General features: G+C 28.3%; 1 protein-coding gene across 2 annotated transcripts; it reads left to right on the plus strand.

Annotated features, from left to right (window-relative positions):
- Positions 1-272: 272 nt before the first annotated feature.
- LOC132921563 (neurotrimin-like) lies at positions 273-86,235 on the plus strand. Of its 2 annotated transcripts, XM_060984643.1 has the most exons (10): positions 273-578; positions 27,784-27,890; positions 33,460-33,667; positions 50,193-50,351; positions 51,417-51,545; positions 61,860-62,153; positions 68,776-68,850; positions 70,091-70,171; positions 71,103-71,180; positions 85,010-86,235. In XM_060984643.1, the coding sequence occupies exons 1-10, from the start codon at positions 473-475 to the stop codon at positions 85,099-85,101; spliced, it is 1,329 nt and encodes a 442-aa protein (XP_060840626.1). In that variant the 5' UTR covers positions 273-472; the 3' UTR covers positions 85,102-86,235. The 2 variants fall into 2 exon arrangements, with proteins under 2 accessions (XP_060840626.1, XP_060840627.1); XM_060984644.1 differs by lacking the exon at positions 68,776-68,850.
- Positions 86,236-138,682: the final 52,447 nt, after the last annotated feature.

Raw genomic sequence — 138,682 nt, forward strand, 5'->3', positions numbered from 1 at the left:
ACACTCACACACACACTCACACGTACACACACTTGCACACACACACACGCGCGCGCGGCTCGTTGTCTACCGGTATCCGTCGCGGCCTCAAGTCGTAGGCCACGCCCACGCGACGTTTGCGCACCGCGTTTGTCGCCTGTAATTGGTTTAGCCGCCGGTGGGGCGACACGCACGGCCCGCGGCGGTCTCGTCGGTGGCAATGTGGGTTAGGGGGAGGTGGGAGGGGGGCATCGCCTCCGGACCGCCACGGTCGCGGGCCTGTTAGTCGCGTGCCGCCGCGGGGACATTGTAGACGATACGCCGTCTCGTGGCCGACCGCCCGCCGCCGACGCCGTCGACGACGACGACGATCGTCACTTTATCGCGCGAGTTGACGAGGCGCACACGTTGTTGTAACCGCTTGCAACAAACGTTATCGTTATCAATTTTATTTATTTTTTTTTTTTTTGGTCCCGCGGACTGCGATGCGACGATGAATAGTAATAAGCCACGTGGACGCCGCGCACCGCCGATGTGGTGCAAAGCGTTCGTCACAGTCGGATTGCTCTGCGAGTTGGCACTGTCGGCCTCGCCACCAGGTCAGTGTCCGCGATGTTCTCGTAAAATCATAAATATTATAATTACACCCCCACACGTTTGCCTATGAATATACTCATGTCTATATTAACACAAACCTTAGAACTGTTGTTGTTGTGTACCCATCGTTTCCCATTCCCGTAGTGATACATGTGAATAGTAAAAGTGCTTATTCGAACGGCCACGGGAATGCATGAGCTCAAATTGCAGGGAATTAAAAAATAATTGTCTAAAGTTAATTTAATAAGTATAAACAGATGTTGGAAAAAACAATACGTCTATTATGACGTACCTATTATTGAATATAAAATAATTAAATATTCAAATTCTAGTCATTCTACCTACTTAATATCACACATAAGTCTATTATTTTAATATAAATATTTACATTGTTTTTATGATTATGCCTTATATTTTGTGTTCTTTAAAAAAATTCAAATAATTTCGTTATACATATTATTTTTTGCTAGGATTCGATAAAACTTTTCCCTTCAATCTATCAAAAGTGACGTAAATTTATATGGCAGAAATCCTATTGTATAATAACTGACGACTATTATCAGGATATTAAAGATGATACATGATACCGTGATGATAATTATTAATTAATTAATAATTAAACTAAATAATTTACAATAGATTAAAATGTGTATTCAACTGTTTAAAATCTTTAGTCAAAAAATTATTTTTTATTTCTTGTTATAGTATTGAGGATTTATATAAAAACAAATTAATTAAAACCCAAACATAAAAATTTGAATTGTTAAAAATAGTATGTAACAATATTTAGAACATTATTTTATGTGTATATACTATATATTATGATAAACTTATTATTGAGTTCTGAAAACCACTGTAACTTATTTTGAAGAGATTATAATATTATATGACTAAAAAAAGCATCTTTCAATATTTGTGTAGAACTTTTGAATAAGTTTAAAAAAATGTATATTTTTGGGATTTATAAGTAGGTACAATTTTATTCTTTTTCATTAAAGCCCCTCGGTCATGTGGCTATTTTATTTATAATAATAATAATAAGCTCGATAAGTAAATGCTAGTTAAGTTATGAAAAATATATATTATGTTTTATTAAAATGTAAACTATAATAGACTAGATAGTATGATTTAATCCTTGTATTACTACAAGTTATCAAAATAGTTTGAACACATTATATATCTATATATTTAGTTAATTTAATGTAAAATAATTTGACAATAAATATAGGTTTGTATTAATAGATCAATTATTATGTAAAAACAATAATAGTATGCGATGTATAAAATAGTATAAAATAGTTCGATAATGTTTTTAAACTAATTTAACTAATTAAAAATAAGTGTTCTATTCATTCTTTTCTCATTTATTATTCATAGTATTAAATATTCAGCTTATATTCATTTATTCATCAAGTAATTTCCATTTACGCATATTCTTTCTGAAAACTACATACTAAAAAGGGTTATAATTACTTTGTTATAGGTATCTTTTAAAATTAAACACCATACATTTATACCATACGGTTTGATGTAAGCTGATACTTATCTTTTATACTTTTATATGATAACAGAATACTTAAAATATACAATTTTTTTATTTTCAATTTTATATTAAAATTTGTTTTTATGCAATCATAGATAGTTAAACTATGGATATTAATTAACATGGGAGTAATATAATTTAGATCCTTAAGTAAGATTTACATTACCTAAAGGCTATAAGAGATAAAAAGGTAAGCCTCTAAGATAAAAATTCGGTAAAAGTTTCCAGATATTGTTGAATGTTCCAAAATACTATCCTAACCTACTTATATACATATATATTACTTATATAACATACTTATTGTAATATGTATTGTGTAGAATTTTTATTTATGTTTTTAAAAGTTGTTTTGATAGATATTCTAATTTTTATATGTTTATTTTATTTATATAGCTAGTTAAGCTAGTTACATATTATAAAAATCGTTACAATTTATCAAGCATTTCCTTTAGTAATATTTTTTAAGATATTTTATTTTAAATTCTGAGAGGAGCAATGAATGTATTGAATTTATTATTTATGATGTTTGTTTTTTTATGTCTTTCATCAGTCATCACTTTTCGAGCAGTAAAAATCTTCAATTTTTAACTTTAGGAGTGGTTCTAGTAGAAAATTGATTTAGTTGGTACTTTGATAAAAGTAAAAATTGTCTAATAATTTCCTTATTAATTGGGAGATTTTATTCTAAAAATTATTATTATTTCAAAATTGAGGAAAAACTGAATTTTTATGCAAAACTAGTTTTTGGCTAAGTTGATTTCTTTTTTTTGTTAAAATTCAAAAATTAATAACTACAAAAACTTGACATTTTCACCAAGTGTTATACTATAATTGTATAAACACAGTATACATTTAAAAAAATATTTTTGAGCTTTTTATGAAATAAACTTAGTGATATAGGCCATCTTTGCTTAAATAATTGTACTTCGTATGTTATGATATATAATTTAATTTAAATTTAAAAATTTAACACATCCATTAGTTACCCATTCGATAATATACAGTAGAGCGATACCAACTTGCGCACCTTTTTAAAATTTGAGCAAAATAGAATTAGAAGTGATCAAATTTACGGAGGTTGTTAAATTTATCTGTAAAATAGTTAAAACTTAATTTCAATGTAATAAATATATATTTTACTTTTTATTGTCAATAAGCAATTCGCAGTAATATTTTAGAATAGATGATATCAATATTTTTTCTACAATAGTAGAAAGTAGAAGTAGTACAATAGTAGTATTATACTTATATTTGTTCAACATATTACATGCGTGTAATATTTTTATAAAAAATATGAACGTCTCAGGATTACTTTAACACGGGTGTAATGTGATATATGAAATAAATATAATTCCTAGTTGGGACACTACATCCTCTGCAAGGAAATTGGTAGGACTTTAAAAAAGGAATTAAGTCTGATTAGGTATGTCGAAACATCCCTTTAAGGATTAACGATAAACAACACATGTTAAACATTGTTTTAGCTCTTTTGGTCGAGTTAGTATGGTTTTATTTTACGAATAAAAATATTTATGTACATTATATATAGTATTATAATGATGATGGTATTCACGAGCCTTAGTCAGTTGCATAGTATATATATTATATATAGCATGAATATTCATTTGCCACCCGGTGTATAAATAACGTGACCACTTTTGTGGTGGGTACTAGCTTTCCGGACGGAGCTCTTTCTAGAGGGTAGATTTTTTTTTTGTGCTTTGGATTTAATTTTTTTACCTTATCATCAAACCTTTTTACAGACTCTTAAAATAATAGTACGCATGTGTGTCAACTGTGTAGAGGAAAACGTTTCTCACCTTTGTATGCCTTAGAATTTAGGATCATCAGTTTTTTTTATGTGTAAAATTGAATGTGGTTGCATGCTTATTTATACTTTTAAAATTTAATTTATTATTTAGTAAATTATTTTAAATTATTATTACCTAATAACTATATGTTTCAATGTTATAGTTTTAAGACCTACTCGAATAAATATTATTTCAGAACATAAATGTACCTAAATTGCCTAATCGAATCGCCGTGTATACAATTCTATAATATTATACCAGGGGTGGGCAACTGATGACCCGCGGGCCGCATCCGGCCCGAGTACCTTTTTTATCTGGCCCGTGCTAAATTTTCAAAGTCAATTGTCTATAGTCTATGCTACGTCTATGCTAAATTAAAATGCATATTTTGAATGACCTTTTTTTTTGCTCTCTATACTCTGGTCCGCTAAATTTTAATTTTCTAAAAATTGGCCCTCTTATAGCTTTCAGTTGCCCAGCCCTGCTATATACCTATCATAAAATCAACTTTTTAAACTATTAGGAAACGGAATAAGTAAAAATAACGATTGAAATAATAAGACTTAAAGTCGCACATCATTTAAATATACCTTTTGCCTACCTACTTGGCCACTTAATAATAATACGATAATAACATGAATGGCCAAGGTCCGATTCATATTATATTCCCTTGTGGTCCAATTATTTATCTGTCAAATAATATGATTTCGCTTTTGTGATAATGCTGTTTAATGAAGTATGAAATAATGACGGATTATTTGGTATATACACACGAGATAATCGGCTTTAAGTGCAATACGCCAACGGCGTGTAATATAATGCCTTTCCCAGCCAACCCGTTTCCTGAAGGATTAACTATGAAATTTACTAAAATACGCCTGTTTTATCATGCACGATATGCGGTTACACGGCATATTAGAGGGTTAACAAGTAATGCGATGATTATAATTGTGCTTGAAATTATAAAAATAATAAAAATAGTAGATGACCTATTAAAAAGCGAAGCTAAAATGAACGTTTTTAAGTTTGAGAGTTGATGAACATAATCATAATAAGTTGATTAACATATTAACATAATCAATACTGAATACAACAACTTAACATTATGTAATCTAGTTATGTAGGTAGGTTGTAAATCTATAGCGTATACGTGTAAGTATGTACGATATTCAGTAATACAATTAATAAATGGCAAATTTAAATTATTATGTATATTGTAGATATGTATTATATAGGGTGTAACAGGACTATTTAACAAATAAAGTAACACTTGTAATTGAAGTTTGTCAAATAGTCTAGTTACACCTTATATAATAAAATAATTTGAAATTTAAAATATAATATGATACGTATTGTTATATAGACTTTTTTATTCGACTAATTAGCAGTTTAAAATATGATCCGATCCTTATTTGTGTTTTAATGTCGTAAATTAAGGTAAAAATGTAAAGATATGGTGAACAAAAAAATTGATATCAACAATATGTTTATTTAAAAGGAATATCAATCAGTCAACATTAATTTAGTCATATTATTTTGAAAAAGTTTTTTATTTTATTCATATTAATTTTGGATATATAAAATTAAATTAAATATATTATACCTACCTAAAAATAATTCAGCCTACGATTTTTCAAGACTGAATCATTACCTATTTACTATAATGAAAATTGATATTTTATTTCTTTTTAATTGGTCAAACCGTTTCGGAGGAGTATCATGGTAACTAACATTGTGACACGAGAATTTTATATATAAGATTATTATATGATTATACTATACTATTTTTTAATAAACATTTTATATAATTCCAATAAAATAATATACTATTATTTTATAACAAAATCGATAGTAACCTGAGTAAAATTAATGATTGTTTTTTTTTCTCAATATTTATATTTATTTGGCGCCATATTATTGTGGAAATGTGGGATTTGTGTATTTATTTATTTTTTTGTACATTATTCTTGTTATAAACATTAAATTTGGTTTTTAAATTATAACTAGATGTACATAAGTTAAGTGCATTAGATTTATTTTTACAATTTTATATTTTTTAAACATTTGGAGTGCACAAGTCATAAAGTTTAACTCCCTCAAATGAAAAAGGTTTTTATTATTAAGGGTTCTTGTGTTTGCTATAAAATATAATACACCAAAAAGATACTGACAAGACATTTTCATAATCACGAGGGCACATGCTTTTTGATTTTATTTTTAATACAGTTTTTAAATCGTTATGATATAATGTATTGGTCAATATTATAATTTTGTATTTGCATAAAATAAATAGTTTAAAGATAGGATTATCGTAGTATACTAATATCTAAATTGGTTGAAAAATGTACACATTTATTCTAAGATATTTCATATAGTGTATAAGGATTTTACTAATATACGAAAATATTAATCAATAATTGAGTCAACTACAAATTTAGTGTGTTCGATATTGTTTTCTAATCCTCTAGTTGAGATAAATATTTCAGTTTTCGGTCTAACTAATTCTAGTGCAAATTATCGGTTCGTCAGGCATTTCATTGTTAACGAGTTTAACAGTAGTGGCTAGTAACAATATGAACTTAGCCACCCTTCCCCAGGGGTTCAAATAGGCGTTAGTAGATATTCTGCTTTTGGACAGACGAAATTTACATTTCAAAGGCACATTCGTTCATCGTACGAACCAATACTATTAATCAAAAATTGTAATATTCGTTGATGGGGGGGGGATCAAAAAGCTCTTTCAAACCTAGTCCCGAGGGATTTTTTTTGTTTTGGTGATTTCAATTTTTTACTCTGAACTTTGTTTTACCGGTAGGTACTTACCTATATGATAATTTTTACCCATATACATTTCTATTTTGTGCACAACATTGGAATACACTGACAACTAATGAAGTTGTAACCAGAAAATTTTTATATTTGTTTTTAAAATTATTTTTTCAAATAATTTTAACTTTCAATTTAAATATGTAAATTTAATACATATTTTAAAGTCAAATCTAATAATAAACCTAAATATATATATTTCGATTACAAAATGTAATTAAATAATTTTAATTTGGTTACTTACTACACAGATTATATTTTTATAAAGTGTTTTATCTTACAATATTAAAAAAAAAATATTTGTTGTATGTTTGTATATTGTATAATTTATAGTTTTTTTTCTTATATTAGGTCATTATTTTACGTAGAAATTATTCGTGATAGTTCTAAGTTAATACTGAAATAGTTTTAGTAGCGCAATATTTGTATTTTGGCTTAGTGTTTTATAAATCAAAACCTGAAACCAGCCACTACTAAAATAATATTATAATATTTTTCTTCCATAAAATAACACATATTTGGAGCTATTAAATATTTGAATTATATACATAAATATATTTATAAAACATTTATAAGATTTTTACTATGACAATACTTAATTAATTATTTTGATCATTAAGAATCGTGATTTTTAAATTTATTTCTCTGTGAAAGAAATTTTAAGTACTCATTTATTTGTCAGCAATTAAGACGTTGCGCCGCGTCCTTTAAATATCAAAACTATATATTATTATGCTTTATGTGCATTCATATACCTATAGTTGGAACCTACGTAACAGGTGGTTGGAAATTTTCAATCCAAAATGATTATTACTGTTGAGTTGTGCTACTTGTGTTTTACTTTAAGGCATTTGAACGAAATGTATTTTTAAACTCGTACAATATTCAGTTGCCATTTGTTGAGATCGTGTCATAAAGTAAATATTGAAAAAAAAATACACACAAATATTTTGCTCTGTAGGAAGGGTACATTTTCGATGTATTTACTTTACAAAGAGAATGCAAGTGCCGAAAGATTAAGCGGATACGGGAAGCATAAAGTGTTTGAAAAAATATGAAACATAATATATACATGTTTAAACTTCTTATTTTTCCCAAGTTTCAGCATAGTAAGTAAACAACGTGTTTTCAAATTTGAATTTTCATAATGTAATATTTTTTCAAAGTTGTTTTTTCCTTTATTTTACATTTCACTACAAATGCTTAATATTGTTTTACGGTCAGACAACATAACAAAAAAATAGAGGGTTTTATCGTTTTTTATTTTTGTTTTTTTGGAGAATGTAAAGAGTGGTCGGTTGATATAAAATTAAGATATAAAATAAATAATATGTATAGTAAACATTCCACGGGTTTGAAGAATTGTTATGAAAATAATTCAAATAGTTATACTCTATGGCATACATGAACTTAATTTTTTTCTATTGTGGTATTAAAAAATGTACCAAAATCATAAGAAAATAATCGTTTTATTTAACATAATTTTGAATATTTTAAAAATTATTTCTAAAGAGAAATAACATAAAATGTTATAGTGAACCGTAGTGTTAGTATCATGGTGAATTAACATTTTTATAGAATTATGTACCATAATAGTTTGATAAATTATATTGCCTTAATAACTATTGCCTCATTGACGTTTGAAAATATGAGGTTTTAATGGTTTGAGATATTATAATATTTTTTGTTAAATTAATATTTTATTTTTTTATTCTCCAATATATTAAAAATATAATGATTCTATGTTTAGACTGAACTGAAAATTTTACGAAATTATTTATAATAATATTAACATATTCATATATTAAATTACCTATCACATACCTATTCAATATTTATTTTATCTAATTTTATTTTAGTTGAGCTAATTTTGCTAACTGTTTTTAATTAATATCAAGCTCAATATCTGTTATATTTTATTTTGGTAATTTTTATTCTGTATAATATGAAAATAATATGTTGAATTATAATAACTTACGATAAAGTCAAACTAAATTACATTAATTAACTTCTATGAATCCGATATTAAATACGATATTTAAGTTTAATATTGTTGTGTTACACATAATATTATATCTGGCAATTTAAATTTGAATTAAATTCTCATAAAAAACAATGGGCAACAACTATTAAAGGTACTTGAATTTATATTAATCATTTAGTACGATTTAGAAAAATATAATACCTACCTGATACACTATTTTCACGTCTACATACACGCGGAATTACTAGCGATGTTTAATACTAGCTGCTTGATTTGTTTTTTCAAATCTTAAAACACCCCATGGTATAATACCACGTCATTGGTAAAATCACATTCGAATACTATACAATATAATATTATACACCCTGCAGCACTATAGCTGTCTAAAAGTGATCAATTCCCAAATGTCAAAATAAAAAAAAATAATATCCTTCTTTAGATCCACTGGGCGCAGTACTCTAGACGTATATCGACGTTTAAACGTACAAAACCACACAGCCGAATCTCTATATAGTGGTAAAGGTCGTTCTCATTAGAGTGCACACGCACGCATTATATACGTATATATATATATATATATATATAATATATATATATATAATATATATATATATACAGACCGGAAATAACGCGTAGGAGTGAATGGGTCGTAGCTGCCCAAAGGTGGCTGGTAGAGGCAACGGGTTCACAGGCAACAGATACATCATATTATACTCCCCGAGGGTGTGTGTGTGCGCGTGTGTATGCGCGCACGGGCACGTGTATGGGTTGTCCGGGATTGCGTTTTTCGCTTTGATGAATCGTACATTTGGGACGACTCAAACGCGGGCACACATTCTACATTATATACATCCCTTTCCCGATATAATGTGGGAACGCGAACAGGACGATTGATATGCATAATATTATTTGACTCAATAATAACGTGTGGCCATGCTATACGATACAATACCAATGATGGTCCTTTAAAAACGCTCGTAAATTTCGGCTGACGGGGTATTCGGTGAGTGTGTGTGTGTGTGTGTGTGTATGCGTGGGAAGGGTGAATTGTGCGTTGTTTTGAGGTACCGGTAGCGAACCACAATTTCCGTTCTCTCCGAGAGTTAAGAGACAAGGACGAAAATAAATAAGCACACACCCGGACGTCTGGCAACGCAGCGGCGGATGGGGGGGGGGGGGGCTGTGTGATGTATTGGCGAGACGCATGACGCCGGGTCAACTGTTTTCCCTAACTGTATTACCGACCCTGGTTGCCGGCCGGAGTGCATCGTGAATTTCAATGCTGGTCGTGGTGTAAATTTTTTCGGATGGTGCACAGTGCACCTACGAAAAGGAATAAATAAAACCGCAAAAATGCGACACGATCACTTTGTATCCATCCAAAGAAATTTTTCGTTTTTATTCTCGACTCTAATAATAGTGTCATTTCACCTTTTTCGCAAGAAGTTATTTTTTTAATAGGACAGTAATGAATTGTATATATTATAGCCATAAGTTTTAATTCGCAAATATATAAATGCAATACTGAATTCTAAGATAAGTGGTCACAATTACCTTGTTTTATTTAATATAATTCGAAAATTGTATTTTGAAAATTTACATTGTGCTTTAGATAAATGTCGTATAAATATAATTAATATTAAAAAAAAAATAAGAAATATGTTCAAAAGTACTTAGAATCATAAAAGATTTACAGAATTTTAGAAGTATTTTTCTATAAATATGTGAACGTTATTCATATAAAGCCCATATTGTTCATATTTATAACAATACCTTTTTCGATATTTGCGTAAAAATATATCAGATTTCATCCATAAGTTGTATTTATTTCTGGTGTTAAATTTGAGTAAATGGAAAAAGTTTAATACAAAAATAATGATATGCCATTATTCTCATCAGTATGATTAAAGCGTGTCCAAATGCTTCTTTTCCCTGCCAAACCTAGGGATTATCCGCCACATCACGATGGTTGTTGCATCGGCATGCACAACGCGCTTCCAAAAGATTGATGGTCTCTGCCACGCGTTGCCGCCAAAAAGTACCGCTTCTTCCATTCACTTCCGGTTGACGGACGTTTATTGAAGGATTTTTTTTCTTTACACTTCCGGTGTATAATTTTATTCTTTTAAATATTTCTCAGTACTGTGGCGTTTTATTTATTCATTCGTTGAAAGTTGTTCGTTTGGAAAAATATGAAAGAGCTAGGAGTATATTTCAGACCCGTCCGGAAGTCCGGCGTTGCGGCGAAATGCGTCAAAAACATTGCACTCTATGCTCTGGGCATTAATGCTACATAATATTATCGTTTTTGGAGCACGAGGTAGGGCGTTGTGGTTTTTAATCAAAACCTGTACCATTTTATTCCACATCCCTTCTACATACACAGATAATCTTGCTGTATATCTGTTTGTATATGGCAAATAACAGTCATCGCAATAAACGTCGTCTGTTCGTTGTGTAACAGTTTGCAAGACATATTATATATTTCGTTATGCTGTTTCTGCATTGGCAAATAAAAACGGTGTTAAATCGTTCAAATTAGTTAGATTTTATAGGCATGATTTTTTTTTTTAGCTCTTACAATGTTCAATAAAATGTATACAAACCGTTTTTATATAAACAGAATATATAAAAATATAGGTTAAAAAACTAAAAGTTTCATAATTGTAATATTATTTAAATAGAATTAAATATGTTTTAATAATTATAAGTAGTTTTTTATTTATTAAAATTAATATTTTTACTAATAATATAAATAAAAATTTTAAATCATAGTTTAAAATAAATATTTTATTTTAGTTAAGTATTAGCTTATTATTATCATTAACTCATACAAGTAGGAATACTTATAAGTAATAAATGCGTATATTAAAAATAATAAATTCATAATTATAATACAGAGAACAAGTCAGTCACTAAAATAGGTACTATTGGTAATTTGATTATTTTAATTTTAAGACTTATATTATATCAGTATTATAATATTATACTTGGGTTATTGTGTTAATATTTTCTAAAGTACATTAACGAGAATATTTAGTTTTTACAATGATTTTATTTTTAATATATTTTTATAGTTATTTACTATCTGTATAAACTGGTGTATGGGTTTTTGTTATATATAATATACATATGGATTGGTTTATTCAGCTTCAATGAACTTTCCTTTGAAAAAAAGATTATTTAATATATTTCTTTAAAAAATAAATGAGAAAACTAAACGGTATATTATAATATAATGTGAATGCATTATAAAAAAAAATGTTTAGTGAAATTTTTGGAAGAAATTTGAATTGAGAACGAAAATACCTGTATGATTATGTTATAATGTTCATAATATTATGATTTATATATACCGTATACCTAGGATAACTTAAAATGTATATTAATTTAATATCATTCTTTATTTTTTAAATATCTTTATTTTTTTTTTATATAGAGTGTATTTTTAACCGTTACTTAATTATCTTATTTTAAATTCGCAACATGTAAACATGTATTGTTTTCATACTCATTGTCAATGTATTTTGAAATTTCCTGACGTATTGGCCTGGAATATATAAGTTTGAGCACAAATGAGAAACGACTTATAAGTGTAAGTCATAACTAGCTAATAAGCAAATAGACGAATGGTAACAATATAATAATGTAAATTTGTTGATACGCCTGAATACACATAATAATATGTCTTTATACTGAAATTGATGAAATATATTATTATTTTGGTATAAGGTTTCACAAGACTACTGTGTTTCATTCCAAATTATAATTGGAAGATATTATTAACAAAACATACTTAATACACATATCCCCGCCATTGTTTATCAATACGCGTAGTGCTGTAGCGATAAATTAACAGAAAATATTGTTGATAGAAATAGCTTTGTGTTGGATTCAAAAAATTGTCGTCTCTTTGGTGTATTTTATTGTATAGCAGTGTATTTTATCTTTTGTTACCGGGTTATACATTGTTTAGCACTAAGTATTATAAATTATAATTGATCAGACCATAAACTTTAATATTGAAGCCATGATATTTTACAACTAAATTGTTTAAAGTATACATTTGTTGAAACAATTTGTTTAATAAAATAATTAATAGACTCATATTTTTATAATTATAAAGCATACTAATAAAACATAATACTATTGATTTTGTATTATATTAAATCAATGATACTACTAAAAATTCGAAAACTTCCGACAAAATATACATTTATAAACAATTTAATCATGTTTTAGCTAATATATTTACACGAATGTATATCATGTGAGTATTGAATAGTGTAAAATAACAAATAATTTCTAAACTATTTGTGTCACTATGACAATGATAAATAAATCTCACAGCATTAATTTCCTAATGAATAACGATATAATTATGCGAAAGTGAGTTTAAAAATGTTTTACAGTGTATAATCGTTTTAAAAGCTACTCAAAAACGTGCTAAGGTGATATTTTCGCTTGCTAAGTTTTTTTGGCACATCGTTTTCCTTGGCATTATTATTTTTTTTTTTCCCAAGGAGTTGTTGACACCATTAATTATAGTACACGACTAACACGGAGAAAGATCGTCGTATGCCGTTTATGTTTTGTCGAACAAATGACATCCTCTTCTCTTCCTGTTCACGTTCTTTTTTTATGTCTCCCTTGTCATTGCACAATTACCCCACGTAGAGGGGTAAAACTATCCATGTTTTCGTCCCCTCTTGTATATTTTCGGCCTGAGATTTAAGCAGGATTTGCCCGACCCTGTGATTAACGAGATACCGTGGAAATTAGCGTTGTTGGCCGTCTAAGTAGAAAATGGACGTGCCTTTAAATTTTATAAGGAAACTCCTGTTTATGTTTATTTTTTTGAAATGTGTATGGGAAAGAATGATTAATGTGACACTTGTTCCTGTGTGTTAGTTGAACAATTTTATTTTAGAAATGTACAAATGTGTATAATAATAGGTATATAATATACTATGCATATTGTTTATAGACTAAATTGTAAAATATGTTTGATTCAAGTCTTTGACTGTATTTAAAATAATATAATTAATTAATATTAACTAATATACTTATTTAGTAATTTCTTTTCATCTATGAATTAGACTATTGTGATTTAACTGCCAATTATGGAATTATTAATCGTCATAGTAATTGATTAAATATTTTTATTAAGCATCTACAAATTGTTAGAAAATAGTGGTCTCAGAAAAAATATTTACAAAACAATGAAATATTGACATTTCTAATGTTGTGTGTTAATCTATTTTATATTGATTGTTTGAACTGAATGATTATTAAATTTTTATTTTTACTATGAATAACTGTTGAAGAATTTCTAATGTAAATTGCATTTAATACGGATATTGCTTTTTTTATTTAATCATGCTTATTAAATAAATTTGTTTATTTAATATTTATATTTGCAGGTCTTAAACTTTAAGATGTCCCACGTATTTCATCCTATAGAAACTTCTCTTTTCCGTAGTTATTATATACACGATACATAGAGTTAACTATAATAGTAATAAGTAATATAGTATTTTCGAAACTTTTTGTAATAGTAGTAGTTATATATAAACATATTGAGAAGTATATACTTCCTCGTCGGGAGTTCGTATACCGGAGGATGTCACTGATTCTCTCGTCCCGCACCGCGATGTTGTTTGCACCGTCAAATGTTGTGCCTCCCTAATAACGGGAACAGAAGTCGGTCGAGGGGTAAAGAAATACATTTATTATAGAAAGCGACGGAAAGAGAGGGTTGTTGGACAAAGAGACGTGCAACGGCGAGGGTTGGAAAGATAGGGCGAGGGCATACTGCAGAGCCACGACCGTGGTGTGTCGTCATTGCCACGTGCGTTATAACACACATACATACAACAATCGCCTCCACCACCCAAAGTCGTCCCGCGTACTTTAATTTGCATAATTGAAATCGCCTTCCTCTTTTTGCGGTATCACGACGTGTCGCATCCGCTGCAACAGCGACAACAGCGCGGCGTATTAGGGTCGAGGCCTTAAAATTATGTATTATAAAATGCGCTCGCAAGTCATGTATATTAATGTGCGTGAAGGGATGTCGGAAATCGCAATAGTGATTCGATTGCGAATAATACGTCTGACCGACCGAGCGACCATTCGACCAACCAAACTTACGTTGACGACCACAACAACATTAATGCACCGTTGCCGCACACCGCCGCCGTGGTGATTATTACTGTTATTATTATGTACCGATGTCCGGGAAATCTACCTCATTGTAAGCAGTGGCAACGGAAGTGGGGGTGCATGCTAGGGGATTTCGCATCCTCTTCGGCGTGTCAACAACGGAATTTATATGCGCCTCCGGGTGTGCAAACTTCCGGATTGCAGGAGCGCAGTGTGTATGTAAAGAGTACAGCTAGTGTGTGTGTGTGTGTGTGTGTAGTGACGTGTATACATCGTACACGCATAAATAGATGCACAATGTACACGCATATCGGCATATTAGGTATAGTATACAATGTATTATTATAACAGTACTAATCGTGATATTGAAATTATACAATATGAGTATTATACTCTGCAGCCATCGTCGTCGCCAGATCGATCGCGTCTACGTTGTTTTTATCATTTTTCCTTTATAATATAAAACATAAACTTTATAGTTTATATACTTACGGTTGCTTATACTTTGTTCTGTAGTCGCGAGCAATGAAAAATGCTCTTTATTATTGTTATTATCTCTCCCCTTTCCGTTTGTGAATGCCGTGGTTTCGACGGTCATAAAAAAATAATAATAATTAGTATAATAATAAATAAACAACTATAATATATGTATACAACTACACTATACACGGTTATGTGTAGATAATACACATATATATATACATATTATACATGCAAATCTACGTGGAACTCAACCGCCGTCTCACCGCACCCCGTCATCGACTCGCCTCATCACAAAACTAATATCAGCGGAGGGTGCGCATGCGCGGTTGTAGAATTTTTTTCGACTGCGCCCTTGAAAACATTCTCGCGGCTATAATAATACGTACGTAAACCACCGTCGCCGAAGCGGTCGCGTCACGTGCACGCCACGATTCTCCTTTTCTTCTCGCAGACGAAAATATTGAAATTGTCTGTAAAACTATATTATTTATGTATAATGCGTATATTAATTATAATGTTAATAGCTATATTGACGTTATAATTTTATTAAGTTATATCTTAGTTTACGAAAGGTATTCGTTTCGGTTCAACGCACCGTCAAATGTCTGACAATAAATCAGATTGCAACTGGTCGATTAATCGTTCCGTGATTTTTATCCTTTAAAAGTCACAAATGTTGCTTGATTGTTAAATTGCAAATAAGTTCTAATCAGATTATCGGTTATCATATTATGAGGATTACACAATATTAATTAAAATTACTTATAGTAATATCGCATTAGTTATTACTGCGATACAATTTATTCCATCATATATAAAAGCTATTTGTAACGCGTTGAGTGTATTGTAATATCCTTAAAAAAAAAAAATTCTTCATTCACTTCATAATATATAATAGTAGAATGTAGTTTGGAAAAGTATTATTATCAAAATTCAAAATATTCATAAGTAAAAATAAAAATTATTGTATATACATAAATATTAGATATTTTCTTGTTAAATTTTTTTTTATTATGCAAAAAATCCAAAAATGTACAAATTGTTACACAACTAAAATATAATATAAACAGACAACAGACTCAAAGTGTGTTTCATATGAAAGATAAGTAGTAGAGAATAAACCAAACACCAAGTTATTTGTTGGTAAAATAAATATCAGATTTTAATTATTTGACATTTAAAATTCTATGTAAAAGTTTTTAAAATTACTTAATTACTGTATTTCATATGGTAACTAAAATAATAATTTCTAAACATTTTATACGCTTTTAGAAATGATTAAATTAATTCAAATATTTGTTGCAGGTTAAGACTTTAGAGTAATTTAGTAGGTTTTTATAAAACTATAAGAATAGAAGATTATCTCTTTTAACTTTAAAATGATATTTCTTTTAAATTTATACTTATTGAAACATTATGCTTTCGGAGCACTTATTTTAGCTAAAAAAACGGGTACATAAAAAAAATAAACTAAATACACATTATAATGTTAATACACCTACATTATATATTGTAAAATATTTACATTGTTAGTAAGTAATATCCATTCGTAGGCTTTACTCGGAATCGGAAGATTTAATAAATTAAATAGAAAAAATATAATTATGTTTGTTATATTTAAGTTGTTTTTCATTTTTTGTTAGAATTTGAACAATTTAAATTTTATTCTTGTAATCGTATTACAGTTTGAAATGTTTGAATCTATAGTTAGAGAGGGTTAATTCTAAAACGTAATACCCTTTTTTAATAATACATTCTTGTAAAATGTATATTTCCAACTATTCCAAATTATGAACGTCGAAATAACTGTCTTATGTAATGTCAACGGGGTATTTATACAATATTTTAAAGCTGCTATAACAGATGTATATATATATATATTTTATATAGATACAGTTTAGGTAGGTATGTGATAGTAATTAATAATATTGTACAAAACATTGTTTTGATAAAAGAAATATTATGAATTTATATAGGTAATATTATATAAGTAGGTATATTTGAATGTATTTTAAGTACAAATATTAAAACATTTTTTAAATTATTTTTTTGAAAAATTTGTTTAGTAATCGGAATTTTGAAATTCTAATAGAAATAACAACGCAATTGAATTACTAAACATAAATAATAATATCTTTCTTTCTTTTATTAGTATTATCCATACTTTTATGAATAATATCATATATTAATAAGTGTATCCATCCGATATGCTGATATTATATGGCATGTGTATAATCCAACTTACTAACTGAATGCGTTCAGAATAAAGTGATTTTTTTTTCTGTTTGGAATATTATATTAATTTTTTTTTGTACTTTCAATTTCGTCGCAAGGGGAAAACAAGTCGTTATCCGCGTTCGTATCGAGAACCGTATACACCGTATTATATGAATACAGTCCACTCGGAAACATAAATGCATGGCAATACCACTGTACACATTTACTATAACCCACCTATATAACGTATGCGGAATTTACTGACTGGATGAGTAATCGATTTTAATTTCCGGCGTTATATTGGATCTCCTAGGGCAATCGGCTGTACCATTATTTCGTGAAAACGGCAGACATATGAAATGAAACCATTTTTTTTACCGTGTTCATATAAATAAAAAGTGAATAATAATATACTTTTTTCTTTTGTATAAAATTATTTTCGCCGTACTCAGATTGTATTACATAATAAACGTATAATATATTATTATGATCTTCCTTGTATCGTTATATCTAGTTAAATATCTAATCTTAAACGTGCGAAACACCTTCCAGCTTCTGATTACTCATTTCATAATTTTTTATCAAGTAAAATCAATATAATATGGTAAACTGTTTATACAAGTATTGAGTAATTGTATATTGTGTACTTGATATTTTAAAAATATAACTTATAAATTATAATACTAAAAGTAAAACAAATGACTTTAATAGTTTTATCAATATATATATATATAATTATGCTAATGACAGTTTCCGTTCAGAATCGTTTTTCGTATAGAATGATATAGGTATCATTGAATTTACATTTAACAAGCCTATAATAGTAACCCACTCCGCACTCGACACCTAATGTACTTACCGCAAAACGGTTTCCACTTTTTATTTTTACTAATAGTAATGGCAATTCAAATTTTAAAACCTTAATAATATAATATTGCGTTTATGCCGTGATAGTTTAAATAAAATATATTAAATAGACACCTACGTTGTTATACTTAATTAGAAATTTATTTTTGTATAAAATTACTATTTTGTGCTTTAATATACAATATAATTCTCTCTTACTCAACCTTACATAACTCATTAGATATTTAGACGTTCGGTGTATGAAAACATGGAGAACAGGATCATTTTTATTACGTAGAATGCGTGAATAGTTCAAAACTGATTTTCCCGTTTATAATCTCTAACATTTTATTAGACACTTGGTCTAATTGATAAAATAACCTAATTGGACACTTGCAAGCTATAGAATACTACCTGAAATTTTGAATTTAGGTTTAAAATTGCTACTGTAATTTTTTTATTTTAAATCAAAAACATCAGAGTATTTTTATATTGTATATGTATGTATTATATAATTTGTTATATTATTGATCTAAATAATATTGGCGTTCTAAAAAATACAATTTAAATTTTATCTATAGTAATATGGGTACTTTTAGCATAAATTAATTTTTTGTTTTCTTTAAGAAGTTTATAATATTCATATTTTATCGAAGTTCTGGTAGTAATGTTTCTCTCTTATATTATAATATATGGAATTTATTTCTTGTATATTTTTGGAATTCTGTTAAGATATTGCTTTATTATGCTTATTCGTATAATTGACTCTACACGAATCACAAATGGGTGTATTGTAATATTATATATATAAAATATGTATTAAATACTTATATATATATATAATGTAATATGATATAAACATATATATTCCAATACCAAAATACATAGAATACTACACTGAAGAGTTATCTATATTAATATAATAAAATTGAATAGTTTGTTTGTTTGAACGAGTTAATCTTTGAAACTATCGTTTGGATTTAAAAAATATTTGTGTATAATAACCCAATTATTGAAGAATATTATAGACTAGTTAACATCACGCTACGATTTTTAGGAGCTGAGTAAAAAGAAAAAAATAGTCTGAAACAACGCTAAGCGAAAACGAAGTAATAACGCAGACAGGCGATGCGATGGTTTAAGTCATGGGTCGACAATGTCTACTATGTCAGTTAAGGATGGAATAAAATAAAATATAATAAGTTTTAGACAGTCCCATATAAGAGGTGGTATTTTTTTATGGACACAGATATAAAGGTATAAAATGAATGCCGTGTTGTCTGCATATGGCGTGTATAAATAACGAATTGAACAACGTTTGAATCACATAAGATGCGTCATTCTAATATATAAACATATAATTACAAAAACAGTTATAAACGGAGGAATTTAATGTGCATACATTTTTGTTTTTCAAATTTTCTGATATTAATGAAAACTCATCGAATACAATATGATAAACGCTTGATATATATCATGTTATTTACTTATGTTGACTCAAGTCTAAGTATCGAAAGTTATGCACTGAACCGCAAGTTAACATTTTAGTCACTATTTCAGAAAGAGGTCATAGAATCTTAGAATCATTTTAAAAGTTGACCAGACTTTGACCAATTTTTGAATTATTTTTAAATACAGTATTATTCTGGGAATAGCGAGTGGAAAATACTTTTGATCTTTACTAGGAAATTTATTGTCGGCGTTTACCGAATTTAGAACCATGTATACATAATAACTGCATGCATGTATCTAGATAGGTCGAAGACTTTAATGTAGAGTTTGAAAATTATAATCATGAGAAACCATGTATATTTTGTGTTATCAGTAACGAACGCGATATAGTTCAATAATCAATAGTAAACATTCAATTAATTGATGGTTAATTAATTGAATAAAAGCAATTTAAATTTGTATCTCAAGTACAGTTTTATATGTTTTATATATTCTATGTTGTCACATAATACATAGCTTGTTTTAGATTCTGATCGGATCAATATAATATAATAGTATTGATTTAGATAACAATGATGATATTATGTGTTTTTATTATTTTTTTTTTTTGTATCTAAAGAAATTTTTTGTAGTAGAAAAAAATCTTAGCTTTTTCAACTTTGAGAGTATTATTGGTGATAAATTAGATTTGGTTAGTTCATTCGAGGGTTAAAAATAAAAATGCCTATTACTAGTACCTATTTATACTTTAAATTAATAATCGCGGAGAAATAATTAAAACAATTAAACCTAGTTTTTGACTAAATTGATTTTGTTTAACTCAAAACTAAATTACTAGATACTAGATACTTGAAATTTTTACAACAAATATTTATATTAGAATTTCTTTCACATATTAACATTTTCAAAATATTTTAACTCTTATTGCTAAGTATAGACATATAACATTTTTGATTTTTATCCAATAAATGAAAATTTTTTCCCGTCAAAATCACCAACATTTCCAAACTATTTTGTAGTTAAACATTTTTCAAATGTTAATTTTTTATAGCTTAAGGCTTGTAGATTTAATTTAAAATTCTTCATAAGTATTTCATAATGTAACCAAAAATATTTAACACAACTTTTTTTTTATATAACATCGGTATCAAATACACCATTAGATTAACTTTATTTACATATTATTTACAGTATAAATTTAGCGTAGATTAAGAGGACGTAATACCTGCATGTGTTGTCTCTGTCTTACACACTTACGACACAGCAAATTTTCGTTCACCAGTATCAATATTGTGCTGTTAGTTTTGATATTAGAGTGAACTGACCTATTATAAAATTCAAAGGTAGGATTACTATCCAGGGCCCCACGTAGCTTTTTATTGATATTACTATTTTTAAGTAAGTTATGATCTTTTTTAAACTGTAGATTTTAATTCTACGTCCTCTTAAGACGATTAAGTTATATACGTAATTCAGTTTTTTCTTAGCAATTAATTATGTAATACTTGATTGGAGGTCAGGCTGTAATGCTACTCATATTGTCGTGGTATGTGATATTAAAATATTTTTCAAATTGACATTTTAACTAAAAATGTAGGCAATATTAAGAATAACATTATTAGTTATAGTGTTTTAATTTCAAAATATTATTTTTGGTACCTAATCGAAACTTTTAACGCACATAAATTATTATATTTTATATACACAAAAATGATATTTTCAAATGCGATGTTTTTGGCAAACATGAATTCAACCTATTCTGTATTATACTTATAGTAAAATAAATGACTTTAATAACAATACAATTTATATAACATTAAATATACTAAGTAATATAGACAGATTGACCGCCTACGCTCAGAGTAGTTTTTCGTATAATATGCAATTTATTAACACATACCATACAGTGACTTATAGTATTATACTCAATGACGATGCAAATTTGAAATTTACAATGAATTGCATTACAGAGCAGTTATGTGTGTTTTCCTCTTTTTATATTTGCTATTTATATGTATTATTAATTATTACTATATCGTGCAGTTTTATTTATATAACTCATTACTATAATATATTAAACAAATGTGTTATTGTTGGGGAATTTTTTTTCAGTATTTTTTAATCTTATGGCTTCTGGAGTGGGGTCCGTATAATAATTATTTTGACCTTTAAAAATACTTTCTTGACACTTACTGGGCTTCTATAAGGGAAATCCAAAATCCATCAGTCACGTTATGTTCTTCAGCCGATGTGTGTTATTACTTATTATCGGATATCCGGTGACTGTTATTTTTCAATACATACGCCACTCCACACCACGACGAGAGATATTAAACAGCGGTTTTGCTCGTAATAACTACCGGGTTAATCATACCGGGGATTGTGCTCGGTGTTAATAATTGCCGGCGCGTCCGGAAGTCCTTTTTGGGAGCCCGCTAAATCTCCTGCACGTACTGCAGCTTCCACTCATCCTCTCCCGTTCCCTATCAGCTCTTCCCACTCGCTCTGCCGCTGCTCTGACCAACGCAACGGTACCCGACCGCTGCAGTATAACGTCGAATTCCGGCAGTGATAATAATATTAGTTTACTCGGACAAACTTTGAGGTGGATTGCGCGCGGATAGGGTGCCCGAACTCTCCTCCGGGGCGTCTTATATTATATGTGTATAATATTGTACGTAGAGTCAAAAGACAAACGTCTCGGCCAATATTAAATCGAACCTTGGGATAAACCGCGATTAAATCATGCACCCGACCGACGATATTATGCGTGTTTGTAAACGCTATTCGCCGCCGTTGGGTAGTGGTCGGCCGCCTTATAATATATACACACACACACACACACACATATAATATATATACTGTACTGATACTGTGTACAGCGGGACGACTGCTCGTGGTCTGCAAGACGTATGCGCGGGTTATCGGCCAGATACAGTACAACCACCGCCCAATCCCCACACATTATATTATGCAAACCGATAAATCGGATAATATGTGTATTCGGCGTATTTAGCGTCCTAAAGGGACACACCCGCTCTCGACTGTCACCGCTCTTGTAGTGCGGCTCCGGATTTCGTTACAAAAAAACTTTCAGAAGTAAACGCGCAATATTATAGAGTCTGTTTTACCCTACGTCTTGTGTAGCGCGTTGTGCGTATACTAATATTAAATGTGTAAATATAATATATGTTCCATTATGTATGCTATATAAGCTCTATTTCGAGTAATCCATAATGCATTTCATGATTTATATTTATATTATGCCTATATATGATATTATGTTTGTGTGTGTGCGCGCGTGTGGGTGTGGATGACGAAAATTGGTAAATAATGTAGGCAAATGTTGTAAAAAAACACTTTTAAACGCAAATACGTATACATCTCTCACCGGCCAATGACGTCATTTACCAATATTGATGATCAATGATAATAAATTATTATTTTATTACTGAATTGACTGTTTTACTACTTATTAATTTAATGAAAAGTTAGGTTAATTGAATTCAATAAAATAGATGTGCAATATAAATTATTTTTTGGTGCGATTATTATTACGAGCTGCATAATATTTCAGCTGCATTGCAAGTTCACATTTTAGTGCCACAACCAATTTTTTAGTTGCTTCGTTGATGGCCCGCTGTTATCTGTTTCGCGTAGAACTACTATCTTTAATTTTTTTCGTGGCTTCATTCGGTTCTATAAACTAGGTAATATATAAACGACGATGTACGTTAAAGAAATCCGTGATGTGGATTTAAATCGAAGACTGTCCGCTGTAAAAATTGCAGGATCGCCCTCGTAAAACCTCGTCGACGTTAAAGTCATTTGACGCGCACGCTATAGGTGTCTGCAGCAGTACTAACTACTATGTACTATGTAAAGCGTAGTATTTCTTCATTTTTTTTTTTTGCGGTACTCGTGCATTGGAACAAATCACTTTTTATGCGGACAACAATGTGCGTACAATACTCGCGCCCGAATGTAAAACAATAATAACACACCGAACGTAAATCGATTAAGGTTTGCGCTTCCCGCTGTTTTATACATAATATATATAATATAGGTAGGTATTATATACATTATACACTGTTGACGATGTTGACGATTTATACGATTTACGTATATATTTTTATTTTTATTATTATTATTTGATGAATGCAATATTAAACCGCGGGAGGAATCAACAAGGCGCAACGGCACCGGATGACGTTCGGGGGGGGGAGGGAGAGTTTGCGGGTACGTGGTTGAATAATACAACACAAATGTCGTTGTTCCGCGGCATTTTTTTTTCTCCGCGTTCTGCTGTATAATGTGCGGCGTCTTCCTCATTTCGCGTTCGTGCGAGATTGATGCATCTGTCGCACATGTGCTGCTGCGTGACTGACACACGCGCCCACGAGATCACCCGGTCTTGGCATTCAGCCGCCGCCACCACCTCTACACCTTCGTGGCTCGTCCACGTTTATTAAAATATGTAAAGCATTTATTTTTCTCTCCAGGTTTTTCGTTTGCGCGCTGTTTAGCGTTCGGTTTTGTATTTCTTCGGTTGTTTTTTCGTTTCTCCTACACCACTTCGCCGCCTTCTCACCGCTACGGCCGAATAATCTAATCGGTTTTTGATAGGATTAGCGTTTTACACGCGTTTCGTGTCATTAGCGCGATCTTCATACGTGATGCTGTCGGCTAAAGATCGCGTTGATATGGCCATACGTTTCTCTACATGTATAGGCACTTTCTATTCATCAACAGTCTTACGATAAATTTATCGTATCGATAACGTTTCATATGATTATTTCGTTATGTGCAGCAGTAACCGGTTGTTTATAACTTTTATGTAATTATATTAGGTATAGCCAGATATAGTGTATTGCGTTGTCCAAATAAAATCTATATCTACATAGATGTATCTATGTTATTGAATAAAATGTGTTGAATTTCCACGGTATAACTATTATAATATAGGCATATTATTATATGATGGCTACACACGCTATACGTAATACGCATATATTATATACAGCGTAAATGCATTTCTATTTACTGTTTTCGATGAAATTATATTCCTCTGTGATGCAAATAATATGTTATATACCGAAACAATTATATATTATAATTTATAACGTTGTGTGCCTAATGGGAAACTTTTTATTATTTTTAAAATTTTTACAAATTTTTACAAATCGATATAACTTTATGGCCTGTAAAAGTTTCAGTCAAAACTAAAAACCGTAGTTTTAATTACTTTAATTGTATAATATGTTGTTTTCTCGATCATTCAATTTGCATTTTTATAAATGGTAAGGAAAATTGTTTTGAAATATATTAAGTTATCTGTTGGTTTCGAACCATCAAAAAAGTAAAAATTTGATACTAGCTAAAAAATAACCAGATTATAAAGGGTAATAAAAAATATTTACGAGTATTAGGACTCCGTGTTACCATAATTTTGTATTTTGTTGTTATGTAATGATATGTAATGTTCATAAATGGAAAAAAAATAAGTTTTTTTAATGATTTATAACTTTAAAATAATATCAGTTTTGATATTATTTAATTCTTTCTAGAGTTTCTGAAAGTTGGTATCAGTATCTTATTTGGTATATTTTTATCGACATTTGTATATGCTTGACTGTGAAGAATGTAAGCCGGACATATAGGTGTATCAATATGTAACGCGATTCAGTATAACTTTCCTGATAGTTATTTATAAACACGTTTCTTCTGATTATTATAATTGCCTTGGTTCGTGATAGGATAGACAACTTGATCTCTTTAAGCTAGTTATTATTATAAATTAAACCAGTGAATTTTTCATTTGATAATGTGATTGGATTTATCGTAATTAAATAGCTACATAATTTTGTTTATCGTGGTCTTATAGATATGGGAATAATTCTATATCAGAGTTATCTGTAGCTCCATTGAGTTCTTATTTAGTTTCTTCCTCATTAGCAGGAATCCATGCTAGAGAAATATTTTTATGATTGTTTAGTTAATTTGATTATTTGAATGATAATATTGGTTGTGATATTTTCAAAATGTGTACAGTGCTAATAGAGGGTTTATGAAATAGAATATTATTAAATCATTTAGTATACCCATTAAGTTGTAATTTATTGAATAATTTTGAGTACATTGATCCTAATTTTTTAAGTTTTAATGTTTCTACACATTATATCACGGTTAGTGTTTTTATTTTGTCTAATTAAATAAAAATTCAGTCTTAAAATTTAGTTCTTGTTAGTTCTGACTTCTAAACAATACCACGTGAGCGTGTGTGTACTGTATACATATAAAAAATATAATATAATACTAATAATAATATATATTCTATATCGCCTTATTGGTATTATACATATTTTATTATATAAAAAACTGAATAATAATAATGTTTATAAAGAAAAATATGTATTATTCTATAAGAACTTTTTTTTAGATTCAAAATTTGGAAACTATTATATTTTGTGAAATAGAACTTAATAATAATTTTTGTAAAAATACGTATTACCTACACAAAAATAATGAAATATTATGCAACATACAAATTCATAAACCAATATCAACTAGTTAATAATCACTGTTGTTGTGCAGGACCGAAATGCAAAATGAAAGTCCTATGATATGTCTAATGTATGTAGGGAAAAATCATCGATATTCAATTATACTACTTATTTAGGTGTTTTGGTAACATTATAAATCATTACACTTGTATATTATATTAATATTAGTTAAATTAATAATAGGTATATTATTTAAGTTAAAATGAAGGTTAAAGTATTACGATTTTAAATAATAGTTAGTTATAAATAATATATATATTATATAAGTGTAAATTAATTTCTCTTTTTATGACGCAAAGTTTTAAGTAAACCACCGCTTCAGGCCATATAGGTACTTTTTTTGTATATCAATATTGAATCAAATGATGGTAAATAATATTCAATACATATAGTATACAACAATTTGCAAGATGTTTATATTAATTGAATTTGAACTTACGTAATAATAGTAAGTAATGCGTATGCTCGAAATTCATGTTTGAATATCCTTATGTACCTAGTCGTTATTTTTGATCTTAAAAAATAATTATTATTCTATTCAGCTTGAGGTCACTTTTTTAGAACTTTATACTACCTGTTCTAAACTTTTGCCTTAATTCAATTTTTATAAAATTTGATTATTTTTGTTGTTATTGTGTGTAGTATTTTAAAATTAATATTCTTTCTTTTGTGATTATGTATGTATATCATCAGATACTAAGATAACAGTGAAAAATTATTTTTGAAAAAAAAAACTTTATTTTACTTTAAGTTTATTTATTGTAAAGTATAAATAATAAGGACGTATATATTTCTAACACGTAATTCTATTGTATTATATACGTAGGAAATGTCTATTCAGTTATATTTTTATTAATAAGTTCATAAGTTCGTCAAGTTTTGTGGATGTTGTTATATATACTTAGAATTTTCTTTAAATGTGAATTATTATTTCTTGAAGTTTCATTATTTAGATTTGAGTTTTAAATACGCAAAATAGAATTGAAAAAAGATAAAAGCTATTGAGGACCTAATATATTTAAATAAGTTATGTATACACTCTAAATGTTCTGTAAAAATAGTATAGAAATATTGGATTATCACGTTTGCGATTGCATTCCACATCCTGCGCTTAATTTGTATTATAGAAGTGAAATAAAAATTACTACATTGTCGTGTCTCACCAGAAATGTATATAATATTTGAATACATTTATTGTGTCTGGGAATTTGCTACACAAATTTGCTAAAAAAAAAACCCTAATGTTATGTTTATAATAATTTTAATAAAATATTGAAAATACTCGTAATAAGTACGTAAAATATTTTGTTGTTTCAGTGATTGCGGGTGATCCAGAGTTTACGGAACCCATAGTGAACGTGACAGTACCTGCAGGACGTAGTGTAAAGCTAGGATGCTCCGTCAGAAATCTGGGATCATACAAGGTTTGATACTTTTTTTTACCATCGGAAATCGAATACGTGCTTAATATTACAGATAGGTACATGTATATATATATATATGATTTTTCCTCGTTCACCGAAACCTGCAGGATCCATTATTTTGATTGAACCCTGCGAAGAAAAAACACTCTCTTCACACACTGTCACATTATCTGGATTTGGCGAATCAACTATGAGTATACCTATGTTATTTTTCGGATGGAAAGTAATATTATTTCAATCAAATTTACCACAAGGAAAATACATTTCGTCACAAAAATGAAATACGGGTTCTGACCATTCTTCTCAGTCTCTATAATATTAAATATTATTTTTTATTTTTTTTATTTTATTTAAGTAAAAAACGTAATTATTTTAAGTAGATTGTAATCAATTTATACTTTTATCAAATTTTCATTTCGTTTATTTCCAACATAATAATATAATAAAGTAACACAATATATTTTTAATTATTTTACGTGTATAATATTTATTGATTTTTTATACAAAGGTTTTTTAAAAACAAAATATTTCAATATTTGTATATTATTATTAACAGTATCAGCTCATATGTTTAATTAAATCCCTCTTTTTCTAGACGTTTCTTACCTAGTTCTTTATATTCCACATGATCGGCTAACTATGTTTAGATTTCTTATCGCACAATGAATACAATAAATTACATTAGTCGTTGGTTCTTCCGTGGCTTTCCCAGTTGTTAGTATTATGGTAAGTTTAAATGTTTGTTTTAACATTAAGTTTAATTAGTTTTTGTATTTTCTCTCGACGCCCATCTCGAACCAGAGAAGCCTTATTTATTAACATTGTAGACTGTTATAGAGATGAAAAAAAAAACAAATATTTTCATTTCTTATTGTTGTGCGTTTTACGTAAATTCATTATACTTTGGTGACTTTAGTAATACTGACTTACTAGAAATCCTGAATTTATTTTAATACGACATGCACGCTGTAATATTTTATGATTAAACATTTATCAATACCTACTTATTTAATTTAATTTTAAACGAACATTACTGTAGTTTAAACATGAAACTGTGGTGTATCATGTATGGGAGTTGTGTTGTAGGTTTACCCGCAATGGTAAAATTCAATGCCTACATAAGCAGATTAATACAATGTCTATTATGTATAAAATATAACTTGTGTAATTTATAAATAAAGGAAATATTTTTGGCGAACATATTATACGTTTATATTACATCTTACAAATAAACATACTTTATTTATAATTTCTATCGCATTTGATATTTTGATACATCATATCTATTCCAAGGTTAAATTATATTTTCAAACATAAATTTTTATTCTAATTTGATTAGTGATGGGTTGCATCAGGTATGTTCGTTTAAATACACTATTGATAAAAAAATATGCTAAAATTACGTATTTACATATACAAACACTACGTCGTACTTTATAGTACTTAAAATCAACTTATCTGTATTTGGTAAAGGTATAAACGATAAAACGTATTAACAATAAATCATATTTGTACAAAATGGTTTCTGATTGCATTGTATATTTGTATGGTTATAACCTATGTAATGTGTATCTTTGTAAGTATAAAATATATTTATCTATATATGTATTTTTTTTAAATATTTATAAACGGAGTAGGTAATCATAAATGAGTTTTTTTTTATTTTATTTTAGTTTTGATTCTGAATAAATATAAATAAATACAGGTGCTCTACATTAAATTTATAAAAACTACTTCTTAAAATAATATTTTGAACCTCTATTTTCAAGTATTGAAGTGTACTATTTTTTAATAATTTTTGGTTTTTTGAAATTTGTAGTACTTCAGAACTTTGTCCTACGTTATAATATTATACTTCAACATTTAACCTTCTTGAGGCCTTTGATCCCAAAAATAAACACACTCATATTTATGTATGTATGAACATTTTTCTCGAGTGTCACGTTACGGATGTTTGCATTTGAAAAACCAAAGTCGGTATTATGCACAGACATGGTGAACATTTGAGGCGTGTGCCAGAAAAAGGGCAATTGGAGCTGTATAAGGGTGAAAAAATCCGTTCAAAAATGCCAGAGATATTCATTCTGTTTTGCACAGCTGTATAATTCTCGTCTAGCATAACGCACGTGTGTCGAATTTAAAGTTTACGAATACACCCTTTTTTTATAGGTAATCTCTTTACCCCACACGACTCAAATAACTAAGCGAACTCATACTGTGGCCATCAATTTTGATTTGAAATTATTTTCATTTTCTTGTACATTGATAAAACTCACCTTATGTGATTTGTGTTATAAAATGCAGGTTAGTCTATTTAGGTTTAAGTCTGTATTCAGAAGCATACTGAACATCAAAACGATTGTTGAACCCAAATTTAGGAAGTATACAATTTATGAATATGTTTAAATATATTTACAACACTTGATTTTTAATAAAATTGAGTATATATTATTGGAGTGTTTGTATTTAACATTTTTTTCTTAACTATTACTTGCCTACTAACTGATGTAATCCATACCAATATTTATTATACCATACTTTATAACTTTTTATTTACTTGTTTTAAGTACAGAGATTTTATATTGGTAAAAAATGTACTTACCGATATATTTTCTGTTTATTTCAATTGCTTCAATTATTATTTTAATCAGAATCTAATAATAATTTATTAATATAATTTTTAAATATTTATAAACAAAGAATGTGAACCAACATATTGGTTTATATATTTCTATAGAACCTAGAATGTACATAGATGATACATGTAAGAAATTCTAATGTTAGTGTTATAAGGTTATTTGTATCCAGTTCAATGTATCTCTCTGAAGCTTATTTTTCATATTTACGTTTTATCAGAATATTTGTGTAATATTCTGACGGTTAACTGAAGTATTGTTGACAAGTAACATACTTTATTTATCTAACTTATTTAACTATACTTTTCTTATGTTTGAAATGTTTAAGTTTTTGACTAGCGTAGGACAACTAACCGATTCAATATCATAAAGGTTATGCAAAAGTTGCGATATTAAGGTAGAGAAGGGCACCACCTGAGAGTAATTGGCCAATTTGGCCGGTGTTGCCCCTCGTTTTTGATTATTATTTTTGGTAGCTGCAGGGCCGCGGGCGCTGTACATTAGTTTAACCAACCAATTTCTACCCTCTTTCACTTATTTTTATCTTAAGTACTACTCCTTTTACTTCATTGCAATAATGATAAGAGTCATAATAATAATAATAATAATTTATAGCAATAATAATTATAATAATGATAAAATAATAATACTACAAACCAAATGTTTTTATCTTTATTTTTTCAGAATTCTTAAAGTTAAATCAACTTACTGAGTCTTTTACTTCCGGTATGAAATGATTTATTAAAATACTATAGGGACTTAAAATAAAAAAGTATCTGGAATACAATGGAAAAATACTAAATTTGACATCATGTGTACACTGTACAATCATGGTTTATATTTGTCAAAAAATAAAATATTTCCCAACCAATTTTTGTATTTTGTTTAGGTTTTTTATAATAATATTTCCATTTAGATTGATTTATTTTTGTCAATATGTGTCGTTAATTTGTTTCGTGAACATCCCCTTTAGGGTTGCCTCAATAAATAATACATATGTGTCGGAAAAAAATCTTTCGCAAATCTCAAGTCATATATTTAAATCATATTCATTTAAATATTATCGTTTTTCTTATAAAATTACAATAATATGATATAACTACTATAAATACTTAGTTAAGAAAGGAAAATTACAACAGTAAAAAAAAATAGACAATATGGTGTAGTTAATCAACTTTTCTGATTGAGAAGTTAATGTTTTAAACAAATATAATTTATTAATGTAAAATAAAAAAATCATTAAAATACTACTATTTTTAAAAATATTTAACTGCATTAGAGTAATATAAAGAAACTTTTAGAAAATGTTTTTCATTTTTTGTATAATATGATTATTTATTACTAAACATTAACTTCACGATCAAAAAAGGTTCTGGCTTACTATTCTTTACGAATATATACTTTTATAATTTAGTTATAAAGTCTAAATAAAACCACATTAGTTTTTATAGTATTGTATAATAATTATAATCGTTAATTTTATTAATACAAAGTAAGGATCGACATAATATAGTAAAATGAAAATACATAATATATACTCGTTGATGTTAAAAAAAAAGGAAATATAAATCATTTTTTATTATTTTAATTTTTTAATTTTCATTAATATTTTTATTAGCCTATTATATTTAAGAAGAATTCAATCATATAGCATCTACTTATATTATAATGATTTTCATTTTTTAAGTTACCATACTGTGTGTTGTATTAATGTTATTATTCGTTTGTCGTTTTTTTTTTTTTTTTTTGTAAATTTTATCTATTTTTGAAAAGAACTTTTTAGAAAAGTAAAAGTGATCAGAATAGTTTTTGAGAAATTATTTTAATATTACAAAAAAGTAATGCATAAGTACCACCTTTCTTTTATCAAAACACACTTATCTTCTAATTTCAGTTTAGCATTAGTCGTTTTAAAAACATTATCATGAAAATAATTTTATCATAAATATGAAAAAATGAAAAAAAATCTGTTAAATTTAATCAGTTTCATTTTATGTATTATGTATCAGGCTATTCTTCATGTTCTATATAATTTTTCTCAGAATGATGATATTTGATATTTAATTTCATGTTGGTATTTATTCTTTATTAATAATAATTTGTACAATGTATTAAGTGTAGAAATATTGGCAAATGCAATTTTTCATCTAAATTACTATAAAAAAAACCAATGAAGTCTACTGCAAAAAGTATGGAGTTTAACGAGACTTCATATCTTTCATGTAAATATTATTTAATAAATACAATTATATTATATTTAAGTTTTTACTATAAAATAATTTTTAAATTGCCGATGAAGATATAAAAATATGGATGTATTCATTTTATATATTATGTTTGATGTTTTTTTTAATACTTCAAGTAATACAGTATATCACACTTTATCTGCTTAACCAAACCACAAAAGATGATTGGCACAAAAATCGTGCTTCGTCGTATAATATATAGATAATATTATGTCTTAATGATACGAAATTATTATTATTTTTTTTTTTTTTGAACGACACCTTCAAACTTTTGATTATAGTTTTTGATGGACAATTATTTATCAGAAAAATGTCATAACCTTATAAGTTAAATGATATATCTCCAAAGGATAAGAAACAACTTTTTTTTGTATTAAAAGTGTCGCCGAAACGTTCTTGTCAAAAAAAAAAACACCAATTACTAGCCCTAAAATGTCTACTTTTCAAAATCAAATTTCGATTAGTATCATTCTGTCATGTTACGTTCTCCTAAAAGTAAAAAGGTGCTATATCATTCTTTTTTAAATGGCTATTTATAAACTTACTGAGCCAAAAAATAATAATTATTTATTGTTGATGGCTTTGGAAGCATATTATATTCCATAGCACAAATATTTTAAATACCTATGTCATAAACTATTTTTATAGCTTTATTATTATTGTTTACTTAAATATTTTGGTTCACAGGTAGCTTGGATGCACTTTGAACAGTCTGCTATATTGACCGTAAATAGTCACGTAATTACTAGAAATCCAAGAATTACCGTGTCCCACGATAAGCACCGAACATGGTTTTTGCATATTAACAATGTGCAGCAAGAAGACCGAGGCCGTTACATGTGTCAAATCAATACGATCACTGCTAAAACACAAATCGGATATCTGAATGTTGTCGGTAAGTAATTAATATAATGTATTATACCTTATATTAATATTTTAAATGTTTGGAATCCACAACGTAGACTTAAAAGGAAATGGTGTCGTGACCATTTAAATTAAATATCCCTCCTTAATTACCCTATAAAAAAAAAAAATGTTTGGAAATAAGTAATAACATTATAAATAGTTCTCAAAAATAGTGGTTTATTATAATAATAATATATTAATGTTACGCTCAATATAGAATTTTAAATCTTAATTCCTTTTACTGCTATCCTACACTGTATTTATTATGAAGTTAGTTCCAATAGTTTTTGCGTAGGTACCACCACATAGTCATACATTTTGTATGACTATTATATAACACGTATTTGTTACGTGGCTGATCTGTATAACAATAAAAATATTAAGAAAATATTATCTATTCATGTATTTAAATTGGTAACCCTATAGCGATGAATGGATACCAAATAAGTACTCTAAATCTCAAATACTAATTGAGTACGGGCACGCGGAGAAGAGGTTTACGAGAGAAACTGTATTTTGTTGAAAATAATTTTTTTTAAGTTAGAAACTTTGTGATTGTATTATAATTAGATAGTTATTGACATTGGTTGATTTAAAGGTCTATTAAAATAAAGAAAGAAATATCATTTTAAAAATGTGTTGGTATTTGATTAAGATTATTTTTCTTTAGTTATATGACGTAATTTAGATTTAAATTGAAATCCTTTTAGCATTAATGAAATTTTATAAAATCTTCTTAGTTCTTATCTAATTTAAAATAAATATTATATTAATAACCTATAACTATATATAAAATATAATAATATATTATACACTGTTACTTGAATTTGTTCAGGTTAAAATATTTTAAATACGTGTATGTATTACGGATGTAACTACCTATAATCTATATACGTTTGTTCGTTCAATATGTTTTGAATTGTGGTTCAATTGACGATGTCTCTATTAAATTTGTCATTTGTACTGTAAACACAACGTACATAAATGTTGATATGTAGGCATATCACCTCGATTATTTGGTTAACCACAAAATTATAATAGCACCATTGGTAATGGGCATGTGATTTATGATTGGGAATCCGAATATAGTTTTAATATCATTAATTTGTCCTTTAAACACGGAGAGCAGTGCAAATGAGTATTATAATAGATATGGCGCTAACAAACTTAATCAATTAACATGATTAAAACGTAGCTTAAAGGCGTATAAGAAACCACAGTTAAATACATTTATTTTATCGTTACAAAAACGACCCTTAAAACTTTAGCGTCATAAAAATGATAAAAAAAAAATAGAAAATCTAACTGTTTGAGGTATAAATTATAGTCCACTTCAGTTAATTTTGGTTTGCAATTTTTGCTCTACTATTATCCTGTGATAGGTATATTGGTATGCATTGTGCAAATACCTGCACCGCTCATCATTATCATAATATTGCCAGTTGTCATACACGACGATCTATGACAAAATAATAATGTAAACTATAAAAGTATAAACACTATACTACGTTGTATTTATAATATTATATAACGTTGTTATAGATATTGTCGTTGATTTTTTTTTTTAATTCGCGGTACACGGGAACCCCTCGTAAATAATAAATAAAAATAAAGCTTAAAAAAATACTTCATTAGAAAAATATACCGATCGTTAACACGAATTATTATGATAGTTATCATAGTAAAATCATCAATAATATGTGTCACATTCCTCGCAGCTCGCGCATGTATACATATAACGATTACGACGTGTGCGATATACTCCGCGAGCTTATATACATAATACATATACGAACCACGTGGACAGTCAGTCGGTCAGCGTTTTGCGAGCGTAAAAAACAATATACGTAATAGGTAAAACAATAATAATATTATTATTGTCTATGCCGATGATATTATTGTTATTATCATTGTTGTCGGCGGACGAAAAACCGGAACAAATGTATACGACACCGTCACCGGTCACGGGTATAATTATGTGGGCCCCGTTCGTGACCGAAAATAAAGACCGTCGGTCACGTTGTCCCATAAATAACTCACCGCCCCGCCGCGCGCGCCACCCCCCCTACCCCTTAATTGGCGTTGATATATTATATTGTTTTCGGTGTACGGCGTATAACATTATATATATGACGTAATATATATATAAAAGTTCCGTTTAAACTTGTAAATCCCCCGTGCGCCTATTAATTCATAATTCGCTTTCGGCCGCCACCGACTGTCGCCCCCGCCGGTAGTCCGCGGCACGGCGATACGATTCGGTGTTGGGGGGGGGGGGGGGGGTGGCGAAGCGCCGCCGGGGACGGGGAGCGGCGAAGATGTGACGGCGGCGTTCCTGCGGGGCAGGCGGCGAAAAAGACTGGCGCACGTGTGGGGGGGAGGCGACGGAATTCTATAACTTTGAATTGATTGCTTGTCACCGTCCGCGTGATATATCATTTTGGCTCGCGTTGACAACCGTATAGGGTACCACCTGGGAACCGCCGCCGCCGCCTCCTCTCGCCGCGATCGTTTTCGGTCCGATCCATTGCTCATTTATACATCTCCTCCGTACACTACACACGCGCACCGGCAATAAATATACATTATAATGACGTATTATGGCGCGCGCACGTGTGTGGTGGTTTTTTTATTTTTTTTATTTTTACCCGCGACGCCGGTGCGCGCCGCCACAAATCGTGAAATCGCGAGTCTTTCCGGACGAGTGACGTGTAAACGGTTGCCGCCGATTTATTCCGGCCGCGAGTTCGATTCGGCACGACATACGCAATAATAACACGATAGGCACCACACCATCGCGTATATAACATTATACCAATATGCGGTTCGCGGGCGTCACGACTGCGATTGATTGGCAAACGTCGTTTTTGACGTTCGTCTCGACTACTGTTATTATACGCAGTAAAATGACACGGTGGACGATTTATCGGACGCGGTAGATACACCTACGCCGCAGTACTAACCGCGCAATGACCGTTCCGAGTGGATGTCGAATTATTTATTCGCGTCGTCGTGATGTATTGTTGGTACGGTCGTTTGTGGACATTTAAAACTTTATCAACGATCTGAGCCGTTTAATATCGCAACGTTACAAAAACTAACAATCCGATCCAAATAAATAACTGCACGCTGTGCAGCGGTTAAATTGTTATATCCGTTTTTGGGATCGATACGGCGTAAAATATTGTATATTTAATAGAGGTTCACCGCGTATCTTTTAAATGGAAATTTGTTTTGATTGCTAAAACGAAGTTTATTAGTAATTTGATTTCCATATCAGAGTGAACTGTAAAATAATAAGACTTTATTTTTGAAATCGTAATTTTATTATTCTATTGAATAGTAAAGGTATCACTAATATAGGTAATATAATAATATTGTGTTTACTTGTAATCGTAATTGAAATATATACCAACGAATATAATATACATATTTAAACAAAACCAATGCGATGCACAGATTAACATATTAAATGTTAAAAATTCAAACTATTAATTCTTCATAATATTATAATTTATACTAGTTACCAATTATTTACTATTTTATTTGTTAAAGCATTTTCGTTCAAGTGACATCATATAATAGAATAGTTTTTCAAGCAAAACTTAAAAAAAATAAAAAAAATTTACATTTTGAAATAAACTATTTATGACATTTATTATATTAATAATTATTTTAATAGTATTTAATATTATATATCATATTATATTATTGACTAGTTTTATTAAATTTTGAATCAATACCTACCGCCTTCGCAAGTCCTATTAATTGTAGAACGGTTTAAACTGTTTCGTGTTATAAATGTATGGTTAAATGTAATAGTTTAAAATTAATTTAATATCATAAAAATATAATTATTTATACTTAAGTAAACGTAAATTTTACAAGTCCTCACAAATAATATTTATAAATATTATTAATTTTATTATAAATTTTAAAATAATTCGTAAATTTTTGTGAACTTTGTTAAAATTTGAACTTGAAATTTGAAACTTTTACTACAAGGTAGGCTTATTATCTCAAACACATTATTATGGTTATAAAAATAACTTAAGTATATGGGATTTTTCATTCAATTTTCAAATTTTATGACCGAATCTTAATAACATTTTGAACAGAAACTTTGATAATTTATAGTTTAAATTTAATCTAAATATTTTGAAGTGATCCTAATTCTATTGAGTATCGACAATGATAATTTAAGTAGCAATGGAATGTTTCAAGTTTTTAAAATTAATCCTTTTTTGAGTTATAATAAAAAAAAACTAAATTTGTTTCATGCGAGAAATTGTTATTTATTATGCATGAATATCTAAATTTCCTCGAAATTTAAACTTTAAACACTTATAAAAATTTTTTATAGAAATGCAGTCCAGTTTTTTTAAAAAAGTATCGTATACTAAATTTATATAGAATCGTGTATTATATTTTAAAACTTTAGGTGGGTTGTATATTGAAAATTGTATGCATTTTTTATTACAAAACAATTTGTGAATTTTGAAAAATGTGTCTATGATTACTGATTTTTAAATAAAACTTCCCGTTTTCCACACATAATTTTCTCTAAGCTAATGCTCTAATGAACATAAAAAAACATGAAAATTCCTATAAGTCTGTAACCCTATTGATAACATAACGTTATTATTTGAAGTTGGTATAATGGATGTGGTTAAAAATATTTTAACCGGAAAACCTTAACGAAGTAAAATGTCCGTCAAAGGGGTTAGGTGTGATTATATAACTACTAGACGGCACGATAGAACGTCTGTGTCACAAATCATTGTGGACAACTGAAATGTATCTCTAATTAAGAAAATCATAATTAAATTTTAATGATTAATGTATATTTTCAAATGTCACTGTGTATTGAAGGAATTCCTACAACGTTTATATTTTAATTTAATTATTTACTTACATCATAAAAAACATTGGTTGATAGTTAGTTTTTGTTTCTTCGATCGATAAATTATTGTTAATATTATTATAACTTATTCAAAGTATTTATACATTCTATAAATTACATTAAAAATGTATATACGCGTAATAAGTATAATCATTTATTCAGTATCTCCCTGTTCTACGGGACGTGAATGTAATCCACATCAATATAATATGTGACACGAATTAGTTATCATCATGAATTTTATATATTTAAGCTTCTAACACATATTTTAAAAATATAATAATATAACGAGCTTATACTCATAAGCTTATAGGCAGATTTAATCATGCATTGAACATAAAAATATAACTTAAAATCATCTTATATGTATGCACTATGGCACTATGCGCATATTTGTCAATGCTTTAAAATTAAAAGACATTAATGTTAATGGGTTACGACTTACGAATTAAACTCTATTTCATATAAAATTTTTGTATTATCAGCAATAACTATAAATATAAAATAAAACATTTTATTGAAAAAGCAATAGCTCGTTTTTTGTTCTGTTAAGAGTTTATAATTCGCTATTAACTTATATTATACTTTATACATAATTATTGAATAAAAATAAAAATTTTACTCGGTACTGAATACTAATATACTATATTATAGATTTTAAAATTAAAATATATAGTACGGTTAAAGTATGTGTCAAATCAGTTCTTGAAAGCAATATAATATAATCTAACTTCAACGAAATATATTTTATAACTCGTTTCTCTTTCTAAACGATGAAGATGTCGATTCTACAACAATGTGTATTTTTTTGTTATTACATTTCCGGACAGTAAAAATACTTAAATTTATAAAAGTGATGGTAATTTCTAGTAGATCATTTTATTTAGTACTTTAGAGTTTAAAGGTTTAAAAGCAAAATTTCTTAGTTAAAAAAACCTAGGGGAAAAATGATGGAAAACAGAATTTTTACACAAAACCAGTATTTGACAAAATCAATTTTGTTTTTTTTTTTGTGTAACTTAAAAAACGAATAACCATAAAATATGAAATTTTTACCATATGTTTATATTAGCATTTTCTGTACATGATAAAGTTTTCCAAATATTATAATATTACTATATTTTGACAAAATTTGATATTCACTTGAAAAATAATGATTTTCTTATTTTTTTGTTGTAATTCAAAAGTACAAGGTATATACTTGAAACTTTTAACGTACAAAAATTACTATATTTTAAACATACTATGTTATTTTAAAATACAATGTTTTCGTGGAAAATGAATTTAAACATTTCAACTTTACCGTATTACTCGTAGTAAAATAAATTACTTTAATAGCAATAAAAATATATCAAAATATAATATAGTAATATAGGCTGACATATTATTGTTTTCGCTCTGAACCGTTTGTCGTGTGTAATGATTTATCCTTGAATTCATATTTAATACATACATTACCGTGACTTCCACAATGATGAGGTACACTCAACACCTACTGTACAACAAAGTGGTTACTTACTTTCCTCCTTTTTAAGTTTCGTGATCTTATAAATTATTTAAAAACTAAAAATAATTTTAATTTAATTTATAACTTAATATTTTATTTAAATTAAAGAGTCGCGTCTTAGTATAATTAAATTTAATAACGATTCAGAAAACTAAAAAACCATTGTAATTAACAATGATAATTTTTCTACTGTTATACCTTTCCAGAATTTTATAAAAAAGCACGCACAAATTTTAAGAATTATATTTACTAAAATATCGTAATCTGATGTCTAGAAATAGTAATATATAAATATTAAATAATAAAATTAACTCTAGATGGCTTTTAATAACAGAAATATGCATTTAAAAATATTATGCACATAATATATATATATATATATATATTGTTTATAAACCTAAACACATGATATAATAGTCTTATGATTACATTAAAAATTATGTTTATTAAGTATTCCTGAATACGAATTATGAAAATTATTATGGGTTGTTGCTGGTTATTACCATCATTATGGCCAGGGAAGCATTTTATGCAAGAATTGGTCCGTCTAAACGGGAAGATAATAAAATCTCGATGTCTAAAATGAGTAGGAACACGGATGCTGGGACGTTTAACAAACAGAGTGCATCGATTTGTCAATTAATTTCCAAATATAACTTTAAGTGGGTATCTTATGACGTTTGGATGACGATTTAAATTTGAATAGTAAAATAAAATAGTTCATAGATAATTAATAAACATATAATTATGTGGTGGGTGGACTATACTTATACGGTAAGCTTAAAACCTTAAGATCAGTTTTAAATTCTATAAACACTTAGACAACATTAAACTCATATGTATTTTATTAAGAATGTATTTAATTCAATACTAAAAATATAATATATTGATACGTAATGATAAAAGCATTAAATTAATTAAAAAATAATCCATTTTACAAACATAAAACAATATTTTTTGTTCAACTATCTATTTTTTGTTTGAAACATGGACCGCCTAAAATAAATAAGTAATAACTGAAATGGATCGTGAGTCAAAAAATAAGTATGTAGATTTTTGACCACTGCTGAAAATTGTTATACAGTAGGTATTCATAGAATATTAGACTATATTATTTATAGTGCACATTTGCGTTCACCATTATTACGCAAAATGCATTTATTTTATGTTTTTCTTTTAACCCATAAAAGTGACCAGTCGGTAACGTATTTATCTGAAATATCATTATTAATCCAGAGCTCTTTTCCTATGGTAGCTTAGTGTAACGAATATTATTGGCAAATATTTTTTAGACCTCATGACATGTACGCTATACATGGAACGGCTTTTAAAAGGAATGTGTGTTATGTGTTACGTGCGTGGGTGTGTGTGCACGCGTATGATGTACCAAAAGCCCTTTGATGCGATTCATAAATAAATTGGGTATCGTTATCCCGGTATCCGGAGTAAAGGTAAAAATACAAACCGACCCGGTCAGTATATTACATTACCGATAAGGGGAGACAAAAGTCACATTTCTCGAGAGACACTTAGATTTTCCGGCCAGTGTGTCGTATAAGTGCACTTGTACGTCTCTGGTTCGTGGTCTGTGATAATGGAATACAGTAAGGTGGACGATAGTAACGGAATTCAAAGATAGGTATAGTTATACATTATACCTTTACGTATGTATATATATATATATATATATACATATATTATGTATGTATATAAATTATTTCAATATGGAAAGCGCATATGCGCATATATTGAACACGAAATCAAACAATTTTTTGTTTTGCTTGTTTACTTTTTATTTTTTTGCTTCTAAATTATATTTTATACCCTTAATATAATACGACGTTAACAATTACGACGACGATCGACACGCGTTTCGAATATTTTCGAGAGTAATATTTTAATTTAAAATTATATAATATAAATTATATTACGGTATCATATCTACTTCCAATATAATATAGATTTTCAATACGAGTGATAAAGCCGCATCATGCTAATTAATATTTGATTTTCTAAATATATGGAAACTTAATACAAAACTTTTGATGCACCCCGTAACGTATACTGAAAGACATATTTTATGCAAAATGTAATATTTCTGCATAACGAAGGTTTCCACGCGATATATAATAAAAATGCAATTATAATATGAATAAAACCTCCGTTATTTTCCGTGGTGGCCAATGTAATAATAAATATATAACCACACTGGTCTGCGTTTTCATCATGGGTTTCCATCTATAATAATAATATCCACTATAACGATACATCTAAAATGTATACCACTGGCAACTTAATTTTGGATTTTTTTTCTAAGGCTTGACAAAATGTCACATTAATTAAAAAGTCTTTGTGGTCGTAAAATAATGTTATTTTAGAATTCAATATTATAAAAATATAAAAATAATAGTATAATATTTTACAGAAATATCTGTGTACCTACATTGATGATAGTAGGCGCTGTATTATAAAATATGTCAGTATATTATTATTACGAGTATTATAATAATAAGATTCAAATATAAATCTGAATCATGAAATAATTTTTATTTTGCATTACGTGATATATAAAAAAATTGAAAAATGAATTGGCATTATAAACATAGAAATCCTAAAAGTTTATTGAGTTCGATTAATTTGTCTCTTCAAGATGTGATTCGTAACTTGAAGTTTTTATCTGATAAAAAAAAAATAATAATAATAAAAATTAAAAGATGGATATAAAAGTTTTAAAAGTTTTAATATTTATTTCATAAAATCTTTGCACGTTTATAAAAAGTAAAATTCTAGAAAAATGAATGTTTCATCTATATTGTTAGAGTTTTAATATTCAGAGCAATTCAATAAGAAAATATAAATAGTATTATAATTGTTTAAAAATAATCATTTAATTTATTATTGATTATTTAATTAATCATTAAACCCTACAACTATAATAGTTGTGATGAATTTCTCTTTAATTTCGCTGATTTGTTTACGGTCTGAACGAATTATATAATAATTTAAAAACCGATGAATGATGATAATAACTCAGTGGAATGTCTTACAGTAATAACGGTGTTACGTTTCGTTTTAAAGCAGTTTGAAAATTATTACGTTCTAACACGGTAAATGAGCTAAAAGTGAATAAAATAAAAGTAATACATACAATTTTAATACTAAATCTGTAAAATTAATTTAAAAATCTATAAAATAAAATTAACAATATTATAATATTTACTACCAAAATTTGGTTAATAATCATGCAATATTATTTTGAATTCGGTGTTAAGCTACACAAATTATTTAATGTGAATGATTTTCGAAAACATTATTTATAAAATAACATTGTTGATTGATATTTTTAGCATTATTCATAAAAAAAATATTAAAACGAATTACGCTGTAGCGAAGTAACCAATAGTATATTTTTATATTATCAAACGCAATTAAAGTTTGTTAATTTTAAATAATGAACTCACTAATGTTTAGATTAAAATATATAGTAAGCTGAATAGTTTTTAAGCTGGCAGTAAGAGCTTATATAAAAAAAAACCTTGTTATAGGAATTTGTAGAGCCGTTTTTATATTATAAATATAAATATGTAGTCTTTGGTGAGTTTTATGCGTAAAGTAAGGAGTTTTTAGGAAGTAAAGTAAATAAAGAATGTTTACTAAATGGATAATTTGGTTTGCATATATTATAGTTCATTTGTACATCACCAGTCGCGATATTATACACTTTGAAGTTATTATAACAAAGAAATGTAGTAATTGTTTCTAAGTAAATATTGTCTCGTACCGTTATGGTTTGAGGCATATCGCATTATACGCACATTTACATATCCAAATCCTAATTATAGTGTAGGTAAATACGATTGTTCGTTACATAATTTTATACCTAGTGTTAAAATGTATTCTTGTTTTGCATATGTTATTTTTTTATCCGACCAATGCTTCTATTAGTCACCATGTTTTAAATTAAAATAGGTACTGCTACATAAAATATTTTATATAAATATATTTATGTATGAATTAATAGAAAATTGGATTATTATTATTATTATTATTATATTATACCACAAAATTAATTAGTAAATTATTTTATCATAATAATTGTAATACGGTTGTAGCAAATATTATTATGTTTTTTTGGTAGTATAATAAGGCTTTAAAATAATACGGTGTTAATTAGCTTACAATAGTTTTAAGTTTTAGATAATTATTAACATTTTTAAATTATAATACATAATACAATAAAAAATTAAAATTATGTTAATATTAGTATCTTAGGTATCTTTGTTCTATATAATATATAGTATATACTTCTCGCGAGCTCAAGGAAATCTATATTGTTTCATTCTTGTCCATGATCGAATGTTTCATTGGATGAGATTGCGTTTATATTTTATTTTGTTGAGCATGTTGGTGGGTAAAAATATTATTAATTATTATCAAAGTATGATTCTTAGATTTTCTTACTAAAACAATTTAATTATTAAGCACTTAATATACAGATTTCATTTTTGTTTTAATTTTCTTAATCACATTTCTATTATTATATTTTTAGTGAAAATAATTTATTGTAGGTATTAAATAATATTAATAATATTTTTTAATGACTAGTAAACATTAATATTATTATCACATAATAACATTATCAATTAATATTATTAATAATTTTTTTTAAATATTATTTAAAATATCAACATTTAAAATCTATATGAATATACAATACATATTAGAAATTTGAGGGAAGGAATCAGGAAGTGAGAGTCGAGAGTGGAGAAGTTGTCCAGTGGCGGCACTCCAAGGTAAATTCATTTACGATTTAGTATTGTTAATAATTAACTATAGTATGACATCGAGTATGTATAAACGAAACTAGGCATAGTTAGGTTATATTTTTGGATTAAACCTTTTCAACTTCATAAATCTGTAATTTTTATGACTCTTTCAGTTATTATTATTTACCCAACAGATTGAATTGGTTTAAGTATTATTATAAAATGTGACTAACACATCATTATTTGTATTGCATATGGCATATCATATCTTTGTTTCATATTTTTATTATTTTTTATATCCTTGTGTTTTTGAATTATCGACGATTATTAAATTTATAGTTTTGGATACAATAAATAAGTATTACAAATTACTTATAATATAATGATTAATATTTCATCGTTATTTTGATTATTATACGAATGATCTTCAGATGTATGCTCTATAGAGCACTGGATAAAATCCACTTCCGATTCAATGTAGGACTTATAGATATTTTTCATGATTTCTTACGCATCGGTTGGTCGAATGAATATTGAACGAAATTCTTTACAAACAGGGAAGTACATCGGGTACGAACAACATTTCAATAAGTCTCGTCATTCCGAATGGACCCTTCAGACTACAGATACCGTCTGTTCGTTATCGTCTACACTTTCATAATATTATATACAACAAATAAAAATAAAGGACACTCAAACAGGAAAATGCGTCATTATCATTCAAATGTCGAGTTTGGGGAGGGCACTTGTTATGCTCCGATGGTGTATTTATAACCATATATGTTCATCCTGTTATTATATTATATATGCTCAGAAGAAAACCTGTGGTTGTGATCTTTGTTTTTCAAAATAAAAATAAAATTGCTTACATTATACATTATTGATGAATAAAATAAACGAGTATACTTGAATTAGGCATAATTATTATTATACATAAATAAAACAAAGATAAACGGATATAACTGGTAAAAAATACAATATTAAAAAAAAAAAAAAAACAATTATATCGATGAACTTCAATAGTATTTTTTTATTTAAGTTTTGGAAAAAAAAATATATATAATATCGGTTTTCTAATATTGAAATCATGCATTATATTTATTACATAGGTATTCATTTTTAGAGTGAAAGTACAGCTTCAATTTAAGATTAATGGTATGCTTGATAAATTATAATTTCGTTATTTTCTTAAATTTGATATCGATTCGTCTCTATTACTTATAGTAATAGTACCTATTTATAACTAGTATATTAATCTATGTATCTTAAATTGTCTAACCTCCGTGGCCAAAACACAGTCAAAAATTAAATATGAATATACATATATTTTTTTACTCTCCCGTATTTTGACGAAAATTTTATTTTGTAAAAATTAAAACTATTAGAGAAAAACAAGAGAAAGTATTGTAAAAGTCAGAAAAAATATATAATTTAATAAAAGTTTAGTCTTGTACAACATTATTGCGTATGTCTAGATACATTTCATGTACATTTTGTGATTTCCCAAATTTTCAAAAGACTGTTGTCGTCAAAAGAAAACTCCGAGGTAAAAGTAATACGATTTTTGACCATTACGCAGTTCATCTGTGTCCGAGACTATTATAGTGCTTTTCTTCTCCTCTCTCTGCCCTCACTGTCATTCTATCTCTCTCTCGCACATAATATTTTTCTCGCAAAGCTCTTCGGTAGATTTTGGCCGTGGGAAAACACATACAAGATATCAAAACACGGCTATATTACGAAACGATTTTTTGGCCTTTTTTTCATTTTATTTCATACACATTTAGAGGAAAGGAGCAGCGTAGGTCGGCGGTCGACGTGTAAAAGTCCAGAGGCCAGTAATAAAGAACGATAAAGGGGGAATAAAAAATAGATTAGTAAGTGAGGCACGTTTTGCATTAAGGCCGGCAGTGTATGTGGAGAGAGGTAACCGCCGTCGCCGACGCCGTCACTGCCGCTGCCCCCTAAGCTACTTCTCGCCATCTGGCATATATGTGTATAGGTGTGTGTTGGTGTGTGTGTGTGTATATATGTTTGTGTGTAGGGGTATGTGTGTGTATACACACGTCTTATCGGAATGCCGTGCACACGTCTCTCTATACGGTTTCTGACCTTTGGAAAGGGGGGAAAAGAAAGAGAATATATATGACACATCGCTAATCTTTATTGCCAACGGTGCTTACACTGCCGATATGTAATATTAATTATTTTCCTAACGACATATTTTGTCTCAATACTAGCTCTATAATATATATAATATTTACGAGTACCACCTGCCCGTGCGCGGTGTACTGCTGCAGCGTAGTAATATCAGCGCACTCGCTATTATTATAGAAAAAAAACTTATTCAACAGAAGAAATCTGTATCTATCTTATAATAATTAATACTAATTTTTTTTTTTTGAACCAGTGACTTTCCACAAATTACCGATAGTCAATGCATTTTTATTCGGTACCGATTAAATAAACATAGTTTTTTTTTCGCATTAATTTAATTTTTAATTTCATTATATGTGACATTTAAAGTGTACTATTTTTTCAACGTGTCGAAAGGAAATTTGTTGATCACTATAACGCGTATATACATATTGTACACAGCCACTAACAATGCTGAGCGAGACCTTATTCGGAGTTTAGAGTAAATTAAATTAAAACATCACTAATTTTTCGAATTAAATAATTTTTATGATACAGTTCACAATAATGTTTTCATAAAGGACATGAGATGCGCGCGTTTATTAAATTGCTTAAAATGCGTTAACCAAAAAAAAAAAAAAAAGGAAACCTTTTTAATTGAATAGCTAAAAGGCTTATTATATAATATAATGTGTGACTTTGTTATTATCACGTGTATACAGTTTTTCACATTGTGGTAAACACTAATTCTGTATACATTTTATTAAATTTGTACTAGCTTCAGGATGTAGACTATCCGTAATAATATATAGGTAGCTTTATGGTAGTGGTTATAGTTATTGTAGTGAATATTGTGAACAATTTACGATGATGCGATATGTATGTTAACATAATATTGTATTATATAATATACTCTATCTATACACAATATTATGTATAAGCCAATGATGTCTGTACTGGTTTTATAGAATTTTAAAATATTGAAATAATTGGCATCAAATTTAGCATACATAATTCTTGACACTCGGTAAGAGTGCATATAGATTCGTTTTTCAATTCTTATAGGTCGCGACACTTGTTTAAACCTCGTTCAAAAATATACCAAGCGGGATAGGTATTTAATCCGTCACATGCGAATTGTCCATTTTGGTCGAATTAAATCACAAAGAAGGTAGTATATTGACGCTGATTCGCCCGTGAACGGGAGTACGCCAATGTAGCGCCGTATTTTATATTTATTCATTCTTTCACGGACGAAGTTGAGTTATAAAATATGTATTATATAATAATGATAATATACATATTCACTATACACAATTAATTATAAAACAGAAAATATCATATTATAATATATACATTCATCGTTTTTAAAAATATAATTGGATTTGTTTTACTTTTAATCATTTGTGATTGTACATACTGTAATCAAAAGTTAATTACATGTGCTGCTTATACAAGAGTAATTTTTTATATATATACTATGATGGTTTGCCCAAAATACATAATATTATTGTCAAACAAAGTATTTGAGCTCTGTTTGTTCCAGAGCAAATTGAATATTCATAAATTAGGGTTTTAGGTACGGATTACACTGAACTATATAATTTGAATTTAATACATGTCAATGAAACCTACATTATGTAATTGGTTTTGTGGGAGGACAATAGGGACATCAAGAATGTTTTTAAGTGAAATGTTTATTTTCATTTTTTGACGTCAACAATTACACACTTTTTACTTATATCACTTATCAAATTTGACAAGATGAGAATCGTTGTCTCGAAGTTAGTTGCACAATCATAAAAAACACGTATGAAATATATCCAACAAATTTGTTTATAACTTATTAGTCAGCGTTAAATTACCTAACTTTGTACTTGCGAATTTTTTTCTGGGTAAAAAGTGTGTCCAGTTCGTTTTGTTGAATACTGTTTGACCACATTTTATTTTCATCTATGATCTTTTCAATTATTTTTTGTATTGCTAACAACACAATATTATGTTGCCAGACCTTTATCTCGAATAAAAAATGTAGAGATCAATTTGATAAAAATTGCAATGTGTAGTCAAGGCATAAGTTTATATACATCAAATTTGTAAATTTTATAAATACATCTTGGAAATAATCTTGAGAGTTGGGAATTATTTACAGGTGCCACTGGTGCCAGTAATATAACAATCATAGTATTAAATATCTATATTATTAATTCGACCAAATTGATATTGGAAATTGTAGTTACATTACAAATAATCCAACATAAGATAAAATCAAAGATAGTTAATAAATATATCTTATGTTGGATTATTTGTAATGTAACCACAAGTTATTTATTATCTTTGATTTGATCTTATGTTTTGGATTAAAAATGTTTTAATAAGCTTAATCATTATAATAATTAATTAACTTATAGCATCTTTATGGATCATGTCATACATAAGAATTACATTAATAAGTATTGTTTCGTATTTTTAAACAAAGATTAAAAACTAGGATAAGGTGAAATATGAACAAAGAACAGTTAGTTGACTGAATATTGCTTCATATTCATAGGTATAAAAATATCAAATATTAATGTACAAAAAATAATTTTAGGTGAGACTCAAACCATTCAAATTCAAATGTATATTTACGCTAATTTTTACTCAGTTATATACGTATATTATAGGCATATAATAACTGTCATGATAATAGTTAACGGTAATGATACCGATAATCGCGTTTAACTTTCATTGTGTGGACTCTGCTTAAGAAGTAATTGTAAAATCAGTTATTAGATTTATTGTTCATATTATCTTAAATATAATTTTATTATACTATATTATATAGACATAGAGCATATAGTTGTATTAAATTCGTATATTGCCACTGCGTGTATATACAATTATAATTTATAAAGGAATAATTACACTTTTGTTTTTTTTATAAATAATATGAACAATAATATTGTAATATTTTCAAGCTATTTCTAAAAATACATTGTTTAATAACTTTAAAAAAAAAGTTTTTAGAGAAACCCCAAATATCCCAATTGTATTCGCCGCCGTTTTATACCTACCAGTAATAATAATTATTATTATTACCTATCGTAACGTTACTATATTGGTATTTTTTTGTAAAACAAAAAAATTGTTGATAAAATTATAATTTAGCACATGGTTGTTTACAATATTTTAATAATTGTGTTATTATTTTTATTAATAGTACCACCATCGATTTCCGACTCGCTGAGTAGTTCAGACGCAATAGTTCGAGAAGGAGCAAACGTGTCGTTGACGTGTCACGTAGATGGTTATCCGAAACCAGATATCAAATGGAAACGCGACGACGGTTTGCAAATCAACATCAACAAAACCTTGAACGGTAAGGATTCTTATAAAATGTCCACACTGGCCATCTGCAGATTTAATCTTAGAACTATTGAATTTACATTCGCTCACTATACGAACAAAATGTTATTACGTTTACCTGTACAGCATAAAATATGTATAAAAAAACTACAGAATGTCTATTCTTAAACATACTATTATATATACATTCGACAATGGCACTACTAGTCACTGTGGGGGTATAGTCCCATCGGCGGCGGTCAAAAGTTTTAGGCGCACGTCTTCATCCGCGTTCATCCCCCCTCACCCCACCACATCACCCCGCTCATCGTCACCCACGAGCTCACAATACCTACGGAAACAAATGGAAATATTAAACGTTAACAACAATAATTATCGCTCTCCTGCAGGTTGTATTATGTATATATATATATATATATATATATATACGTATAATAATAATAATGTTTTTGCGGGGAGGGCTGCCGATCGGGACTACAAGGCGGAATATTTGCAGTCTTATTCGCTTCCCGGGCCCCATTTAATTGGAACAACAATAATAACACGCGGACGGATCCGGGGTGGTGTGGTAGGACATTTTAATAGCGACAATCCTTATTGGTAGCAATGAATCATTGACAGTGTATATATACAGCGGTCCTGTTGTACACAAAGGAATCCGAAAACTTTTCAAACGCGCGGGCCGGCAAAAGTTCGGCTCACGCGTAAACCCACCGCCGCCGTCGCCATCACCTCTATACCTATACACCTATATATCCATCCTGCGACATTTATATATAAGTAATAGTACTCGCGCGTGTACAAGATTTGTCGCGACAACGTTATCTATAAATAATATACACAGTTTAACTCCACACACACACACACACACACACACACACACACACACACACACACACAATCCCCTATCGGTCGACTCGCCCGCGTTTTTGCTATAACTGCCTCGTCCGCGAAATAAGTTTTGCAGTACGATAATTATTATTATTATTGGTTGCTTTATTACGCCGAGACCGCGGTTTTGTTTTCATTTGTTTATCGGTCGTCGTATTTATTATAAAATGTGTTTTATGTATTTAAGTGAGCGAATGGGAGGAACCCACTTTGGAACTGCATCGGATCAGTCGACTAGACATGGGCGCCTACCTATGCATCGCCACAAATTCTGTGCCTCCGTCGGTCAGCAAACGGATAAAAGTCAGCGTGGACTGTGAGTATATGCATATATTATAATATACCAGTTAATATACTATTATAATAATATAATTACACTGTTATCGTGATATCTGTACTCCATCATCATCGTCGTAACAACGAATTATATATTATTGTAACGTAGGTATTAGGTGTAAACCATCGTCAATACTTAAACTCGTATGAAAATATTTGAATACCTGCCTGAACTGCATGTATTTACTATATATTATAACTACGTATCCTATGTGTAATACATGATATTATAAGAAAGTTATGAGAACGTTATTTAGATCGCGTTTATAGTATTTATGGAAGTCATGATATGTTTTTATATTATGTAATATTATATACTATACACAGTATGTACGTTTTATACGGTTTATTCCAAGTAATAAGAATTATGAAAATTAAAACTATTGCGTTTGAATACAACGATATTATAATACTTAATTACTTTAAGGTTCGTTTAGCATCATAATTTAGCCGTTGGCTTTCCAGTATATTGAAAAAATCCGTTGTTTAAGTTTTTCACGGTCGTAAACTTTCAACGGGCGGTCGTGATAAAACATTTCACATCTTCACCATGATTGTGCGAATTCCTGCTCGAAACTTTTTTATAGGAAATGTTTTCACTCGATTCACTGGTTTTTGTAGAGTCCAATCGTGATTTTTTTTTTTTAATGCTTGATAAAAATGTTATAGACACTATAGTTACTTTTAAAAGAGATCGTCGCATAGATATATAAATAGATAGTATCAATTAAATCATCTTATATTAAAATTAACATTTTCTTCTATTTGCGGTAAACATTTACTTTTTACATTTATTGTTTCGAGTACACGTGTGAGTATATTTTATGTAACTTATTGTATTCGTATAGTAATTTGTTATTTATTTATTTATTCAAAATATTTTAAAATAAAAAAAGCTGTAAAATATTTTATTGAAATAAACAATACTTATGAGTCATAAGTTATGACCAAGGCTGTGAATTTAATGTATTTGCATGGTTTTTTTTTGTTACACAGTATAATAAAATGAATTCGGTCAAAATTTGTTTTGACTTATTGATAGTTCGAATACCAAATCTTATTTTGCATATTTTTGCATATTTCATGAGTTACGGCATATAAATGCATGTTTTAATGATTTATTTTAGTCAGGTATTTAACGTATATTATTGAATATTGTACTATTGAGGTCGAGATTAAATTAATTTACTGATATTAAATCGTACATAACGGATAGCAAAAATCGTTAGACAATCGTTTTTAGTTTGGTGTGATCCATTGACCAACGTGTGCGTCGTGCCTGTGTTCGAGTATTCTTATTAGCGTTGATTTCTTTTTTTAATTGTAAAAAATTATAATGAAAAAATAAGAATAAAACTATAGAAATTACATTTTAATAGTCTTTTGCATATTTTTGAAAAATACCAAAGTAAATTGTTTTATATAATATAATTGACATTAATCATAAATATTTTGATATTTTATATTAATAATTTCACATCCAAACAAAAATACCTTAAGAAAATCATTTCACAAAACTTCAAAGTTGATAAGTTAGTAATAAATAATATTTGAAAAACTCGGTGAAGTGTGTATAATGAATCAATTGGTTTTCGGAAAATTGTATCAGTCATGAATATAATATTATAGTATTGTAATCACTTTTAAATTTACATTCAGAATTAAATAGAAGAACTCGTGAAAACAGCTTATACCTATGAGTTATTATTTGTATTTCATACTAAATATCACGTGACTGTCGACGTATCGATCGAGTGTGGTATCATAATATATATGTGGTATACCACCTACAGACACCCAAGTAATATTTCGAATATATATTCTAAATCTGCAATACAACAAATCAATATATATATTTAATTATATACATGGTGTTTTATTTCGAGATAAAAGGAAAACCAGATCGGATGTCTTAAGCGAGTACACTCTCTTCCGAAATCTAATTTAATTGCAGCAAATGTTCTACATTGTGTTGTACGAGATATTTTTTTTTTGGTTTTGAAGGCGATTGTTGCTCATAACTAAACGTAGGTAATAATATATACGACATCCGTATACAGCGCGAGACACGCTGCGCGCACGATTAATTATCATCATTATATTATTATTATTATTAAATTATTACTGTTTACTAACCCAACGCGTATATCGTCGGTGGCACGGGATATTATTAGTCATAGGCCTTGTAACGACGACATTGTGTTCTTTACACTGCGCGATTTTGTATGCGCTCCCCTTCGCGTATAATATAATGTTTGCACACGTCGCGGCCGGGGTTGTTTAAATTCGGGTTTTCGGCGTTTTTTTCATATTATTTTAAACAAAGTTTTAATCGCCCGTCTGGAACAAAACGTTTTAAAACGCACACGCCCACGGCCGAAAACCGCACGATTAATAAAACGAACGATCACTCACGAGTCGTGATTGATATTTTATCGTGCTTACTCCGCAGCGTCTTATCATTATACGCGCGTAGGCTGCAGTTGGAATACACACGCAATTCCTATTACACGTCTTTAATTGATTGTGTAGGTCGTACGGGACAAACGAAAAAAAAACGACAAACTCACGGTACAACGACAATACGTACTGAATTATGCACGACATACACGCGCGTATTACTTTGCGATGTTATTAAAAAATCTGTTTCATTTTCAATACGCCCGTTTAACCTCTCGCGATAAAATATTAACGACGTTATTCGTGATGTTTTTCGATTATTATTCAATGATGTTTGGTTAACGTAAAATAATTAATTACAAAAAAAAAAAGGAAAAAGGAAAAAAAAGAGATGGCGTATTTGCGAATTTCGTGTGTGTACCACACCACCGACCACCTTTTTTCACACACACACACACACACACACACACACAACACCACTTCGTCGACGTCCGAGCGATTGACGTGCGTTCGCCGTGTAATTGTATTTTGTTCCATTAGCCTGGTGTGGATTAGCCGCAAAATGTCCACCGCACATGAATAATTCCGTCAACCACCGTTTACTCTGAATGTTAATTTTGCTGTAACAATAATAAACACACACACACACACACTACACCGTATGAAAAAGAATATTGTAGAAAAAAAATTGACCAAAGCCTCTTTTCTCCAATATCGGCATCCGACGCAATTTTTCCCGGTATATACCTATTTGGTATTATTTTTTCCGTTCCCGTTATTTTGTATACAGTATACATATAATATATATTTTACGATGTTATTTGATCTAAAATTCTCAGTATTTCATTAAAATGTTAATGCGCTTCCATTATTTATAAATTACTGCGTGAAAGACCTCGCCAGAAGTATAAAAATAACATTAAACATAATAATGCCATTTGTTTATTTTTTATTTACTTATCGTATCAGAGTAGTTGTTCCGACCATATTATTAATTGTATTATCATACCTTTTTCTGTCCATTTTACATTATCAATGTTTTTTCGGGAGTCCAACGAACGATAGGTACTCTGTTTAATACTTAATAATAAATTAACATGCAATGAAATACAATTTATTATATGTATTGTGTATAATAACCATTAATTATTTTAATAATTATTGTGTCTTCGTTTATATTTGATAATAATAATTATACGCTGTCGATCAGTAATTAAAACGTTCGTTTATTACAATCATGACATATTGAAATGGCATACTCACTCGTTGTACATCGGGGTGTCGTCATAATAAATATATGTATATATTATATAATAATAATAATAATAATAAATTATTATTTTGATGTACAATTAATATCATACATACACTTATTGGCTATATTGTATTATAAATAAGTACGTCGTGTACCTACATTATATTATGCGATATTATGTAAATTCTGTTTGTATTTTCTAATGAACTTGTTTCAACATTTCAAACTGGAACTCGATCATACTCAACATTCAACAGGTTTCAAAACGCACTCTGGTATGTTGATGATGCATATTATAATATGATCACTTATAGGTACACACGATTGTAATTTTACAACGCTGATAAAAAATAAATAAATTTGTAAAAAAAAAAATTACTACCCTTATCGATATTGTTTAAGAAATGATTCAAAATCATTCGAATACGACGTCGACGGATGACACGTATCAAATAATAAAACTAATAATAATAATACGGACGGTGGGCGTTGCATTATTACTATATTGTAAGGAAAAAACGAAACGAAAAAAACGAGGTTATTAAAGCGATCTTTACTTTTTACTTCCGTTTCAGTGAACTGTTGGGGTGACGGACGACGGTCCCCGACAGACATACAATTTATTATACGCGCGAATATATAGCGCGGTTGTCGATCGTGACGGAATTTAGCTTTAGGGGTATAATATAGTTGCACTGGGAAACGGCGGCGAGATCGCGGCGCCGGGAATATAATAATAATATATCAGTATTCGTCGAATGTCATCCACGCGCAAACGACCGACGACCGACAGACCGACCTCACAGGTACCAGAAACGGTATTATAATAATATGTATATATTATAGAGCTGTCGCGTCGTGAGGGGATGCTGCTGCTGCTGCTGCCACTGATGCTTCGGCAGCGGGCGCGTGCGGAACACTGAAAGACAATAGCGTCCATTAATAATCATTAAAAGGCGTTAGCGCTCGGTTCGCGTATAATATAATATTTATAATAGGAATCATAATAATAATAGTAATAATAGTAATAATAATACTACACGAGCTCGCGCGAGTGTTATATAATAATATAATATAATATTATAAAAGACGCGACGTTATATGAATATCTTTGGGATCGTCAGGTATTACCGGCGCGGCGGCGTCACGTAAAACTGCGACCCGTCGACAACAAAGGGATAATTAATCATCGGTTAAATAGCTGGTCGTCAACCACGGTCGACCCCATCCCAGAGATTGTACTTTTTTTTTTACATTTTTTATTACTATTATTTTTTGTATACATACATATTATTATACACGATATACATTTTATATAATATATATATATATATATATACATTATACACCAAAACGGCCCTCCGATGATGCCATTTAGTCATTCCTCCCTCGGCCATTGTCTCCTTATTGTTGTGAAAAAAATAATTATCACGGCCATTACAGTGCAATTGTTTTGATAACGGAAAAATGTAAAAAATATAATAGTAATATTTTATTAAATGCCTCGAGTCGCGGTGGACGGATGACTTTCGAACGTTCGGTGAACATTTTTCACAACGTATACGAATATAAAACGCGCGAGACCCGCTCATACGTCACGAGAGCTGTCGGGTTTATATATATTACGTTTAGGGAATGTTTAGGATCGCCGCGTGACATTAAAGAAAATGTATATTATGTAAGTTATATACATATATATATATATATTGTGTCATGAAATATTATGTTCTAGAAGCTAAATTAAATTTTAACCGCAGTTTTCTTGATTATTATTACCATCACATTTAATGTCACTTTAATTTTAAACGATATAAACGCTGCCAATTTTACGGAAATTATAAAAAATATATTAGGTGATATACTGATATTGTATTAAATCAATATAGTATCAATGGATTGTATGTGCATAATAATAAGTATATTATTATACATTGTCTTATTATTTGTAAATATATTCGTATAAAATATAAATAATATTTTATTAATACAGTACTACAGTATAAAGTATTTAACGGTTTCACTACATCCTCATCACTGCAGTGTATTTAAACACAAACCGCGAAATATTATCCTCAAATACATTTTGCTCAAGTACCTACTTTTCAAAATGTTTATTTTTTTTTTAGAACATAATAACTTTTTATTATATTAACAACATTTTTCATTAAAAATAATATCGTATTTAGGTTACTTGAAAACTAATCAATATTGATTTTAACAAATCAAACAATAAATATAAAGTATATTTATTATTGATTTGTTTGGATTTATTAAATGCAAATAATATCATAAACTGCTTTTTGGGATATTTTCGATTATTAGATTTTCAGTCATTATGGGGAGTAATAAAAATTGTTTGGACAGTTTACGAACTATACACAAACTTCAACATGGTTGTTTGTAATGTGATAACATGATATACGTCCATGAAACGTAACTTATAACAGCAAACTATAAGTTTATACATGATTAAACTTAATTACTTTGTGGAAACTTGGATCGGTCAAATCGATCAGTATCTAAAACGAAAGAGTCCATAATAATTATTCCGGTCGTGTACATAGAGTATACATTGCATATCATACTTCATACGCCGCGAATATAATTAATATATAATATTACACTGCACTGTACAATATGAAATTGAATGCGTAATAAAAGCACCGTGTACTGATTCATAAAGCGCTTATGCACCTACTCGGAAGTTCAATAATTTTTGGACAGAGTTACGACGACTAAATAACCTTTTAATGCAGAACGCGCGTTTAAAAATCATCAAAGGAGTCATTATAATGGATACTTGCACGGACGAGTGCATAAAATATTGTGCGTGTGAGCGCAATAGATATACTATTTATATTAAAAAATGATAAATTTTTATGTTATTATTATCAGCGCGGCGAATTAAAATATACCGAGCGCTATTGCCCACGCGCGCATCATATAGCGCAATGTACATATAACGGTCTAACACAGCGATGGGATATAAAAATAAAAACAGATGTTCCGAGAGAGTTATAATATAATGGTATATTGCTTTAATAGTGTATAATATGTAAATAGTCGCGTCGGATAAACATAGTGTAACATATTAATTTAATACCTTTACGTCTATGTATACACAGCAAAACGAAAAAAAAAACACGCCCGGCGCCGTCGCTCCGAGAGCTCGCGGAACAGATCAGCCGGATCCGTTTACACGGATAGGTAATTTCGTTCCGAATGGTTCGTTAACCGTAATACGCTTTTAAAAACTTGTTTCTTATCTCCTAATTGGTCTGGTTGGCAATCGTCCGCGAAACGGATGTTTTTGAGAAACTAGTCAAAGTTTTCGTGCTTCGACACGCCGCCAGGAAATTAGATAACATCAATAGTTTTAATTAACTGGTATATGTAATACGCCTTATTATTATATACAAAGATATTAAATCGTTTTTTTTTGTCTTGGTCTAGTCCGGCGCGCTTGAAAGTTTTAATCGCATTTTTCATGAATCGGATGAAAATTGAACATTTTGTAATTTTAGAACTCTCGTTTTGATTTAGATTCATTTTATATAAATATTTATGTGTCAATGGCTTATACAGTTGATGTATATACCTATAATAAATTAAAACCGTACAATGTACATAATGAAATTCTGTCCACTGATATTATCGTCATTCGGTAAATTTGTGTTCAGACGTTTTTAATAAGTATATGTATATGTTTTCTTTTGTTTTAATATAATTTATCATCGACCTTTTGTCTAAAGCTCTGTCGCTGAGAATATGATATTTTTGTTTTGTACATTATATTTATGTATATGCACTGCAATATCAGAATTAATTTTTCTCTCTGTGTTTAAGCTTGCTTCTATATATCTAATCAAATAAGAATAACTTAAGAGTAACTTAGTACCTAACTTATTTATCTTAACTTTAATCTATAATTGAACAGAAAATACAATTAAAACTAATTCTATAAATATTTTCTTTGTTGTGGACTACATAAAAACGTTATAGTTATAGTAACGCTACAGTTTACTTGTCGACAGTTAATAGTTATGTATGTGAATATTCTATAATTTCTATTGGATGATAAAATAAAAAAAAAATAAAATAGGAAGGTCTAAAAAATAATTTCAATTTTTAAGTTTGTTTACCTTGATAAATATATTGTTTTTTCCTTGTAAAATATCTCAGTTAACCTAAAAAGAAAATTGAAAAACAGTTGCAACACGATTTGATCATTTAAATATACAATACTAATAAAAAAAAGTGTTATATAATATTATCTATACGTATCTAACTATTGTATTACTAAAAAATGTATATAAAAAAAAAAATATTCCATTGTAACCTTTCGATATTTTATTAAAAATCGTGAATTTGGTTTTAGTAGCAGTTTAAATCAATGTATAATATAAAATCTCACTAATTTTATGTCATTCATTATAGACACATTAAATGCACATTTCTATCGCAAGTAAAACATGTAAATAAGTTGTTTTACTGAATTGAGTTTAAATGTTTTTACATAAATTGCACATATAGTAAGATATTATAAGATATTAGATTATACGTAAGTTATTTATGTCATTTAGTTTATTAAAATTATAATAAATGCTAATTTCAATTGGTTATTAAAAAATATTAAGTGATTATAATCAATAATACAATTAAACAAATATTTTTATTTTAGAATTTTGACGACGCATTGTACTGAATTTTAAAACATATTATAATAACTGTATAATAGGTATTGATCATATTGATTGTAATTTATTTACCCTCGTCATTATTTAAATAATTAAATTTGATAAATTACATCATATTTTCGATCGGTTATGATTTATATACACCCTCCATAGTTTATGGTTGACAAGTTGTATTATATTTTTGTTTTGAATGTATTTTGGATAAGACTTTTCAAGCAACATATTTATTTAATGGTGAATAGTTTTTCTTACTTTTTTAAAATCGTTACTGTTGCAGTTATTCATTTTACTTTTTAGATTTACTGGATAGGATACTCAATGAATATCAAATAGCTAGTTTTATCTATGTGCCATTGAGTTGTGATAAAATTATGCGAACATTTAACTGCAAGACGTTTTGTTATCGCGTTTCGCACACGAGACGCATCAACTATATAATATTCGTTTCAAATTAGTTTAGGATATTTTAATATGCTATAATAATTCTAGTAAACTGCAGTATTATAACGGTATATAACGTCATATTTATGTGCGCAGCCTGGTTTAAACCTATATTATACAGATGCATATATTATTATAGTATGGGTTGTTTAATATTATGTAGACAACAACTATGCATTATGTTCTAAGAAAAAGTGCCCGCCGTACTATCTTACAATATTCGCAGTTGATTAAAAATGTTATTAAAAATATTTGAGAAACAAAACAAAAATAACAATTTCATATAATCACCTATAGAATGTGAAAGTGTATTGATTGTTGATATTTTATATACAAATATTATAATAATACCATAATAGTCTGTGTACAGAATGTAACGAAAATACTTAACTGACAAATGTAATCAATTAACTTAATTATAATACATTTTTGCTTGTAAATATTAATTTTTTTCTTGTATCATTTATAATTGACAATATAACCATATAATATCTTTATTTAAAGAAAGATAAAACAAAAGTTCTTACATAGTTAGTTAATTACATCTGTATATTCTTTATGATACATTATGTATACTATGCAATTAATTGTTATGATAATGTAAACTCGTGGAATATTTATTTTATAACATAAACGATAAATTTTAATCGTGAATGCAATACTTACTTCGTTATAAAATTTAACTTAGTTTGGTTTCTATCGTCTATTTTACGACGGAGAAATTCAAAAGTTAGATTAAAAATTGTAATACTTCATTCTTTATTATTTGTAGGTCAATAACCTATATGTTATGTAAGTATATAATATATATATGGCCATATGGGTGACAATATTGTTGAGCTGTTGAGTTACATTGTGTTCGTTATTGTTAACCGATTTTCGGGTAAGCTCGACAGCATGTTTCCCAGCATTAACGTCATTGTTTTCCTTCTTTGACCGACGACCGTAACATACACGTTTTTCATTCACATTTTTTTTTTTTTTTTTAAAGTTAAAGTTTGCGTTTTATCGTAATAAATTAACTTGTTCGTTTTTTTCAATAAACAATAAAAATCATAAATACAACGTTGTAAAACTCTTACTGATCCAAAAAAAAAAAAAAAAATTATAAAGACTTTTTTTGTAACAATTTATAATATTATTAATCATCAACTTTTACACGTCATTGTGATTTCGTATATTATTTTGTTTTCGCAAATCATAAATTCCAACCCCTCCCCTAAATAATAAAAATACGCCTCCACAGTTATCACACCTATAAGTACTATAATACAAATAAATGCTTCCGCACTATTCACGGACGTCGTTTATCCGTAATATATTTTGTCCATTTTTCAAAATAAGACATATATTTCCTAGCCAAAAATTAACTACCTGTAAAATATAGTTGTAGTCGTATAGACTTACAGGTTTTTGTCTCGTTCGGCACGACGACGGTGTATATATCGCACAATATTTTAGCTGCAATGTAATGTTATATACGATTTGTGTTTCACGACAGTCCCGCCGATGCTGTGGATACCACATCAGCTGGTCGGCGTGCCGCTGGGCTACAACGTGACGCTGGAGTGTTACACCGAGGCGCACCCCACGTCGTTGCACTACTGGACCCGGGACAGCGGGCAGATGTTGCACGACAGCAGCAAGTACAAGGCGATGTCCATACAGGGTGTGCCGTCGTACAAAGTGCAAATGAAGCTGACCATCGTGGACGTGTCGCACACCGACTACGGCGTGTACAAGTGCGTGGCGAAAAACTCGCGCGGCGAGACCGACGGCACGATTCGGCTGTACAGTGAGTGGTCGCACTTGATTAATACGCACACCGCGTACTTTATGTTCGTATTATGCGTGAATAGATCAACACGAAAAAAAAAGTTTTCCTCCGCTAACCTCCCCGCCGCCGCCCTATTATAGTCGTCAAGCTCGATGTGTCGTTATGAACACTGCGGGGAGATTCACCGAACACCCACGTTTTTACACTTAATAATCCGTTATTAATTATTCTAATATTATGATTTTGGAATTTTTAAATACTAATACCTACACGAAGACCGTATTTTCAAATTCTTGAGATATGTTATACTACTTCGAAATATCTCGTCGCCGTAACTTCGGTTTTTGACAGAATGAAAACTCACCTAATTTATTAAAAATTATTTAATGCCATATATATATTTTTTAAATGTTTACACACATGCTAACAATTTGAACAATTAGATTTTCAGATATAAAAATTTTTATACTAAGAATGCTATAGTCTTCAAACATTTCCTTAAAACACTATAAAGTATTTGCATATTATAATAAATAACGGCTTTACTAATTAATAAACAAATCATAAATATTGATGGATTATTATTAATTACTAAAATTTTCAAATCACCATATAGACCTTATATCTTCCAAACCCATTATTATGGACATAATATCCTTAGTATACTAAAATAAATTAACTCAAACACTTTATGTTCAAATTTTGATTTTGATACGTTAACATTTTCAGAAAAATTATTCGCTAAATAACTTATAGTAGAAAAGAATGGTTCTCATTTAAAAACGGAAGTTTGTGTCTGTATCTACTCGGGTTACTCCTTAAGGAGGTAGCTTAAAAAATATCGACAATTTTAAGATACGGGTTTTAAGTGTACAAGTATTTAAAAATTTTGAAAATTAGATTTCGTGTAACTATAGTTATAATAATGATGTATTCATTATTTTATATAATATAAGGGGTGAGCATGATTGGTGAATTATCCTGTATTACTACTGCATATATAAAGTAATAAGGTGCTTGTAAGATGTGTATAGTGTTATTGCACAATATGTTATGTGGATACTAACGTGAATCGGACAATCTTTCCAAAAATATCCTCATAAACAATATTAATTGCATGGGCTTGTTGGACGATTATTTTTAAAATCTATCTTTGTTGTTCATTGTTATAGGAACATTACGAATATAAATGGTCAATGTCGAATTATATATATTTAAAAATATAATAAAATGTACCGCTCGAACTCGTAATTTTTTTTCTCAATATTTTTGTGTTAAACCTTTCGACGATATTCGAAAATGGTCCAATAAACCCATTTCACCTCTTCCAATAAAACAATCACGTCCGATGGTATGTTTTCATTTCTTATATTGATATTTTTTTACCACAGTGTTAATATTCTCATTGCAGGACAATAATGTAAAAACCAATTACAATTATAACTAGCACTATTACTTCTCAATATATTTTGGATCTTAAAGACCCTCCAAAAATATTTCTATTCATAAAAAAGAAAACTTATAAGTTTGGTTTAAAAGAAAACAATTTCACTAACCATTATTATTATATTCTGTTCCAAAATACCTCTTGATTTTTTTAAATACGTCTCTATATATTTGTATATTGTATAACACATTGTGCAACGACCGCTTTTACTACCCCTGCACCAATACTATACCAGTTTCAGTAGCTTAGCGTATTTATTGCACTTGTTTTTCTATTATAGTCTAGATCTATAAGAACAAAACAAATTAAAAAACCATGTATTATTCCACTTCAGAACATATGCAATTTAGTATGATTGAATTTCGAAAATATAAAATAATTTGAAAAATGTCGACGTTTAAATATAGTAATAAATATACGTTAAATGTTGTTCATATTTCGTGTAAACAGATTTTTATAATACATAATAAAATTGGTCGCACCAACAAGAGTATCCAACACTGACATTAAAAAAAATATAATTTAGTTAATATATTATATACACAGATAAATACAGTACTTATATACATTAGAGATCCATGAGTGGTTAGTGGTCCGTGTTTCCGTTCAATATAGTCGCGTTACATGTATCATTGCCCTTCATTCGTGCGACGTCTGTTTCCAAAAATTAAACCGTATTCCTGAATTCCTACGTTGATTTAATTTCGTATATTTTTTTATCTTCAGGGTTATGACAGTTACAAATTAATAAAGAAAATGCGAAATAATTTCTTCATTGCTTCCATTTCAGTTTCACGCGCTAGTGTATTATACTGTTCTGCGTATACGATTTATAATTACTTTAGAATTCTCCGGATTTCATCTTTGTTTCGTTTGTTTCCGGTATTCGGGTTTTTAACCGTCATCTGTTTTATTTCTAAATCCTCCGTATTATTTTTTTTAAAAAAAATTCCAAGATCATAACTTGGGGTTAGAATTACTTTGTGATTCAAAGAATATAAAGTAAACATTTTCAGCAGGAATTAACGTACCGAATACTGAAATATTTCCCGAGAAACTTACGGTGTGCGGATTGAAAACGAAAATCATTCCGAATAATTTCTTTTGTGATTTGTGTGTAAAAACCATAGATGGTACATTTACGAGTATAATATTTTTAAAAGTGGTATAATGTTTCAATCAATTTTCAACTTTTTTTTTTACATAATAAATATTTTATGATATTACACTTTAATTAAAAAAATGTATTCTCCTTCATATTTTAACGCGTGAAAACTAAATATTTTAGTATTAAAAACAAAACACAAATGTCATCCACCGTTATGTTACATTATATAAGTTATTTTCCAATGTAGAAACCTTCTTTTAAGTATGTTTCACATTATAGTTTAAACCAAACACTTTATCATCACATAATTATTTTTAGTTTATGAAAATTCTTCGACACCACAGCTAGTAAAGGATTTCATCTGAGTACTTAATATGAATGGGGTCGGGTGTATGAATAGATGTCAAGTGTTCTTAGTTTGTAATTCACTACTCCTTGTCCATTAATGCTGTTTAACGTGTGCCTCGATTTACGCTTATATATATAGAAAATACAAATTGATGATTTTTCTAGCATAAAATCTATTCCAATTTGCATGGAAAGTTTTTTCTTCTCAATATATTCGCTTGCATTTAATTCACTTTGATTTTGAATATCGTAAGAGTTACATTTTAGTTGTATTCAACTAATAATAATCGTGTAGTAAACACTGCTATCTCTATGATGCAATTTAAATTAATTAAATGCAATTTTAAAATATCTGTTAGCATTTATTAGATATATTTCTTCGAGAAATATTGCTTTTAAACTGATGTATAAATTATAAGTTAATCAATTTGAATGATAATTTTAATTAAGGCATTTTTTTTTCATCAAAATTACATACAAAAAAGTCATCTTAACAGTTGTATTTATAACTATAATATTATTAATTATAATGCTATAATATTAAAAAGATATTTCGATAACGTTCAGCTTTCATATGTACAAAAATTCAGAACTGGATCTAGGGGGACCGGAGCACTTGCACCGAAAATCATGGTCTGTAAGGGGCGCTAAATTACCAAATAACAGTGGAATAATATAGGGGGCTGAATTATGAGAGGGCGCTAATTTTATACTTTTTCCCGGGTAAAAAATATGCTAGTTCAGGCATTGTGCATATTATGTCTGGTACGATCCGTCTGTATAGGTGAATTACACTCGAGAATTTCAACGAAATTATTATGAATACAATATGACCACAAATCGATATTGCTTCAGATATCGGGCGGTGTGTAACGGACACTTCCCGTGTTAATAATTAATTTCGTTGTACACCGCACGTCCGTTGTCACACATCGAATCGCAATCGAATCGTTTCCCGCAATTGCTGCAGACCAATGTAATAAGGATATGCCTATACTACACATTAATAATACAATAAAGCCTATATATGTATACATGTATACAAAACCGATCGCCGCGATCCGGAACAGACCGACGACCACACAAACCGCGATGACACGTACGTCTTTCGCGATCGAAATCACCGGAATTCCGCGTTGCGGTGCTATCATATCAGTTCGCCTACAATATGTGGACGTGTAATTATACACAATATGTGCGCGCGTGTATAAGTATATGTCGTATAACCGATGCGGTCGTGTTCGCGCTTTATATAATATCCACTCGCCCTGGCAGCGGGCAAAGGGTTTTAAATAATTACTCTCGGAGAAAATGAATATTATCCGAGAGCGCGTAGCGGTGGCACCGCTCGGTCCCGTGCTATCGTGCGTGTGCTTCGTACATTTGACGTATTTTAAAACCACCGGTCTAGTCTCGGTATAGTGGTACCTCTATATACGTGTATTATAACATATATATATATATATACGCAGTTACATGCATATACATGTATATCTACCGTGACTGTATATATATATATATATATATATAATATATTTATATTATGCATATCGTCGTGGAAAACGCGGTGGTCTTCGGATATACGCCTGCGGTCCGAATTGTAATTAACATATGATGCCCGCGGGCTGTACATGTGGCTGACCGCCGGTTGATATCCATCCAAAAACGGATGTTAAAATAATTAGTTTCCACGACCACCGGTAATGAGCAATTTCGCAAAAGGACTGCTGTCCTCCGGGCTCATCGGTCGCGACCGCGTTGTAAGGCTACCGACGGTAATAGTTTCGACAAGAAATCGTGTTACGCCGGTAAACGAGCCCCGCACAAACCGTATACGCACTATACATATTATTGTCCTACCGCAAACCCGCCTCCGTCTCGTTTAACCGTAAACTTTCCAACACGCGAAATGATGTAGCGGGCGACGGGATGGCAGTAGACACTTATACAACGCCGGCCGTTTGAAAATAATTTTACCAACCGTTTGATGACGATGGTCGGAGTATAGTCCACAAAAATCAGAAGTGCTTTCATAAGGAAAAAACAATCGAATTTTTGGTGACTGTCATTTTCAGACACACACTTTCGTATATGGGACAAAAGAGCTAAAAAACATAGAAATATAATGTCTTCTCAATCAGTGATTGTATGTGATAGTATTTAATAAGCGTACCAAACTTTAAAACCAAATAATATATTTAAATATCTCGCAAATCTCAGAATAAATATTTAGGATTTTTAGATTAGGTTATATATTTAGGAAAAAAATATCTAATGCGTAACATAAGAAGACGAGGACCAATATACTGATGGTGATATCCGTTTATTGATATAATAATACTATATCGACTGTTTCTACTGAAATTAATAAAAGTTATATGTCCAAAACCGCTAAAAAGTTTGAAAACCAGTGATTTTATTTTAATGCTGAATAATAATGCTTTGAGATTTGTACGAGTAAATAATAAACCGAAAATACCGTTCAATAAATATACAATGGTAATTTTCGATAATGACAATAATTAAATTATTTGTATGACTATTTTTACGAAAATAATATATCTATACTTACCAACTAATTAAATAATAAATAGTTTCACTTAATTATAATACTTTACCGCTCAATAAAAACAACATATGGAATTGTTACACAAAATAAACGACAGAATATGGAATTATAAAAATGTTTTTTTTTTTTTAAAAAAAAGGCTATTTTATTTATGGCATAAACAAGCTATGTGTGAATCTGGGAACTGCCGTAAAAGAATCTATGTTCTAGGTGAGAGACAGATGAATAAGGTTCATGGGGTATTGAACCTCATATTATGCTTATTATTTACACTTCCGTGAACGCGTTTGTTACTATATCTATTGAGTAGGACGTTTATTGCAAAATAAAAATATCCGTGCAACAATCAAACGTTACAATCATATTATTATATCTGAGAAAAAGAATAAAATTATTTATTGTGGAGTATGGGACATTATAATTCGATGTATTTACGATAAAATAATAAATTAATTTGATTGCATAAGGCTTTATTACTATGTTTTTCGGTTTTAAATTATTTTATACTGTTTTTGTGTTTGCAAACGTTGCGATAAATAAAATATTACAACTTTCAAAACTTTCTACGTTAAGAAGGTCAGAGGGTGCCACGAGAACACAGTTGAACGATAATAAAACATGTTTCAGATTTATATTTAATAATTTGAAAACGCACTTACTTTCAAAATCAAATGTTTGTTTGCTAATGTAGTTTAATATAAAAAAAAATCAATTAAATTTTTTAATATTTGCATGGAATATAACTGTATGTAGTATATTTTGTATGCGAAATTTTCATCATATTTTCATGAATACAAAAATAGATAATATTTTGTATCTTAAAATTGATAATTGTATTTGCTTTCGTAATAATATAAAGCGTAATAATGCGTAAGTATATAGTACAACCCGCTTTTTTCGTGGTAGATTCCATTAAGTAATTACTCCGAAAAAAAAAATATCTCATCCATAAATTGTAATGTACTGCGACACATCGTCTTTAACCACATATAACTTCTATGTACATAAACTTTGACATAGACTGAACGCATGTTTCGTTTAGATATTATCGTAACATACTATAATTATATTACAATGTGCATGGAAATAATAATAAAACAAACATTAAACGTTTCTAGCACTGTTATTCTTGTCTAACACTATATATTCTTGTCTATCTGTTGCAAAGCTTCACACCCACCCACTCTGGCACCAGAACTTCAGAGCACGGAGAATCCCTCCCCTTCTGGCATCCCAGCTTTAGGTAAGACGGATAATATCGTTTTACCCGCTTACAATATTATACGATATTAGATGACATATAATAAATAACATAAATGTATTATAATGTATATTGTTATATAAACTAATAACTTTGACATATGAATTACCTATTTGAGTAATAAAGAAGTAAAAAAAAAAAAATCTAATACATATTTTATTCGACTAAAAATCGATATTTTAATTAAAATATAATTTAATTAAAAATAAACTTATTCAGTACCTATCATACTATATCTTAATACAACGAACTCTTTATCGTTTTTACTATTAAATTAAATTCCAGCAATGTGATTTGGTTGAAAAATGTCTTCATTTTTTCGATATGAGAAAATTATTATTAATAATATAGAAGCTGCATATTTTATTGTGAAACATTTAAAAAATTTAAATTAAATCATTGAGACTTTTTATATTTCAACCCTCTGTATTTTACCGACATACTTACGTTGTTTATTTTTCATTCCAGCTGATGAATACCTTAACAAGGGAAATCACTGTTAAATTTCAAATTACATATAATACAATAATAATTTAAAATTAAACAAATACAAGTACATAATTAGTTTACAAAAGTATAGAGTAGATGTAATAGTTTAAGTAATTTAAAATTGTAAAATGTGGATATAAATTTTATTAAGTTGGAAAACTATATAAATAATTTGAGTTTAATAAATATATATAGAATTATATTTACGTGTTGTTTACAATACCTTAAAATATATTTATATAATATTAAGTTTTCCGAGGCATATTTTTAAAAAATATTCTGTACATTTATTAATAATAAAGGCTTCTAGTTATCAGTTGAACATGCTATTTTTATATTTAAAAATTTGAAATAAATATTTTTTTTATTTTATGAATAATATTACTTTTTAAACTTTCTAAAAAGATTAAAAACTTTCATCAGTTAATCACTTGTAAGTACATATTTAATTTCTAATCAAAACAACTTTTCGATTAATTTAAATGTCAAAAAAAAATGAAAATGTATGCCGTTATTCAACAGGTTTCAATCGAGTGCAGGTAAAAAATAAAAATATAAGGGTTAAAAAAAATGTAATACACCACATCCCTCACCTATGAAGTCAAATGGTAGTCGTTTTCGATGTCTTAATCCACTTATTTTTTTTTTTATCTTGTGCTTTTTTTATTTTTACCAATTTTGCCTCAATAACGTTTTGATATCAATGTTGGTTGTGTGTTTTTGAATGTTTCAGGTCCACAATGGACGACCGATGGGAGTAACGATTTAGAAAACGGTACGTCGAACAACACGAACGGAAAAGGAAGGAAAAAAGGTAATAATAAATGAAAGGACTCGGAAGAGCTTTAGCGGCCGCGAGGGGTGGGAATTCGAGGTGTATGTATAAATATACACACACACACATACATATAATATACATATTATATATATACGCGGGACAACGCTTGTGGTGTATAGACATACTATCGGCGGCGGTCGCACAGTTATATCGGCCGACGACGGTTCGCTCGCGGTACACACTCTCGTGCTTACATAGATATATATGTATATATATATATATATACACACGGCGATATTATATTATTATAATATATACGAGCAATATAAATATAATATATATATGTGTATATATGTGTGTTACGAGGGACGCACGCCGACAGATGTTGCGTTCATTATAATAGCGGAGCGGGAGAGAAGGAGAACAACCCTTCGGGTAAACCTTCGACATTCGATTATGGAAACACAACCCCTCCAACTAACCTCCCCTATATACGTGTGTATATACACATACATATACATACCTTCTTCCCTCTCGCCACCGCCGCCCGCTCGTGTCCGCGGCCGTCTTCTTGCCCTCGCGCCCTCGAGGGACCGATCGTGAAGTTTTCAGCCGTGTCTGTGTTGGCGGCGGATCGACATCATAGCGCGCCCGCCGAACCACGTGCGTTTAAACGCTTGCTTTTATTGACCGCGGACCGCGGGAAAATAATATATGAAATCGCTCGCTTTGAATCGGCCGTGAAACTCGTCCGATGGGAAAAATTGAACGCCCCGGCACCACCATAGAATAATATGAGGTGCTAGGTATAATAACATATTATTATATTATAGTCAGTCCCGACGGGACAGTCGTGTTAACGAAACGACGGCGTTTTCGCATATAACAATATCTATTCATATATACATTATGTACGGATGAATGTACCTGAATGTCCCGGTAATGTGTGTTTTATTTGTTTTCGCAGACGATGATTCCATTTTGAACGAGATCACTCGGTCTGGGCAGACGTACAACAAACCCAACAGGCCAGGCATTATCAAAAGTAAGTCGTTTTCTTGAATATTATTATAACACACACACCGTCTGTCTTATAATTTGTGATAACGCGATAATTAATAATTATACATTGATGGAAACAGGTAAGCACCGATAACTGCCGATACACGCTAGTCGCATTTTCGTGATCAAATGAGGGAGCTTACAACCACGTAACGATTACCAAACTCCTCCTCTTCCCTATAGGTTTTTATTTGACGAGTATAATTGTTTTGTAAATACCATGAACGGAATGTTGTTGTTTTAAAATTGGATCTATTTTTACCTTTTACTGGAGTCAATTGTTTTCAATAATTTATCTATTTGAAATAAAATTTTTATGAAAAAATATTTTTGGGGTATGGCTCGGGCCGTTTCAAAAAAATGTTATTGTGTTAAAGGAATTCAATAAATATAAAAATATTTTTATGAATTCATATCTTAGATTTTGAACGTAGCGATGAATGTATTGATTTTACAATGATGGGGTTTTTTTTTTGTGTGTGAATACACGCTAAATAGTAAGCAAAATGCTTTGATTTTAAACATTGAGGATTGTTTTAGATAGAAATTTGAACTAGTTTGTAATTGAAAGGGTAAAATTAAAAATTCCTAGAATTTATCAAAATACGATATTACATATTTAAACGATGATATAATAATATTTTGATTGATTTTCTCCGCTTAAAGTCATTTATCGTGCGTAATGATATATCATTGAATTCAAATAAATTTACCACATTAATTTCAGTGACCCACTCCACACCAACCGTACAACACATTAGAATAAACTTGTCCGCCTTTTTTTTATTTTTACATTGGTGAAAACAATTTATGTTTGGTTATTACTAACTTTAATTTATATGGTTTTATTTTATTGTTCATTATGGTAATATATTGTTGATTGACAATAGATAATATTCAAAGTAAATGAAAGATAACTTTATAAAACATTGATTTTTAGTCGTTTAAACGTAAGCCTTGATAAGAAATTAAAACTACCGTTTATATTAAAACGACGTCATACTATACCAACGTATTATATTATTTATAAAATATTAAAATATAAATAATATACCATCCTATATTTAATCATTCTATGAAAATATGCAAAGTCTTCGGTAAAAGGATAATTGTATCTTTGAGACGACACATCCCAAATTTCAGCGGATAATTGTATTATTTTCCACGTTTTCTCATTGTACCCAAATTACGACAATGTTCATAATATGTATTAATATGCAAAGTCGAAATGTAATTAATGTTTTTTGCCTTTTGTTCGTATTGTGCAATGATAAAAATTCATGATTTACCCTGCGAGTTCGCTATATGTCTTTACAATATGCTATTATGTATATGAGTCTGTGAGTGAGTATCATACGACTATACAATAAATATATTTCGTTATGCCTATAATAATATGAAATACCTAATAATAATAATACTTTTCAACAACAATTATTTTAAACTTAAAAATTATTCAAGTTTTCTTCATGCTTAACGTTACGGTATACCTATATACAGCTGATAAATATTCTGTTTTTAAATTGTAACAAAATTAAAATACTTTAAATATCAAATTCAAATATATCAATAATAGTTTATATTCAAAAAATAAAAAAATAATTAAATAACTACAGGTGTTTAGTAGTGCTTGGATGTTTAAATCGTTGTACTCTATGTATGCTAATAAGTTTACATTTCATGATTTGATTGAATGGACAAAAAATATTTTAATTAATTAAAATTTGAAGTAAACTTTTACTAATCCAAACACATAATTTTATTCTGTATATATTTTTAGGTTTTATTTTTATTTTTTTGTATTAGAGTTAAAAATTATATAATTGTTTAAATAAAGGCTTATTGATAAATAAAATATCATATATATCAATAAATGTGTTTGATGATTCAACTCTAATCAAAGTCTTTGATTTTGAATTGTATTGCTTAAAAAATTTTTTTCCTTAATAATAATATATACTATTAAAATAGGTTTTTTAATTTAAATATATTAATTATATTATTATAGTAATTTGAATTCAAATATATTAATTAAAAAAAATTAAGGGCATATTTCTCAGCATATATATCAGTGTTTTTAAGCACATAAATGTATGAATATTTTGGTAATTTTTAGTGCATTAACTCCTGGGGCCTAGTTATACACTTAATACACCTTTATAAATTAAAATACAAAATAATTTATATTGTTTCATGTCATTTTTTACCCAAAACTGTTATGCATTATATATCACAAATCACTCGTATTGTTATGAGGTAATGAATTAATAAATACCACTGTGGCCCTCGTGGGACAAGATAATAAAATAAAAATGTGAAATTGTAAAATAATATAATTAAGGATCATTTATTATAATTATTACAACAAAATACATTAACAACATAAATTTAATTCATAAGATTGTCACTATTTAATTTATGAACGATAATATAAAAAACCGAGGAAGTCACTCTGCTCTGTAGCAGATGTCGTGTGTTCACCACCATTAGGTATATTACTGTGGTGAATGTTATATATTTCAATTCAATATTTCGATTATAAATCGTTGTATATACGAAAAACGGTTCTTAGCGGAACGATAGTATGTCAGCTTTTATATCGGAATATATTTTATAATAAATTTCTATTTCTATTAGAAATTTATTTTTCTATAAGTAATACCGCTTTGTGAGTGCCATAAATTTATGGTATTAAAGTTAGTTTAAATATTTTGAAAATGTTATTGCCTTTCGTATATAACAATATTACATAGTGACGAAAGGTATCATGACGGTAAAAACAATATAGGTACGCATTGTTTTGCTCAGAATCAAGAAAAATATTAAATAGTGATGATAATATGAAAACAATCCATAATATTGAAAATTAATGTATTACTACTGGTTACAAATATTTTTATATATAAATACTCACAAATTTTGGTTTATACTAAAAAAAACAAAAATAATCAATTTTGAAATAATAATTTGCTTAATAGCTGCTAAAATGTCTTCTCGGGATAATTTGTGGAAAATTATTTGAGTAGATTAGGGTTTCCGGGAGATTGATGATTCCCCCGTCTTTCAAGATTTAACCGAAAACCCACAGATAATAGTATTTTGATTTCTGTCAACTACGCAAACCACCCAGCTTGCTAGGTGACATATTACATCTATAAACCACTCGGAATCTCGGAATAATAATAGTGTGGCTTTAGCCCGACCAAATTACTTAATATACGCATTTTAAAATCAAATGTTAAAGACTTTCAATAGGTATGTTTATTACATTTTTTTAGCGCGAGAAACTTAATAACTAACTTATATTATATTAACGAATATAATAGGCTAAATTAATTTTTTAAGCCATAAATCTCAGGTACATTTCTCCAGTATCATAAATTCTGAATTTTGGTACGAACATTTCACAAGATTATAAAACCACCATTTTGTAATAAAATATAAAAACAATAATTTTTTGTAACTTACAAGAACATTCAGAATTCCAACACTTAATTTCGGGTACTGATGTGCCAGTTCCTAATACTGTTTGAAATAATTCTTATGAATTCAAATATTTTCAAAATGTTGTAACCAAATGTGACAGAAATTCGAGATTCTTAACATAACTCATATCCCGTAAAAAACATTGTAAGTTCACTAGTAATGCCACGTTACATTTTTTTTTTTAATTTTTAAATTTATATTTACAAATTACAATCTGTTAAATAAAACATTAAGAAATTTTAAAACGATAGAAAAAGGAAAGATCAAATACATTTCTTACGGAGAAAGTAGTTTATTAACGGCACCTCAGAATTGAACTAATATTTTGTATTTATTTTTTATTATGAAATTGTTATTTAATTTTAATTTAAAATATCTCTCTAGGGCTTAAGCCATGGCCAGTGCGAATTAGACAATGTTCAAAATATTTTTATATTTTACTAAATATAATGATATTTTTAAAATATTTAGATACATATTAAGCAATTGTCTATTTATACTATAAACATATTCACACCGTTCTTATACAGTAAGTTCTTATTTATTTTTATTTAATGTTTATTATTATTTTTTTGTGGTGCAAAGTTATTAAATAAATCTTCAATAGTTTCTCAATATTCAGGTTATGGAGAACTTTAACAAGTGATGTCATTTATAGGTTTCTTCTGTAATTCCTTCCAATATCTTATATATATAATAAATACCTATATTAGCTGTTTCTCGTAATATTTAAATTTATTTTAAGGATTTTATTTTAAGAATTAAAAAAATTAGTTAGCTAACTTAATTAATAGAACTAAAAGTCAGTTAACTATACATAACAAAGTATTAATTAATTGTAAAATTTAAATCAATATTGTGTTATGCTATTGGACTTCATATTTTTATATTTATTATTTATAATAATATATAATAGATTATATTACTATTAAGTATGTGGTATCAAAAAAATATATTACGGTAAAAATTGAAACAGTTTGTAATACTGAAACTTGAAAGTTATTTTATATCAAAGAAAAAAGGACGTATCTAAATTTTAAGAATTCGTGCGTTTATAAACGTTTTTAATTCAATAAAATGACCTTCCTAGTAACTTTAATATGTTTTTGAATATTGTATTACCTTTTTTAATATTGCATACATAACATATTTTAGTTTAAAATACTATGTAGTAATATACAACGATTAGGGTTATTTAATTTGTTTATAAAAATAACAATTTACTTCTCAGAAAAATAAAAAATAATTAATTAAATAAACTACATGTTTATAATATTATAAGTAGATCATTATGCTTCGAAATTTACCTAATTTACAGTTATAAGCAGTTTGGTATTATTTAATATTATAAGGAAATCCGTAGCGATCCAATAACATGGTTACACAAATCTTAGGTATAATATCATTAGACTGTATTTTATTAAGAAGAATTTTTTTTTATTCTTCAAGCAGTTTTAAAAATCAAAACGATAATTGTAAAAAAAAAAATGTAGTTTCTGTTCTTATATCGCTTTATACCAAAATCACTTTTTTTAATTCATAAATTAATAATAGTATTTAGAAACATTAAATCGTACTAATTTTAATATTTTATGAACCATTCCGATCATATTATTATAAATGTATACGTGCATGGTATAATTTTTAATTATTAAGACTGTATTAGGTTATATTATATTATTTGGAAATGTAAAAAAATGATTATTACATTACAAATACTTATAGGTAGTTGTTCTGTATAAATTCAAGTGAAGATTATTTAATACCTATATTGTACCTAAAAAAACTGACTCACCGTAATAATATTTCATGTCGCAATTTTTATTATTATTTAAAATAATATGTTTAAAGCTAAATATTCTTACTTCAATTTGTACTATAATGTAAATTAATATTATACTTAAAATAAAATGTATTATTTATATTGATAGTTTTTTCTTAGATAAATATTAAATATATGTATATTTAAACATATACTGATTACTAAAATCTACATACACATTGTTAAATGTAAATTTTACAACGCAATATAAATTATGCACCTATATAATTATATAAAAAGAATTTATTACATTATTTTTTTATTCAAATCAAATCAATAAAATACTTGTAGGTCAAGTGTACAATATTGAATTATTTATGTTTTATTTTTAATAGAAAATTAATTGAAGCAATTCAATTTATATTTAATTTATCAATTATACTGTTAATTAAATTATGTACACCATAATATTATAATATATTAACAACTAATAAGAGATTGTATTATATAATGTCAACACAAAATTGTACTCACGTGTCTGAAATATATTAATTTAAATAAACAGTTAAATTATTATAATTATACTATAGTTGGTCTAAGAAAGAACTAATAAAGTAATCAATTAATTCAGAATATAATTTACCTGATGAAAGAAGACAAATATTTTTCTTAGTTCTATTTAAAAAAAAAATGACATAACTACATTATAAATTATAATCGTCCAAATAAAATAAAACTCGAGTGGAAAACAATTTTCGTCAAACCTGTTGAATGTACGCCGTTATCGCGACTCTAATAACTCAAAGGTAGAATTCGGACCGTTTATATTTATTATAATATATATATATATATATATATATATATATATATATATATACAACAGATAATAGCCATCATAATTCTACCTGTCTCTAAATTTTTTTTTTAAAACTAAAAACATAATTATATACTTTTTTAATATCTAAAATATAATCCCGAAACGATTACGCCGGGGAATAAGCTGCATAATTTGTAAAAGTCCCGTGGAAATCCGTACGGCTAATATAGGAGCGATGGGAGTGTAAAATACGAGGGGACGTCCTCTAGAAAACGAATTACATCCGCTGAGACGCACGCCGCGAATTCGTATCAATTTTGCCCGCAAGTCAACCGCGGACTACCAGTTTCCGGTCGCGCGTATATCCGATATAATGGATCACTACGCACACGCCGTGATATGTACGTATAGAGGTATAAAACAAAATGTCGACGGCTTTCGACCCTCGTAGAACATACGTTAATCTGTTGCAAAAAGCTTACGCCGCATCGTCACTTGTCAGGTGTGGTGGCCCGCTGTCGTCAGCGTGTATCGAGGTGGAAATAAATCTGCGTAGGTGGGTTTTGTAATCATAATTTTTAACGCTATAAATACGCGTTTTGTGAATAAAACTCCAAATTTACGATACATATAATCTCCCACAAAAAAAAAAAAAAAAATGAAATCTTTATAATTTATAATATCAGTATATTACCTTTAAATCAAACAACGATAAATAATACGTACGTAAAATTGGTGAACCAATTGAACGTTAAGTTGGCCTGAAATCTGACAAAATGTTAGACTTTGTTCTATTCACTATACATAACTATATACAATGTTTTTCAACTATTTTGTAAATATTGGCAACATGCATTTTGAAATAATTCTTGAAAAGTAGTTTTATTATGTATTTACATAATATAAAAATTTAACGACGTAGGTCAGGTGTGAACCGTAAATCGATTGATAAGATTTAAAATATTGCTTGTTTTTCAACAACTATGAAAATTATAAATGTAGTTCAAAAAAGTTCATCAAATTTAAATAGTCAACGTCTTATTATAGTAGTGTTAGTTTATTCCTTTCTACTCTCGAGGTTTCAAAATGTAGATCAATTTATGTAATGAGAGTATATTATACAACTTAATTACATCCAAAGAGTTGGATTAAATAAGATAATATGACATGAAGTGGAATACTGAGACGTCAAGACAAAATTAATTTTAATGACAGCCATATGAAAGTTGAAAATGTATTTATTTAAAATTAAAAAAAAGCATCATAATAATATAATATCAATATAGCATAGAATTTCCTCCTCCCGACCATTATATAAATATCAATAATTCGCGATAAATCGTATCGATACGCTGTACTGCGAGACACAGAATCGAAAAAATACACACTTTTGCGTACGTATATTATACGATTATACGATGCAGTCGAGGACACCGGCCGCACACAATCCTATATGCGAAGAACGCGTCGAATTGTCTGTTTGATGTCAGGATGAAGGGTTTGACGGCCAGCTCGCGCCGACAGATTTGAAAGGCAAGAAAACTAGGGGACTTGCTATTGTAAATCGTCTCCCTAACGAATCAATCGCACTGTCGCACCGACGAGATTAATCTCGAAAAGAAAACCCCGGCAATGATATGGTGCAGCGAAAGGTCTCACCGAGGAATATCAATTATAACGATATGCTAATGCGATATATGTATGCCGGCGGGTATTTTATATTGTAGACGTTGTAATTAGCAATGATATTATGATAATAATAATTGTCGAATTTAGCGGAATATTATAATGAACTAGCCAATCGATCGCTGCGAATACGTCGCGTATTATACTGTTATCGGTATTATAAATAATACCTGTTTCAAATGCCGAATTCCCAGAAAATGTATAAAAGCCTGCAAGTTCTCGCTGATTAAATATATGTTATTACGTCGCCTGGATGGATGTATAAACACAGGAGCTCCGTTAAACGACATTCGCTGAAAAACGGATCAGGTCGCGTAAACTGAGACTCGGAACGTACGTTTATGTTGACATGAAGTGCAAAATAAATACTGTTTCAATCTGCATAAATAATAATCGTTAACGTGTTGATTTTGAAAATATCGGTTTATAATCCGCTCGAATCAATAAAGCTGCTGTATAAGTATATCTAATATACACACTGCGGACGCGTCGAAACAACATGTTCTCTACGAACGTTTCATTTATCTATTCCGTTTATTTATATTATTAATCATAAATCGACATGCAAACATATTATGTTTCACTAATGAGATGGACGTGATGTTTGGAGTACATATATATATATATATATATATATATATATATAGGTGCGTAAACGTAATACACGTGTTTCGTGTGTGTGGAATATAAATTGTTATTATTTAAACCCATCGCCTGGCCATGGAATAATGTTCGATCATACTCTATAAAATAGATAACAAAAACGTTTTGCATTTTCCTTTCAATATATACCTATATAATATTATATTATATATTATGTATATTAGTTATAATGTGCATACCATTTTAATGATTAATAAATATTTATCTCATATAATATCATTATAAAGTAATACGTTCATTTATACGTGGCGTCTAGGGATTAATCAAAAATTATATATATGTGTGTGTGTGCACACCACATATACACAATAATTTATAATTCCAATCAAAACATTAAGCTTAATCCGTAATAACAATGGCTACGAAAGACCCTAGCTATACTAGTCTAACTTTCCTCTCTGATTTTCCAATCCCCAGTATCAAACAAACAGCCATCTATTTCTCTACCCGATGACTCTATTCAAATCCACTACAATCCCTTTATTGTAAAACCCACTGAAAGTCTTCTGGAAACTTCTATAGACGTCTTAAGACAAACACAAATAAAAACATATACTATTTATCCTTAAAGCTACAATAATAAATGCCATATTTGCAACGATTAACTAAGTAAACAACTTGCACCTATTTTAAATGTAATATTATGATTTATTTTCACGAGATAAACGAACTTTACTTTTAAATGTTCATCTAAAAACATAATAATTTCAAGTTATATTATACGCACATCCATAAGCGCTCGCGATAATATCAAATTTATGGTAGTCTTTCGCTTACGTAGATACCTATATTATACTCACTCAAGAATTGCATAGTATATATTAAATAAATATCTTTATTTCATATTTGATTAAATATTTCTAATTTAAAAATAATAAACACAAGGAACCTAATTTACAATACTAGTACCTATTGTTTTAATATTTTTTTGTAAAAATACTTTGAAAAACTGTTAATTTATATATTTACATAATATCGTAACTTTAATAAGTTTTTTAATGGAATATATGTTATGTGCTATGTGCAATAGTCTGAAAGTAAACCACAATTTTAATTGTTTACATTTTAAATTGAAGAAATACAGATAAGTAAATTAAAAACAGAAAACTCTGTCTGCTATAAAGTAGGTTTCGATTATACATCGTCCTTAAGTACTATAGACCTATAAAGACTATACAATATAAATCAATGCATATTTGTAATGTGTATACAAAAGCAATATTACCAAATTTAAGAGTTGATGGCTTATTCCATGTTTATGTATAGTTTACCAATCTTATATTATTTTTCAATTATTATTTATATAATGTTCAACATTTTCTTAACCCAATGGAATGAACAAAATATGTTTTGTAAGAACATCGCTTACAACTTCTATTTAGTCAATTTCTAAGTGGTATCGTAGTATATATATTGTTCTAAATATTTCGAAATTTTAATTACGTATAGAAAATTATAAATAAAAATTGTAAAGGTTAACATTTTTTTTTGTATAACAACAAAATAACTAAAATCATTATTTTATGTTTGAATATCTCATTCGCAGAAATTTGAATTTCAAACGATTAAAAAATTTTTTTTATGTATTTTTATTTATTTAAAAACAACTTTGTATACAAACTCTTTATCTGAGGAACAGAATTACAATGAGTATCAACATAAATAAAACAAAATTTCAAAAAAATAAAAATAAAATATTTATAAATTGCTGAAATAGTGCCAAAATATTTTAAAAATCATATCTTATGTAGAAACATTAATATACATAATATTTAGAGATTATATGGTGTTTCCACGATTTATTTCTAAATTATAATAAAATAAATAAAATACATTGAGAACTGTCATTGCATAAATATTTCAGTTTCTCACTATTTTTTTTTTTTTTTATTAGGTTTTTCTAATTATTAAAAATATTTCCTAGAGTTTCTTACTTTTGATTTCTTTAAGTACAAACCAGTTCAACACTTAGTTTGCTACCTTATTACACATTGTAAATTTAGATATGTTTTCTGCTCCACTCTGCTTATAGCTTATTCACTATATAATATAAAATTAAATTAAATGTACCTATATAACTTTAAATTTAAAATAATGTAATAATGAATAAAGTAAATTTTAGAATAAAATGCAGTTTGCACATTTAAAAAATTATTATTTTTCAAAATTAAGATTTAATACTGTCATGTAATTTGATACCTTTCTAAAAAAATATCAAAAAATAAGGTGCAACGACCAACGATGTTAAACATATAATAAAAATGTGAAATAATATAAAAAAAATAAATATATATTAACTTCGTTGTGCTCAAAATTTGAAAATAAAAACATTATTATTACCTCCAATGCACAACTTTGATATTAAATTAAATGGATACTTAATAAAATATTTTTGAATTTACATTTTTACTATTTATATTATCCAAAATTTTATCTTTAACAATGTACAATATCTGTTTTCATAAATAATACATTTTTATATGCAAGTTCATAACATTACATTTTTGTTTGATGCCCTTATAAAATATAATAATAATAATTTGCTGTAATTTTTAATTTAATCTCTACTATAAAGATGATTTTACGTTCTAATAAATTTCCCTGAAAATTTGAATATTTGTATACACATTTTGAGTAATGTTTAATTTAATTATTAATTAATATAAAATAACTTTATTTTTATTTTTTATTGAGAATGAAAATGGATCTATATTCACTTTGAATACTATAATAATTGTTTTATATTTAAGTCAAAACTATTGTTAATCAAGAAAATTGAAAGATAAAGAAACAAATCACAGTCAATTAAAGTGCCATTTTGTTATGAACACAAACCAAATAAAAATAAAACTTCATTGTTTTACCTGTCAAAAAGTGTTACGATTAAATCTACTATATATGTTTATGTATCAACTTCACATCATTCGCGTTGCACATCTATCAATTTTACCAATAAAAATAAGACCATTTATGGTCGGTTTGAAAAAATAGTAATAATAATAATAATATAGTTTCCAAATAATATAATCTTTGAGGGGACACTTGGACACATTGATATATACGCCAAACTGACCCAGAACTTTGTACTTCGAAGAGTTTATAAACCCTCTAAATCCGTCTGACATTTTCGTATAATAGACAGTCTCTTGACGAGATTTATAAAGTGAAATACTTCATAAAAAGTTGAGTTCCTTATAAGAGTTTGCAACGTGTTACCGGACTTCTATTCGTTTATTACTATTCCGACTAACCAGCTTAAGAAAATAATCACATTTCCACCGTTAAAGTATAGTATCTAGTTAATTATACCACCTCGCGATTGGTTCTGCTCATGTTTTGATATTTGATTTTGTCCACAATTATTTAGTGATAAAATTAAGTACCTAGTTTAATTGTTTAGGTAATGTTAAATCCATACATCAACCAATAACCACGTATGTACAATTCTAAGTCTTTTAAGTATTACTTAAATTACTTGATAACTTATATGTAGTATAAATAGTATAATGGTCGGTCACAGAAGTATAGAAGAGTCATTATTATTATTGCATTGATTTTACTGAATACCTATCATCTCTGTCGTCAAACAAACACTTCTACTTCTAAGCATTAAGCAATATATTTGAAAACATGAATTAATTTTAAATACTTTACGGTATACGATTCAACAAAGGCCACACGATACCACAATATATAATTAATATTATGTTATGTAAACGTTTATCATTCGAAATACGTGTTTGATCATAACACTGCAGTTTGTTAGACACACACACACACACACACACACACATATATATATATATATATACGCATGCAATATAATATTATTATGTCATCGTCATTATAAATGTTTGTTTTGTTCTTGTTATTTAAATATATTCATTAAAAACGGTAAAAATAGTTATGTAAGGTATCATACATAGTATACTTAATATATTTCAGTACAATAATAATAATATAATATTATTTTAAATTTAAAAAAAGGTGGGCAAGACAAGTGGATATCGCTTTGCTGTATAGTAGACATGGAGATGAGTAGGTCACTGTAATGGATGTGTTAAATTTGAATGCAATGACAGGTATCATTGTATACGAAAAACGATTCTGAACGGAGATGATTTGTCAGTCTAGGATAATTAGTAGGATATACTCGTATTATATTATCACCTATATTTAAATTTTAATATATCGTTATTTTACTCGAATTCGTAAAAAAATTAATTCGTTTCATACGCTCATAAAATGTTTTCTATATTGACGCTAAAGTTTATTTTTTTACTGTTATTTGAAGAAAAAGTTATGGAGAACCTTGTGTTGGGGTTTTTAACCTTAGATATAAACCACAAAAATGTTATGAATTTTCAACTATGATTTTGACATATTCTGTAAACATTTAAACTTTTAATACTTATAAACAAAAATTGTGAATAACGATTTTTGATTATTTTTTTTTTTACTACAACAAGAACAACTTATAATAAACCTCCTTGTATTAAATTTTGAAGATTTTTAGAAATTTAGAAAAATCGAAAATTCCAATGGCTTACAAAAATATAGTTTAAAAATATTTTGATAATTTAGTCGTAAATAGATAACGCTAAAATAAACTTTTGGTGAAAATTTCAAATATTTACAATGATTCGTTTTTGAGTTACAGCAAAATTAAAAAATCGATATTGTCGAAAAGTGGTTATATATGCGTAAAAATTCCCGTTTTTCCGTTACTTTTTCAGAGTTTTTCTTGACTACTGGAAATTTGAACCCCCCCCCCAAATACCAACTAGATTCAATTTCTTTTTCAAAGAGGGGCTGAAGTCAAAAATAAAAGCACTATTAGTACTCCAAAACGTGATATGACAGACACAAAAAAAAAACCACACATCATTGTAGAATCAATACATTCATCACTCCGTTCAGAACCTAAAAATATTTATGAATACAAATATAATATTTCTCTGTTATTTATAAAGTAAAAATAAATGCTACGAACATAAATATTATAATATATATATATATATATATATATATATAGGTATATATACGTGTGCGTTTTATAAAAATTATATTATACAAACCACATCACGCAAATACGTTTATTCCGCGTCGACGACGATAAAATAACAATATGATCTATAGCATCGAATACTACTACAGTGTAATATTATATTTTATACATTCAAAAATCTTTATGTGTTTATAATATATTATTTGTTTACCTTATACTTGGCCGTAAGGAATACGACGAATTTTATAATCGTCACGGAATAAATCGATATCATGTATATCTTAGTGTTGTGAATCGTATAATATATATATACATATAATACCGAAAATATAATAATATTGAAAAAAACGTGATCGGAGTGCTAATTCGTTGTGATGTTTTTATTTTCAGATTCGACGCCAAGACTGATTCCGACCATAACTGTGCTGGTCTTGACGGCCGCTGTCCGACTGTTGTCCAAGCGACAAGAACGGTTGATATAAATGGTATTCACACTTTTTTTGAAATACCAAAATGATTAACGTAAAAAAAAATTAAATTATCCAAACCATATAATTAATAAGCTCAACTTCCTCGCCCACTTTATCCGTATCCACCACGTATTATGATTATTATATTATAACATGTAATACCTTCCCCCGCGTGGGCAACCCTTCACAATCGTTCCAAACTGTTTACCAGCCACCGCTATATATCCAATCTGATGGAGTGAACAAGGATTACCCTTTTCTCCATCACACCCTAAAATGAACTTTGCCTCATGATGATCGACACCACTCACGATCTGCAGTCATAACCCTCGGACACTTATAGAAGGAATCTGCGGTCACCCATCATGGAATCACGGATCATGTATTTTTACATAATTATTGCTATTATTACATATTATTATTATTATTATTATTATTTTTTATTATTATATGATCATCACAATGTTGTATATTTGACGATTTATAAGCCATGTGTGTAGGTCCACAGGTATGATAAGATCGATTGATTCGAAACTGCAATAATTGTCAGTATTGTCACGTATAATATATATTATATTGTAATATCATAATATAGTGCCTCGCACGCAACCTTTAATTGTTATGTATGTAGATAATTAAAAGAAATATAGACAGCAAGACAGAGTGAAAAAAAGTGAGAGGGAGGGTGGGCGAGAAATGTGAGAAACGATATTAAAGTAATATGTCTGATATAGATGTATGTACGGTAGTTGATTTAGACGATTTTTGTTGTTTTGTACATACGCATTTAATTTAACGAGACGACACGCTGAGTAAATTAAAATAAAAAATAACATTTTCAATGAATCTGATAATATGTTATGATATTATATTATTCATCCTTAAAAATGTCGAGGGTTATAATTTGTATTGTTTTTTTTCTTTATGTAATCTATATAATAGTATATTATAGTATCTCGAATGTACCTCGAGAAAGTTTTTCCCAATACAATGATCTTTATCATAATAATTATTGTTCCCATTTTTTTAGAGACCATTTTTATTTGTTTTTAGTATTCTCCTGGTTTTGTTAAGTTTTTTATATTATTGTAAAATGTACTATTATTATTATTATTATTATTAAAAAATGTGTTGATTATTTTGTAATTCGTTTCTCCTTCATAATTCTTTATAGTCAACGCACAATTTGCAACTACTTAATATTAGAAATTATGGTACTGTTACATTTTAGGTTTTAAATATTTTATTACTTGAATAATAAAACATATTTGGGTATATATACAATAAATTATAAGTATTTATACTTTTCACGGATAAAAAATGTTTACAAATAGTCTCAAAGTAATTCAAATTTTATTAAATTTCTAAGACTTTAATCCATAACTGATAATGATAAATTACTATTAGTGTTTATCCAATTGTCAAATTGTTTAAAGCTCAATATCTCAAATCAAAAATAAATACGAAAGGATAACATAAATATTTTTATTCAAAACTACCTATTATTGTTCTGTTATTGAAATATTTCAATTTATAGGTCAAACTGAGAAAAACTCCGATGTTTTGTTTTGTTGTTTTTGTTGGAGAAGTTTATTTGCTGTTTTTGAAATTAAATTAGTAAGTTTGATATTACCATATTGGTTACATAAATAAATATTTTTTTAAATTCAATAAGCACACACACATATATATATATTAATACAATTTTGTGTAGACTGTAGAATGTCTAAATTATACATTTCGATTGAAATAAAACTTTTATTTCATAAATTAATATATCTAGATAAAATAAAATATATTATGGTAAAAACGTATCAAATTCATTGGACATAGTAATATTATTATGTTTCATTAATAATTGTAATATACCTTTAAAAATATTTACCTATTTATTATCAAAGCGACTAGAACGTCTTTGAAAATCAATAAAATGAATGACTTATTTGATGATATTGAAAAATTCTACACATACACCGTATATGCTTGATCTATATGTCAGTAAAATAATAAAATCCTAAAAGAACGATTTTTATTTGTATATTTTTTATGCAACGTTTGTCGTAGATGGACAGGTAAACCTTTTACAAAAAATTTTATATAAATAAAATTGCTCTTTAAAAACGTACACAGTGTGTACACACTTCAGTTACTTATGATTCAGTGGTTAAGATGCTGTCCTAGAGTGTATTTTATATTATGTATATATATGTGCGCATGTGTGTGTGTGTGTGAGAGTGTGAAACAGCATATTCTTGGTCGGATGGACGAGAATAGCGAACAGCCATCTTCCAACAGAACATACATAATTATTTACAGAAATATTGATAATTAATAATAATGATTATTATTTATCATTGAAAGTCAAAAAGAAAACACGAAACCAGACATTAATAAGGTATATATTGAATTAATTTATCTGTATTTTTCTAGGTTAAGTTTGCATTTAATTATGCATTGCAAATTTGTAAGCCACAATTACAATGAATCACACTTTAAACTAATTTATATTCTATGATTTAATTAAACTAATTACTTTTTAATTATAATAAAAGTTTTTAATTTGTATGCATACAAAAATTGATAATTTATACTTAGTATACCTATCTAATTTTAATTTGATTTTTAATTTATTAGTACATTTTTATAAATTTAAACCAATATTAGTGTTTTATATTATATGACGTATGAATAATTTTCCAAATGATTTTAAATAAATAATATAAAAATTTAATGATGTCTTATGCGTAGGTAGCTACTATTTAATAATTAGTACTATGCCTATATAGTAAATATAAATGTGAACATCCATAAAAGCTAAATTTACAATAAAACCATTAATTTAGTTTTTACATATAGGTAAAAAGTGGAGTTACACAAATATAAGATTTAAATAAATTATTTTTTTTCGTTTTTTACAGTAAAAGTTATGTTTTAGATAGTGAAAAAAATTGGAGACATCCGCGTATATATATATATATATACCTTTTATAAACAAATAATTTCAAATAAAATACACGAGTATAATAATACTGTCCTTTGGTGTGTTTAACAGAACATTGGATATTGTATTATTGTATATTTAGTTAGAGTTTTCATGAATTTTTATTAGTTAATTAACTATTATTTAATATCATTAAAAAATAAAAACTCTAATAATTTCCAAATTAACTTTAACGGTATCTAACTTATTTTTGTAAAATTATTAATACTCTTTTGTTTTATTTAAACTATAATAATTAATAATTTATTCATGACTGTTTAGGCTTAAAATAGTTCAACCATTCTTCACACTAGGTATCTATACTATATATTATATAATGCTGAAATCAGTCTAAATAAGTTTAGAAATATTATGATTATTAAAATACAACATACTCTACAATATTATTATTTGTGTAGTTTGTTTAAAAAACAAAAAAACCCTTTACATTTATTAATTAACTATTAACTCACCAATCTAATACAGTTATACGTTCGCAGTACGGAGAAGTTTAAGCTCAAACGATTTATATTGTTCAAATAAGCGGTAAAACGGTCAATTAACCTTGGATATTTAATAATTCTTCTTAGATTTGTAAAACAGAAATCGTTTTAGAGATAAAATAAAAACTAAAGTATACATCAGTTAATAATATTTACACTATTATATCTTTTTCGAGCCACTCGGTTAAGAAATAATGTGTAAAAAAAAAAGCATCGGGCTGTGGTTGGAAATGCTGTGTACGATCGTTACACGAAATAATTAAATTATATCGGTCAACGACGTAACACGCGTTCTCTTTCGCCGTCACGTCCGTGTACCAACGACAACCGATATAACCGCGGATCCCCAGAGCAGATGTTAACGACTATTCATTCGCGTGTTTTTACGACGGTATTTTCGGGTGCAGTGTTTTCCGACGAATACAACAAAAATGTTGTACCGATGTCCTCGGGAACATTGACGAGGTAAGAACTTTTATTATATTATATAAGTTTTAAACGATTTTCGGCGGACTTGTTATGACTTCTTTTGTCACGTTTCGAATGTCGTCTCGTTGCGCAGTTTTCACTAAATCTCTTCAAACGTGCACGCGCAGTACAACACAATGACTATGCTTATATACAACAGATATATACAATCTTAATATTGTATTCGCTCTCGTCATTTTCACAGGGGTGTACGCTAAATGTTGTTCTACCTTTTGATCGTGTCGAGTTAAAATAAGTTATTTGTTGACGCTTTCGTCGACGATTCTCGTTATACATATATATCTGAGAATGAACACAAAGCAATTAGACGAATCTGTACATGCGCCACCTATGGTATACTTCACGATATTAATATGCTACAATTTTACCAGTGTCGCCCATAACCTCACGAAATGAATATTTCACTTTCGATAACCCTTGATGTTGATTACATAATCAGTTATCGGCGAAAAGCGTAGAAATTAATCTCGCGCGGTTCGGAACACTCGCGTATACCACGCAGTATAATATCTATTGTTGGATATTTATTATTACCGCGGTAGCACGGCCAGATACACGAAACGAATAAATAGTAATAATTTAGTGATTTGTTTTTGGTTTTGGCGATGCAATATTTCGTATTTTCTCATATCTGTTACTTTTTGTTTCGCGTTATTTCTATTATTTATATTAAAAATAAAAATAAAACTTATGGTCGGTCGGACCGGTGCGATGAGGAGGAGGAGGAGGAGGAGGAGAAGGAGGGTGGTCGGCGGTAGTTGTTAAATCGGAACTCGCCGTGGCCAAGGGCGACAAGTGGATCCGCGGGTGGTGGGCGACGGCGTGGCTGGGCGTATATATTATATAGTCCCAGCGATGAGACGCGACGAACTCACCGCTTCAAACACGTGCGCGACTGTATATTACTGTACGTGGGTACATAACACGAGTGAACGAATGCTCGTTTACGTTTTTGTTGCGTTTGAAATTGAGTGACGTTTTACAGGCGAATTTGTCGGGCCCGCGGCGTTAGGTTTCCCTCGTCACACATACGCACGCACACACTTGTAGGAGCTGCACCGGAACTAAATTGTTCGTGTATATATACATTACGCGAACACCAGACTACGAAGTGTACACGAATACAAGGCATATATTATATATATATATATTTTTCTGGTGTGTATTCAGTGTGTATACAGGATGGTAACGTCGTTTCCTCGTTTTCGGGTGTCAGCTTTACGAGGTAAAGCGGAGAGCTTCTACCCTGTATGCGCGTAACGCGTATATTATACATATATATAGATTAGTGTACTACTACTAGTACTACCACTACTACCACCACTATTACCAAGATTGCTAGCTATGTACTATACCATGTAGCAATAAAGTGATGAGCGTACAATGCACACAAAAACGGTTTCGAGGCGACGGTTGGTGGGTGCAGTGGTGGTGAAGTAAAAGAGCTGCGTAGATGGGAATCAGAGACTACATTCTTAATGAAAAGCACAACCGTAGGTACAATAATTATACGAATTGGTTTTCTGTGGCACTACCCCCTCCCAACTGCACATCCACCACAACCTCCACCGCCGCCGCCGTCGCCCGTCTTATGATGGCGATGCCGCCGCCGCGACGAACGATGCGATGTCTGAGGGGTGGCAGAAAGCAAGAGCGTTGCGCGATTGTCGGCGGGACGAGCGTTGCATCTTCACCGAGACCGACGGCGAATTAATAAAGGTCGTGGGCATTAATAATTCGTCGCGAGAAATTAATTTTTAGTGTCAAATATTGACTCGTAATCCGGCGTAATGATAATGGCGCGCGTTACACGCGTCCCGACGGCATAGCACGACAAGTATACCTACGGTGGTGCGCGTGTTTAATAATATTATGTACTAAACGCGAGCAACGCGCGTCGTACCGTAGTGTACAGGGTATACGGTATGTATGTATATATATATATACATAAAAGTGGAGACGGCGGCGATTGTGAAAGGTGGCGAGGGGTGGTGTAAGCGCGCGTATACAGACAATGGGTTCGGTTTACATCCCGCCAAAATGAATTATTCAACTTTGGACGACTGTGGGCGGGCGGACGGCCGTCCGTGTCGCGGTGGAACACTTAAAACGCCGGAAGCGGGATAATAATTTAAACAGTTCGCGTATTCAGACCACCTCCAAGGTATTACAAGAACAATAATAATAATAATAAACCGAGTTCAATGGGACGGCAGCGGCGGCGGCTGTGTTTAGAGAAAACTATATAATATATATGTTGTATAATATATATATATATATATAAATATGTGTGTTTATTATTATAATATTCTATATTTGCTCGAGCGGGGTTGAATGCGTAGGCGATTTCTCGGTGATACACTCCAAAAACGGTCTTTTGAGATTTCTGAAGTCATCGCGCACCGCCACCAATAGTATATAATATATATATATATACTTATTATTATATACGTACGAGTAATACAACAGCACTGTGCGTGAGTATATTTTGTATATACGAGAGTGTTATGATTTTTAATCGGATCAGTCGAGTTGAGGTCTGATTAAGCGAATTGGCGTAGACTCAATAGCGGTCAAAAACAGGTGAGTTTCTAACTCGTGTTATTATGACTTTTCGACGTAAGCTGCCGCATAGCGTACAGACTTATATTCATACATAATATATACATATGTTGTATACAATGATAAGTGAATAAAACTATTATTAATACTTTTTTGGTAATTTAAAAACCCGCATTTTGGAATAATTTAAATCCTTTAAATGTTATACTATTATATAATATTATTATGTGTTTTGTTTTTATGTTTTCATCAATAACTTTTATACGAAATGCGACAACAGTTTAAAACAAAATATAATAATAATATGTAATGTGTATAATGTCAATCATATAGGTACTAACTTAAATTGTTTAGTGTGAATATAATATAAATATATAACGTGTTAATATTTGAGAGTACAATGTGAGAAAAAATAACTAATTAGACATATTTCATAATAATGTTTTATGGAATTTTAAATGATTCAAATAAGTATGTGCTTTTATCATAAATCCTTTCATGCGTTTGAAACTCGAGAATGAATGAAATCGATTTAATACACCGATAATTTATAATGAATATAAAAGGATATATAATAAAGTATTACTATAATAATAATATATTATATTTCTATTATATATACGTAAATTACTATTGATCTAGTATACAATAAATACATTTTTAATTTATCGTTAATTATATATATATATAACCAATTAAATCTGTAATAGTTTTCTGCAATAAAAATTATTGCAACATAATGCATATTACAAATATTAATAATATGAACTTAATATTTAAAAAAAATAATTAAACCTCAAAGTGATTTTTTTTTTAAGTTGCGTTAATACCTACATTCTGAAATATGTATAATCCAATTTATTCCTTGTATTCTTAAATTGTATTATGAAGTGGATTCCAGAAAAGTGTATTAAGTTTTTAATATTTTCATAAATGATTTTATTATATAAATTAATAACAACTTACATCATGAATACTTAAATAATAATCATTATGGTACCTTTTAAAGAAATGAGATGTTTTATTGTATAATATCAAGAATCAAAAACTAATCTAAAAAGTGGTAAATTTTCTTTTGTAGTCAAATAAAGAAAATTTTGAACTTGGTGTACACTTTCAGTTCCACCTGGATGTAAAAAGACCAAATGTGGGTTTCCAATAAGTCTATTGTAACTTAGGTAAGATTTTATTGCGTTTTGTTGAAAACATTTTGTCCATAAAATATAATAAATGTATATTTTATGTTAGTGTCACATATATTTCGACAATTTTAACAAAAATATTGCCCTTTGTATGCATTATATTGTGTACAATATAATATGTGTATATTTTTTCTCCATTAAATAATTTTCACAGTTAAAACTTTAAAACTGAAAATATTTATAAAATATGTATTTTACTTTTTTAAATTCCGACTAGAGCGATGCATGTATTGATTACACAATTTTTTTTTGTACATGCATACACTTTTTATAAGCAGAAAAATGGTTCGATATTTAACTTTGAGTGTTATTTCTGGTAGAAAATTGGACCTTATTGATACGTTTTATAGATATTTTAAATTTTCATTTTTTTTTTTTTTTTTTTAGTTCATTTTTAATTTATACGATAATATGATTTGGTTTGTATGAAAAATGACATTTAATTCAAAATTCTTTATAAAATATTATTATAGCAATTAAAAAAATATAAAAATACATAACTACAGTTTTTTCCTTTTTTAAGCATTTGAAGCTTAAATCTTTACGAAATCCATCTGATTTTCATGCAAATATGTAATAATTTTAATATAACATTGACCCACTCAATGACAACGTACACTTAATAGCGACTATAAAGCAAAGCAAGTTGAATTATTTGCATGTGTATATATATATATAAATACTATACAAATTCGTTGTGATTTTAAAAAAAATTGGTATACCCGACAACTCACGTTATTAACTGTAGTGACAAGAGGAGAATATGATGATTATGACGTGATCTTTGCTGGCGCCTTTATTATCACACTGGCAAAAATCTAATAGTAATAATAAAAGTGTATAGTTTAAAATATTAAATATATCCATACTTAAAATACAGAGATAAAATATTTTTTTTTTTATTACAAAGTTGAATTATACTTATTTCTAAATAGGTCTATTTTTTTCGGTGGTGGTGATCTTAAGACAAACAATATAATATGTATATTGTATATTATGTCGATTTCGTGAAAAGTGACGTGAATCGCGTGTCTATTAATAATGAATTATCATTCATAAAACTATAGCCATGTATCCATAACAATAATGTTTGATTTGTGTGCTCACATCATAATTAATAATATCTGTCGTACTCCATCTGTGATTAAATAATAATACTATTGTTATGTAGCTAACATTCATGCGTACAATACATGCTTACACAATTTTATGAAATAATATGCACATGTACCGCACCTAACAATATGTTTTTTACGCCAAAATAACGCCCGTGGAAACGATCTACGACTTAATATTATCGTATATGTGTGTGTGTGTGTGTGTGCGCGTGTGTGCGTGTGTTTCCCCTCCGCTCTCTCTCACCGTGCATTATGTAATACGTGGTATAACTTCCACGCCGGTATCTCCGTTATATTATTATTATTATTATGGCAATTGACATGTCCCCTACCACCACAACACAAATACCACGGCCCGCCCCGCACCGCTCTTATCTGCTTGCCTGCAGGGGTATATTATATCTATATATATATATATATATATATATGTATACGTATATGAGAACAGTCACGACATCGACTCCCGCGCGCGTATCTTGACTTTTGTTACGTACGCACATTTGTCACTCTGCGCGCTACCCCGAACAGAATAGTTATATGTTTATACAAACGCGCGTGTATATATAATACTCCATACGTCCTCTATGTAATAAAATATATTATATTTTTTTTTTTGTTTTTTATGTTACATTTCAAACAATCGAAAAACGATTGTGTGTCCGTTCCACGTCGTTATATAGTACGTGCGTAAACGTATTTATTATGCGGCCACGGACATTTTTACAATTTTATCAGAAAATGAAAATGTATATAGGCGCATGTATAGAGACACACTGCCGAGTGGGGTATCCAGACTTTTCCCGGCTGGTAGTGGACAACTACGGCCCGTCCAATAAAATTAAATAATAATTATTTTATAATTAGAGGAATTTCCATTTAATGTTGTAGAGAAAAATATATTGAATAATATATATATATGTATCGTTGTTGGAGACTTCATTAATATAATTGAAATTCTTAGAAATAAAATAAAAAACTATGTACATTTTTTTTTTTTTAAATTTAATTTTATATTCTGCTATTATCGGGAACAAAATATGAAATACTTTATTTAGTAGCTAATCACTGATTTGAGAACAACGTGTTCTACATAACTTCAAAATAATCCTTAATTCATACTCTAAAAAAAAAATCACTAATAGATCAAGGTGCAAAATACATACTAGTACCAGTCAAATAGGTTTTCCAGGACAGAATTTTTTTCATATCCCGCTACTAAATGTGCGTTATATAAATTATAAATGCATATGTACTTACGGGTACACGTTGTCGAATTAATATTGTTCTTGGGTTCACCGCCAACAATATAAGCACGGTAGGTGCCTTGAGATTGTGGTGCACCATTCGTTCGGATATCATGGGTCGAATCATAAAAAAAATCATCATCGTTTCACATAGAAAAAAATTAGAAATGTATACCGTTTTGACCATTGGATACGCAACGCTATTCTGGTATTATAGATAACCGATAAGGAGACATTCGAGTATATTATTTGGACGGATTAAGCATACAATACGGAAAAAGTAAAAAGAAAAGGGCTGTTACTGGTTTAATATTTATTGAAATCGAAAAAAAAAAATAAATGATAAAAATATTCGAAATATCACTAATGAAATTTAAGCCGTAACAAAGGACATAATGAACGATAACCTGTACTAAGCGTGTAGTTTAAGTAGTTAAACCTAATATATGAGATGTATATTTTCTTAATTCAATTTATGAGGAAATTGCAATAAGTAAATAGTAAATACTATATTTATTTTATTTTACAGAGATCAACTAGTGGCGGTAAGTTATATTATAATCATGCTTAAGATCTTTCGTCTGAGTGTTCTAATTTAAATAATTTTATGAACTAAGTGCTTACAACTAATTTTTATTAATCCGATCTCTAGATTATAGCTTAAACGACTTTCGTTTCGAATGTTTCAATCAACGCACTATATAGACATAAAGTTGTAGGTTTTTAAATATTAGTATAATGTACGACGGCAATAAATAGTTTCTAATATTTAATTTAAATAAATATACAAGTCATTCGTCTCCTACGAAAATATACCTACAATTTTAAGTCGCGTATATGTGCATTAAATATTATATGAGCTTTACAATCGCTAATTAAAATCTCTCCCCCTTCCTGAACTTTAGGTAAATTAATTTAACGAAATACGGTAGTATAATATTCTGTTATTCGTAGTATATAGCTACTATAACTAGTAGTATTTAGTACACGAGTGAATATATAGGTAACAGGTATACTCTTATTAATATTGGTATGTGCATATCGATCACCAAAATCGAGTTTGAAATTTTTTCGTACCGATATATTTTGACACTATTGTGCGACCATTATACCCATTTGTAATGAAACCGCTTGTTTTTTTTTTTTATCGCGTTTGGGTTTTTCGTGCTTTTTATAATAAACTTCGGGACGTGCTCTCCGCCCGATATGTTACGCCGAAGAATGAAATGACGTGAGTTATAATGATTTATCTAGACTCCCAACTGCATTTCGACGTCTATAAATGGCAATAAAATAAGTATTTTATTACATAGAGCACATCAACAAAATATTATATGTAAGCTACTGCGGAGATTATTTTGTATAATGCATGTACCTGTGGAATATACATCTGTAGCTAAATCATTTACGAAAATAAATTATAATATACATACGTATATTTTTAGACGTTTACAAGCAGCGTGCTTGTATAATTAACCGAAAAATGTATCCATACTGTGATGTCCTATGCAGCGCATTATTAACTGTCAGTCTATCATCACAGGAAGAAAAATGAAAATGTTTATCGAATGAAAAAACGCTGCACTTTTCATTACCAATTTCGATGTTTGTTTTGTACAAATTTTACGTTAAATCCATCATTATTTTTTTACAAGCGAAATAAAAAACAATGTTGAGATTTTCATCTGAATTTTTATCAATTTTTTTAATCTAAAACATATTGTAAATCTGTAATTTATTCATCATAATAAAATTATGTTAATATTTTATAGCGAGAAGCAGACTAAAAACTGAAAACACATTTTTTAGATTCTAAGCGAAGCGATGTATATATTAATTTTACAATGCATTTTTTCTCTGACATTGATTTTTAGGCCGATTGACCATACGCCCCATATTTCAACGTTGTGTCTCGTTGTTCCAACAAAAGTTATACGGGACGCATTTCGTCCCGTATTAACCCAGTTTTTTCATTTTATAATTTTTTTAAATTTACTTTATAAAAAATTGTTTTTTGTGCGATACGTTCGTTTGACAATAATCAATAGAATATTCAAATCTAACTTCTCAATGGTATTTTAGGATTTTTGTTTTGTGACTATAATATTGCTGTGGGTAGAAAATATAAAACTAATAATAAACATATCGTTGTAGGAAACGTAAAAACATATATAATTATTATTATTATTATACCAGTCATCGTCTAAACAGTACAATTCCACTTCCTGCTAACCGCAATGAATTTGTTATGAAATGTGAGCTTGTTACAGACGATAATATTTATTTATATTTTATAATATCCAAAATAGTATATTTATGTAAAAATTATAAATATTATTTTTTGTTAATATTTGTACACGAGTGTCGGGTCTTCAGTATACGACGGGCAATCTGTGAAGTCGTGACGACGTAGTGGAGTAATTTAAAATTAACTGTATAATTTGGTAATAATTTTTTCTCAAAATACAAAAAATACGTTTTCTTTCACTCCAAGTTTATAATCAAAATTTCCTTTTTTAAAAGATGTTGGAAAAATAATTTGTTCAATATGTGGATCGGTATTTTCTATAAAACATGATAGATGTGGAAATTTAGATAACATACTAAATAAGTGAAAAAATATTTATTGGTATTATCATTTATTAGCTGTATCAAAACATTTTTCATCATTGAATATTTTTTAATTATTTTATTTAGATGAGTAACTAAAGTGTCCCCGTAATTTTATTTTATTTTTATGTTCACTCTATTTTAGGGTAGTAAAAAATATGAAGGTTATTTTCGGTAACAAATTGGATCTAATTGGTAATTGGTAATTTAAGCGGTTAAGCGTACAAAAATGCACAGTATATTTCTTGCAAAATAAAGAAAAAACGGAAATTTTTTACGCTAAACCAGTTTTTGACAAAATATATTTCATTATTTTATAATAATTCAAAAACAAATAACATATTATATCAAAATATTTTGACTTTTTTGAGCTATTTATAGAAATAACATTTTTTTCTTTAATGGTTGATAAAAAATTATTCACTGAATAAAAATTCTTGAAAATGTAATACAAAATTCCAGATAATATTGAAAATACTTCAGATCAATTATTGTTATACATATGTATTTAATGTCCAAATATTTAAAAAATTATGATAATTTACAAACTACAAGTATTTTCTAGTAAAAAATGTATAAAAATATTTAATTTTTATAGTTTAAATATGAAAATATATTACAATATTTTTCATAAGAATTGCATACCGAAATTAAAAATTCTTATAAATATACTAACATTACAAATACAATTTTTTTGATATATTATATTTAATATATAATTCAAATTAGGACGAAATTACGTATTTTAAAAATGATTGATTATCAATGATGTGAATTATTTTGTAATAAATCAAAAACATTATTCATGGGAATTTAAAACTTTTACGTATATTGTATTACTATGAATTTTGTTATATTATATGCTATGATATTATTGATTTATTTTAAGGTATTATTTTACATTTATATTATGAATCTATTTATACTATTTTACGGTATTTCACAGAAAGTTGTTATTAGATTTCGAGTTTTATAAGTTGACATAATTATAGTATAAACATAAACACAATATATTACTATAATAATTAACTATTAATAATAGAATAAATGCAATATTTCCGGAAAAATTTTTATCAACCAACTATAATGCTAAAATAAAATAAATGACTTTTAATAGCTATATCAAAAAACATATCACGAAATAAACTTATTGATATTGGCCGTGATAGACCGTCTCCGCTAATAATTGTTTTTCGTATACAATAATATATCGCTGAATTCCAAACTAATAAACCCTGCAATATAGTGATCTACTCGGCACCTAATCTAATGCAGAATCCAATGCCCACTTACACACCTTTAAAAATATTAATTGTAAGGCGGCGTTATGTATAGGCAAATTAGGTGCATGAGTGTGTAGGACATTTTTAAATTATTCAATATATTTTGTTGATTTGTTGTTATAAATTAATAGTTCGATAGAAAATAATAGATCGAATACATTAATAAAATGAATCAGTTTTCGATTTTAGCTAAAAATATTCAACGAAAATAAACGTTATTAAAAAAAAAAAATTAATTCGTGTAAATATTGTAAATATAATATAGCGATGAAAAATGATTAGACGACGGCTTAAAAAAATCAACGCGTGATATTATAATATTTCTAGACTCGCATCGATGTCCTAATGTGTTCTTCGCCCCGTAATTAAAACCACCGCACAGAGTTCAACGATAACTCGTTACAATAATGCTATAATGTATGCACCCTACAATACACTTAGTGCGTATATATAGGTATATATATTATTATGTTTTGTCATACTGGTGTACACGTAATACGATCAGTAAAACGTCCAATTATTATATAATATATCATATCACACGATAATATACGCATATATATATATATATATGTGCGTGTAGGAAATTTCCATTTTCCGGGAGAATATAACGCAATACATACATGTACATATATATACGCGCCGTTTGAACGGTTTATGGGTTTTCGCACGATAGCGCGACGGGAGGTGTGGACGAAAGACGACAGACACAGATTGTCCGCCGCATGTTCGCGCTTTCCCGCCGCGGATAATGATTTACAAACGGCGTACGAGTTACCGTGCCCGATAACGGTGCTCCGGGATCACGTCACTCTGACAACCGATTAAATTGGCCCGCCTGCCCGAGTCATCCGACAGCGCAGTTAAACCTCTCCGGCACGACGACTTTTCCAAAAACGACTCGGTCATAATCCTTCTTTCGATTATCCGCCGTCCGTCGCGTTGTAATATTTATAGAATAATTTATACATTATGATGTGCATAATACGTTTTCGATTTAATCGAACCGAGTGCGAACCACAGTGTCGTCTCCCCGGCATAATATCGTATATGTACGTGGAACGCGAGACCGTTTAAAATCGAAAAAAAGAAACATTTTACCGCCAGAAACATGTCGAGAATTATTATTATATAATTTGTATTATTATAAGATCTGACGCGTGCCCGCTCACATAATAGTATTACGTATAATATGACATCCGTACAAATATTATTACATAATTATGACACGGTTTACTCCGTGAAACAACGTGAATCTAAAACTGAAATATCGTGTTTCTCATTAGTATCTCGGGCAAGCAGCGTATAAAAAAAGGAAAAAAAAAATAATAATTCCCTATCCCACCGAATATTTCGGTATAAAAGAATATAATACGAAGCGATTCGAAAATGTTTTATTTTCTTATTGTGTTTCGGCTTTTATTACGCGGTCAGTAGTAAATTTTCAATTTCAAACTCCTATGATATTCGTTCGATTCAATGAAACCTTCTGAATACGTTTTTTTCGAGATAACAATACTTTTCAAATAATAATAAACATTGAGAATAAAATAGTGCATCCACCGCTAATATTTGATTTCAGACGTAAGATTATACATACACAGACGCATTTTTTAGTTTCGAATATGAAATATATTTTAAGTTACCATTGCAGCTATTAACACGTCCAACGATATTCATTATTATACATTAGTCTTCAGTACAACGTAAGTAAAAGACACACGGTGATTCGAAAAGGTTATGATCGCTTCAAATCATATCCTATATTAAAATAAACATTTCTTAAAATTATAATTTATGAAATTTGAAAAATATTTCGTGTCGATACAATTTATTTTTCTTTTTGATTAAGAACTTCTCATTTTTTTAAAAAAATGAAAATATATCTAAATCGAGTTTACTTAATACTATTATTTATATTTCATATACATATTATAATTATTATGGATTTCATATCTTATTTTAAACCTATTATCATTAGAAGTATTAATAGTTATTGATAATGTATTAAGTGGATAAACTTGGTTCAAATTTTGAATTTGATTCAATGATATTTTCAAAAAATGTAGTAAAAATGTTCAGTTATAGGGGTGATTCTCAAAGTTATTTTATCAAAACAGGACACTCTTCATAAATGCTTACCGTAAAATTTTAGTATTTTAAAATAAACCATTTAAGAAAACATAATATAAATTCTAAAAATCAAAATGTAAACAAATACACAATTAACTGATAAAACTTGGGTGAGTATGTTTGATCATCTTGTATATTATAATATAATACTTTACCATAATGATTATTTCTTTATTCTTTGGTCGAATAACAAGCGTTTTTATTAAATCTCGGTTTCTTTCGTGTTAAAATTACACATTTTTTTTTATTTAATTTTTATCCTGGATCTTTTAACCAGAAAGTTGTTCGGCTATTAATTCAGTGTTGTGTATAATGCGCTTAAAAGATTATTGCGGTGAGCGACTCGTGCTTTCTCGATGCGAACGAAAATATTACAAAAGACAATATCATACACACACACACATACATATATATTTACATAAATAAAACTAAACAACCATGGGTTTATTATTATTATTATTATTATAATATGTACACGTTTTTGCATTAACGGTCTGTGCGAGGGAATCGTATACCTAGCACGCGTATAAGGCGCGGCAGGTTCAAAACTAAAGCTCCGTAATCTCGTCAAATCGAATGCAGAAGTTTATTTGTACAAAGTTCATGCAAGTATAATTTTAAGAGGTGTTTTACGAGTGTGAGTAATAATAATAATAATAATAATAATACGACACGACTACGTAAAATTTCGTTTCTTTCAAACATTTACATATTACATACGATATTATTCGCACCCGATACGTATAAATATAATATACATTTAGTCGGCAAAGACGATGCTGTTTGCTAGATATATAACTTGTTATAACGATACATTCAGCTGCGATATATAACTATATATATTATAATGTACACTCGTTCAAAAAGCGCGCGAGTCTGTGGGTATACACAGCACGGGGTTTATGACTGGCAGCAGATATGATACCAACTTTTTCGCGCTCTTACTTTGTCCACCGCCGCGACCCGCGCCCGCCGCTCGACTATACCGCCGCCGCCGACGCGGTCGTACACGATTCTACGACCGCGCCGTCCGTCCCCCAGCGCGGCGAAACAAAAGTTGCCAAAGTTATAAATCACCAGAGAAATACTCTCACCAACACACAAAAGGTATATAATAATATAAACGCGCGGGGTGGGGGGGACATTTCTCGGCGTGCAGTAACACGCGCGTGCACGCACATATACCCCCCCCCCCCCCACACACACACACAGACAGACACATAATCGCGAGTTTAAATTGTTTCGCACATTAATTATTGGGGCGATTCTAATATGAAGAACTTCCCCTAAAACAATTGCATTTCGTGTCTCCGAGCGGCGCCTCCGCCGCCGCCGCTACCACCGACGGCGAAGAATCGATCTCGAGAAAAACATTTGAATCCGCGAATACGCTGCTAATATCGAACACAATACAAAACTATTATCGCGGTATTTATATACAATAATAGGAGATTAATGCGCGTTGTAGGGAAAGTTTTCTTATAAACGTATATATTATACATAATAATTATATGACGGAATGACGCGCGCGCGTGTATAGATACGCGAGAATAAAACCAAACGCACCTAACTTATTGCGCACGAGGTTTTATTATTAATGCGCATAACACAATATAATGTCGTATAATACATATTCTGTATACAGTTGCTATATACACCGAATGGATTCGTCGGCCGTTTACCGGCAATTACTTTTGACTACAGTAAATAATATCGAAATACCGATTGAATCTGAATAATTTTACATATTATTATTATTATTATTATGAGTCGCAGTGGCTGCAGAAAACGCCGCGTTATATCGCATAATACGGCGCGTTCAAGTCGTAACCGATATCGTGTTTCGAACAAATGCCACGCAAAATGCGTTATGATATATGTATATTATACACATGTAATTCGAAGAAAACCGCGACACGAACGTTTCAGTTTTGTTTGGGTCAGTTTTACGCCGTTTTTGTACAACAGCCAAAACTATCCATAAAATATTGCCCGACTCTGATAAGTAAAATTTAAAACAGTATACACATAATATTACTATGTGTTTTGGGCATGGCCAATGATTTAAACAACGGTTTGTGTTCGATGTTGATTTATGTCCCATAAAAGTTTAATGCGGACGTTTACGAGAGAATTGCCCGAAACGATGTCTCCGGCAACGTTGATGTATATATGTATGTGTGTGTATGCGTTAATTGCGTTAAAGTTTCCATAAACCGGACAAATGTACACCACACGGCTCCGTCGAGCTGTTAAACGTCGAAACGATAAATCCGTTTGGAATGGTACCAGCCGAACTTAATAGATATGTTTTATGTCGATAATTATTATCAATTAGTGTTTGAAGTTCAGATATTTAAACTCCGTTTTATCACTATTAAAATACACTTGAAATTTCGCGCAGACTATAACGGGGGTTTTATTAGACCGTTAACTGTTTAGTGTTTAAAGATGAATACGTATGATACTGAACAATTTTAGATTTTTGTGATTAATCGTCTATTTCTAATAATAACTAAAAAATTATACACTAAGACGTCTTTTAAAAACAAATAATTGCAGCAAGTATAAACTTTTAAAGTATCTAACTTTTTTAATTTACTTAGGTACGGTTGCACTTTAGTTTATGGTGTATACTGTATAGTAAAACAATATTAAAAGAATATACCTAGGAAAAAGTAACACAGACACCGGATAAAGACTGCAATAATAAAACATTATTTAATTGTCTCGATGAGGATTTATTTATAAATGTTTGAAGATCTATCATAACACCCGGTTCTTCTAAAAAATAACTCTGCCTCTCCTCCACACAAAAAAAAAATTACTGGATACGGAACTGGATGAAAACAATAAACTTGTTTTTAATGATCGTAAAAAAAAATATTTCTACAGTTTTCTTAGCCTTTGGGTAAATAGTATATTTCTATTGTTCCACGAACGCTTACATTCACACGCTAATAATGAAAATTAAACTGTAGTAGATACTTATTCATACGGCATAATACAATCAAGAATGCTATGCGCAAATACGCGCAATACGCATCGTACAACATTTTTTTTTTGTTTGATTAATAATCTCCCAATTTAATTTGACTAATTTAAAAATTTTATTCATAATAATAAGACATTACGGTTGATTAATATTTTTCATTTATTTATTAATTGAATCATGTAATCAATAAATAACTAAAATACCGTATAGATCAAGTAGAATATTATCAATAATATACGAGTCCATAAATAATATATATAATATATAATATTTAGCATAATAATTTTATAGAATGTCGACATTCGCTGAGGCTAGTCGTACATTATTATGGCCGTGTAAAGCTCTTTTACACGATTACAGTGACAAGCAAACAAGATTTATTTACTAGTTATTAATGTATCTTTAAATTTGTATTACTATTATTATTTTATTTTGTTATTATTATTATTATTATTTTTTTTTTACATCGTTTATAATGACATCCAACTCATTTCTTTCGGCGTAGTTTTATGATAAATGAGCGAAACAAAAGCGCGCGTTTACTGGTGGTGGAGAAATTCTCTTCGGCAATAATTATAATCTTTGGCGTGTATAAATCATTTGGAAAACGAACTTTCCGTTTAAATTGCTCACCCGTTTCGCCTTCTGCTGTTGTGCCACTGACGTCGTCGGCCGAGTAATTGCTTCACAAGTGTGTACCAGCACAACGGACGGATTTAATATTAAAACATTTAAATATCCCCTACCCTATACCCTCCTACCACAAACACCACTGCTTTTAACCGTCTGCTCGATTTTCTTCTGTAACCCTTTTGCGGTTAAATGCTTATAAATCATTTAGAGATACCACGTGTAGAATAAAGAGAAAAAATCAAAGATTTGCCACCTCGTCTTAACTATAACAGCAACGTAATAACACCAATAAATAGATATAATATAATATTATGATTGAAATGTCGTCGTACGATAAATAACTCTAAACAGTCTAAACATAATATTACGTATGTACAATATTAAAACGCGTTTCCTCATTTATATGTTTTATAATATTGATTTTGAAACAATATTAAACAAGATAAATGTAAAAATAAATATTAAATACACAGGTTTTATGGCTAAAATACTTCGATTTTAACAAACGATTAATCACTTGCGTACGTAAAGTCTATAAAACCAAAAGTAGACAAGATTTTACTGAAATTTAAAGCAACGCCTAAACATATTTCTATCATTATTTTACTCGATTTTCGATTAATTTTAAGCTAATAGACAATTTGAAAATGACATTTGAACATATTATATTTATTATACATGACACGAATCCTTTCGCCCACGTATTGTTTTGAACAAATATAATAACGTAGTTCCCTCTTTTAACCAAAACATAATTACATTATTTTCGCCCACGGTTTCACGTTCAACTATAAATTACATTGGTTCCGTACGTTGTTAAATACCTAGTTAATGTATTTAACCCTATGCCTTACTCATATTAATACATTCATTTACTATTTTGCTGAGTTATATACTGATGAAATTAGTAAATTGGCCGTTAAAATATTGTATTATATGTTTAAAACTAACGAATAACTATTAGGAAATAATTGTATTATATTTTTTAATAATTTTAGCATCGTTTTATAATGAATTGTACGTAGCTCAATTACAATTTTCGTCTCCGATGCACATTTTCAAAAGTACATTTTGAACTATATTTTGAATTTATACACTATTTATCTAACCTTTTTAATTCAGTTAATTTCGTAAGTAAAAAAACGGCATAGTTTTTATACTATTAGTATGAATTAGGTTTGTATACAACAATAAACACATTTATTTTGACTTTTAGAGAGTTAAAATTAGGTTACAAATATATATTTATTTGTTGTTATAAATTATTACTAATAATAAAGTTCTAATCTAAAAATATTTAAATTAATACATTTGATTAAAGGGTACTAAGTTGATGGGCTTATCAAATCGATCAATAAATTTCAGATAAACCAAACGAGAAACAAATATTACTTCCCGAAATCAGCTGATTTATCCGCCAAAGTCGTGAAGATCTATTATTAAATCATATTTTTTTGTGTCAACTAATGAGGCGTATTAGCACTCACGTGTGCGTTATATTTCTTTTCCATATCTATGACTCGGATTGATAAAAACAACCACTTAAGTTAAAATAATCACCGTTATTATTATTATTATCATTATTGTTTTATGTATTCATCCGTAGATAGTCAACAACTTGTTTTTCATCATTTATCCATGATCTCGTGTGCGTTTTTCTTAAATATTGTTATATATTATTATGTACATTATACATGATACTTATAGACGAGCGTACAAATCTGGGTGTAAAGTTTTATTGTTTCGTGTGCGTGAAGTGGGAAAATATTTAAAAGCAAAAAAAAATTATCTTTACTGTACATTCGCATATGTGTGTGTGTGTGTGTGTGTGTGTGTGTGTGTGTGTGGGTCTGTGTCTGTGTATGTATAAGTTCTCCTAAAATAAGGGAACGATGACAACAGGGGGTTGAAAAGGGGGACTTACCGTATAAAATCTCGGCGGCAAAAGGGCAATTCCGGCTAATGGAGAATTACTCCGTTTGCCAACTTTGCTCTTTCCGGTAGTCGTCGTTGTCGTCGTCGTGTTCGCACAGCGGCGGCGTGGCGGGAAAAACCACACCACCACAACCGTTTCGGCGACGACGCCTGTTCTCTCTGGTTGTTTATCGTCTCGCCGTCACGCACACCCCGCTCGTCCAACGCATTCGTTTTCGACACTCGCACAGACGCCTGAACGAGACGGTGGCGTCGACAGTTGCAGCGGTAAAACATAAACGAACGCAATTTACCACATCGTATCTGACGAGACATTAGAGATTGGGCTGAAAATTTGAACGTTTTCCCCGCCGTTTCGGTGTTTATAAATTTCACTGACACTATTCCACACGCGTCCACTATAGTCATCACCCCCACGCTTCCCATTTTAGTAGCCAGATGATGTCCGGATGAAGCTCCTTGTCGAGATTTTATCGGTTTTTGGCACACGTGATCCGTGTGTTGTTATTTTTCTTCGCGGGGCGCGATGTTTTTACGATGTAGTTTTCTTGATTTTAATTGACTCCGAGAATCTGTTGATATAGAATATTCGATCGCAGATACCCCCTAAGAGCAACTTACTTGACATGATTAAAAACATTTAATCCTAGCATTTGTCGAGTTTAAATTCAAATACATTGATTTACAGATTATAACTAGACCAAATGTTAATATAGTATTACAAAATCATAACTTTTTTTTTTGAAAATTTTAAAATGTAAAGCTCATGGAGAAGTATGTACGTAGTCAATATAAAATAAATTAAATATGCGTCATAAGACAAATCAATAAATGTGATTTAAACGATAAAAAAATTAGAAACAAATTGACATTAAAATTGATTATAAATACTAACACTACCGTTATATCATACGTTTTTAAAATTTAGAAATTACAATAACACCACCTATATTTTTGTTATTATAATATTGTACGACTTACACCGTGCAGGATGCATAAAGGTACCTATATTTCCTATATATTGCGCCGTCTGACATTTGAAAAAATAAGCATCATTAACGAATAACGACAATGTGTAAATTTTTAATAATAGATTATTTATATATTCATTATAAAAATCAATATAGTATTCTAACATTATATTTAAATATATATATTATTTGTTCATCGATAACATTTTGTTTTCAAATAACAAACAATTGAAAAATCACGGCACATATTATTATTTTATTTAAGTGTATCAATACTGAAATACGAATACTTTAAATTCTTACATTTTTACTAAATACTCTAAATAAAGGTTTAAATAAAAGTAAGCATCATTTAACAGTTCATTTCAAAATAATTGACATTGTGGTGTGTGTAAGATCATCATCATTCACAAAATTGTCCTTATTGAATGATTGTGTTCAAACGCTTGAAAATGTTAACATAATTATATTATGATGAAGACATTTGTGGCATCTCTGATTAGCTCAATAATTTATTGTTCTAGTCTCTGTAACAATGATGACCCGCCTGGATTTCGTGGTATCATTGTTTATTGTATGTGAATGTTTCAATGTTTGTATATTATGTACTATGAATAAATTTAGACTAGCAATAATAATAATAATAATAATAACTACACAAGAGTGGTATAATACAATTGTAACGAACAATGGGAAAAACTCAAGATGTGGTTATAAGGAATAATTGTGGAGGGTCGAAAAGAAAATATGAATATAAAAAGGACCCAATAATAGTTATTATTCAATGCAATATACAAATAATAATAAGAAATAAATAAATTGTTAGCCGCGTTTGTTTTTTTACTCGATTTTATTGCATTTAAATAAATAAATCTAAATAAACATGCATTTTTCTGAAAATAATATTATATTATTCTAAATATACTTTTTTAATTTTATCAACAATTATTCTGTTTTTGTATCATAAAATGTATAAATACAATTTCAATCATTTAACAATTTTAATTATCTGAAATATGTTTTTTAATAATATGTTTTATTTGTGCGTTTTCATTATTTTAACTTTAATATAAGCATGAAAATGAAACAAATAAACCAAATTTTGGGAAAACCCATTCTGTTATAAATTTATAATATTACCTGATCAGCTATATTATGTTGTGTAATAAATAATTATGTATCAATAAATTTCGTATTAAAATCCATCCAATATTACTACATAATATGATCAACAGACTCAATACCATAATATGCTTTCGACCTTATTAATACATAAATTATATTTATTCAAACTTTAAATCAAATCATAATGATATTCGTATTGTTAAGATTGTTAAGTTGGTACGTGACTGTCTCACGTTGAATTGTTCTCGGAAATATAGATAAAGTATAAACCTACAGGCTACATTCAAAACGAAGGTTTTTTTTTTCAAATCCGATCATAATATTTGAATAGCATACAACAATAGCCCCAATGCCATACTATGACTTATATTATATTATAACGAGGTCTAATTAAATAAAACTTTTTTTAATTAACAGTTTCATTTGAATCCGTACTTTATTTTTTAAATTATTACAGTATTATATAATATATTATAAGCATTAGATAGGTATATAATTTGTTATATAATATATAATATCGTAATATCATAATTTAAAACAAACAGTTTAAATATTTTTTTGATGCATTTAGTGCAGTCACATCTATATTCTACACTAATAAACTTGTTAAAGACCACTCAGTCAATTAATATACTTTAACGAATCACTCTTCATTAAATAGAATATTATACACCGCTGCCGTGCGAGATGGACGTCAATTTGTGCTCACGTTATACGTAAGAGTAATGCGTTTTTAATTTGTTTTAACTTTTACAAAAATAAAAAACCACTCCAGAATACTATTAATTATTAGAAAAGCAAAATAATAACATTCAAACTGTATTATTCGTTACTTTTATGCGTCAGATCGAATAAATTCATATGTAAAAGGTTAAAACTTTTCTAACGACATTATGTTCTCGCGTATTTCTCCAATTTTAAAAACATGAAAACGTACGACACGTCATATTATGAAATTTGATTTTTACACATAACCCACGTAATTCATTTAAATTATTTATATTATTTGAAAACATAAAAAAAATTTTTGTTAAACTTTAGAATAATAATTACAAGCATATTATTTAGTATTTACCTATGTGTTTTGTATTATCTACTTTTTTAAACAATAGTTAAAAACGACACAAAACGATAAAAAATTACCTAAGAATTTTTGTTCATCATATTTTTTTTAATAAAACATGAAAAAATAATATTTTATAAAAATATTACAGTTCACATAGATTAGGAAAACATATTAACTATTACGCTAGACTACTTTTAACAATTTTACTATATGTAAATCATAGAGCTATATTCTCATAATATATTATTACAGTAACATCCATAACAAACATAATGAAGATTAACAAATATATAGGTATTGGTGAAGGCCAAAATACTTATAACAGATAAATTTGTTTTTTTTAAACAAAAATCAAAAAACTTAATATCATAAAAAATTAATAAATATTAGAATGTAGACTATTTTTAGTTTTTAAAGTTACAGATAAATACGAATAAAATACTTATTGCAAATATGTTTGTAATATATTTTACAAATCTATTGTCTTCACTTGGATTTATGTAATCATATTTCTTTGTATAAAATCAATTAGGTAAATAAAATCGATTTGAATGAAAAAAGAAAATTCAAATTCATGTGTGTTAATAATAATTCTCAATGGTCAATAGGAATAATATATATTTATATAGTCGTAGTAAAAATAAGTACTACTACGAGTCTCCGTTAAATTAAACCTATGTATATAAATAATAAAAAAATATCGTACTAAGTTAGTACTTCCAAAATGTTGGTAATATATGTTATATATGCATACCTTTTTACGTATACATAAAATATCGTCTTAATGCAGAATTTCTAAGAGGTATATACATAATAAGATATGCGTTTTTATTTTGTTCATTAAGAATAAAAAAAAAACTGTTTGCTCAACTTCAGAAAATATGCAGTATTTCGCTCTAAACAAACGAAACACGAGAGAAACATATATAATAATATATACAATTATATAGACACACACACACGTGGTATATGTATATCATTCCTATCATGACTGTATATTATACACTCGCGCTGCGGAGTGTGCAGTGCATATCATATTTAAATCGACTGAGTTTGTAATAATTATTATTTTTATACGGTGTGCGCGAGGAGTGTAGAGGATATGGTAAAAAGTAAAAAAATAATAATAACTATAAAAAAAAAAAACAGGAGCTGAATATATTTGCAACGGTGGCAGCGGCCGAGGTAATGATAATGCGACGACGAAGACCACGACGACGACGACGACGATACAGCATGGGGGGGGGGGTGCATAAAAGTCACGGGCTATGTGTGGAGTACAATGTTGGAAAGTCCATTGTGAACTGCGGTGGCGGCGATGGCGGTGGAGGAGGAGTAGGATTTTCAAACGATCGCGAGAGCAGAAAACTTGTAACGCGTTGATTTAAAAGCGCCGTCGTCGTTTAACGGCCTGATAATGACCCGAGTCTTTCCCTCTCTTTTGTTTTTGGTTAGTTAACTTTCTGATTATGCACAGTGCCGTGCGTCGTCACCACAGTCGCTGTAATGTATAAATATATATATATATATATATATATGTTTATTGTTGTGTATATAATATGTATATGTATATGTATATATAAATATAATGTACTATCATATTGTGCTTAAATGCCATTGCGGCCGTCGTCTTCGTCGTCGCCGGACCGATTAAATAACCGTACGCAAACATCGTAAACCACTAACCCGGTTACCAGCGCCACCGCCAAGCATTGGTTTTATTGTTCATGTTTATTAAACACGCGTACTGTATCTAGAATAGGTGGTATTATAGTACGAGGTACGATATTAACGCGTTAAACGCTTTGGTGTTTTGTGCGTGTAACATTAACGATAGTAATTGAAATGTTAAGTCAAAAATTATTTATTTTTTTTTGTTTGTTATCTTTATATTTAATACATATTATCTTTGTTGTGTCGATAATAGTGTAATTTATTATAATATAATGTCGATTTAAACATATATTTTGTGAATAGCCATTATATATCTATTTTCAACAATAATTTGTATAATACAAATATAAAATGGAAATAAAATTATTTATCTAAATTTAAAATTTGCCAATAGTGAATTACCCATTTTTTGCAATTTCGCCAAAAAAATATATAACCAGAATGTATTGCGTGTTAATTTACGCTACTCACTACGAGTGTCTATGATAATATTATGAATGGTTTACGGTCTGTCTATTGACGTGGCTTTCAATAACGATTACGCGTATACCTATAATACAAACAATAGGTTATTTTTTCGTCAATATAATATATTACAGCATATAATAATAATTATCCGTTTGCAATAATCTAGTTTTTATTTTTGTATACATTATTTATTTTCATGTATTAGTTGAAATATTTTAATTGGTTTTTAGGTTTGTTAACATAGGGGTGGACTTCTAAAAAAAAAACCATTGTATCTAAAAAATACAAACAAAGTGATTTTTATAGTTACAAACATTGAAACATCAAACCACAAAATTCTCCCTGCGAATGTGATGAGTTAACCATAATGAAACCGATGGAACATAAATTAAAACAAATTTGATAACTTTTTTTTTCAGAGTTCCTTTTTAAATATTCACAGAAGTATTAAAAATTAAATGTTCACCTCAAAACCCTAAAGCCGGTTTATACATTGATCTTCTATAGTTAGTTAAGTGCCATTATAAACAGTATTATATTATTAAATATAAACATTGTGTATTTTGATTTTATTATAATATTAATGATTTTCATGAATAGAATATTTAACCGTCTACTTTATACTTCAAATACTTATATTGACTTCAGTAATTATGAACCACCGTAATTCGGATCTTAAACTTGGTATATCACACGAATAATATAAAAAATAAATGTTACATACTAGGTAGAATAATTTTGCTAAGTAGGATAGATATTAAGTTAAAAGTGCATACCTTTTCATTTACAGCAAGACAATTTATTATTACTCTCAAAGTTTTCAATAGTAAAAAATTATATATGTTCATAAATGATGATATGTTTTTATTTGTATCGTCTACCATTGAAAACGGTTTTTTTTCTTTTGTTTTTAAACAACATACGTTTTTATTTTAAAATAGTTTCCACGACTTAAATGTTTATAATTTATTATATAATCCTACATGCTACATGTTACTATTTTTTGATTGTTGTTGAAACGTATTCTTGTTTAATACATTTATCGCTTATTGTAATATCTAAAGTATATACATTTTTTTATGTTACTCGAAAATTATTTAGTTTTTTTTATATTTTATACTATAGATACATACAACATCGACTGCATCACGTTTAATACGAGTAAACATCGAATTTTATTTAATAGCAAACAAGTATAATAACGATATTATAAGAATACAAAATAATTTATTGCACCAAAATTTATGAAAGAGATAAATATTATGTTGTAAATAATAATAAATATTTAATGATTTCCATACTCCCTGTACGGGTATTTAGAAAAATACGAATATATGTACACAAATATGGAATACATTTTTTTACAACTCGACGAGTAGGGCGCATACTTTGATTTCTTTATATAATTAGTATGTACGTCAAAAGCCAATTTTGTTAATTGGCACATGTCAGCTGTAGGGAAATCAAATTAATTAAATGTAGCCATCACTGTTGTACGAATACGTATGCGAACAAATTAAGCACGTTTATTTAAAATACGTTCAAGTGCATAAATATTATAAACATCATACAATTTATTGCGTGTCGTACAGATATTTACTGTATGTAAAACTATCTAGTTTTATAATATTGTCCAAAGCTGAAATTTCAATAAAGTATAGATACTATTACAGTGGAATCCGTTTGAAGTTTTAACACATTATTCGGAGAAGAGTGTGAAATTCTCTAAAAGGTAATAATTCTCGATGGTTGTCATATAAATGTGTAGTAAAATGTTAAATAGCGACGAAAAAAAAAAATACACGATTTTTGTTTAGAGAACTCTTAAACGCAAACACATTACGTCGAGGCCTAATGCATTTCGAACTAGATTATTTCTATGCCGGTCCATTGGTGCATGAAATAGAAAAAAACCCGACGAAGTTTGATGCAAAGCGTTTATTTTTTTTACACTGAGTAGTACCATCACAACAAAAATCAAAACTTATTACTATACGCAATACTTGGTAGTACTCGTTATAAAAATAAATAAAAAATAATAAAATAATAATCTTTGTTCGCTTGGAGTTAAAAACAGTTAATAATATTTAAAAAAAAAAATGCATATACGGTGTTTAGTGCGCATGTTGTACGTGCAATAGTGGTAATTCCACATGTAGCAAAAGGCCAAAATTCGTTCAATACAAAATTAAGACGAGTAAAGGAAATCGTAGATAAACATATATACGTATATGAACGAAATCTTAATAGATCCGTGGCCACGAGCACCTTAATATATAATATCTAAAATCGAACGGTCAATACGATGTTATCATAACACAGGTATACGATTATGGAAAACGAAAGATACGACCATATAGGTAGTAGGTATACACAAAATGTTGATTCAATAAAGTTCTCAAAGTCAACAAACATGAAAATGATTTCTATCCGGTTTGTATATGTACAAAAATATTGAATATACATGAAACATTACATTTATTTAATGTTCATATTTACATAATAATCCCTTATACCTTAAATATGCCAACATGATACAAGTATATGCGTTTATGCATGTGTAATAATAATATCATACCGGTCCTTTAGATTAGTAAAATTATTATTATTATTTTTATTTTTTTTTTGTTTGTTTTAGAAAGCATTATTATCATACTTCTATTATTTGGAAAAGGTTATGCTAATTCAGTTGTATTTTATTTTTAAAACGGGGACAACAAGCATTGTATATAAACGTGAATAAAAAAAAAATGGTAATAATTCAAAGAAAATAAGAGTTATTATATAGGTACATACTTTAAACGAAAAAAAATCGGCTCAAAGTTATAAACGTTTTTATGTATATACATAGTATTGGATGGTAGAACATAATTGTTTTATGTTTATTCAGGGCTAAGAAATTAATTTAAAATGGAATCTATATTTATGAAAGTTTCAAAGTACTCATTTAATTAACCACTCTACAATACAGACAGACGTACAATAACAACCAATCATTGAAAACTTTACAATTTATACAAATATGACATGTCTTTTACAATAAATTTCAATAGCGTTGATGAAAACGTATATTGAAAATATTAAATAGATAAATCTAATTTGTATTTATTATAGTTTCGTGTTCGATTAACTGTGAGATTATTATTTATTAAAGAATATAACAGAAATTATTTTCCGATATTATATTATAATATTGTATCAATCTATATAATCTATAAAATATATTTAACGACAAATTATCACTTTTGAGTTTATTTACGATTTATTAATTTTTTTATTTCAATCATAATATTGAATACGCATACACTGTATATATATATTATATATATTATACTTAGCCGATGTATTAATTATAAAATTATCATATTATGATTATATTATAATCCGTATTATAAATATTTTATAAACAAAAACAAATTACAAAACTAAAGACTTTGTTTATACAATACATATTGCATATTTTTTAGCTGTAAAAATATATTGAGAAAATCGACTATAATAGAAAAACGCAACACATCGATGATATTGTGTTAAATGCTGTTACAATATAATTAGATTAAACGCGAGATTCGATGACGTAATAATTTAAAAGTACAATTTTCACGTATACTTTTCGAAAATCGATTTATAATTGGTACATTGTTTAAATTTTCTGTTTAAAACAATTTTTGCTACCACTCGTGATAAAGTATTTGAAACTTTTGAGTTTAGGAAATGAAATAATGCGAAGATACAAACGTTTTATACATAAAAAAAAAATTATAAAATACGACGTTTCTCTGGGAAACGGAAAAAAGGCCACTCGGCCATTATAACGCTGCAGTACACTACAAAAATATTATACATATGCATTGCACAGTGACAACGCCAAAAATGTAAAAAGAACCAAATTCAATTAAAAAAAAAAAGAAAAGCTTTTCGCAAAAAGGCGAGTTTATGAAGACTCTTACAACAATATATCGCCATAACCGGAAAGAGGATGCATTTTTGTGTATATTATGTGTTGTATTATAATATTATAATACAAAAAAAAAAAATAAATAAATTTCACGTTGAAATATTCGACTCGTATTAGTTTAACGACGACATCTCGGCGTGTGGGTTACGCGTAACATAATATTATTAAAAAAGTCTCGTATGATATTTCAAGTGCTAACTACTGTCAGGAGTCGGTACTATTTTACTATAGGAACCTTTAATATATGATATAATATATACTCATAATTCGTATATATATATTGATGTACGAACGTAGCACTACGCGTGTATTAAATATCAGCATATTATTTTGTTCATTGGTCATCTTTTACTAGTGTTAAAATACAAGGGATTGTAAAACCATATGTAACTTTAAGAGAACGGTTTTTCGAGTAGTAAAAATTTGATATGAAAACGGAATCCTAATTTTTAAACCAACATAATTTAAATATTTATTTCAATTGGGTTCAACTTTTTATTTTAAAAAATCATTTGATATTATATCCAGAACACATCAAAAGACAATCACATTCATTTCTAAAAATATTTTGTTATATTTTTCTACTACCAATAACATTACTCTTTGTAAATATTTACGTTCTATAATACTGTGTTATTTAAATTACACAAATAATATAAAACATAATGTTATATTTTCTCTATTTAAATACGATTTTTTATGATCAAAATATTAATTATTAAACTCGTGGAATTCTTAAAAACCATCATAATGTTTTGATTTTCATAATAATTTTTAATTAAAATAAATAAAATAATGATAATAAAAAGCAAAATATTGTTTCTCAATTTTTAACATACTAAATGAACTAATAAAATATGATTAATTTTAACCAAGAGTTGCTATTACATCGTCAACGTAGTTGTGACAATTGTGTGTATTATAATATCATTGTCTATTTGATGTGCGACTGAAATATAATAACAACAATTATATTAATGACTGTAATAACACGTCTGTCGTTTTACGTTTATGCGATCGAATTAAAAAAAAAATTAATCCATTTACCTACTTAACTCGTTTTAATGCAAGCCTTTTAATTGAATATTAATTTGAGACGTTTTTGGTTGATGGGCGTAACTACATTGTTTTCATTGTTATTATGCACGGACATATACATACGCTTCAGGTGATTGAGGTTAACTATTTACAAGTATTAATTTTTCTTGTTTCTATACTATTATTCAATATGAATTATTTAGCTTGATGAAACGATTTCTTAGTATTTCATTATGTAATATACAGACTTGCTTTGCTCCTTTTGATGTAATATTACTTTTCCAAGCATTGATATAATATTATTTTATTATCATCTGAATTAAATTAAAAAATATTTATAATCAGATAATGTTATTTGTACATTTATTATTATGTTAATTAATAGTTATTTATCTCAATATATTACGAAAATATAATATGCATTGATAAAATAGTTGCTAGTGTTCATAACTAATACTCTGTAGTTACAAGATAATATCAAATTACTCATGGAAATTATTCAAAAACACGCACTATATCTTTTAAGTCATCGAAACGTTTATGAAAATTAAAAAAGTATTCATAAATATTATACACTCTTATCTTAAAAACGCGTTAAAAAATATAAACATATTTTTAAAACCCATTCCTTATTATTATTGTTATTCACATTGTCGACTTCAATTATTATTATTGTGTATACTTTTGATTATAATCAGATAATATAATTTAATAAAAAAAAAAAAAGTAATTTTATAATAAGCTGCTATAAATATAATTTCTAATTATATTAAATATTTACTATAAGTATTAATGTTTTTCCAAGTTATTGTATTCAAAATGAAAATATAATAATGATAAAAATCCGAAATTAGAAAAGAGAGTGAGAAATTATATATATCATTGTATCATACATCAGTTGTTCAATTGCTAAGACCTATGTTATGTTTGTTGTTGTTTTCTGTTGTTTGTTGTTATTGTATACAATTTTTTGATATCAGTGATGAGGTAATTTCTCCGATAAAATCATATTATTTACATTATTTATGATTATTTATTATTGAAATTTGGCGGGATCAGATTCATTCATAAAATTAATATCTATAATAAGTGTTGACTGGCTTTATTGAAGAAACGAGATTTTCTAGAAGTTAGTGTTTATGTTTTTATTTGGTATATTTTTGAAGTTACAGAAGCATGTTTTTGACTGTGATTATAATCAGATAGTGTACCGCAAGCTCAGCGTAAAGGTTGATCTCACTTTGCTATAAAATAATGAGCTTGGATATATTTATGGTTTTTTATAAGTCTAGACAACTTAAAATTATACCCATTGCTTAGTGCTATTTAACATTTTATAAAATGCTGTAACATGATATATGTATATATCTAACCTAATGGATTACAATATACTTAGACTGTAACATATATATATATAATGTAATATACATATACATAAACACATGCTTTGCCAACGATATTTTAGTAAATTTTTACATGCTAAAATAAACACATGTGGAAATTGTATTACAAAATCAGTAAACCTAAGTAAATAGTAAATACTCCACAAAAGTTCACAAAGGTTACTTATATATATGATATACAAATTAAATATGTACAATGTAAATACGTTTATGTGGAATATACATAAATATATATTTCTATATATAAATAGGTATAAAAGGATATAATATGCAGATGAGTAATAAAATAATATAATATATTACAAAGTGAGTGTTATATTATTTCTTTGCAGTCTCTTCTGCATAGTAAACGTTTGTTTACAATTAAAAATAAGTATATACTGATCTGGCGAGGACATAATATTTAAGGGAAAAAAATTAACTTAATTCAACATAATATTATTTTACCCATTAGTTAGGTGCTATATTAAACCCTAGTATTTGTTTTACATCCATTTTATATACTACAATTATTTTACTATGGTATTCTTAAACCTTTCGGTTTTAAATTACAAGCGCTTGCCGTATGAATGAAATCGTTGGTTATTTATAAACAGTTTTCAAAAAAACCGTTTTAATTGTATAACATGTTTTTTAAACGTAATGTTTCCGATTACAGTAAAGAATTTAGAATCATCAAATATTTATAATTAAAATTAGCTACCAATATCAAAATAATAGGACAGAGTTCATATTACATATATATAAATTTCAATATAAATAAATAAACGAAACTATCTGTACTATAAATTATTTTATTAAAAATGGGGTAAGTAGGCAACCATTTCGCTATATAGTAATAGTCGATTGTACCTTATCAAGAAGAAGGTCATTGTAATGGATTTGTTATATTTGAATTCAATGATAAATTATGGCACACAAAAAATGATTATTAGTGGAGACAGTCTCTCAGTTTATTATAATGTAAATAAATTGCTATTAATTAATATAGTAATTTATTTGACTATTCACAGTAATGTGGTATAAACTATACTACAAATATACAAAAGCATAAAATCAAACTAAATGTTTAGAAAATACATACAAAAGAAAATATGAAAAAATACGTAAACATTTAAAACCCATGAAAAATATATTTTTGAATTACAACAAAATAACTAAAATTAATTGTTTTATCTTCGCTAAAATATCGATTTTTTTCCAAATTTGAGCTTAAATATTTTAAATAAAATCAAGTTTATACATTTTTAGTTTTTTTGGTTACAGTGTAAACTATTTATAAGAAACTTTAAATATTATATTTTCAAGCCAAAGCTATGCATTTTTGCATTCAAGCAAAAACTTTTTACTAAAATTGTAACTATAAAATAATTTACAATTTTCCATAATTTTAACTGATAAATCAAATGGATAGAAACTACACTTATCAATTGGTCACAGAAAACCCATCGACAGGTTGGAATTTCTTCGAGCCAATGACTCCTCTACCGGCACCAACAGGACCAATCGTTCAAGGACCACCAAAACCACTATATCTACGCCACCAATGGTGACAGCCTATAAGCCATTAAGCTCTCCACCTGCAAATAGTGAGCAGAATTCGACAAAACTAGAATCATATTAACGAATTTCAATTACAACCGAACTCTTTTAGTCAGTGGTATTGAAGCATTTGAAGCCTCTCATGGAGAGAATGTATAACGTCTATCGATAGAATGATATTGGACGACATTCCGAAAACAAAATTTAAAAGTTTATAAATACGTTATTTTCAATTCAGAAAAAAATATATTATGTTAAATAAAATATAATATTGTGACAAATCAATATAATCATAATAAATAAAAAATATGTATAAAAAATACAACTAACTGAACTCTTTTGATTCATTGTGTTTAAAATAGCACTATTATAATGTGTGTTTTGAGTAAAATATCATAACAATAGTAATTATGTTACCATTTAATGTATTAGAACACGTTTTCTCTCTATACAGTTATTATTCACAATAATTCACACGCGTATTATAATGTACATTCAATTCAACGTATAGTGTTTTAGTGGGCATCATGTGTAACATACATTTAGAACGGAATTGGTTTTAAACATGATACCAAGGTCTATGATGAAGTTTGAAACTTATCACAAGAAAAGTGATAGCAACTCTTTAGCTGTTTTAATTTAAATATAGGTAAAAGCGCAGTATAACGACGTGATAACAAGTTTAATGACTAACTAAAATTTAATGAGCCGAAACCAGGCCATTATAGTTTAATTAACCTATAACTAATAATTTAATGACTCAATAATGCTATTGAACGTTTAATTAACGTTTAGTAGATGAATAACTTTTTATTCATTCAATAACGTACTATTGATTAATAAAATATTTAATGATCGTTCGTGCAACTTGATTTAAGTATATTTATTTAATCTAAAAAATAATATAAATATAGATATATTATCAACCATTTACGATTCTATATTATTTTCACACTATGATAACATTATGATATAAAAATATAAATTTAAATCAAATCAGTTTTGTTTTTGTATAATAATAAAAATGTAACAATAATACCAACGAATTTCTGTAGCTGCTTGAGATATAAGAAATTATAAAAATATTTCATCATAAAATTTAAATTTTATAATCGAATTTTTATATCATTATTTAGATACTCGACGCAGTTATTGTTCAGCTCACCGCGGAGTTGAGTCGTTTTGCAAACAATTAATTCAGTATTGTAATATTGAAAAATTGCACACGTAACACTACATTAAATAATTTATTCTCATCAAACGTCATAAGAGAATGTCATCACATACGTTGTCGAACATCAACAACCAGACAGCATTAAATCTATAGAAGCTCATATTATTATAATAATCGATTGTTAACGAGATGAAGGCTAAATGTATATATTAAATCCATATTTATATAATATTTTTTTTTCGTCGGGGGTGAGAGTAAAAAACTATAAGCTGTAATTTAACTGTGTAAAAATTATAAAATTAGCTTTTATTTTTATTCAATACCTGTAAAATACATAGGATAACTATTTGTAGTTTACGACACAACACACAAATACAATTATAGATACGTTGTATTTTATTTCTATCGTATTTTTACATATTATAACATTTACGATATATATTCAAATAACATGCTTATTGCATACAACTGACATCAATCACGAAGCGTTAAGAGGCTAAAATAATGTTATTCGATAAAACTCTAAGTAGTTATATAGAACGACTTGTCAACAAGTAAAACTACACATTTATTTGAAAAAATATACTAAAAACGATATAATATAATAAAACAAAAAAATACGTAAAATACATACCTTTCGTGATGTTAGGAAGGTTGAGCTTTAGTTCCCAGAGCTATCATCCCATAAATACGATTTTGATTTGATCCGACAATCAGAAACTTGTGACAAGTGCCAAGAGAATTACGTATGAGTTGAAAAAAAATGTAATTTGTTTCCAACCTAGAGGAAAAATCGAATAAAAAATAATCACTTGAAAAGAAACGCAAATGACAAAAATAAAATAAATTCATATTATACAATAGTATTTTTTTTTTTTCATTCAACTCATCACTACTCAGTTATTATACTCAAATCATAATTTAAGGAGTATATTTTTAAAAAGATAGTGACCGATAATCAAAGCGTCTAAGGCTATATTAGCTATATAACATACAGCAGATCAAACGAAGTATGGACCTCACTCCATTGAAAAAAGTATAGTTGCGCCTCTTGCCCATTTATAGCATAATTGACTATTTTCATCTGATAGTCGAATACAGAATGATTGTTTAGCAATTTATGAATAACAATAATGTTTAAAAGCAGAGCTTAACATTTAAATGACATTTTTTGATTTTAATTTCAATTTTGATTATTAATATAAGTTTTGTCTGGTAGTATTATAGATTTCCCAGGTTATCGATGGACAACCAACTCTAAGTCCGAAGACATATATATTATCAAGTTAGGACAGTTAGGTTGGATTGTTCTATGATCCTTTCTTTCATTAGATTCTGAGTAGATATATTTTGTTAATACTATTTACTTAGTGATTTTTTAGCGCTCTCATCTCTAAAAAACGTTTTTTTTTTGCTATGAATTAAAATCATGTAAAATTTAAATATTATATAAGATAATAATAGTGCTAACTATTAATATAATAAATCTGAATTATAAATAATTAATTGTTAAATAAAATTGTAATGTAAGATAATTTAAATTTTTTATTTTGTTTGACACTATTAATTGTAGTTTATAATATATAATACATATTATGTACATTTTAGATACTGAACAAAGCGATGAATGATGAATGTATTGATTTTACAATGATATATGATATTTTTCTTTATGTACACGATAAGCAGTCGATAAAACGCTTCAATTTTCGAAAATGGGAATAGCTTAAAATAGAAAATTTGATCTAGTTTATTTTTTAAAAGGTTGAAAATAAAAATTCTCAGTAAAATATATTTTTACAGTTGAGAAAAAAATAAAATTTTTACACAAGTCCAAATGTTAACAAAACCGATTTTGTTTTATTGATGTAACTCATAAACGAATAACCATAGTTACTTGAAATTTTCAATAAAAGTTAATATTATCATTTTTTATTAACAATAAAATTGTATTTTCATTTTTTACAAAATGTCAAATAAAAACTATATTCGCTGGGTAGAAATTATTGAAAATTTAATACAGGATTCCTCATAATTAGTTCATACAATCTAAAAAATATGAACAGGCAATTATTTTTTACAGACATTTAAAGTTCAAATTTGGACGAAATAACTTATTTAAATAATAAATAACGATCATTATTACCTCTCCTAACCTTTTGTTATTATTTAAAAACATTAATTCTGAGAATTGAAAACCTTTACGTATATTATATCAATTTATATGACTATGAATTTTACTATACGCAATGACATTTTTATTTATTTTAAGGTATTATTTAAATTTATCCTATTATGAATCTAGTTTTACTGTTTTATGGTATTTTAGTGAACGATGTAAAAAAGTAAAATAAATTACTTTAATAGCTATATCAAAAACAAAAACATATTATTTGGTAATATAGAGTGACAGACCGTATCCGTTCAGAATCGTTTTTCGTTTACAATTGATGTATCATTCAAATTTAACACATCGCCGTAATAGTGACCACTCGACACCTAATTTACAGCAGAGTAGTACCCACTTGCCTTTTCTTTTTCATTTTTTGTAATTCCGTCTTATAATATATTGTAAAGACGTATTTCATATTTGTATTGGATATTATAAATAGTAATAGAACTTTTCAAGAATTCTATACTTAAAATATTGTTAACTGGAAATATATTTTATTCCCCCGGGCTATGATAGGTATCACAACACATGAGTGCATTATAAATAAGTAGTTTTCTTTACTTTTAAATATAATATTTTATTGACAGTTTTCTTTGAACAAAAAATAAATTATTAGTAAAAACTGAAAAATAAAAATGACGTATGATAAGTTCTTACATTCCAATTGCTTCAAGGAAACTAATTTTTGAATCTCTAAATGTCAGTGTGTAAAAGACTATTGAACTGAGGACGTGTCCGGTTGTCCAAAATGACCAGAACACTGAACTCATGAATCTATGACCAATTCACTCCCTCTTTTAATGAGCTTCAGATCAGCTACTGAAATTGATAATATCTTAAAATTAATTTACATATTTTGAAAATATATATACGTCATACATACCATGTGTCCCAGAAAACATGATACACTTTATTAAGTACTAATTATCCTGTGAATATTTTTCAATTCTATTAGCAGGACGTGAAGCTAGACTGATGGATCATAAATTCCTATGACTTAAATTGTTTTAACTCATGTATTTTTTGCACACAACTAAATAAAAATGTATAGTATTTTTAAAAAAAATATAAATTTAGAATTTTATTTTTTTTAAATAAGTGTTTTTATTAATAAATTATGTAATTTCAATAATTTCATAAAGTGTAATAACAAAATAAAATAATAATTCATAGATAGTAAATAATTTATTACTTTAATAATAAATGTATAATGTATATCAAATAGTGTTTAGAACAAAAACATACGTAATCTAAAAAAATATTTAATTTAATACATTTTTTTTTAAGTTATACCTATCTCTAATTTTGCCAATTTTGGTTTTAAAATACATGTTAATAAATAAAAATTGCTTGAAAAAATGTATTTATTCAAAAATTATATTTAAAATAGGGATAGCTATTTAAAAAAAATGAAGCTGTGTTGCGCGTGCACAAAATACATGTGTTAAAAAAATTATAAGTCATAGAAATGTATGATCCATTAGTCTAGTTTAACGTCCCGCAAACAGAATTGAAAAATATTCACAGGGTAATGAGTAATAATGTGTACCCTGCTTTCTGGGACACACGGTATATTGCATGTATTAAAATACCATAATATACAGAAAAGTTTTAAGTTCCAACAAATAATGTTTTTAAATTGTAACAAAAAAAAATAAAATTTGCATTCATCATTAAATTTGTAATTTAGCCCAAACCTTAACTCCAAATATAAATACCTAAAAATAATTGTGACCATATATTGTATTAGGTTTTTTTCGTTCATTATTATTTATTAGAAACATTGTATTCAATTTTTAAACAGTAAAATGTAAAATACATGTTAAAAAAAATTATGTCTATGTATTAAATATTTATATGGATACTAGCTGATCCGGAAAACGTTGTTTTACCCAAAGAGGTACTTACAGTTTACGAATTTTAAATTTTTAAAATTATAATACCTAAAATATTTATTTTTTATTCGTATTTTTTCGATTTATATAAGCTATTCCATAAATATAACATTACAAATTAATTCATTTTAATAATAAAACAGGTGTGATTATAAAACCAATACTAGTTTTACATTCATCACTCAGGTCGGAATTTCAAAAAGGTAGATAAACATATTATATTTTACTACGCGTAATGCGTAAATATTCTTAACGATAAGCCGTATTGTTCAATAATAATAAAATTAAAATGCTATGATATTACAATCGACCGGAAATAGGTAATGATGCTCATTACAAAATACATAATATTAATAATATCGCAAGTTTAATTCGAACAGTTTCATGCCGAGTCACATGAAAACAGCGCTGCAAAAGTGACTTCGATTCCAATAATCAAACTGACGCAACGTCACGTCATCGCCATAATAATAAACACAGATAAATAACGTCTAAATAATAACAACATTCATACAATGTACGCAAATATATATATATATTATAAACCTAGATTTTATACATTAAAAAACCTGTCAATCCGAGAATATCCGACGTATTTCCCATCCGGCCAAAACGAATGCGACAATATTCAAAAATCATAATAGTAATAATAATAATAATGTATATTATATTGGTAAACGCGCACTGACGTAATGCTATTTATTATTACACCGTCGGACCATCTAGATAAACATTCTTTAATTTCCTCCGGTGCTGACGATGAAAAGTTTTTCACCATTTCATAAATTTGATGGATTTAATATAATATATAACTGTGTATATTTTTTTTTTCGACAGCCCAGCAATATAACGCGCGCGCGTTTTCTTTGCGTTAAATACGGTTAACGGAGGAAAAACCTTCGACATCAGCGAAATCGCAAACATATTATATATAATATGCACCAATATATAATATTATTATACACAGTCGAAGCGCACTGCAGTCGATACATTATAGGTGATACAAATAGAGTTCGTTTAAAAGTTTTTTTTTCCTCCCCAATACTCGGTCTGCAATATAATTTAATTCATAATGTATATATATGTGTGTGTGTGTATGGGTAAACGCGTATTATTTTGTTATTAAATATTTCTTCACAGGCCGGTCATTACTGCAGTTTATCTAATGGTAGAATTCAGCGGCGGCAAAGGGTGTCCGAAAACCTCGAACACACATGTACGTTGCACACAATATCTTATACTTCTTATAGCACATATATATATATATATATATTATTATGATCGATCACAATGGCCGTAATCATTGCGGCTCTACAGTTCTGTTTATTTTTTCCCATCACTGCTAGTGCTGCTAAAGAAAATAATACGTAGAAAAAAAATCGTGGAAATATTCAGCTCGTAATTCGATTGAACCGAATGCCCCGGAAAAAGTTTGCCGACGCTCGTTTACGGAAATCGACGGGACACAACAAATATTGCTTTACAGAGATGATTACACTTGACATCGGCGGTTTTTAAAAGTCATTCGCCACGCCGGAACACGGGAAAAAATTTTTCCCCGAAGTTTATGCGTGAGAGAGAGAGAGAGAGAGAGAGAGAGAAAGAGAAAATATGCTCCAGATAAATATTGTATGTACTATGTATACATGCGTGATTATAATACAAATTTAGTTATATATATATATATATATACCAAAAACTTACTCACGGTTTATCAAAAGACCAGAAAACTTTCAATCAATACTAAAAAATTGTTACATACGCGTGTACGTAGGTGCCCGTGTGTGTGTGTGTGTGTGTGTGTGTGTGTGTGTGTGTGTACACGCAAAACGAGTACTTTGAAAACGCAGTTTAAAATCACATGTGAATTGAATCATAAGTAAACGGCACGCGTTGGAGTAAAGAGTGCATGAATATAATATATCACGTGGTTCAGTTCCAGAACCAAAAAGTCGTTTTCCATGACGTGTTTATTTTTATATGAATTATAACATCATATTGTGCGTTTAGTAGTAGAGTGGTATCCATAAACAGTTTTCGTCGATTGCGCCGATTTTTCTAGACTACCTGAAATGTATAATTTTATACGCCAGCGATTTATCACAAATTAATTATAGGTATTGTGTCAAGAAAAATACACTATTATATTTTTAGGTATTTTATTTTAATTAAGTATAATAAAGTTTAAAAATTATTATAATTAATAGAATATACCGTAAAATAACTTATACAACATAGTATAGTATAATTAATGAATAAATTCATAATAAATTGTGAAAGAAAAAATGAAAATTGCGTATAAAATATTTAGATTTTTTTAATATTTTTTATTATTTTTTGTTATGGTACGAGTAACTTACTTATATCACATAATAAAACATATTGATGTGTTATTTTTATATTTTAAATATTATCTTGAATGTTTGATTTTGTTTTTATATTTATTAAACTATTTTGTATTTTTATTTTATTTTTGAATAATATTAATTTTAATATATGTTTGTACTCAAATAAGTTTCAAAACTTTAAAAAAATCCAAATAAATGGTGGAAAAGTTGTCTCTTTGTCAATATATATATATCAATAAGATAATCACTAAATCTAATTCGTTCATTTGTAAATGTTATACTTATAAAATCTTTTGCAAGCAATTACCAACGTTCTTGAGTAGTTCAAGTAGTGATAGACTAAATATCCACCCATACCATTGTCCAATTTCGTTTAAATTATAACATTTTTACAGGTACTTTAATAGTTTAATGTCGTGTAAAACAATTTAACTTTTGTGAATCCCATAAAATATTTTCTCTTACTTGTGATTTTTGGCGCAATTGACATATTAATATACTTTCTATTAGTATATTATATTATATCGTCATTACTCGTTACATACCACCCTTCTACATTATACGAATCCCTTGAAGAGTTGTATACCTATTGTTAATTATTAATATTTATAATATCACATATAAGTTATAAAACATTATAATTACAATTGGTCTGACCAAATATAAGTACTCCCTTCTCCAGGTAACTCATCAAGGACAATATGAACTATGTTTCGTTATATTTTTCGGTGTATTAATGAATTTCTATTATTTGAAATTACCAATATATTAATTAATATTCTATATTATATAAAAAATAAATTATGTTAAGAATTTTTTTTGTGATAATAGAATGTGAAGACTAGAATCTATTAGTATAACTACTTCTTTGAGGATCGACCTACTTATCAATATACAACATAAGAATCTTTTTCTTTTAGTTTATTTTTATTATTGCAACATTTCAATGCCTCTTTTACATTTATATAATTCACTATTGTATATTTTTTTAAATTTATTACTATATTAACAATTATTGAACAAACATCAACACTGTTTCTATTAAATATACTCAGCGTTTAAATTAAATAAGTATATAGGTATCTAATAATGAAAAACACAAAAAAAATAAACATGACAAATTTTTTCTTTCATGCTCAACTTCTAAGAAATCGGGTCTGGGAATTCGTTCGGCTTTCAACTTTATACATGATAAATCCCCCCGCTAGAACGAGAATTATTACGCTAATCTCATCAGGAATTAGATCGTCGTCTACACGCTGATTAAAAAACATCACAATGAAAATATATGGTCTTCAAGTAAAATTAAATATATATTAAAAGTCAGGATTTGAATAAAAATGTTAATAAAGGATTAATGGTTGTGGTGAACATTCTTGGTGAATATATAATATGTATATATACTATATATACTATATATGTATAGCGAATATGCTGCTGTGAACTTTCCAATCAATTAAGTTAAGCCACGCGTTTAGATATATATATTATTATTATATTATTATAGGTATAATTGTATGCACTTATGTTCATGCATTTTATACATTATTATAATAACGAGCTTTTGATTTCTCATCATACAAATGGGATATTACTGGAGTCTGGAGTCATGGGCAATTCGTTTCAATTTTTTTGAAAACCTTAAGGCTTAGAACTACCATTTTAATCCATATCAAAATTATGTTGAACTACTAAAGTTTGTTCGGACAATCATTGTATACAAACAAAAAATAATTTGAAACCATATGTTTAAATGAGTAATATTATTTATTGAAAAATGTAAAAACAATGGTTCATTTTGGCATTCGAGATTCAAAAATTATTTTAGTAAAACTTAATGAGTCTGTTTATTTTAATGATTATAATAATATAATATTTGCACGTTCTTCAACATTTCATAAGTGGTCAAAAAGATAAAAGTTTAGATTTTTAGAACTAGTTGATTAACTATTGATTATAGGAATCGTTAAAGAATTAAATAATATAACATCATAGTACTATATATACTATGAGTGCATTAAAATAAAATGTGGAAAAAATCAAGCATTAATTACTGTTATATTATCACAAATTATTTAGTGCTAAATTTGTGCTATTTAATGGTACCATTTAGAGCTAACTTTCCTTCCGCGATATTGCATTTCCCTTATTTCATTCCACCATAGCGCCATTATTTAGTGTTGAATCGATGCTATTCAACGCTACCATTTTTAAAATTAGCTAGTGCTATTCCTAGTAAAAATTCACGTAGTTGTACTTACCTTTTTTCGTTAACTCGACGTAACAAGTACAATAAATTTATCTGCACCAAATCCGGCGTACGTCTGCATGTATATAACACGTTATTGTCATTCTATTTATGTAATAAAGTAAAAAAATTCGTAAAAAAATCAATATTACTAAGTAATAAAAGTTATAGTGAAACCTGATGATTCCCGACATTCATAAATATTGAAAAATATGATAAAATAATAAAATGACGTGATAACATTCCTCTTGGTGTCCGGAAGGTACTCAAGAATAGTCAAGATCGTATACTCAAGAACTGATAATAAATACACCCTAAAATACAGTGTTATATATCTATTATCTTTACTATCTCGAAGCGGCCTAGGTATTATTGTACAGTAAGACTAAGTGAAAAATATGTAGGTCTTCAAAATACGTAAATCGAAATACAAAATGTAGGTAATAATTTCTGCTAGTTAAAAGATGTCCAGCTGTTACTTATAGTATTCGGTATTGTTGCTACCGTGGTAACTGCCCTCTATGACAATTTACTTTTCATACTCGATAGTGCACTTGCATTAAATAGAGTACTTCCACTGTGGACAAGAACGGGACGGTCACGTTGACCAGAGAGGGCTGCAGGCGACTTAATCGAACGTTTTTGGTTTCTTATCTTTCTCTTTGGCGGCAAATCCCTTTATCATCCGTCCCTTCTTTCTGGTGGCACGTTATAAGAAAGCCACACGTCTTACTACGTATTACCGATATAAATAAATGTAAGCATATCATTAACCTTTTTCCGTTTCGATAATTTTTCTTGATTGACATCGACGAATCTTAAAAGAAAACTTAGTAGAAGTGTAATTGTTCGATTAATTATTCGGTCTTAACGATTTAATAAAGAAACAGTATTTTATGAAATCTAAACGCATAAATTAAAACAAAGCTTAGGTATCTAAAAAACTGTATTTCTTTGAGATTTACATTCAATATTATTATATAATACGTGTTATAATGTAGTATGTCGTTCTGGTTTTACCGTGTTAAAAGCATTAAAATAATTATAAAAATCTGACAAACAACTATGAAAATGCATGTGTCGTTAACACCTGTCCAAAAGTTTATCCACGTAATTCGTATTGCTAACGCTGAAATAAATTCATTTTTCATCACATTAAATTATTTAAAAACTATATTTATATGAAACTCATAAATCATAAATTCTAAAAATAAATGAGTATGTAATTTCCCTGAAATCTATACTTAAAACCATGATAGGTGTGACATCACGTTTTTTGAGCAGTAAAATTCAATCTTAAATTTTGAAGATTATTTCAGTAGTAAATTTAATCAACTAGACAGTAGTTGGTGGGAAGGGGAGTCCAGAGAAAAAAATTTCAGTGATGATTCTCCAAAAAAAAAATCAGGGCTTAAAAATGAAATTAGAGATGGAAACTATAATCAAACTTAAATTAAAATGAACATACACTTATTGTTATTATCATAACTCTATAATACTTAATAAACAAAACGAGTTATAAGAGAAAAGAATCAAAATTAAATATTAAACAGAACTTTTACCATAATAATTTAATGACAGTAAAAACAATAATATCTATATGATAAAAAAAAGCTATTAGGTAAAACTTCCTTTATTATTATCATATTTTTTTTTTATAACTGTAAATTATTTTTTTTTATTGTGGCTTCAAAATGAAAACGTGCAGACAAAGTAGACAGATGTATCCCTACTAAAGCACAAAAAATATATATCAGTCAAGACTTTGTAACAATTTTCGAAGCCATTGCAACGAATGTGATGAGTTTAATTATCGAGTTTTTACTTGGCATTATTACAGCAATATATGTATATAGTCTATTCAGTAGAAAATACCTTATAGAAACTTATCGTATTTTATGTAAACACTAAAAATTCTATAAAGAGGTACCTAATACAAATTAAACAAATTACAGCATCGACATGGTATATTACGTGCATACATTGTAATACAAAACAATATGACTATTGTGATCATTCTTATGTTTAATGTAAATTTGTGTGAAAAATCTAACAGCACAACAATGTATATACAAGTCGCAGCACAAAGTAAATGTCATTCTATCACCTTGAGTATATTATTTTATATTCGACATTAAAAGCATTACAAAATCTCCACTCTAAACACATTAAACCACAATCGTACTTATCACATTTCTTAGAATGTATTTGAATACATTTAAATGCATCCCTCAAAATATTGTAATTTTCGTTTACAAGTCCCTTATGACTCACAACGACGCGTTACAGTTTGAAAGCGAGGCGTTTTCAAATAGTTCTATTGAAAATAATTTAATGTTTAAATGATGTTTCATTGATTACACACAGATACAATGAATAGGCACTTACTTTGTTATATCATTAATATTATAAATACTAATATTTTTAACCAATGGCAGTATGTATGTACTTACAAAACATGAAGTGAAATAAATTGCGCAGCACTTCAAAGTTGAAACATAATATGTTGATGCGATGGATTTAATGTGCAAAAGTAAGCATGAAACAATGACGATCAAACAATTATTGATTTTTTTTTATTAGCACGAAATTGAACATTTTAAATTGTACGAATACATTTAGATTACTGATTAATGCTTATTATAAGGGAAGTTATTTTTTAATTTATTTTATTTTATTTTAGTAAACAAATAGTACGACCACTCATATGTATTCCTATTTTCATTTATTATTTGCCTTAAGAGCGACACTTTTTGACAATAATTTCCAACAATAAAATATCTATTATTATTTATTAAAAATATTTTAAGTATATTTATTCTAAAAACTTTCATTTTAAGTAGAAAAAAATATTATTAGACTTGCAGTCATCAAATCAAAACGATTTAAGAATACAGGTGGACAGAAAACACCGCCGTTACATACTTTTTTTTCCATCCGAACGCTATTTGCTTAATTGCTTACAACAGTTATAAGTAGTGTAATATAATATATTTATATGTACACTAATTGATTCACCTCGTTTTCCCGTTCCATCGCGTCTAACTATTTTAAACGAAAAAATCCCGCCGCCCACCACGATGATCCATCCCGTGTCATAGCAAATTGTATTAACGGTAAACAATTAAAAACGACTACACTATTTGCGAACTAATTTTTCAAGTCAATATTATAACATAACAATTGCGGAAAAGGGTTTCATTATAAAAAATACTAATTGTGAACATCGAGTTAATAAAAATCATGTGAGCTGCGAACACAAATATTTTCGTTCACCACTTTTTCAGGACAAATTTGTAGGTGAGCTTACAAATACTAGTATTTGTTTCTTGTAAAAAGCAATAATTTGGTGTTTTTTCACTGTACATTTCACTAATATTTAATGAAGATGAGAGATATTTAAATAGACTATATTTTGACTTCCGTCTCAAAAGCTCCGACATAATCTTATTGCCGATAAATGTCATGAATAGAGTAGCTATAGGTATCGGTATGCAACCAATGTCGATATCAAATACAAATTTCCCAATGCACGCAATCATTATATAAAAACTAATTACCTACTAATGATGGACAATTTGTCGGCAATTAGAATATTATTGTGTTTGTGTCTGTAATTCACATGTTACCTTTTTAGGTTTAGTCCGAAACTCCTGCGTTTGAACACCATCAAAAACATAGAACGTGTATTTTTTGGCTGCCATCGAGTATTTGGATTTGAGAATTGACATAACATTACGGTCGTTTGTAAGATCAAATAGTTTTTTCAAAGGTAATACGCGAAAAAATAACGATAATATTCACTGATAAAATTGGTTTTTCCTAATTTCCTTATACTAATAATATATAATATAATAGTTTTATATCTCTATACAATTATTACAACTATTATTTTACAACAAACAAAACTATAATCAAAGTCGAATTCTTAACATGATTATACAATTATTTATTATCTAGTTTTCTAGGAACAATAAGCAATATAATAATAAACAGCTTTCTCCTTCTATTCATTGCTTGAAAAATGTTCAAAAACCTCAAGTTTTCTGTAAAATATTTGAAACATTTTGACATTTCTTACAGCAGAATTACAGGTTAGTGCAGTGCAGTATATGGCTCGCCGGTGCCAGCCAGATTTACTGGTTGCTGATGACTACTGAGTGGGCTGTAGACCAAATACCGCACAAATTTTGAACTCCTCAATTTTGTAATACATATTATCAAACAGTAAATACAGAAATATTTATACAGCTTAAATTTATATAATTCTTTATATAATGAAAATTAATTTTTTTAATTAAAATTAACTTTTAATCAAGCAAATAACAGTAATTATAACGTACTATGCATTTAAATCAATTTGAGAAATTTGTTAGATAAAATAAATCCGGTTATAGCTAGCTAGTCTTCCTGAACTTGTTAGTTACATCACTAAATACACTGTTTTGTACTACCCAGCTCCAATAAACAAGAAATGTGCAACATATTTCCTAACGATTTTATGTCGATTTTCTTCTGCTATGCCTGTCAATGCTACTTTTTTTAATATTCTAGTGACTTACCTTCCGATCTTCCATCGAATTCCAATATTTTTATTGATAATTGTTTTATTATCTCTCTAAATTAGTATAAACTCTATTTATTTTAATTATAATTTTAAACTTTTTAGTTGTTATATTTTATTTCTTGTTTTAATAACATAAAAAAACCTTCGTTTGAAAGAATTTTTCAAAAATGAATGTAGTTAGCGTAATTTCTAAATCTGGAGACCTTTTTCAATAATCAGTCATCGTGTTAGATTATCGATACTTTGGTCTTACATTAGAACCGTCAGTTAATCGGATTCTTCTTGATAAAAAAAACATGATTTTCGAGCTTTTGTTTCACCACTATACATGTAACTTGGTATTTACCAACTATGTAATGAATGCTCTTAGTATATATTCACAGGTAAATGTAATTTACACTGATTCTGCTAAAGCCTTTAACCAAGTTGATCATTAAATTCTTTTAAAACTACGCGAGTCGGGATTTAGTGAGCCTCTTCTGATATGGTTTGTTTTTGTGAGGGTTAAAGGTCTATCCTAACAAAAGCAGACCATGTTCAGTTTAATATCGCTAACATATCTTTGGTGGTTCCACAAAGTGATATATCATATTTCACCTGTCATTTGGCGTTGTTTTTTGCAAAAATTAAAAATTGAAATAATTCTAAATAATAACTATTACTGAATAATTGTTGTTATAAAATAAGAAATTAAGCTATTTAGTACCTATGTAAATACTATGAAGAATGTATTGATTATATTTTTTTTTTTAAATATTATTAAATTATAAATATTTAAAATCTAATTTTTTAACTATAAAATAAAAAATGTAATAAGAAGATCAATAAGAAGAAAAGAACTAAAAATTTTTAAAAGAAATCACATAAATATTCCAGAGCGTATGACCAACAATAGATCCAAGACTCTGCGACACTCGCGTGAAATCCGTCAGGACATCGGTATGCATGCAAATGAACGAATAAATGTTGATGTTATTCACGTAGTAATTTATTATTATATTATATTATAATATAACTCGTTAAGAATATTTTATAAAATTATTTTTAATTCATTATTAATTTATAATACTATTAACTTTATTTTAATTGTTTTATCATTATAATAACAATATATATCACGATTCTACAAACCAATATTAGTTCAGTTTCCTAGCTTTAAAAACCTATAGAGTATACTTTTTTGTTATCTACGACCCACGCTTTTACCTGTTTTATAGAATTCATTGACGTAAATCGCCGATTAGTATCGTTCTATTACCCCTTCAAAAATAATCAAACTTGTTTATGTTTCATTTTTAGAGACGCATCACGCGTCATATATAGCTTTTTACAAAGCCATTCGTTTAAAACAAAATTGTACATAGTTATCAAAATACCTATAGGTAGATAGGTAGTACACGCTAACGAGTTATGAACAAATGTAACAAACAATGATAAGTATTAAGTACTCGTAAGCAAATAATAATACATACCTACGTACAATTACAGACCATTTAATACCTAATGGAATAATGATAATATATTGTGAATGATTACAAAATTGTAAGTAATATCGTAAGACAATAGTTTTATTAAAACAAACAATCGAGTAACTCATAATATTATTGTATAAGTAGCTATACCTACTATGTAGTACCTAGTGATCTTTGATACAACGAAAAACACGCTATTAATAAATTATCGAAAAAACACGAATACACGATCATGAATATTACATAGATAATAATTATTATTAAATGATTTATCTAATAGTTATACGTATAGTCAACAAACATGATACTCGTATGCATATGAACACTGAAATATTCCGAAAAATCGTTAACCGAATCAACTTAAATAAACGTAAATTAGAGTACCTAAAAAGTAACTATTACACAACGCCTGGCTGCATACATTATTTTGAATCGAGTGAAATAGTTGAAACATTGTATCATTGTAACAAATTATAAAAAAAAAAAAAGGTAACAGTTATATTCGTTTTTTATTTCATTTCATGCAAGTAAATTTTATAATTTTATTTTTATAAAAACAGCTATAAATACATATACCTAAATTGCTGTTTATCCATTTGTAATGGTATAGTAACGTTTTTTGAGGGACGATAGGTAATCCATCCATTCGACTACTATTTTAACCCGCTGTGGCCCGGTGACAAACGAAAAAAAAATATATCGGTTCTCAGTTATTGTCGATGGTTTCTTTGTTCTATAATCCGTAAATAGACCATTTTTGTTACTATTATTTCCACGTGTAAGAACCGTAATCATAAAAAATGAAAAAATATAAACGTGTTTCCGGTAAACGTTAGTCCACTATAGTCAAATCTTTTCCATAACGTAGCGTCTATATAATATTAAGTACAGCTGCAATACATCAAAATATAGAGAAAAGGACGGACAGTAAGCTGAAAAGTTTGAGAGACAGTAAGACTTTTAACTTTCAAAATCATTTTTAAAGGGCCAGTAAAAACAACAGCCGACTTAAAGAATGTTTCATACATTCAACAAAATTTAGAAAAAAATGTGTGAATTAAATTTTTTTTTTGATAAATAACAATACATTAAAACGGTTCTCGCGTAATACGAGTATGATATGACGTCCAATAATAATATATAAAATATGTAATAAATACTTATATACTTGGTGATGTGCTCAAAACATAAATAACGTTCATATTAATGAATCACGTGTATTCACTTAGTTGGTAAAATAATTTTGAGTTCGTCATTCAATCAAGTAATTAATTTAATTATTTTATCATAACGATTTAGTTTTTCTACTAGAAATTGTTATTCAAAGACTAATAATTATTAACATAAATTGTCGAAATTTTTATTCCAGAACAATTGATCGTTCAGAAACACTTTATCTGGAAAACGAGACGCTTATTATTATTATTAGACGCACTTATTAAAAACCATCACAGTCCCGGCGAAACAGGTGTATGCAACACTTAATGACCAGCTTCCCATTAATTTAGCATCTTCGCTAATTAGTACCTATTTATCAATATTACCATGGATGCAAAAGTGCAGTTATACATATTACCGCCAGTTGCAAATATTTTACCTAATTTAAAGTAAATTTATAACTGATATCTTCAAATATATCCAGCTGATCATATATTATATAGCCGACTCAATGTGCTACAGGTGTTTCTTATTCTTACATTATTTTAATAATTTATTCATTATTCTTCTAAAAAAAAATCCGTAGTTTTAGTTTGTTTAAAAATAATTAGTTATTTATTTATTTATTTCTCGTCCACTTGGTACTTACACAACTGTTATGATAAATATTCGTATATTATACTTAAATACAATGTAGCCCGGACTAAACATCATTCATTGGGTTTCAGGACATCAGATATTTAATGGAACCCATTTAAACTGCAACAATTCTCACTTCAAAAAAAATTATAAGTACTAACCTTTTAACGGTTGTTTATAGTTTTATAATTTTGTACCATTCACAACAAAAATAAAATAAAATAATTATCTTATATTATATTATATTTATATATAAGTAACTATTTTATTTTAATTTGTAGGTATAGGCACGAAATATAAAATTAATAAAAAAATAAAAACAATCAAACTTACTAACTACCAAATAGTACCAAATTACAATATTGCCTTCTTCTACCTTCTACCTATATTACATATTGATATTACATATTGATATTATATATATTTTATACTTAAAACTTAAGTTGCAATATTTTTAATTTTTCTTTACCTTTACCTTATCACGCAATCACATTGCGAAAATAAATTTTATATACACTATAAGACTAATAAGTCTTCAACCGGCGGTGAAACAATTTGTTTTTTTTTTTGAGGCCTGTGATCACATTTTGGCATAGCATGTATTTTTTAACATTCTTTTTTAATCATTTAATATATGCATTCGTATTACAAATGCGACTTGTGAGCTTTTTAACATAATAACAGGTTGCCGCTGTTTAAAACGAGGTTTTCATTGATTTTCATTTTATTTATTGATTTTTGCCTTGAAACTGTTTGGACGCCTAAATAGGCTAAACATATTTAATTACATCACATTTTGATGGCACAAAAATTTTTCTGAACACCCAGTGGCTTTTCAAAAATAAAAAATAAAAACAAAAATTGTGATCCGTGCGCTTTATTCAAAATTTGTATTAAATTTAATCCGCTATGGCAGCGTCGACAAAATATTATAATAATAAGCGTCTATTGGCCGAACGCGCAATATTACATGCATATTATACACAG

The sequence above is a fragment of the Rhopalosiphum padi genome, chromosome 2 (assembly GCF_020882245.1).
Source record: "Rhopalosiphum padi isolate XX-2018 chromosome 2, ASM2088224v1, whole genome shotgun sequence".
Classification (NCBI taxonomy): domain Eukaryota; kingdom Metazoa; phylum Arthropoda; class Insecta; order Hemiptera; family Aphididae; genus Rhopalosiphum; species Rhopalosiphum padi.

What these genes read in the sequence shown, in the direction of transcription:
- LOC132921563 (XM_060984643.1), top strand. Translation starts at nt 473, where the DNA reads ATGAATAGTAATAAGCCACGTGGACGCCGCGCACCGCCGATGTGGTGC. An exon ending in CGGATATCTGAATGTTGTCG is followed by an intron (nt 33,668 to 50,192) that starts GTAAGTAATTAA and finishes TTTTATTAATAG; the next exon opens with TACCACCATCGATTTCCGAC. An exon ending in CAGGCCAGGCATTATCAAAA is followed by an intron (nt 71,181 to 85,009) that starts GTAAGTCGTTTT and finishes TTTTATTTTCAG; the next exon opens with ATTCGACGCCAAGACTGATT.